Genomic DNA, 144,179 nt, shown 5'->3' on the forward strand with positions numbered 1-144,179 from the left:
TTCAAATACTTGATAGTTTCATTAGATGTTTGTGAAATGTGAAAAGTGTTAGAACTTTAGGCGCAAATTTTAACTCATAGATGAAGCATCCATATCTTTGAACTATATCATTATTAGAAATGAGGATGAAAAGTTAATGACTGTGAAATACATGGAGATTGGATGTTGAATCTTATTTGAAACTGTATGTTTTTTCAGATAAGCTAATAGAGGACAGGGCATCCTTAGACCTTCGAGATAGATGGATCCTTCAATGATGTCACTTTGTCAGATGGATGTTTATGATTATATTCTTCATGGATTTTAATGTGAAGCATTCAGTCTTTCATTCGAAGATAAATTTATGAATGAATAAATGAGTTCTTTCACCTATTCCCTAGGACATAGTCGGCAATGGGCACTCCAAGTGGCGACGAGTGCATTGACTTGGCCGTAGAGTCCTCGGATGAGGACGTTCAAGAAACGCCTCTACCGGTGGTAGAGCCGTCACGTCCCAAACGTAAAGGGAAGGCTGAATACTGCGGTACTTCACAGAGGTAGAGTCAGGCGTGTGGGCGTGCCTACTATGCCGTGACCAAAAAGTTGACCCATTGCACAGTAGGTTGAAGTGGTGAAAAGACGGGTCTACAAACATCTTCTGGAGGCATTTGGAGTTCAGTCATAGCAGAATATACCACGAGATGAAGGGGACTAATCTCGATCAACGTGCAATAACTAAGGCGTACGGGCAGGGTGGTGCTATCAAGAAGACGCTGGAGAAGACTAAGGAGATTATAGCGCAGTTTGTTTGCCTCACGGACTCCCCGTGGGCTATAGTAGACAACGTGGGGTTCAAGATTATGTGGAAGTACGCTGCGGGATGACAGTCGATCTGCAAATGTGTACTTGCTATACGCAAGCTAGTCGACAAACACAATGGCGAGAATATGAGTGCAGTAGTGATCCAAGCATTGGAAGACTTCGGATTGAAGATGAAAGTTGACAGCTTCTAGTCTGGCTTCATTTTAGGTTCATACTACCGTATTGAAAAACTACCAAATTTATCATGCAGGTTGGATTGATCACTACAGACAATACATCAAGCAACGGGCGGATGATAGCGCTACTCACAAAGGAACTCAAGCCAATTAATGACCGTTTCACTGAGTACTGACATGTCCCTTTTGTTGCCCACGTGTTGAACATCATCGTTCAGGCTACATTACAATCATTACGTATATTAGTGATCACACATCCTCCTAAGACTGCTAACAATAGCGCATCAGACGCAACATATGAACCTGATTACGGCACTCTTATGGACGACTTGGATGGCACGCAAGAGGTTGCGGCAAGTCATGTAGAAATGGTCAGCCTTGATAGTGGCCTCGTCTTGGGAGATGCGATTGCTTGTGTTCGACAATTATTCACGAGCATCCGAGCATCGACACAACAACGACAACAGTACGTGAAGACGTGCAACGATATGGGGAAGAATATCAACTAACTTCCGTTAGATTGCCCGACGCGGTGTGATGCAACACGTACGACCGGGACCGACGGCGCGCGTTGCAACACACGGCATGAATACCGACAACGAGTATAATTCGACGATAATGAGATGATGCAACGTTATTAGAAACAACAAGAAGCACAAGGGAGCAACCGAGATAAGACGAGCACCCCGGAAGAATTCCCGTACGATCCCACGTACGATCCGACTCCCAATGACCCGCTAAATCAATCAAAGAATGTCAACAATGCGGGTATCTTCGGTCAAACCAGCTACTCCCGGGAGCGAGGGTGGACGGGTTAATCAAGGCTAGTACTCTACCCAAACCCCGGGAAACGGCGACTTGTGGGAAGAGACTCGACGATGGAGCACGCAAAATTATATTGCAAGAGATAACAATACTCGTAAGGGGAGGGTGTAGCATTGTGACCTGCGAACAAGGTCCGGTAGTCGCGGTGGGTCACAGTCGAGTCCTTACTAGCGTAGCGTTCCGAAGCGGCGAACGGTGTCGGTGGCGGCGACCGGCACGTCGACGGTACTGGTGGGCGACGTGATCACGAGGACGACCAATGGTAGCGGCGCGGGCGAGCAGCGCGACAGCGGCACGAGCGGGCAGTGGGGCCGTGGCGGCGGTGCTGGCAAAGGTGTCCAGGGACGAATGGCCGCAACAGCAACTGAGGGGTGGCAGTGGCGCGGGCGATGACGCCCCACAACCGGGACCACGACAGCAGCCGAAAACGGGCTGTGGTGGTGGCGTGCGGGGATGGAGGCAGTCAAAGGAGGCGGTGGCCGGAGGTGGCTTGCCGGAGGCCGTGCTGGCGGCGGAGCTTCGGCGGCGGCGCGTGGAGAGGTGGTGGTAAAACGAGACTCTGGGTGGCGCCGACGGACGACGGAACAGCCGCGTGCGAGCAACGCGACCGCGGCGGCGGCGCGCGGTCGAACGGCGGCGGCCGCAAGTCGTCGGAGCGACCTAAGGTCGTTGCGGCCTCGAACGGAGATGCCCCTCCCGTGATGAATATTTACCAGACGTACCCTTCACTTAAATCCGAGTCGACTCAGTCCAGTTGACTGAGTCGTGACTCGGTCGCGACGCGGACCGGACCGGGTTGAATGGGGCCCGAGTCAAACCTCCCGTGACTCGGCGAGCGTCTCTTCTCCCAGCGGCGAGGCTCGCGGCGGCGCCCTGACGGCTCGGGAGTCGTCCAGGCGTTGGAGGGCAGTCGGACGACCAGTCTACATCGAGGGGACTTGCCGCGACGGAAGTGGTGTGCCTCTCCTTGGCGAAGCGGAAGAGAATGACCGCGGCTGCGAGGCGAGGGGACCCTCCGGCGGCAGCGGTTGTTCGACAGGACGACGGGGGACGGTCAGCGGAGACGGCGTAGCAGCGACGGCGCCGACCCTCGTCACTCTAGAGTCCCTATCTCCCTCGGTCGAGTTCTCCCTCGTGAAACTCACGGCATCATTCTCAAAGACAAGCGTTAACGACAAGAATCATTCTTCAAAAAAAAAAGAACAATAACAGCGTGATCGACGGTAGTCTCTTGTCCTTATATAGGGGAGAGAAAGGGGAGGGTTACCCTAAGGGTAGTCCTTGTAATTATAGGGGAAGGTGTGATCCAAAAAAGGCCAATCCCTCCCCCCCTCTAGTGGACCCTCAGAACAGGTCCGAGAAGTACCCGGAGCCCAAACGACGGGGCCCTCCCAAAATACTCATGTGCACACAAGTCTAGGGGAATTAAAAATGCGTAAAAGAAAGAACTCGCCGGGAGGATCGCGTCAGGCTGTATACTTGAATGCAGGGTCCTTCGCTTCGGCTCGGGCTTCGCGGCGTGGTCGTTGGCGTATCGCCGTGGGTTGAGCTCGTGCTTCGGCTCGCATATGGTCCTCCATCACGGCGGGACAGTACGCATGACATGTTGCATGCCGTGTTGGAGAAGTGAGAAGTCGTGGATTTTATGGCGTTACAAATCATGTAAGTGAGCAATAAGGACATCAGAATCTCACGTGAAGAGTGGGAAATGTTGGTAGACATCCGCGACTTTTTAGGGCCCTTTTATCGGACGACAAAATACATTAGTGGCTCGAAGACAGTGAGAGTCGTGAGAGTGATCCACATCTTAAAGGCGCTGATGCGACATAGCGACACGATCTTGCTGAAGTTTGATATGTCTGCAATATTTGCATTGGCAAATTGCATCTATCCGCAAAGCTTGTGAGAGCATGAATTCGAAGATGTTCAAATATGAAAATATGATTTCAAAAAACTGAGCAATGACAACAGTTGCAATTCTTGATCCTTTCAACAAGGGAGCGTAACTTGATTCTAGTGTCATTCAGGATTCACTGGCATTTGTTCGGTGACTTATGCCCCAACATGGTGAGCAAGACCTAATCTGTAGCGACCACGAGGATGAGGACTGGCTCGCAAAACTTATTGATGGCGTAGCGCCAGCTAGAGTGAAGGAACGATGAGTACCAACTCCAGCCGAGGAATTAGAGGCGTATCTACAATCAACGGAGAGGAAGGATAACGAGACAGCACTGGGATGGTGGGCATGTATATGTGCACAAACCTACCACGGCTTTCTATACTTGCGCAAGAATTTCTCTCAGTATGTGCAACTAGTGCCCCAGCAGAACGTTTATTCTCGGCGGGACGTGCAATTGTCACTTTCAAGCGGACACGTCTTAGTGCTGAAAGCATCGAGCTTCTGGTCACAGTCAAGTGTTGATTACGTGTCGAGAACGCTCAACTGTGCGATGGAGATAGGGCGAATGACTTTCCTGATGACGAAGACTAGTGTAAGTCTTTACTCTTAATTTACTCATATCGATCCAATCTTCTAATGTAATTTCAATGAACACTTTTTTTGCAGCAGCATCAATCTTGGTGGGAAAAATTGACACGTCCATTCTTCTTCCCCAACCGGTCTTGAATGGCCAGCTGAAGTGTAAACGGGTAAACCCCTGTTTACTTTTAAACTTTTCAAGTATTTGTGCATCCATTTATTTCCAATTTTTTCATAAAATAGAAAACTCCGGAGGAATTGAGTCTGTATCTCCATTTTTCTGTATTTTTTCTACCTTTTGATTCTACCATGATTTTCTATCTTTTCTTCCTCAAAATCAAATCACACCAAGCATGAAGAAATACTAATCCCCAAAGTTTGTGTTCCTCCATCTTTCAAGTTTCTAACAATCACATCCACTCATTTCTTCCATTTTTTTATTTCGGGTTCTAATCTAATTCTTTTATCCTCCGGATCAAATCACAGAAGCAAAAATAAATTCACTTCCTTCGATTTTCCTGCTCCATTTTCCTAGCTTATCGACTCTATTTTTTTTCCTCCAAATCAAATCACACCAAGCATAAAGAAATTCACTTCCTTTGATTTTCTTGCTCCATTTTTCTAGCGTACTGATTCTATATTTATCCTCCAATCAAATCACACCAAGCATAAATAAATTAACGTACTTTGATTTTCTGGCTCCATCTTTTCATGATATATTTTCTCCATTTACTCTACTTTTTCGTGTTTATAGCTTTTGATTGTTCTATGATTCTTCTTTTCTCCTCCTGATTGAATCGCACCACGCATAAAGAAATTCAGATCCTTTGATTTTCTAGCTTCCATTTATCTTTTTTTTCTTTAAGAGCCAAATCATACCAAAAAGAAAAAAATCACATTTTCTTATTTTCGGGCTCCATTTTTTTCTATTTATGGCAATTATTTTCTTTCTCCTGTTTGAATCTAACGAACCATTAAGAAATTTACATTAATTTTCACCATTTTTTCTTCTCTCTAATTTAACTCTTGATTGAATCATATCAAACATGTATAAATTTACATTTATTTTTAGATCCAAATTTTCTCAATTTTCCTCTATTTTTCTACGCTCTAATTCTATTTCTAGATCCAAGAAAATTTCGTAATTCGGGGAAAGACCTTTCTAGAATCGAGTTGCTTGAATTTAAGAACAGGAAGTTAATTTAGAATAATTATATAATTGTACTTTCTCAAGAATAAAGTCCATGATTTTATAATTGCACGTTCTCTAATTATATTGAGCCAATGGAATTTTTTTTTTTCATTTTTTAACATCTTGGTGGTTTATTGGTTCAACATCTAGGTGTATTAAATCATCATTGCAAACCGTTTTGATGACAATCGTATCATGAAAAATTTCGACCAATGTGGTTCTTTGTTCCAATTTTTTTTACCTTGAGGTGTTCCTTTGAAATTTGAATATAAAATTATGGATATTGGGTATCTGTAGAATCTGTCACCACAAATATTGAAACTGTACATCACTCAAGACGGGATCAGGTCTCTGTTTTCTTCAAAGGTACAATCTCTGTTCAAAATGGATACGCCGTAGACTTTTTGAATTTTCATTCAATTAATCTCTTTCATTGTTTCAATTATGCCTTTGATTTCATAGCATGTGGAGAAGACGGTGCCAAACACTACTCTTCAAGTAATAGGAGCAGTTGGTTGGAGCCTAGAGGAGAGAGGGCCTTAGATTCAGGAAAAATGAGCTGATTAGATATTTTTACAGTTTCAAATTCCTTTTATCATTACGTTACCTTGAGCAAACTTCAAACAGATACCTTTTTAATAATCAGTTTCAAAATTTTGGCATTTTCTCTATCGTTATATTAATTTATTATATCTTTTCTCTATCACTAGTGAGTCACTAAATCGTTCAATAAATTAATATATTACTATGACTTTTTGAAGACTGCGTCAACAGGTTAATTATTACATTCAATTTCACATTCTTAAAAAAATCTAATTTTTTCAAAATATTTTAGCTAAATATTTGAATTCCCAACCAAGAACTCAAATCTTAAGTTACTTATATTACTAACATATTAAACCATAAGACAGTAAATACTACATTTTTCCAACAGGATATTAATTTATTAAATTCTTATACCCAGATTTTTCATTATTTAAATGTAACTAAAATTTTTAAATCTCTAAAAAAAATTATTCAATTCTACTGTACTTTGGGTTAATAAATCCTTAATTTCTCGGTCAATAAAAAATTAGTACAACAAATTTCTTACATCCCCTGGCAAGTGGCAAAAAATTAGTTATTTAAATGTATATAACAAATATATAAATGTCTTCACTTTTCTGTATATAACAAATATATAAATGTCTTCACTTTTTTGTTAAGAGATCCAACTATATATAAAAAATAAGCTATATACTCATCAGTTGTCATAGTACCTTTTTTTCATGGTATGGAATTGTCGATGAAGTTCCATGGTTTTAGACTGACTTCGATTGGAAAATAAATTTTCCGGGTTTTCCCATGCTTCTTTGGATGATCTTGCTTTGCTGATGCAAGATATGATGGATTCCAAAAGTTTTGAAAGCAGAAAGCCAAGTATTTGTTGATCTGATTTCCAACCATATCTTGAATGTCTGATTTTCTACAGCATTTCCTTCAGAATCTGCAACAGAAATAAGTAGAGGTGAACCTTCAATATACTTTACTAATTCGTCGCCGTTGAGAATGGGTAGGATGGAGCTCTTCCAAGCTTGATAATTGTCCTTGGTAAGCTTGATCAATATCGCCATTCTAGTGGGAACAAGTGCTGGGACTTGTCCTGTGGTGGATACTGCACCAATACTCAGAATGTGCATGATTGAACTGTAGAGATGTTCTTAAGATTTCCTCAAAATTGACTTCAGGTCGATGGCTCTGATACAATGAAGATATCTCCCAAGAGATGTAGAAGTAGAAGAAGAGAAAGAACAATAATTGTGGTAGAGGAAAAGGAAGATAACATGAGTCGAGTAGAAGAGTTAAGAAGATCTTAGTTATTTGCCTTAATCTTATTAATAACAGATGGGTTAGTATTTATAAATCATAGATTAGTATTTACCAGCTAGTAATGGGAAGTTATAAATCGAGATTCATAGCTTCCTATCTAGATTTAATTTTAACCGTTAGATCATTTAACTGTTATGTTAGCCCATCTAGATTTAGTCCTATCCACTAGATTTCTCCTATCTAGATTTAACCCTATCCATCGATATTTTCCTATATTTAATCATGTCCATCTATTTCTCATAACGAGTATAAGTATAAGTACGTGGTCGTTTCTTACTAGTGTAAGTTATTTAACATCCTATTGATTGATGAACTGATGACGTGGCCCTTGTTCCTCTTCAACTCCCTCTCACTCTGTCTCTATTTAGCTCTTCCGCTTGCTCTCTCTCTTCCCTTCCTCTCTCTCTCTGTATCTATATATCTCTACTGCTTGATTGCTCTTTCTCTCTCTCTACTCCTAGATTTGCCTCGAGTTCTCTCTTTCTCTCTCGCTCTCTATTTCAAGCTTTGCTCTCTCTCTCTCTCTCTCTCTCTCTCTCTCTCTCTTTCTCTCTGTGTCTAGTTCCCCCATTTGCTCTCCCTCACTCTCGCTGTATTGAGCTCTTCCACTTGGTCTTTCTCTCTCTATCTTGCTCTCCCCTCGCTCTCTCTCTTTATCTATCTTGCTCTCCCGCTTGCACTCTCTCTCTCTCTCTATCTATCTATCTATCTATCTTCCTATCTATCTATGTATCTATCTTGCTCTCCCGCTTGCTCACTCTCCTCTGTCTCTCTCTCTCTCACTTAAGCTCTCTTTAGCGCTCCCACTTGCCCGCTGTATCTCTTTATCTCTTCCGCTTGCTCATTCTCTCTTCCCATCTGTCCCCCGTGCGTGCCTTATTAATATCTTGCTCGCTCTGTGTCTCCATCTCTTCCTAACGCTTGCTCAGTCTCAGTCAATATATCATTTCCACTCGCTAAATTTCTGTCCATACACCTCTTAACCACTCTCATTTTTTGTCTCTCCCTCCAAATGGGTGTCTCTCTGTCTCACCCTTTATCTATAATCCCCCTTGCTTGCTCTCTCCCCATGTTTATCTTCTAATGTTTATTACTTCTGACATGATTTCTAGGGGAAATATATTTGAAAAGTATGACTTGACCACGGAACTAAATGTATTTTTATTTGTCACAAGGCAGAAAAATTAGCATGGACAAAATCCAGAGTTAATATGATTAATTTCACATTCAAATATGTTTTTTGACTAAGATTTGACTCAAAATTAGTGATAAAATGGTTTTAAATTAACAGCTACATTGGATTCCACTCGAAAAATAACGAATATTTATCAGGTTTTTTTTCATTTTTAGATCACAAATTTATGTGAAGGAAATAAATATGTCTTCATCTCTACTTTATAGGGGATACAAAATTACATTCTTAATCGATGTAGATCTTACCACAAGATTGGAGCAAGACATCCACTCATCTAAAAAGAAAATAAAAATGGATATTTTTTACAAATGATTTTATTGGACTGCGTTGTTATAATTAGATAGCCTGATTTGGGAAATTACTGATCATGCCTAGCCCTCATGTTTTCATCTTATTCTGCAGGATAGCACTCATGCCTTATGAGGTAAGACATGGGCTCTAACCTGCTTCACGAGTTTCTGGCTCACTCTCCCAATCAATTTTCTAGCTCAAGCCTACGCTGTGCAGCCTGATAAGCTGACTTGATGGCAAAATCTCAAAATCCAATCAAAACCACAATTCCTAAAAAATACTAAGAATAATCTTATAGAAAATATATTCTGAAGAAAAATCACTTTTTGATAAAAGTAATGTAAAAAAGCACGGAAAAAACAAGAATCCATACAAATTTGTAATGATATAAGGGGACTTCCAAAATAAATGTTTGACATATTTTGTGAAAACTATTTTCTAACTAATGATATTTACCTTATATAACATCTGAAATTGTAGTTTATGCACGACTAGTGTATATATAATAAAGGATAATGTGCATTACAATAATGACAAGTTCAATGCAATACACCTTATGAATGGATGTTATGATCACCCCTTGATTTAACCATCGCTCGTCCATTAAAAATGACATTAAATAAAAACACAGATGAGGCCAAAGGTGTTTCATGTATTGTGGGGTCTGATATGAATTTTCTACCTCAAGTGATTGGGGGGGGGTAAGTTCTATGCCATTATAAGGTACTAGAGTGATGGGGGACCATTGCACTGACCAAGCCACAGAACGCCATCAGACCTCATCACGCAGCTAGAGCCAACGTCCACGACCCTCGCTCAAGTACTCGACGCTGTCAATGACTTTGGGCTATGCATTTATTTCTTGTATTTCTAATTTTGGAACAATTGGGCCGCCGTGTTTTGGGCTCCTCCATTGTAATTGTCTTTCACGTTGTTTGATGTACATTTTAGGGGAAACCACGTCACGAGAGGATTTTCCCCTATTTCGGCCCCACAAGGGCATCCTCCCTCCCCAATAAAAGGGATGGTATGCCCAAATGAAGCCTTGGAGTTTAATTGAAAAAAGTGAAAGTTCATTTCGATTGGGCTCCCGCCTCCTCCATTTAGGAGATTATCTTTCCAGTTTTATAGCCTAGAATAGATTGTGGGATCGCCTACCATGACGCCCTGCCCACGTCAAGAATTCCGTAGCTGTTCTTGAAGGTCTGCGTCAAGAAGGTCAGTTTCTTGTTTTGGATCTAATTCAAGAAGTGCCAAGAACCCGCGTCTTGGACTATTGTTGAGATCACCATCGTCGCTGCCGCTGTTGCCACCGCCGCTGCCGCCACCGCCATCACCGCCGTTGTTGCTGCCGCCGCTACCACAACCATTTCCGCCTCGTTTCACCAAGAAACCTTTTATCGGGTGGAAAACTTTCCAATAACGCCGCTCCTGGACCTTTCTTGGAGCTTCTTGGAGTTTTCTTCGAGCTTCTTGGAGTAGATTCAAGAAAGGCCTTCTCTTGAAGCTTTCTTGGAGCTTCTTGGGGTTTGCTTGGAACTTCTTGGAACATATTCAAGAAAAGGCCCTCTCTTGGAGTTCTCTTGAAGATTCATGGAGCAGATTCAAGAAAAGGCCATCCCTTAAAGCTTTCTTGAATCTTCTTGGAGTTTGTTTGAGCTTCTTGGAGCATATTCAAGAAAAGACATTTTATTGGATCTTTCTTGGAGCTTGTTGAAACAGATTCAAGAAAACGCCCTTTATTGGAGTTTCTTTAAGTTTATTGGAGCTTTCTTGGGAACTCTTGGAGGAGATTCAAGAAAATGCCCTCTCCAACAACGAACGGCCTGCAAGAGGCACGCTGGTCTCCTGCTCGCCATCATCTTGCCTATGTTTTGGGAAATCGTCTTTTTGACTCTTCGCCAAGAACACATTGGATAAGCGATCCCACTAGGTTCTACCATTTCCCCCCCTTTATAAATTGTGGTATTATTACTTCTTTCAGTGTCGTCTTCGCTACTTGCTCCGCTGCCCTGATTTTATGAAAGATTTAGTAGGATTAGCCACCTTGTGTCGAGAGGTAGGGTTTTATTTTGATAACTGTTAGGTCACCTATCAATATAGGTCATGGACACCTTTGGGCACGTCATGCCCCTCACTACGTAGACGTCTAGTTGATCCTAACGGGTCATTGGGAGTCTGGCTGAACCAGTCAATTCTCAATTTTTTAGTTGATTGACCACCTAATTAGTAGATCGTCATAATATTTCTCATTAATTTTTCTCAAAAGACTGCATCATTTGTAAACATTTCCTTCCTTGATCGTTAATCTGTGTTGTAACACGAGCCGTCCGATCCCAGCACTCATCGTGTTACATCATAGAGAGTTCACAAACTCAAGCATTTCCTATAAACATATACATTTATCTATGTTATAACTCTAAACATCCATATCATTGCTTTGGACACCAAAGTGGTATATCTGTCAACTCAAACAGGGATCAATATCTGATTAACTAGTGATGGGGGACCATCCAGGAGACGCCACGACAGGACGACGTCAGCCTTCCCGAGCTGCTCGCCACCCGGGATTTAAGTACCCTGCGTAAGCATCCCATCTTTACTTGTTTTTGCTTTGTGTTTATGTTCTTGGATTTCATGGACTGGGCCGGTGTTGGGCCTCGTCCTTGTCTTTTCCTTTTATTTTTATTTTTTTATTTTCAATTTTAAGGAGAGGCCGAACCACGTCTCGTGACGGTTAATCCCCCCCCCCCCACGTTCACTTGGCACCTATCCTCACTATATAAGGGGATAGCATGCCCAAGTGGAAAGTTGAGTCATTTGTTGAAGGAAAATCCAACTTGTGTCTCCACCTATCGTAGAGAGTAGAGCGTAGAGAGGTTTGGCTAACCTCGCCCACGTCGAGATCACTCCGTGGATAGAGCCCGCGCCGTCACGTTGAGATCACTCCGTGACGACGTCTCCAATCGTTTCGTCGAGATCACTCCGGAACGAGTAAAGATTCAAGAAGCCGACGCCGCCTGGAGCTGAAGGGTCCTTCGTCGAGATCACTCCGAAGGTGCCAGAGGTTCGGGAATCGTTACCGACACCCTCCTTCTACGGGATACCCAGAATCCCGCCAAGGGAGCCTCCAAGAACGTTCAAGAGACCCATCTTATTGAAGGTTTCTTGGGTGGTTACAGCTCAAGAAACCCATTCTTGGGCTCAAGATTGCCTCCGCCTCCGTCAGCTCCGCTCCGCCAACACTCCGCCGCCATCGTCTCCGCCTCCAGTCGCTCACCCGCAGCGTGCACCTCCGCCCGCACGCCGTCCAGCCCGCTCACCCGCCGCGTCCACCACCCCGTCGCCAGCTGCACGCCCGCGCGTGATCGTGCGCCATCTCGTCGGTGCGCCGCTCGCCAAATCGTGCCTGCACGCCCGCCCGCGCCCGCGTGCCGCGTGGTCGCCTATGCCCGTGCGCCCGTCCGCGCCCGCGCGGCGCGCCCGTCCGCCCCAGCACGCCACGCGCCTGCCCGCGCGCCATCCCTCGCTCGCGCGCCGCTGCCAGCCGTGCCCGCGCACCCGCCCTCACCGCCGCGCGTTCGCCAGCCCGCACCCACGCATCCACCCGCGCCCGCGTGCCGCGTGGCTGCTCGCGCCCGCGCACCCACTTGCGCCCGCGCACTGTGCACCCGCCTGCGCACCGCGAGCCCGCCTGCGCGCCCGCCTGCACCCCGCGCTCGCCCGTGCCCGCGCGCCACCGCTACGCGCGGCCCTCGCGTCTACCTACGAGCCCACGCGAGGTCTCAGCTCTGCTTGCCCTGCCCTCGCCATCCGCCAGCTCCTTGTCCGCTCATCCAGACCCACTGCCCGCCGCCGGTCCATTCCTCGACATTGATTTGGATGCGCCTTCGCAGTGGACTATCGCCAGAACTAGGTACCTATTCGTCTCCCCTCCATCTATTCCCAGTATTATTACCTGTTACAGTCTCGTCTCCCGCTATCTCGTCCGCTGCCGACTTTTCACTCTCTTGTTGATAGGATAGCCACCTCGTTGAGTGAAAGGTCTTTTTCTTGTGGTAGAAGGTTAGACGTTGACTCTGGACGCTGTACATCCTTGGGTCGTAAAACGCCCCTCATTCCTTAGACGTCTAGTTGGTCCTAAGGGTCATTGGGAGTCTAATTTGGGATCAATATCTCCTATTGATTGACGTTGACTTTCCTCTCTTTCGAGGACGACTTCTAGCACTCATTCCTGGTTTTTTTAATTAACATACATTTCATTGAAATTACTCACCTTTTCTCCGTCTCCTGTGACGTAATACGAGCCGATCGATCCCAGCCGACACCGTATTACATCATATTGGTATCAGAGCCAGTCGTGTTAGCTCTCGCTTAACACGGTTTGTAGCATATCACTTGAAAACCTTATTGAATTGTGCACGGCATATTTTGAAATTCATTTGCATTATACTCGTCATTTCATTGCATACATCACGTGCATACCCTTAGACATTTTTTTTAGTGGTGGATGGTTGACCATAGTATGGTTTGTATGCGAGCCTAGTGTCGGGATACCGACTTTGTTGAACACGACGACGATCATGACCATGATCTCGTCATAGGGGATCCTCTACTTGAAGATCCGTTAGGCAAACGGCTACACTCAGATCGTTTGGAGAACGATGAGGTAGTTTTACCTCCTCCGCCGCCTAGGGAACCCGCCTCACGGGTTCCGAGACCTCTAGACGAAACGGCGCCATCGGCACACCGAGCTTCCGAAGACCAGAGATCCGTCACCGCGGTACCTACACGTAGGGCCTTTGTGAATGAACCTCATGATGACCCCTCGGCCAGCGAGGTTCCCCAAAGCCCCGGCAAGGCTCTGATGCGGGATCCTCCCGCTCTGATATATCAACCATGGGACCCTGAGGCGCCACCTCCTCTCTACCACCAACGGGAAGACTGGGAGTACGACTACGGCGAACGATGGAGAACTCCTCCTCTGGAGGAGCAACCAGCACCGCGCTATCATGACGATCGTTCCTATCCTCCGGATAGGAACTACTACCCCCCCGAGAACCGGAGTTCTCGACGTTATGACCGTCACGAGCATCCCTATGATGGGGCCCCCAACCCTAACCGAATACCGGTACGGAATGCCCCACACTACTCGTCCCAACCTGGTAGCCCTCGGCAATCACCCGTTGTCCGTCGACCGGAGGCTGCCACGTATGGCGGCAGCTCGGCCTATCCACCCTATTACGGGACGGCACCAGATCTTGCACTGGACCCCTATGAGGAGGCCCCGGAACCGCCCTGAGCGGCGCCGAGGTGCCCCGCCGACTACGACCATGCTCCTTGTCGGGATTATCCACCCGATGATATGTCCCGACCGAGGAGACCCACTGCATACCCTCCACACCCGGAGTATGCCCATCCAGCACTTCAACCGTCGTCGCGGAGACGACCACAGCATGATGGATACCCAGAGGAGCGACCATACTACCCTCCGGCGCCTCGCCGAGACGCTTACTACGCGGATCCACCGGATCATGCTTATCCGCGGGATGCGCCCCGTCGCCCTCCTGCTCGTCGCCATGAGGACGATCATGACCGACAGAGAGAGGCGCATCGTGCCATGATCCAAAAGATTGTTAGAATAGAAGTGCCTATCTTCGAAGGGTCACGGAACCCGAAAGATTACACAGACTGGGAGTCGGACTTGGAAAGTTATTTCTAATGGTACGACATGGATGACGACTCATGCGTGGCGTACGCCGAGGCTCTCCTAGGAGGTCAAGCGAAGATTTTCTGGAAGAACGAGAAGGAAGCCGCCTGTCGACGAGGAGACCCTTCCTTCACATGGGACGAGATGTCACGAAAGTTGAAGGATAAATATATCCCGAAACTCTACATGACTCATCTCATGTTGAAATGGATGGATCTCAAACAAGGCGCAAGGTCTCCGAGTACATTGAAGACTTTGAGGAGTATAGGATGCGATGCAAGTTTGTGGACAGTCCACAAATTCAAATCGCATTTTTTGTCCATGGACTTCGCCCTGACCTAGGAGCTCGGGTCTTAGAGCAGAACCCACCGACGGTTGACCTCGCCTACAGTCTCGTTGAGAGCAATGAGCTTAGTCATGATGATGTCGTGGCTTCCACTCCCACCGCGCCCCAAGCAAGTTAGACCGTGACAGCGACCTCCTCGACCATGAGATCTTCCACATCTTGGAACCGAGGCAGCACAACGGTCCCTCGCCCGACTGCCCCTACGACGACACCAGCTCCGACGCCGGCCCCTCCCACACCCTCGACAATATCGACCACTAGGGCCGCGAATGCCCCACGAGAGCCCATCCAATGTTTTAAGTGCAAGGGCTTTGGGCATCGATGGACAGATTGTCCCACTCTTATGGTGATGGATATACATGGACAACCGGTGGAGGAACAGCCCGATGATGACCTCAAAGTGGATGAGTACCCGGCCGAGTGCCCCGACGGTGAGGACTTGGATGACCCACTCGGGTACATCCAAATCACTCCGATCACACCATCCTCGACGTATCTTGTCGCTACTATGGATACCACTGGAGTTAGGAGCACCAATGAGACCGTCCGAACACCTCCTGCACATACTAGTGCCACATCAGCTTCCCAACCCATCGACGTCGCTCAGCGCACGTCCATCTTCTATACGTACGTCAAGATTGGTGGGCGCACGTACAAGCTGATGGTCGATAGCAGTAGCTGCATCAACGGTATCTCCGAGGATACAGCTTCACGACTTGGGCTCCCCTTGCTTCCTCACCCAACTCCGTACAATGTGTCGTGGATCGATGCATCAACAATCCCAATGAAGATGCAATGCTACGTGCCTTTGAAAATGAGCACGTACAACGAGAAGGTGTTATGCGACGTATTACCAATGAAGATTGGTAGTATTATACTCGGTCGACCATGGTTGTACGATCATGACGTACAGTTGTCCGGAAGAGCAAACACGTGCTCTTTCATCTACGGCGGACGACGACTGATATGGTACCCATCGGTGCGACTACCCTCGCTACCCACGCAGTCGTCGACAGTGCCACCACGCACTACACCTTCCGCCATTATCACTAATGGCTGCATCTTCCGGCGTGAATTGGAACATGACAAGGAATTCACTCCCATATGCTATGCTGTGACTTTATCTGACGGAGCTTCTGAGTCAGAGCACGAGAACCTACTGCCGGAGATCACCCAACTCCATGAGGAATATGCGGACGTATTCCCCGCCAATCTACCGAGTGAGCTCCCTCCGTTATGCCATATTCAGCACGCCATCGACTTGGTCCCGGGAGCAACCCTCCCTAACCTTCCCCACTACCGGATGGACCCGGTTAAGTACGAGGAGTTGTACACTCAAGTGAAGGACTTGTTAGCCAAAGGCTTAATTCGAGAAAGCCTTAGCCCATGTGCCATACCGCCTTTACTCGCTCCCAAGAAAGATGGCACTTGGAGGATGTGTTGCGATTCACGAGACATCAACAAGATCACGGTGAAATACCGTTTTCCAATTCCTCGAGTCCAGGACTTATTCGACGAAATGGCACGCGCGTCTATCTTCTCCAAGATAGACTTACGGAGTGGCTACCATCAGGTACGAATCAGGCCAGGAGACAAATGGAAAACGGCCTTCAAGATAAAAGATGGCCTCTTTGAGTGGAACGTGATGCCATTTGGACTGTCGAATGCACCAAGTACTTTTCAACGATTAATGAATGAGGTACTTAGACCTTACATCGGCAGGTTTGTCATCGTATACTTCGACGACATTCTAGTGTACAGCAAGACAAGGGAGGAACACGCCCAACACCTGTGACACGTGTGCACCTCTCTGCACCAGGAAAAGCTGTATGCGCATCCAAAGAAGTGCACCTTCTTCACCCCCGAGGTCTCCTTCCTCGGATTCATACTATCTGCGCACGGAGTAGCCGTCGACCCGGCCAAGATCGACGCCATCACTTCTTGGCCCAAGCTCAAGAGTATCCACGACGTCCGCAGCTTTATAGGACTCGCAACCTTCTATCGGAGGTTTATCCCAGGGTTTAGCAGAGTTACGGCTCCCATCATCGACATACTAAAAGGAGACAGGTTCGAGTGGACCCCCTCCGCCGACCAGGCCTTCGAGCTTCTTAAGAAGCTCATGATCGAGGCTCCGGTAATCAAGCTACCGGATTTCAACAAGGTATTCGAGGTTGCGTGCGATGCCTCTGGAGTCGGGATCGGAGGAGTCCTTAGCCAAGAGGGGCACCCCATCGAGTACTTCAGCAAAAAACTGAATGATACTCGACGGCGGTACGACAACTACGATCGTGAATTCTACGCGCTCGTACAATCCCTGCGCCGTTGGCACCATTACCTACTCCCCAAGGAGTTCGTACTGTATTCGGATCACGGTGCCCTCCGTCACCGTCACGACCAGAAGAAGGTTAGCGACCGCCATGCTCGGTGGATTGCCTATCTTCAGGACTACACCTTCGTTATCCGACACAAGAAAGGGAAGGATAACGTCGTCGTCGACGCCTTGAGCCGACGACCTCTAGTCCTTAACCTGATGAAAACCCAAGTCCTTGGGTTTGAGAGGATTCGTGACGAGTATGCCGAATGCCCAGACTTTTCCAAAGTCTATTCCTCCTTCACGGACACGACCATCACAAGGTCGAAGTATTACTTCATCGACGATGGCTACCTCTTCCACGGCAAAAGACTATGCATACCTCGGACCTCGATCCAAGACTTCCTCATCTATGAGACACATGCTGGTGGACTTAGTGGCCACTTTGGAGTCAACAAGATAATCCATGCGCTGGAGCACAACTTTTACTGGCCGTCCTTGAAGAGGGACGTTGGGAGATTCATCTCACGATGCCTCACGTGTTCGCGCGCAAAACTCATGAAACAAAACACGGGGCTGTACACTTCCCTTCCGATACCGGCGCGGCCATGGGAGGACATAAGCCTTGATTTTGTTTTGGGATTACCCAAAACCGCGCGCCACCACGACTCGATCATGGTCGTGGTAGACCGATTTTCCAAGATGGCGCACTTTATTCCGTGCTCGAAGACGGCCGTCGCCTCCCGAATAGCTCGACTCTTCGTCGACCACGTCGTCAAGTTACATGGAGTACCCAAGACAATCGTCTCGGATCGAGGAGTAAAATTTACCAGTTATTTCTGGAAGACGTTGTGGGTCCTCATGGGCACACAACTCAAATTTTCTTCAGCTTACCATCCCCAGACGGATGGCCAGACTGAGGTTGTTAATTGCAGCCTCGGCAATCTACTGAGATCTATTGTTGGCGATAACGTAGCCACATGGGATCAAGTACTCCCTCGAGCAGAGTTCGCCTTCAACTACTCGGTGAATCGCACCACTGGGAAGGCCCTGTTCGAGATCATCTATGGTCAACTTCCACGTAGACCCATTGACCTCATTGATGTAGCATGGCCGTCGGATCGGTCGACTCGTGTCACACCACAATGAATGCTTACATTTTACTAAATGCTAGCGAAACATGTAAATGCAATTTGTGAGAAAATCAACGACAAGTAAGAGGCAACGCGAAGAACAAGAACTATGGCTAGCTAAGTTGACGAAGTTCGAAAGGGTCACAATCGACTCCCGACGTCCCTTTGGACCAAGTACGAACGCATGAGACGAGAGATAGATGCGACTATCCGCGAGCGTCCGACGTTCCGCGAAGAGATAAGAGCACTACCACTGAATGAAAATATCCTTTTACTCTCACTATGATATTAGACTGAGGTTGTAAAGGGTTCTATCTCTTGAGGCTCAAAGCAACACAAGACAATATCGCAAGAAAGTAATGATCTACTAACAATGGGGAATTGTAAGTCTATGAACCTGGCAAGTTGACTGAGAAGAACTTGACAGCCGTTGACGAGTGGGTAACCCGACGTCGATCCACGATGTAGGAGCGAGGGCGCAGGCACGACTGTGGGCGATGGCGGGCAAGAGCAAGCGTGCAGCAGCTTGGCGTTCACGGCCCCGACGGTCGGGCAAGGCAGTGCGCGCGTGGGCGAGGCTCTAGCGCGCGCGGACACGGCGGACAGTAGTGGCGGCGCACACGTGGGGCGTTCGCGAGCGAGGGCGCGGCGGCCAGCAGAGGGCAGTGCGAGCGCGGGGCATCCGCGAGTGCGGCGCGGTGTCCCGGCAGAGGGTGGCGTTCGCGAGCGCAAGCGTGGCAGTCAGGCAGAGAAAGGCACGCGCGGGTTGAAGCTTGCACGCGCGGTCTCAGCTAGGCGGCGAGCAGGCCGGCGGCGCTCTGGTGGCGAACAATGATGATCTTTCGTCGAAGGATTTCCCAAGAGAAAAATTCTCCGACGATCAAGATTCCGCCCGGAGCAGGTTCTTGAGGTTCTTGAGCTTTAACTGCTCGTCCAAGAATTCCTTGCGGAGAGAAGAAACCAACGACTTGAAGATGATCGTGAAGACCCATGATGATGCAACGAGGGAGGACCTGACTTCCCACGATCTCGGTAGAATCGAATTAAAGAAAACTATTCTCAAAGAAACTAGAGAAGACGGAAAGAAAACAATGAACAACACTCTTTGATTTCTCAATGTAAGCCTAAGCATCCTCTTGGGCATGCCGTCCTTATATAGGGGTACGGGCATGCCCAATCGGCATAACTTGAGAAAACCGTCTCAACACGAGCGGTTTCCTCCATTTGACGAGAAAAGAAAGAAAAGAAAAATAAACGAGTTGGACAAGGCCAAAACACGAACGGCCCGATCCATAATCCATCGATGAAATTACAACACAGAAACAAGAAAAGAAAGAAGAAAATACGCGTGTAGCCTTGTACTCTATTTAGAGTACTTGAACGTGGTGTCGCGGGCGTCGGCTCGAACGGCTCGACGTGGTTGCTGGTGGCAGACTGTTGTGCTCTCGCGATGGTCCCCCATCACTCATGCCATTAGACACGCAACATAGGATCTCAGATATTGCATTAGAATTTGCCGAACAAATTAGAGACATGCATGATATCATACATACACGCATTGCATCCATGAATGAGCAATATAAGGCGTCTGCTGATAAGGGTCGTAGGTCAATGTCATTTTCTGAAGGAGAATTAGTCCTGGTTAGATTGAGGCCTAAGAGATTCTCTCCAGGGGTCGCTACGACGACACGTGGATCTCCGAGGACGACCTTCGACGACTCCGACCAGATATGATCCAGCCACTCGAGGACATAATGGCTCAAGACATTTATAAATATATATTTGGAATGCTCAAGAAACCCCTCTACCTTTGGTTGGAACATCTCGTACCAAATGTAAAGGGAAGACAAAATTATTTAAATATTTCATGGAGGTTGGGTCGGGCATATAGGGGTGCCTTCTATGTTGCGACCAAAAAGTTGACCCATTACAGAATAAGTTGAAGAGGCGAGGAGATGGATTGACAAACATATTCTGGAGGCATTTGCAGTTGAAGGGCATTCCTATTGATCAACACTCAAATTTTTAGGCGTATGGGTAGGGCCGTGGAGTGATGAAGATGCTAGACAAGACAAATGAGATTATAACACAATTTGTTTGTCTTACGGACTCCCCCTGGGGCATTGTGGACAATATGGGGTTCAAGATCATGTGGAAGTACGCCGCTGAGACGACTGTTGACCTGCAAAGATCGAAGGCAATAAAGGCTGCAACACAAAAACTACACAAGGTCATGAAAGAGAGGCTCGTAGAGTTTTTATCAAATGTCCCTAAGGTTTCGTTGATAATGGATGCATGGACTACTGAAATTTTGCATGGCCTTTTGGGCATCATAGTTCATTGGGTGAACAACAGATGGGAACTATGTGAACGTGTGCTTGCAATATGCGAGCTTGTGGAGAAATACTATGGTGAGAATATGAGCACAATTGTGCTCCAAGCGTTGGATGACTTTGGTTTGAGAACAAAGCTCGACGACAACCCATCAAACTTAATTCTGTAATATATTACTTTATTACATAACTCACCATTCATTTTAATATAAGTTGGCACTTCACCACATACAATGCCTCAAGTAACGAGCGGATGATCACTACTGGTGAAGGAGCTTAGGCCGCTGAAATGACAATTTGTTAGTAGACCGACATGTCCCATGTGCTGAACATGATTGTCCAATCTGCCTTGAAGTCATTGCGTGTACTAGTGAATATACCTCCCCCCTAGGATTGCGGATAACTGCATAGTTGGCAAAGGAGATGATACTGCTTATGATGTTGACATAGATAATTTGGATGCCATGCGCGAGGCCGAGGTGAGTCATGGAGACATGGTCATTCATGGTCCTGTCCTTATCTTGGCGGATGCAGTCGCTCATCTAAGACCCTTAGTCACAAGCATCCGAGCATCGACTCAATGACACCAATAGTACATGAAGACATGCAAAGACCTTGGGCAAAAGAATCATAATCAAATCCCATTATGTTGCCCAACACGATGGAACAATACGTATGACATATTACGTGTTGCATTGGGGAAGCGAGATGTCATCGATTACATGGGATTACAGATATTGTCCGTAATAGAGAAGGACTTGAGAGTCTCTCGTGAAGAGACTCTCAAGTCCTTCGCGACATCCTAGGGCCATTTTACATGACAACAAACTATGTCAGTAGCTCGAAGACAGTGAGAGCCATGGAAGTGCTTCACATTTTGAATGAGACATATTGATACTATCCTACAAAAAATAGTGTCTACAATCTTTACTATGGGAAGAAAGCTTACTGCTGGACAAATCACATCGCCCGACAAGCGTGTGAGAGTATGAAGATTAAGATATTGAAGTATGAGTCAATTATATCAAAGAATCATGCGACCACAACAACAAGAATTCTCGACCCTTTCAGCAAGGGGTCATCACTCGATCCTAGTGTCAGTCATGATGCTTTGGTGTTCGTCCGACGACTAATGCCCCTTCATGGGGACCAAGATCTAGCATCTAATGACCATGAGGATGATGATTGGCTCATTGAACTTATTGATGGGGTGCCGTCCCTTAGAGAGAAGGAAGGACGGGTAGCCACTCCAACAGAGGAATTGGAAACTTATCTCCAATCAACAGAAAGGAAAGACATAGAGACATCACTAGGATGGTGGACATGCATAGGCGCACGAACATACCCTCGAATATCTACCCTTCTTTAAGAGTTTCTTTCTGTATGCGCGACTAGTGCCCTACAAAGTGTTTATTCTCCGCACGACGTGCATTCATCACCTTCAAAAGGGCACATTTTACTGTTGTAAGCATTGAGCTCCTTGTCATTGTTAAGTGTTGTTTATGTGCCAAGAATGCAAAACTTTGTGATGGCGATAATGTCAAGAGCTTTTCTGACAATGACAACTAGTACGAGATAATAATTTTGATCTTGAATACCACAATGCTTCACGTGAAATAATTTTATTTTATATTTACCCATCTAGTTCATTCCTTCGCAGAATTATCAAGGCTTTCAGTTAGAAGGGATGATGCACAATCTTCTTGGAGGCGCCCAAGTAGAAGCGCAAGACGCGTGGACTGTATCCTCTTTGGTTTTTAATTTCCCTTTAATTTAATTTTTTCATATTTTAATTTTCTTATCCTCCCTATATATCTAGGGAAAAAATTATACCTAATATGACCGATCATAATTCCTCCCAATTATGTAAATAAAATAATACACCTTAATGAATTTTTCAATATTTAAGAGTACTCAATGTATTAAAGATGTTGCACACTATTAATCATATTATTCTAGGGAGAAAAAAATTTCTCTTTAATTAGCTTTCTCCATATTTTGGAATTTTTATACAACATAGGCTCTCATATAATATTACCTATGTATATAGGGAAAAAATTATACCTAATATGATGGATAATAATATCTTCCAATTATGTAATTAAAATAATACACCTTAATGAACTTCTCATTATTTAAGAGTGCTAAAGTACTAAATTTATAAGGAGAAAAAAAATTAAGTTTTTTTGCCCTTTTAAAATGTTTTTACAAATTTGTCACCGACATCATCCGTGACGTCCGTCCTGCCACGCCACCATCACGGGTATTTTGTCACCGTCGCCATCACATGTCAACAATTTTGTCTCCGTCAATGTCACATCATTTGTCACGATGCCGTCACCATGACATGTGATGTGACGAATGACGTCTGTTGTTGTCTAAATTAATTAGACGACGACAATGTCAGTAAAGAAATTCCTCAAAGAATCACCGAAACGAATTCAAATAATATCAGTAAAGAAATAAATACTTGTTTTTATGAACTTTATATGATATTTTGTTAGTGAAGAAAGAAATATTAGAAAGAAATACTTTTCAGTAAAGAACTGCTCGCCCAGAGATAAAAGTTGAAAGACATTGGAACCCAAGAAGGTATAAACTTTATATGATATTTTGGAAAATATTTAATTGTACTGAGAAATAATTTGGGAATTCGAGAGAGGAATTCCTCAAAGAATCACCGAAACGAATTCAAATAATACCAGCAAAGAAAGAAATGCCTGTTTTTATGAAAATTTATGCTGTTTGAAATTACGTTATATTGATATTCAATTATAAACATGTCAGGATAGATTGAGATAGAATTTGATAATCAGTAAGATTGAGATATAAATTGAAAAACATGTCGGGATAGAATCCTGCCTAGTCAAATAGTCAGGGTTATATATATATATATATATATATATATATATATATATATATATATATATATATATATAGATCATACTAGTATTTGCCTATTTTCTATATAATTTTGAGAGGAGCATGGGGTTATCTTTCAATTTCAGTGCCACTTACTCCACAACAGAATGGAGTGGTTTAAAGAATAGGACACTGCTCGCCCAGAGATAAAAGTTGAAAGAGATTGGAGCCCAAGAAGGTATAAACTTTATATGATATTTTGGACAATATTTAATTGTACTGAGAAATAATTTGGGAATTTGAGAGAGGAATTCCTCAAAGAATCACCGAAACAAATTCAAATAATATCAGTAAAGAAAGAAATACTTGTTTTTATGATAAATTATGCTGTTTGAAATTACGTTATTTTGATATTCAATTATAAACATGTCGGGATAGATTGAGATAGAATTTGATAATCAGTAAGATTGAGATATAAATTGAAAAACATGTCGGGATAGAATCCTGCCTAGTCAAATAATCAGGGTTATATATATATATATATATAGATCATACTAGTATTTGCCTATTTTCTATATAATTTTGAGAGGAGCATGGGGTTATCTTTCAATTTCAGTGCCACTTACTCCACAACAAAATGGAGTGGTTTAAAGTATAGGACACTGCTCGCCCAGAGATAAAAGTTGAAAGAGATTGGAGCCCAAGAAGGTATAAACTTTATATGATATTTTGGACAATATTTAATTGTACTGAGAAATAATTTGGGAATTTGAGAGAGGAATTCCTCAAAGAATCACCGAAACGAATTCAAATAATATCAGTAAAGAAAGAAATACTTGTTTTTATGAAAATTTATGGTGTTTGAAATTACGTTTTATTGATATTCATTTATAAACATGTCGGGATAGATTGAGATAGAATTTGATAATCAGTGAGATTGAGATATAAATTGAAAAACAGAGGTAAAAAAATTGAGACATTTGCTTATCAGGTCACGAGAGACGCAGAACCAACAATAATTAAAAGGATTTTAGTAGAGCAAATTATTGCTACAGTGAAATAAAAATAAAGCAGTCAGGGGGGAACTGATGATTCGCTCGCGGCCTTCAGCACAACGAGAGCAGTTCATTATTGCCCGATCACTCTCGAATCTCGATGGATACTTTATTCTGGCCCGTGATTGAACTCTGGAGTTCTTTTCCGCTTTCAAATCTTAAGCGGTGATTTGGTCTGCGTGTCCACAATTCGCGTCGAGGACGCCTTTCTGCGTAAAGACAGCGAGGGAGGGGAAGGGATGACTGGAGTTTTTGCGGGCAGTTTTGGGGAACATGAGTTGACGCAGTTCCGGACGACAATGTTAGCAATAGAGCGGGCGTGCAACGATATTCAGGTCTAATATTTGTTTCCTCGTGTTCCCCTGCTTGTTTAGTCTTCGATCTTCTTTTATATGACTTGGAGGTTTTCGGCCGTTTTGGATATCTGCACTGTGCTTGTTAACGTAATATCTTCGTGCCCTGCGCCTTCCTAACCATAAGATGTCCAAAGGAATGTTTTTTCCGAGAGCCAATTGTATTGGGAAGTATAGTCTAATTTCTTATTAAGTCAGGGAGTGAAATGAATGGAGAGGGCGTCGTAGGAAGGAGGTAGCTCCCAGTGGGTGCTTGGCTATCTGCAGAATCTATAAAAGCACATATCCATAGAGAATTTTCCCCGTCTGATTTTTATCCTTTGCCACGATATGTAGTTGATGCCCGTCATCTCCCTCTCACCCTCCCTCTTTCATTTCCTCGTGAGAACTTGCCCGATTATGTGAACCCATCCTTGAGGTGAAAAATGTAGTTATTTGACTCTCAGTGTGATCAGTTATTGCTTAAGGGACTACGATCTGTGTTATTCTTGTGTTCAGAGTGGAGCAACCTGTGTAAGTTTTATGGGTCAAAATTGTCTGCTGGCCGCAGTTTGCTTTTTCCTCAACATCTAGTTGCGTCTCACGTCCTAATTGGCGGACACTAAATTGTTGTCCTTTAGTCATTATAAGAGTGCCTCATTTCTATGTCTCATTTAGTCAACATTAGATCATGCGGATTGCGTTTGTTGGAATGTTTGAGAATGATTGGGCGTTCAGATGTAGTATCTTTTCGTTTTCTTCTGTCCATAAATGAGTAGGGTTGGCGGTGTTTCTTACACCAAAAAAGAAAGGTACTCCGACCACGGAGTGCAGGTTTTATTATTTACATCATAACTATTGTATAGAATACTCCTGGGTTTTCTTGTCAAATCATTCAGCTGTGTTATTTGATGCACACTATTGATTCAGCTTTATTTTGATATTAAGTTATATTGCTTTTGATATTCTCTTTAGCATTGGTTCTCATGGATTTTGTGTATAATCATTCTACTGTATTATTCAAATGCTTTATTTATTTGGCTTCAATTTGACTTAAATTCAATTGCCTCTGAGATTCTCTTTAACTTGGATTTCCAGCTTCGAACGAACATTTACCAACGTCAATTGGCATTTCCTTTCATTAAAAAAAATAAACTTACATTTTCTTTTCACTGTTTCAAGCAGATGAACTTGAATTCAGCGGCTGCTGAAGCTTCTATCCAAGCATTTAATCAATCAAAAAGTCCCTATCAGTGCTGTAGATTCATCCTGGGTATGTAAGCGTATGTAGATATTCCTGTAAAGACTGAGTCACGTTTATCTGCTTGTTTACTTTGATCTGACATCACTTTGGTATATAAGCACTTATTTTTAAGCTGTGAATTATGATTTTCAATCCATATGCAGTCATCACATTTTTTATCCGTCTTTATTTTATTTTCCCCTTTTTCTGTAGTACTGTTTGTACCCTTATGAGATTCAATTTGTTCGGATCCAATCTACAAGGTGTATTTTGAACCCCCCTTATTATACAATTAATATCCGTCTCTTTAAAAAAAAAACTAGTTTCCTAGCTAGCCTTTGTCGATATCGGTCTGGATGTACCAAATATCGCTTTCTATATTAGGGATATCTGATATTGGACACTAATATCGGATGTACCAGATATCGTTACTGTGCTTATCTGTACCATATCGGCATCTGTCCCAATATTGACTTCCAGTACCTGCATTTGTGATACCAACAGTTATCTTGAACTGAATTTCTCAAGAATTTCCTTGAATAACAATTGCCTAGATAAGTGTGAAATCCAAATTGTCAATAAGGATGAGAAGAGAAACAATTACAGACTTTGAAAGAAGATGGAGAAGATTGAATGGTGGAAGAAGATAATGAAGATCGGGATGTATCTCCTTCTCTCCCCTTTCTGGTCGCGGAGTGCCTCCCCCTCCAGCCTCAGCTCACGATGCAGATTCAACTGAATAACTACTTTCTTGTCCCTTGGCTGGTTTATTTATAGTCAGTTCGCACGTGCGGCCTGACTCAGCGTTGTCTATTGGTGGCACGTCTCTGGTACGTTCTTGAAAAGAACGTATCAGTTTGTTCAGGCAAAACCTATTTCATTAAAATATGTATTGCCCTATGGTTTTACGGAATTCCTTGTGCCTCACTTGTAGGATTTGTCGTTTCTTATTGTTATATCCTCTCTGTAATAAGTATTGCTCAAATATACTGTTATAAACCGACCTGTCTGGCTGTCAATTACTCGTTGAATTCTCTTGTTTTAAAAAATACAAGTGTTATCGAATGCATGACAGAATCTGATAAAGATAAATAGTTCATCATCGTTGTTTTGTTTTTTACGATTTTCTGTTTGGGTTCTTTGCAAGTCCATGTGGGATCATCTCACTCTTCAGATAATACATTATATGTTCTTATGAAAAGAATTTTCTGTTATTTTAGTTTTATATCATTTGGCTATGGAATTGTTACAATAGATTTCATATGAAAGGCCAGTTTTTTGGCATTTTTTTTACTGTTTCTTGATCACTCCCTGATAGTATGGCAGACTCATGAGGGCCAGAGCCGGTCCACATATTTCAAGATGGACATATCATGGCTGCGGGAGAAGGGTTTCAACAAAGAGGTGGTGTCGTGGTGGTCTTCACAGCCTGAACAGGGTGCGGCAACGGTGAGACTGGCCAGCTATCTTGCAGGGATATGATGGCATTTAATTAGGGTCATGAAGCAAATTGGGGAGGAGAGGAATCACTGACAGAATGATGCTTTATCAAGTAAACAGTTGGATGACCAGGAAGATGGATGAAGCTTATCGGAAAAAGAGAAGAGGGAAGGAAGGGAGTGCAGGGAGGTGGTACAAAGAAAAGAAAATGGAGCTGGATTGGAGGCAGAAACAACAACAATTATGGCTGGATAAGGGTGATGCAAATGGACAATTTTTTCATCTAGTTGCAAATAGGAGGAGGAGGTTGAACCAGTTGCTGAAGTTGCAGGTGGGATTATGTGGGTTCACAGGTAGTGGGGGGAGCTTTGGCAAACCATTTCAGGGCCTTCTTGGGGGGCGCAAGCCAATGGAGTGCCAGAGGGGTAGACTGAGTAATGCAAGAGCTGCAGGTTGATTTGGTTAGGCCTTTCTCAGCGGAAGGGGTGAGATAGGCAATCAATAGGTTAAATGGAGAAGGGTCCCTGGGTTTAGATGGATTTCTAGTATTATTCTTCAGTGTTTTCTAGTATTTTGGACACTTTGGAAGTGTTTTGGAGGCACAACTATGGCCTAGATCAAAACAGTATATTACACATATTCTGTCTACTAAAATGCTAAGGGGCCATTATGGTTGGTAACTTTTGGTCCATCTCGCTATCTAACTCAATATATCTAATCATTGCAAAAGTCTTGGCAAACAGGTTAGGAGGGGTGTTGGAGATGTAATCAGACCTTTTCTGTTTGCATTCATTCCTGGTAGGCAGCTGGTGGACAACACAGTAGTGTTAGGTGAAACCCTAGAGGCATGGAAGGGAAGGGGACCGGGGGCTTCATGTGGAAAGCTGATTTCGTGAATGCATATAATTATCTTGAATGTCACTCTTTGTGGTCCTATATGAGGAAGAGAGGCTTTCCTACCGACTGTGTGTCATGGGCGTGGCGATGTGTTTTGTCCCATTCATTTGCTGGAGTGGGGTCGGATCCGTTCACAACAGGGGGGTATGGAAGGGATGTCCGCTGACACTATTATTGTTTGTTTGACAAGTGGACGCCCCCTGGCTACTTGTACCGTTTCAACATGTTGACTTGACTTGTTGAGAGGTTTCCAGACGGCGAGTTACCCAACAGGCATCCTGCTGCTCCAGTATGCTGACTAGACCACATTCTTTATGGAAGGCTCCATGAAGGAAGCTAGGAACCTTTCCACGTCATTCGAATTCTGCAAAATTTTCCATTCTACAGATCAATCAAGCCAAATACACAGTTTTGAGATTTGGGCTAATACCGGAGGAGTCATAATGCGCTAGAGCCTTGTGAAACCCATCAGGTCATTACCTCTGCACTATCTAGGCCTGCTATTGATGGGGGAATGACTCTCGACCACAGATTGAATCCAGTAATTGAGAAGGTGGAGAGGAGATTGGAGGGGTGGCAGAAGAGAGTGCTGTTGAGGGGGAGGCAGCTTCTTGCTGCTTAATGATACCAATCTTCTACCTCTTGTTCTTGAAGCGACCTCTGGGTTTAGAAGGCTAGATGATGAGGTTACTTTGGAAATGATTCAGGTCATACAATGACAACGGGATGTCTTTGGTTTCGTGAAACGTGTATGCAGACCCCTGAGTCGATGGACGCTGGGGGTTCTCCATATATATCTACAAATCTAATGCTGCTGATAAAATGGGTGGGCTGAATTGTGAAGTTGGAGGATTTGGTTCGGAATGTTTTGAAGGCCAGTTATGGCTTGGATTGAATTGGGAGAGGCAATTGATTCCAGTCCGAGGGGATTCTACTTTATGACGTGGCATGAGACAGAACTTCCCTCGAACCTGAGAAGTTTTGGTGCCAAACTCGGGGATGGATCCTTATTTCAATATTGGTTGGACAAATGATTGGCTTGACTACAGAGGGAGTCCTGAATCCTGGTTCCCCCGCGCACGGAATCCACACGCCACAGTTAGGGAGTGTTGTTATTACACGTGGAATTCCATTTTGGAGGGTGTCTTGTCAGATTAGAGGGTGGAAGAGCTGTTGAGCATGCAACAATCGCCATTACATCTCAGACTTTGAGTGAGATGCAAGATGGGATGCACCTCAGACTTTGAGAGAGCATTCATCTCTTCGTTCTGGGATGCCCACATGAAGATCAGAGAGAGATTGACAGAGTAATAGAAGCAAACACCAAATAAGTGCTTCTAAGGAAGCAGAAAGTTACTGTAAAGGTGCAGATTTTTGGATGATTGCGATTTTGGCAGTGACTGGTGGTACAAGCCCTCTGAATAAAAATGTTTCAGACACCTCGGCAGAATACTCTATGTGCACAAGGGACAAGGAAGACTGTTATTTGATAAAGAACCCTCAGAATGAGACAGAGATGGGATTTTCTTCGATTCAAATAGGGTGCTTTCAAGACTAAATCCATTCCCTCGTTCACGGTGCTGATAGAGAGAGGGAAGGGGAGGGGTAAGGAAAGAGGGAAGGGATGCGATGAGGACGAGGGAGATCTTGAAGTGGAGACAGATGCCACCTATATGGTGCACCATCGAGCCCAGCCCCTGGCACTGAGAGAGAAGAAGATGTAGGCCATTAGGTTTCGTGAGGAAACGAGAAGGAGAGGGGAAAGAGGGAGAGACAAGGAAGGAGAGTTTACAACTCTCTTGTTTTTTTTTTTTTTGAAAAAGAAAAGGGTCACCAAATCGGTGCCCCTGCTGCCATTAGTAAATGACCCGAGAAACATACAAACGACACCGGGCTTATAGCCCTCGGTGCCAGAAGGCTGCCAACCCCCTCGAGTCATGTTGGATTGCCATGACTGAGGGAGTGCGGCCTCGAAAGATTACATCATTTCGGTGAAGCCAGATAGCCCACGGGATAGCAAAAAGCTTTTGCCATTCAGCTTCACACCGATAAACGCCGCTTCAAAGCGACTCCCAGAAGGTCACCTCGAACCGTGGATCCAGTCGTGCGCCCTCCACCTCTGTCCATACTTCTCGGGCCATAGGACATTCGAAGAAGAGGTGAGAGCAGTCCTCAAGGCTTCCTCCGGATAAATACGCCGTCGAGCTGTTCGGGTCATCAGGCGGCGCCGGAGAAGGAACCACCCAAATATTTTCACCGTGAGGGGGATTCTCCGCCTCCAAAGGAGCCTGCAGCTTGCCAGCAGATCAGAGGGTTCTGTGCCTGAGCTTCGCCTCAGCAACTGATAGGCCGACTTGACCGAGAACTGTGTGTCCCGCCAAACCCAAGCATCCAGTGAGCTTTCCGACGGGTGCACTGAGTCGAGGAGGCTCAGAAGGTTTACCAATTCAGATATCCGCTGGTCCGATAGTCCGCCTTCAAACACCGGGAGCCAAGCCCCATCCCAGCACGCCTTCACCGTTGCATTAAGATCCCTGGACAGCGCTGATAGCCGGGGGAAGGAAGACTGTAGCGGCCCCAGGCCAGACCAATCGTCCAGCCAGAATCAGAAGGCGGAACCATCTCCCAACCGGGGTCTGAAAAAATCCTAGGCCAGCCGAAAGACGGGACAAAGTCCTTTCCAGAAGTCGGACGCTCCATGTCTAGATATCACTCTTTGGCCCCAATCCAAGGATACCCCATATCCGTCACATAAGACATTAGTTGCTAGGTCTGTGGGTGGCTGCATCATCCTCTGCACCCACTTAAACATCATCGCAAGGTTGGCCTCTTGGAAGGCACAAAACCCGAGGCCACCTTCCCGGAAAGGTCGGCATATCGTATCCCAAGATACCAAAGCCACGCCGCGGGCGTCTCCATGGTTCGCCCCACGCCAGAAAAACCGCCTCAAGAGGGTGTCGAGTCTGGCCTGAATCCCCGTCGGCATCCGGAATATAGACATGTAGTAGGTGGGTATGGCCGCAAGCACCGACTTGATAAGGATCAGGCGTCCCCCCCGTGTCAACGTGCGAGCCTTCCAACCCTCCAATCGTCGTTCAATCTTATCAATTACAGGCTGCCAATCTCGGCTAGAGACCCGTCCGCTTGTTAAGGGCAAGCCTAGATATCGGATGGGGAGAGTCTCAATTGGGGTGGAGAGGATCTGGGAGCATCTGTCCACTTCGTCCGCCGTCATGCCGATGCCGATGACTGAGGATTTGGCTCGATTGAGTTTAAGGCCAGAGAGCTCTGAAAAGATATCCATGAGCACTGATACATTCTCAGCTGCTTCTGTCGTCCCTTCGAGCAAAAATATGGTGTCATCCGCATATTGCAGCAGCGGGATCCCTTGCTGGCATCTTGGCGATTGGAAACCCCAAAGTAAGCCCCTGGCGCAGACTTGCTCTGTGCAAATCGCGAGTGTGTCGGCAGCTAGAATGAAGAGAAGAGGCGCCAGTGGGCAGCCTTGCCGAATGCCTCGTTGGGGATGGATCCACCTGCCCACTGGCTGACCATCTATCAATACCGAGAATGAGTGGGTCGTGACACAGAGTTTGACCCACTTGATCCACTCTGCTGGAAATCCTCTTCGTCGAAGTACGGCCCAAAGGAATCTCCAATCAAGGGAGTCATATGCCTTGGCGAAATCAATTTTCCAAAGAAATCCGGAGACCTTCTCCCGCTGCCAAGATGCTATCACTTCCCCAGCAATTACTGCACTGTCCGTCATTTGTCTTCCCGGAATAAACACCGACTGGAAAGGACTGATGAGGGCATCGAGCAGATCCCGGAGCCGAGTGGCCAAGACCTTGGCTATAACCAGGTAGATGGAGTTCGAGAGGGAGATGGGTCTGAAGTCCCCCACCTCAATCGCCCCGGGCCGCTTCGGAATGAGCTTGAGGTAGGAGCGATTAAGCCGATCCATGATGCAGGACCCCCTGTGAAATTTCGCAAGCGTTTCCATAACCTCAGGGCCCACGGTGCCCCAAAATTCAGAAAAGAAGAAAACCGGGATACCATCCGGGCCAGGGGCTCCTTCTGCATTCAGACCCGAGATGGCTCGACGAACCTCCTCCTCTGTGAATGGGGCCACCAAAGCTTGATGTCGATCACGTGGTATACAGGTCGCGCCCTCCCCAGTCCATCGCCACTTATTCCGTGGCCCTCGTCTTGTCATGGCAAAGAAATGGCGTCTTAGGATGCCCCCAACTGCAGAGGGTTCTGAGAAGACCTCATTACCCTCTTGGATTTGATATATTTTATTTACCCGCCTTCTTCCATTTGCCACCATATGGAAGTATTTTGTATTTGCGTCTCCCGATCTCAGCCACAGTTGTCTCGACCGTTGTCGCCAGTCCATCTCCAGCTTCAAATCTTCCTCGCTGATGATGCTTCTTAGTGCCCGTCGTTGTACTGTCTCTTCACTTGAGAGCGGTCGAGATCCCTCGGTAGTGTCTAGGTTCTTGAGTTGATCGAGAACAGTGTCGCGCCGACTTGTGCGGTCAGTTCTAATTTTCCTTCTTGCACCGATAAGGAATTGGCGGAGGCCCCACAATTTGCATGCGATGTCCACAGGTCTCGGGCCCTCGTTGGATGCGATTGCCCACCATTGGACTAGATCGTCCCAAAACTTTGGCTCCCGCAACCACGATCTGTCCATCTTGAGGTAGGTGGCCTTGTAGTCCTTTTCCCCCGAGTGCCACGCGATCGGCGTGTGGTCAGAAAGAGGTCGTGGAAGAGCCCGGACGACTGCCAGGGGGAATAGCTCCATGACCTCAATAGACGCAAGAAATCTATCTAGTCGAGAGCATGTATTGGGGGATGCCGAGCTTCTCCATGTATATTGACAGTCAATTGGGCCCATCTCCTGGAACCCCTCCTCGGCGAGGAAAGACCAAAATTGTTCGCTGCTGTGGTCTCGTCCTCCTGCGTCATTCGGGCGATCAGAGGCCTCTAATGTCACGTTGAAGTCACCGCCAAAGAGCATCGGCAACCCTCGATATCTGCTGGCCACCGAGGCTAAGTCTGTCCAAAGTTCTTCCCGGCGACTGGGGTCAGTGGGACCGTAAACAGACGCCACAACCCATTCCCAGCTGTCCGAGATTTGGGCCAACTTCACCACCACCACATGTCTTCCTTTCCACTCTTCAACCGTGGCAAACAAGGCTTCATCCCACGCTATGATTAAGCCTCCCGATCTCCCAACAGCATCTAAGGCTGCAAACCCCTCAAGATGTCCTCGTCCCACAGGATTCCAAACTTGTGCCGCACATCTGTCAAGCATGGTTTACGACTCTCTTGTTACTTCTTGTCCCCCCTGTTAATCGTCCTTGCTACTTAAACCCTTTCCATGCTGTCTCCACTGATATGCCATTTGTTGTATCATATCAGTCTCACCTTTCCTTTGCATGTAGGTGCCCCCCTGGAGATAGTGGCCTCGCGGCAGATCCCATCTGTGGATGTCTTCTTAGGAGAAGACTTCTGGGGCTCTATCAGGGGAGGCAAGTCCAGGAGGAAGATGGAGTGGAGAAGGCTCCATGCAGTGCTATGAAAGCTATGGCTGCACCATAATGAGGTGGTTTTTAAGGGGAGAACAGTTTCAATGGACAACATTCTTCATGACTGGGACAACCTTGTTTAGAAGGGAGTGAAGAGGGGGCATTCAGAGCATCCAGTGTATTGAATGTCCATATTTGTTAAGAGCATCAGGTTGATTACCTGTCTCGGGTGATGATACATTCTTGAAGCATATTGGTTGATGACGACCAATGTATTTTATAATTGCAATGTATCTTGATATTTGATAAAAAGAATGGGTCAAGTCCAACCTAACGAGTCGAGAGAGTGAGGGAGAGAGAGAGAGAGAGGAAAGGAGAGGAGCAAGGAGACTGAGTTCGGAAAAGGATTCATGACTCACGCTTCTTGGCTGCCTCCTACGGGGAGGGTGGCCCTCTATCAAGGAAATACATGCAGGGGCTTGCATCATGTAATCTTCCTTATTTTGTTCTTAAAAATAAGTTCAATGTTTTGTACCCATTGATGCCATTGAGCTTGCATTTGTTCTTTTAACCCAACAAAAAATTTATGTGGAAACTGCTTAGTTGGTTTCTGCTGTCGCAGAGAACTCCCAGTTAGCAATTGCCAGGTTTCAGGCGGCTGGAGTGATTCGAGATGCTGCTATTCGGGAATGGGGTGTTTTGTCTGCGGAGGATAAAAAAGGCCTGATATTGTATGCTTCTTTTTGCTTTAACTATTTTAATACAATGTTTCTCTGGTGATCATTGAGCTAGCTTAGCTCTTCACTCTTAAATTCATTCTATTTCATATTTCCCTGTTGATCGGTAAGTAATTAGTTATTTTTTATGGACATGTCTTGTTTATCTTGCAGTTTCTGCATCTGGTTTGTGATGAAACATGCTACTGCAACAGACGGATATGTTCAAAACAAGGTGTCTTCTGTTGCTGCACAACTGATGAAAAGAGGCTGGTGAGTTGTCCTGGTAGCTAATGTGATTCTTATACATTCTTCATTTACGTATCGTGATGACGACCAATGTAACTAATAGTTCTAAATGATCTTGATAGTCGACGAGAGAATGGTTCAAGTCCTAACTAATGAGTAGCGAGAATAAGGGAAAGAGAGATCAGAGGAGAAAGCAGACTCAGATAGGGAAATGAAGAACTGAAATGAGACACAACTCACTCTTTTTGACTGCCATCCTAAAGGGAGGGCTGCCCTATTTAAAAGGAAAACATGCAGGGAAGCAAATTACAAAAATATCCTTAAGATAGATGGGGATCGGATCAGATTCCATGTGCTTGGAAGAGTAATGTCTATCTCTTAGGGCATATAGCAAAGTTTAGTGATGGCCTGTCAATGAAGGAACATCTGAGCTATAAACGTCACAGAGCAAATGAAGATGCATCAACATGTTACTTTAGTTTAGAAAGTAAAGATCTGAATTTAGGAATAATGAATAAACGATGTATGATGTTATAGATATAATACATCAACAATTAATGTCAAGAGGTACAGTACTAGGCACGTCTAGGTCCCTTCCCTGCAACTAGATTAGTCAGTGTTTTGGGTTCTACGGAGCCTCTGTTATCCATTGCAACATAGCCATTTTGTGAGGCGAGGTTTAGAGTGGGCATAGGGGGCATAATACACAAAACACTACTGATTCTTGTCAAGATAGAATTCTTCTGAGTTCTGCAGACCCCTCTTCTTTTCATTAAGGTTTTTCACAAAATAAACCTCGATTTTATTATATGATAACTATACTTTAAATACATGTTACATCAATAGGTCGAGGCTCATAGCACAGCTGTACTGACCAACTAAATAAATCTGAGCTGGCCATTTTTTTGGCCCACTCAGGTAAAACAAAAGGAAATGAAGAAAATAAATCCACTCAGGCCCACTGACTAGCAATCCTAAATAAAAATATACTACGGATCTTATGCTGGATGATGGGTTGCTGGTGTCCAAACTAATTCATGTGAACTTCCTGGGTCCCATTATGAGAGATATTGTACAATATCATGTGAACTTCCTGGGCCCAAAAGTTCCTTGTGCAGTGGGTTTATTACCTCAGATCATGCCACTCTATCGTGATATTCTGACAATCTTCATATAACCTCCAATCCCTTGTTCCATTAGCAGTTGAAGATCCTCAAAGCTGACTGTTGCTTTATTGGTGATAAAGGCTCATGCACAACTCATTATACCTCCACCTGTCTGATTGGAACCTCCCTATATAAAGGAAATGAAGGGTGCAAGGAAGCTGTCTTGTCCCAGTAACGTGCAAGGACACATGCCAAGTCCAGCATTGTTGACCCATGGGCTTTAGTCCCTATATAAATGAGGGAGTTTGACTTAAGAAGTAAGGAGAAGAAGTCGTTACAACAGAAGCAGGCTGGAGTGCGGGATCATGGTCGCAATCTGGAGTAGAGGAAGACTGATCTGGCATCCTTTTCGATCTATTGATTCTTTCCTTTTCCCTAATGTTTCTCTGAGATGGTGACAGAGATGTTTGTCTGTTTCGTTTTCCAGTGGCATTTACATATTTTCATCGTCAAGTTGATCGATCGATAGAAGGTTGAGGGATTTTGTTTACAACGTCATTATAAGATCTCGCTGGATCGTATCACTGTCTCATCAACGGATCAGTTTGTAGATATCTCCAAGATGCTCCTTGTTAGCCATATAGCATCTCTGTACTCCACACGTGGTACATACTATATCTTTACTCCAGTGGGAAGGTGATACGTAGGTTTGGGAAAAAAAATTTCGTTCGTTTGCGAACATGCGAACGAATGAACACGAATCACGAACAGGAAAAATCGGACATGAACATGTTCGCGAACGGTTCACGAACAGGTGGCATTCCCGAGGTAATGTAATATAAATTATTATTTTTACACTAAAATAGAGAGAAATAGAGAGGGAGAACGGGGATCTCCCTCTCTCTCTCTCCCCTCCCTCCTCTCCCTCCCTCCCTCCCTCACTCAGACACTCATTCGCTCTCCCCGCTCCCTCTCCCGTGCCCCCTCTCTCTCTCTCCCCGAACCCCTTTCTACCGTGTGGCCTCGCCCCTCTCTCTCCCCACCCCCCTCTCCCTTGCGCCCATGTCCCCCTCTCTCTCTGCTGCCCCCCCTCCGACCTCCACCTCTCTCTCTCTCTCCGCTGCCCCCCTCCCAAAGAGTGCCCACCTTTTCTTTCTTCAATTTTTGTCCTGTTCATGTTCGTTCACGAACAAACACGAGCGAGCCGAACACGAACATGATTTTTGGGCTGTTCGTTCGTCAACAAACAGTGTTCGTTTGTTGACGAAACACGAACTTCCCTACCCTAGTGATACGATCCCCTACCCCCAAGGGTATCTTAGGAATTTTAGCCCACTAGGGGCATTTTAGTCATCTCATGTTTAGGGTAGGTTGCTTCCTTCTCTTATAAATATGTATAGCCCTCCTTTGAGGAGGGCAGTCAAGAATTTAAGGTAAGATCGGCCCCTTGGCTCACTATCTCAATCCTCCCTGTCTTGGTCCCGTCCCCTTGACCGTCCAGCGTCCCTATCCCCGTGATGGTCTCACCGGATCTTCAACCAACTCTCCTTCAATCCTATCCCTACCTCTGCCGTTCGGTTGTCTTCTAGACTCTGACGATCTGCATCCCAGCGATCGTCAATCCTTCACCGAGTCATCAGGCGGCTCGTCCCTGGTCGATCCCTGACCCCGGCTCCTATCATTCCTCTTTCTACTCTCCTACCCCGGGAACGTCTACCTCGCCTCGTCCTCTACCCTCCTTCCGATACGAACCTAGATCGAGGGTCTTATCAGGAGGGAGCCGTTGTATGAGCCTCAGCTGTTCTCGTCTTCTCTATCTTTATTTCTGTCCATTTCCTTGTCATATGCACACTTTCTTTTATTCTTAGTGCAAAGTACACATTTTCTAAATTTCTATCTAAATCTTTGCTCGTTTGTTTAGTCCTCTGAAGGTCACTAACTGGCAAATATCTCTGAAGATGGATTATTTACTTGATCTAGTCGAAGGCAAGTTCAGGTTACGTCATGAACCGGAGTCCTACCTACTGATCGATGACTTTCTCTTTTGAGGTTTAATGGAGGTTAGAGAAAATCTGATGTGTTGATGATGCCTACTGAACCCCTTATGCAGTCAGCTGCCACCTGTAAATAAGAATATTTCAATATTTCAATATCTCATTGAGTGGGTGACCCCACTCTATAAGAGTACATCATGGGCCTCTGTGATTGGGCCTACTAGATAAGTTATAGACGTAAAAGGGTGCGTTCTAAGCCTTTATATGTTGTTCTCATGATGTAACATTAACAATAAGAGGAAAGACGGCCGTAAAGTGATGCTATCCCCATCATATCTAGGGTGAGTTTGTAGCTTAGTCGTTAAAGGCGTTTTTATCATTAAGATTTCACTTTAAATATTCATAGCCCTCCCTTGCTGAGGGCCAACAAGAAGTTTATTTAAGTTGTATTTCTTCTGTGTTCTCTAGTGAAGTTCGTCCTGTTATTATCTTCTCTCCTGGCGATCTCTACTCCGCTGCTATCCTGATAAGAGCTTCATGAAGATCTAAACAAAAAACAAAAGAAGAGACATCACACGTGCAGTCGAATAGAGGCACGCGTGGAAGTTTATATAAAAAGGGGAAAAGAGGGCTGTAAATAAAGGCTGAAGCCAAGAAAGGAAAGACATTGATTCTTTGGAAGCTTGAAGACACTCTGGCGATTGGATCGGTGGGAGATCCTCCTTGCTGAATGAGCTAGGGCCAATTCACTCTTAGTTGTTTTCAATTTCAGTTCTCTCTTCCTCAGTCTTCTCTTTGGACTTATATTCTTGTGTTCAACTGCCTTTTCTTTATTGATCCAAGGGGATCGTATACGACTCGAGGTTTTTCAGGAAGTATTTTCCGTGGAGATTCTGGTTTTTCTCTGTGGTGATACCGAGAGTCTTATCATATCCCTCCTCATGGCGAAATACATTTCACTGACTCCCTCCCCTTTCAATTAGAAGGCGACGTGCTCTATGCCTGTAATTAACGGCAACATCCACTCCGCCGACTTCTCGTCTCATCCTGTCTCCATCTACTCTCTTTCCCAGGATAAGAGCCATATTGTTAAAAATAAAAATAAAGATAAAGATCACATGGATTATTGCCAGAATCTCAATTTATATCTCTCTCTCTCTCTCTCTCCAGAATTTTAATATTCCATTGATATCTTCTTACTTGTGGATCGTTTTTTTAAAAATAGTTTGTGGTTCTTATCTTTGAAATTAATGATTTGTAATTTTTTACTGTGGGTACTATTTTGACCTTTTCAGGCTAGAATTTTTGGCATCTGAGAAAGAATCTGTCTTAACCGAGGTGCAATTTTGACTGCTGTACTATTTTATTGGAATAATTCTTTTTTTATTGCCATATTTTCCTACATGTCTTGGTGAATGCTGGATGATTAATATTGAAGTTAGGGTCTTTAAAGATCAGTGCTATTTCAGGACACCTTTGATTGTTGTAAGGAAGGAAAGGCAGTCCCCATGGGGTGCCCTAAGTTGATGGTGGACTTAACAGAGAGGGAGGACAACAGTAGGGGGCATCACAGAGAAATGCACACTTTAATTCACATTCTATATCTGGCAGTCACAATTTGTAGAAACACCATACTTCAATAGGAAATGAAAACTAGGACCTGGCCTCTTTCACAGAAGCCTGCAGTTCTCTAATGTGCTGGTACCATGTCCTCTGCTTGTGTGACAATCTTCCTATGTAGTCTGTCTGCCATAGAAAACCGTGATATGCTGGGTACCTACTCTTCTTTTTCTTCTCGTCGACCTTATGGAGCTCTCGCTGGAGGTGCACAATGGGCAGAAAACAAATAGCATCTTACTTCTTCTCTGGAGTCGAGGCTCCTTATGTTTACTACAGAAGCTGGCCTTTCTTCTCTTAAAGCATGCAATGAGTTTACTGAAAGAGACCTTAATGTAGGTCCCTTTCGTAGAGGAACATTCTTGGAAAACAAAATTACGGACAGACTGATTGATTGAGAAATGAAAGAATATAATCCAGAGGAGTAGCGGCTCCTGTACACCTTCTAGGGATCATCTCCAATATGCAACCGGCCGGCTCCACACTCCCTCCTCTTCCTGTGTGGTTACATTGTCTTCCCAACCCAATTGGAGTGGGGTGGATGCATTTATTTATAGCAGCCAGGGATTGTATTGTTTACTCCTTTATATTATTGATTGCCTTTCGATATAAACAAAATATTTAAAAAATGCAAGGGTATGAATATAATGTAATATAATTCAAATGACTTATGAAATTTGTTTCTTGGTGTTACCTCTAATCGTTTAAAATATGTATTTTCTCCCTGTGTCATTTACTAGCATCTTCTCTTCATTCTCATGGTAGGTTAAGGATTTTGTTCTTGGGATTCATGGAAGAAGTGCACAATATGCGGCAATCAATTTCTTGGAATCTTTGGTATCATAAATCTTAAAATTCAGTATCCAGACACCTTTTTATCATTTATCCTTGTTGGTGAGGTGGGTATTTCGATTTTGAAATAGGTATCTGAGTTCTCACCATCAACTTCTTCTGCCATGGGCCTTCCTTCAGAGTTTCATGAGAATTGCAGGTCTTCTTTTCAGAAAGATTATTTGCAGGTTCATTTTGTCCAGACATTATTGGTCATGCTCCTTCATTACTATAACTTTGATCGTTTTGTAATGACTTAATCTTTTCTCTTGATTTTGTCTTTCTTCTGATGCAGAAATTTTACTGCTGGGCCCAAGATGCTGCTCATAATGCCAGTGGTGAAATATTTGAGCCGTGGGGAACTGCAGGCGAAAGAGTTTGTTCTGTGGCATTCCGCCTCATGTTTCAGATCTTGAATTGGGATTTCAAAAGTGCTGGTGATCCATTGGAGTCATTGGATAGCAAAGCAAAACTAAATCTTGCAATGCTAAAGAAGTTTGACTTCCTTCTGGTACAGGTACCATTAGTGGTCCTCATTCTTCTGTAGCTTTTTCTGATCAGAAGCCATTAAGACATTGAAATATATGAACCCAATTAGTTCCCAGACCTCCCATGAGTTCAAGCAAAATGGAGATGAAGAGAATGTAGTAGACAGAGAGGGGAGAAAGGGGAAGGAAGGGGAGAAAAGGGTAAGTCGAGGTCTGTCTTTAGACGTCTCCACAGAGGCGTGGTCGTCAGGGCTTGCCAAAAGTCCCGTCTCTGTTTGCAAAAGTCCTCCCCAGACCCTACCTTCACTCTCCATTTCTTACAGAATCTTGCCTCAACTTGCTGCTGTGCCTGACCTGCCTCCACCTGGCCCATGACGGCTTGGGTTGTACTTGTGACTCAAATCTTCAAAAATTATCCAGCTGATCCTTGAGGTGTCAGCCCCCATTTATTACTTATACTTCTCTCACTCAGTATTGTTGTTTGAATCAGCATGTGTCTCCTCTGTGTGCGTGTGCTTAAATCATCCTTCTTTTCAGCATCGGATAGGACCCTGGCAGGTCCATATCAGCACTGCCCTCCCTCAGGGACAAAGTGTCCACTGTTTGTATGGACTGGAATCGCTGTTCTGGGACAGAGGCCTCCTCCTATATGGTTTCAAAATGGGGAAGGTTCTTCCATTCGGTGAGGACATGTAGGCTGTTTGTGGGAAAATGTTATGGGAGTACAGCTTCTGGAAAAACTTCCCATTCCGATTCATATGAGTGATTAGATGGGAATGGAAAAACATAAACATTATCGCCAACAGCTCAGTGGATATTGGAGACATGGATAGAAACCATAGCTGGTAAATCCAACTTACAAGGGGGGCCCATTTTTTGGGTAATGGTATGGGGTCCAAAGAATTTTGGGGCTAATTTCTCAAAGGATCTTTTAGCACAGGTTTTCATCTTCTAGGGTCATATCTTTGAATTGAATCACCTGAATAACTGAGCCAATTGGCATCCCTCAGTTATCCAATTCAAAGAACGGGACAAAGTCAGCTGCGTCTTTATCTAGGTCAGAGTAGTGTCTCGGTCCTTTAATAATTTTTTGAAAGAGCCAATGGGAGGGAATGGTAATGGAGAATGGGAGGGGGCTATCGCCCAGATACTGCTCTGAAGTGGGGCATGTTAGCAGAGGCATGATGAGAGCTTTTATTCCTGAGTTCTGCCTTGGGCAACTATTTCACCCACTTTTTTGGACATTCAGATGTAAACCACCTGAGATAATACTCACGACTGAGATTTTTGACCTCAGTTTGAGCATCAGATTCTGGGAGATAAGTTATGGGCCTTGAAGTTTATATAAGAATTGTCAGCAAGAGCTAGTGAATATAGAACCTCTTAAGATTTACTTTACTTTTCATCATTGATTTCTTTTTTTTCTTTCTTTTCTTTGACTTCGTTTCTTTGTCCTCTGGATAACCTTGATTAGCATCACCTTATCCGTGTTCTTGCATAACCTTTCTTTTCTTTCTTTAATCCTATCCTCTTCTTCATCTTCATCTTCATCTTCATTATTCGCTGCGCACTGCGCTCCTTCATTTGAAGAGCTAGTGACCTCAGGAGTTGGGAGGTCTGGAGCACTGCTGGTTCCAGGATCGGTACTTTGAGGTTGTGCTCTTGTAAGGTTGGATTGTGCATTAAAAGATCCTCTCGTGGGGCTCTTGAATGAGATCCCTGCCCAAATTGCAGAAGTGTGTTGAGAGATACATAATCTCCTTGATCCCAAAAGGCCTATATCTCATCAATGTTTTGGACCTTAGGCATTAGATTTCTGAGCTAGGCGTTTTCCTTGACCACAGCAGTAAGATAAAAGATATGTGCAACGAGTCTTTCAAAATGAAAGGGATGTTGGGAGACTGATCTGAGTTGCTGGATTTCAAACAACGTTTGTTAGATGCTATACCAGAAAGTCTATATTCAATTGCTAACTGACACTTAAAGTCATTCCAATCTTGAAATCCAAATTCTTCTTTGGAATGAATGAACCAATGCAGGGATCAGTCATCCATGGGCAGCGAAATGAGGTGCATCTTGTCTTTATCAGGCATTGGATAAGTTGAAAAAAAGTTCTACAGTTTTGGTACAACCATCTTGCTTAGTTTTTTTTTTTTTGAACAATAAGGAAGACCACCCAAAGCCGGTGGCCTACCTGCTATCATTAACGGTAAAGATACAACCATTTTGATTAGTACCTTGGAATGGAATCACATTGCCATTCTTGAGTGAATAATCTGATTCTGTATGACATTTTGCCTGTGGAATATCTTGTGCATGATATGCGGATCTAGGTTCTGTTGCTGATGTGGTTGATGGACGAGCCAGATTTTGTAAGGAGTAAAGGCGAATGTTGGTTGCCGGAATTTGCTCCATAAGATGTTCCGAAACTTTTATCGTAGGAACATGATTGTCTGACCTCCTTCTTTGCAAGGACTTACTCATTCTTTGCATTCTTGTCTGACTTCTCCTTCTCTCTCTGTCCGCCACCTTCGCAATGCTAGTCAAATGGGAGAGCCTCTCCCGGCTCGTAGGGAGGAGGAAAAGGTCTTGAGTTTCACAGATGACAGTTTTCTTAGCTAAGTTCTGGGGCCAACCTATCATCAACAAACTCTGTTGTTTCAATGCTGACACTTTATCGTTTCTTTTTCAGCCTGGGTCTTCATGGCGTGATGTTCTTATCTCTAGTGGGCATGTTACTTGGCTTTTAGGACTATACAAAACCATGCGGGAGAAGTGTTCTGATGATGTTTTGTGGTTTGATTCACCGCTAGCAGTGTCTGTCCGACAGCTTATTGTGCACTTCTGCTCTCTTACAGGTGCTATATTTCCTAAAGGTACGTTCTTTGACTCCATTTGTAGAAATTTATCTGTATGATTTCTGAAATGATTTTCTTCAAAATGACAAACATCCAAGTTGATCTTTATGATTTTTCCGTTATTTGAATTCTTTATCACAATGAAAATTTCTTTAGTGAATATCAGATTGAGGGGAAGAAGTCAGAGGCAGAACGAAAAATGGATGCTTATGGATTTATTTACGTCAAAGAAAATATACATAAGTTTATTGGGGTTGAAGTACACGTAGTCCAATATGATTATATAACAGCTAGCATGACAGAAAAGGGACCAGACTGGTCAGCCATGTATTTTTTACGATCATATATATCATTAATGTTGGGTTGATCACTGATTTTTGGTGATCTTCTCTCTCTTTCTTAAAAAAAAACAGCCACCCGGAAGGCTAGTACATGAAATAGTATGCTGTTACGATCCCCATGGAGATCTAACAAAAATCAAGAAATGGGACGATGGATAGAGAGGAGAATTGGAGAGATGGAAGAGGTAAGAAAGAAGAAGAGAGAGCGATTGGTGAACAAACTGTCAAGAATCTCCGAATCGGGAGTTCTTGCCCTCATGAAAACCGGATACGGCTACTCGTGCTAAGAAACCACAGGGTGATCATTCATCAAAAGTCCCTCTAATGACCTTACAAAGAGTATTTATAACCCTACAATTTCAAGAATCGGTTATCTCATCAGGACTCTAACATATGCCCATGATAGTGCCTCATTTCATTAACATTCTTGCCTACAACATGTAAAGTGCCACATAAAAGAGGGATTCATGTTATTTTATAAACCTAGGAAGATTTTTGATGAGTAAGAGTTATGGGGTCACGTCTTTTTGAGTTTTAACTTGCTCTCTTAGTTTTGCAGAAAGTGCAACACCACCAGAGTAACTTATTTGACATTGTTTATAATCGAAGGGTGTTCACTCTAGGGGATATAAGACTCTGCTACTGTTATGATCTACTCCTTCTAGCAAGCCCACTAGGGGCATTATCTTCTTTCCAATTCAATATTGCTTTTCCCTTTAAACATGTAGCCCTCCTTGTTGGAGGGCAGGATTTGAATTGCAACTAGTGTTTCCCCTTTGGTAGCTATTATCTCCCCCGACAATGCCCACTCAGTTGGGTCTCATTCCCTCGGACGACGCCACTCCGCCGCACCTCCACCGCCCTTGTTCCTCAGCGTTGTGCATTCTGCCATGGCCAGCTCCCTCCTTCCTGCATGATATGATCCGCGGCTGGGATCGTATTAGCTACAATGCCATGGCTACAGGAGGGGAAAGCTGCTCCTAGGGGATGACGCAGGGGGAGAGGCATGCATGCATCAAGGTGGGGAGGGATGACAAATTAAGGATAATGGAAGTAGAGATGGATGGGAAGGGTGACAAGAGAAGTGTCGAGGAAGTGGAGGCGAATGGGAAGACACGGGACCTATGATAGTGTCCGTAGGGGATATCAGCAATATTTGCTGTAGACACAATAGAGGGAAAGAAGACAATGCAGGAGAGAAGCAGTGTGGAAGTGGGGTGCGACTGGATCATGAACCAGATGGCATGTGCAATGGCTGCAGATGTAGAGCTGCGAAAAAGGCAGGTTCAGAGAGGGGGCATGAAGTTCAAAAATGAATTGCATATATTGGAATATTCGTGGACTCTGAGATGCAAGAAGGCGTGGTGTAGTGGGGCGATACTTCCGAGAGTGGGGAGGTACAGTGGTATGCATGCAAGAAACCATGATGGAAGGCTGGGAGGCGCATGGTTAGATTATGATGGGCGATGTTTTCTAGATGGTTTCTTAGCAGTGAATGTGGTGGTTCGATCTGGGAGTCAGGTAGTCGAATGGAACGAGACGATTTCCTCCAAAGGGGATGAGTGGACTGGAAACTCCGTGGCTGTGGTGAAGCTGAAACAGCATGCGATGGTTAGGAATGGGTGGTCTTATCGGTATACGCTCATCTTTCAAGTACTCGCAGAGCTTCACTGTGGGGAGAGCTATATGGAGTAGTACCCACCTTCCCAGGGCTTCCATTGTTGTTTGGAGGCAATTTCAGTGCCGCACTACAGACATGGGACATACCTAATGGTGTTGGTGGCCGAGACTATGAGTTGGAGTTCTGGTCCTTCATGTCAGATATGGGGCTGTAGGAAATGAGACCTTGGAATTGTGTTTACACGTGGAGGAGCACGGAGATGCACAGTATGCTGTCTCGATTGGACAGATTTCTGTGCTCGGTGGTGCTGCTGGAATGATTCCCTATGGCAGATGAGCACTCATTCCAGAGGCCCCTGTCCAACCACCTCTTAATTGTGTGGCAGACAATGGAGGGTCATGCCAGTCTACATATTTTAAGTTGGACAGATCTTGGCTGAGGGAGCAGGGATTCAAGGAAGAAGTAGAAAAATGATGGTCATCCCAGCCTAGATAGGGTCCCCCGTACAGCTAGACTGGCTATAAATTGGAAGGGCTTTGAAGTCATCTCCGGGGGTTTAGGAAGTGCATTCGGGAGGAGAGAAATGGTAGATGAGGCTTGGGATGGCGTAAAACAGTTAAAAGGTCTGGAAGACACAAGAACCCTTATGGTAGATGAGGCGAAGGCGAGAAATAAGTAACCAGAAGTCGTGGCAGCGAAGGATAAAAAATTGGTGGACTGGAGGCCAAGATCACTACGATTGTGGCTGAAATAGCGCAATGCTGATACTTGAGTTTTTTGCCTCTCGACAAACAGAAAGAGACTATCAAATCAAATATTGAAGTTACAAGTGGGGAACTAAGAAGTCGTTGGGTCAAGGAAAATAGGGAGAGCTTTGGCCAAAAATTTTAAAGCCTTTTTAAAGTCATTGGAAATGGAATGATAGATGAGCCATCAGGGTGACCCGAGACCATTAATTGTGGACAAAGTGAAAGAGGCCATCAAGGGGCTAAGCGGAGAAGGAGCTCCGGGTCCAACGGAATCCCAATGTTTTTTTCAGAGAGTTTTGGGAGATGATTAAAGCAGAAGTTATGGGCAGGCTGGCAAAATTTTGGTGGGGAAACTTTGGGTTAGAGTGCCTGAATAGGTCGCACCTCTTTCTTCTACCAAAATGCCAAGGGGTCGTAATAGTTAGTGATTTCTGCCCATATCGCTGTCAAACTCCATTTACGTCATCAGACTATCGGATGATTGGTAATTGGACCCTTTCAGTCCCATTTCATCTAAGGCCGACTGTTGATCAACAACACAGTAATGAAGGGGGAAGGCTTTATGTGGAAAGTTGACTTTGCAAGGGCGTACGAATCTCTTGACAGGGACATCTTGTGGGCCTCAAGGGGGAAGAGCAACCTCCCAATAGAATGGGTGAAATTGGTGAAATGTGTGACTTCCCACTCTTTCGCAGTGTTACTGAATGGGAAACCAAAAAGGGCAGATGGATCCATCCCCAATGGAGATGCCCCTTGGTACTGCTATTATTCGTCCCAGTAGTGGATGATGGTCACTTGTACTGTCAAAGTATGCGCGCATGGCATGTCGAAGGGTTTTCAATCAGAGAGCTTTCCAACAGGCATTCCACTTCTACTGTATGCAGATGACACTGCCTTCTTCATGGAAGGCTCAAAGAAGCTCAAAACCTTTTTAACACTATTAGACCTTGCAATCCCAGAAGGATGAGAGGAGATTTTGAGGAAGAAGGATCGTGGGCAAGTATCAACAATATTTACTCGTGGAAAAAACTAAATTGTTACACTCAGGGTTACATTGGCTTTATAGCCTCTTAAACAAAGGAAAATGACCGCTGGAGTCCAACGGTCATCTTATGACCATTGGGGTCCAACGGTCACATTAGTGGCTGCTTATTAGCAGTCACTAATGGGCACTGTCTTGCTGGGTCGTAGGGACATGTGACGCCCAATGGGCCTGTTGAACTAACATGTTGAACTAACACCCCCCCTCAAGTTGGGTATAAATGTTGAACATGCCCAACTTGGACACTAACGCTTGGAAGTGCGGGCCAGGGAGGCCCTTGGTGAAGACGTCAGCAACTTGCTCCAGAGTGGGGATGTAGTGAGGAACAATAAACCCATCATCGATGCTTTGCTTAATGTAGTGTTGTGCTACCCGGGCATGCTTGGTCCGTTCATGTTGGACTGGGTTCTTGGCCATGGCAATGGCCGATTTACTGTCGGAATAAAGATGCATCCCCGTGCCAGGGAATAGATGTAAGTCTTGTAATGTCTTTGAGCCACATGCCCTCACAAACGCCCTTCTTCAAGGCTCGAAGCTCAGCCTCAGAACTTGAGAGGGAGACTTCTTTCTGTTTCTTACTTCGCCAGGTAACCAGGTTACCTCCAGTAAAGCTGCAATAATCCGAGGTGGACGACTGTCCTCAAACGAGCCAGCATAATCAGAGTCGGTGTAGAGGACTACACTAGGTTCTCCTCCCTTCCGAAACAGTAGGCCTTGCCCAATAGAGCTTTTAAGATAAGCGGGAACTCGATCTGCTGCTCCTTGATGTGACTCCCGGGGGTCACTCATAAATTGACTCAGTGAGTTAACAGCAAATGCGATTTCCGGTCGAGTATGGTTGAGATATAGCAATCTTCCAATAAGTCTCTGAAAAGACGTCTTGTTCACCGGGGCATCTCTTTCATTCTGTTCCACTTTCAGCTTGACATTGATGTCGACAGGAGTAACAGCTGGACGACAGTCCAATTTACCTGTTTCCTGCAATAGATCAAGGATGTATTTGTGCTTTGACAATATAATTCCAGTATTAGAATATGCCACCTCGATTCCCAAGAAGTAAGGAGGCCGAGTGCTTTAATATCAAATGAGCTAGTGAGATGTGCTTCAAGACTCTGAATTGCATCAATATCATTCCCCGTGATTATAATGTCGTCGACGTATACAATAAGAATGGCTACTTTCCCGTGGGAACTATGCTTGATGAATAAGGTGTGGTCTCCTTCACTCTGAAAAAATCTGGCAGAGAGCATGGTTTTGGAAATTTTTCCAAACCAGGCCCGAGGGGACTGCTTGAGGCCATATAAGGACTTCTTGAGGTGACATACATCGCCCAAATTTTTACTTAAAGAATACCCAGGAGGTGGTGACATATACACCTCCTCTTCCAACTCCCCATGTAGGAAAGCATTCTTGACATCATATTGATACAACTTCCAATCAAATAAAGCTGCTAAATCAATTAAGACTTGAATTGTATTCAATTTGGCAACGGGGGCAAAAGTTTCATTATAATCAATACCGTATGACTGAGTATATCCTCGGGCAACTAGGCGAGCCTTATGTCTTGCAATTGAGCCATCGGAATGATATTTAATGGTGAAAACCCATCTGCTGCCGACCAGCTTTTTTCCAGCTGGGAGAGGTCCCATTTCCCACGTACCATTTCTCTCAAGTGCTTCCATTTCTTCATCCATAGCCTTCTCCTATTCAGTGGAGGACATGGCTTCTTTGACTGATTTTGGAACCGACACGGTCATTAGTGCTTGAATTATTCTATTATACTCAGGAGACATCTGAGTATATGAAACATAGTTGCCAATTGGATACCGCTTTGTCGTTGTGCATGCCCGAACACCCTTGCTAACGGCAATAGACCAGCCATTGTTGCTGGGAATATCTTCACAAACTGTTTCGTCATTACTTGGAATACTCTCTGAGACATCTGGCTGTTCCTCCTCCTGAATAGGACTTGAAATCTGACCTGCAGCCTGCTGTTGACCAATGTTGGCTGGTACAGGGATTTCTTGATGCCCATTGTCGCCAAGCTCCTGAACCACGGAGTCAAGATTTCCATCCGACCTGCTCTCTGAATCATAAAACATCCTTGCCTCATCAAAGGAAGCGTCTGCTGTAATGTAGAGTCGCTTTGAGCTGGGATGATAACATCGATATCCTTTTTGAGTAGGCGAATAACCCAGGAATAAACACTTTAGGGCCCTGGGATCCAACTTTCCTGCATGGTGAGCATGTACATATGCAATACAACCAAATATCTTGGCTGGCAGATTAGTCCTTAGACATAAATGAGGAAATTCAGAAGACATAAGATCAATCGGGGCAGAAAATTCAGGGTTCTGGATGCTGTTCGATTTATAAGATGTGTGGCCGTGGCAACTGCTTCACTCCAAAATTTTTGGGACAATTTCCCTGAAACAAAAAGGGCTCTGGCCGCAGACATGATATGGCCAATTTTCCTCTCAGCGAGGACATTCTGCTGAGGGGTGTTCACACACGAGGACTGATGCACAATTCCCTTATCTCCTAGGTACTTTTTTACTTTTCCAGAAAAGTATTCTTTAGCATTATCGGTCCTCAGCATTTTGACTTTTTTGCTAAACTGAGTATTAATCATTTCGCAAAAGAGTGTAATGATTGATGGGACCTCAGATTTGGATTTCAGTAAATATACCCACGTATATCTAGTGAAATCATCCACAAACAGAACAAACCACCTGTGCTGGAAGAGGCCAGTGGTGGAACAAGGCCCCCATACATCACTATGAACACATTCAAATGCAGCGGAAGATCGATGATTTGAGGCAGGAAAAATGGCTCTTTTGTGTTTAGCAAATTGGCAAGACTCACAAGTCAAATTGTCAATAATGATCCCCTTAAACAGATTGGGGTATACATGTTTCAAAAGAGGAAATGAAGGATGTCCTAGTCTCCTATGGAGGAAGATGACCCGTTCTTCACTCTGGGTGTTGTAGACCACCTTTTGGCAATCATCCTCCTCCAGGCCGTCTATTAGAAGAAGTCCCCCTTCCCTTCTAACAGACGAAATCTTCTTCCCGGTGTCCTTTATGCACAAAAAACAGGAATCGGAGTCGAGGATAAATCTCCATCCAGTATCAATAACTAATTGTGTTAGGGACAGTAAATTCGCTTTTAATTCAGGTACGTCTAAAACTACCTTTAGTAATACTCCTTTGATAAAGATGGTCCCTCTTCCTTCAACTTTTAAAATCCCACCATTAGCAGTGAAAACCTTATGATCACTGGAAACTAATTCATATGATTTAAAGAGGGATTTTTGGGGTGACATGTGATCCGTCGCCCCTGAATCCAAAATCCAAGACGATGCTATGGGGCTAATATTATTGTAGGTAGTGAAGGCAAAGTGCTCACCTGATCTGGCCAATGATTTGGAGCTTATCCTCTGCAGAATTTTATTCATCTCAGATTGAATGATCTTTTGAATTTCGCCCCCATCATTGCTCTTCTTGGTGGAAGGATCTCCCCTTCACTTGCAACATAGGCCTTTTTCTGGTCTCTGGGCACCCAGAGACCTTTCCGGATCTGCTCCTCCTTCCAGGCCAGTTTCCGACAGTCCTTCCTGCAATAGCCACAAACGAGTGGTTCTGGTGGATTACCTTCTTTTGGAGTCGCTTTAGGGGTCTGTGGAGGAGGCGCTGCAGAGCTTGAATTATTCTGAGGCTCACCCCTTTTAGCTAGGTGAGCTACAGAGGCAGGAGTAGTGGACTCTTCATCCTTAAGAATCAATTTTCTCCGACGTTCTGCTCCTTGCAGTTTGGAGATAGCTTCTGCTAGTGTCGGAAATCGTTCTCGATGTAGCAGTTGACTCCGTAAATTTTCATATTCCGAATTTAAACCCATCAGAAAGGTAAGCGTTCTGAACTTCACTTCTCGGAGGTAGGATGGTGAATTCTTATCTCCAGTGGGCCAGAGGAGGTCCAGTTCCCTCCAGATGGCCTTGAGCTTTGCTGAATATGAAGATATGGACATGCTGCCTTGCTTCAGTGTCCTTTCTTGTTCCCGAAGGTCGAAGACGCAGAAGTCGCTGTGGGTTTCTGCACAGGATTTATTAATCTCTTCCCACAGATCCCGAACACAGTCTATAAGGAGGTAGTCGTCTCTTTGTTCTTCTTCCATATTTCGTATCATCCAGTTTACAATAAATGCCTCTTCCGACTCCCAAACATATAATTTTCGATCATCCTCTGAAGGGGCATCCTCAGTTAGATGTTTGCCCAAATATGCAGCTTTGAGGGACCTTTGAGCAAGAGTGACCCATTTTTGCCGATTAATCCCATTATATTTCATATCCAGATCGGGCAAGATCAACCTGTTCTGGATTGTAGTATCAGCTTCTTTGGTAGTAGATATAGAAGTTTCTAATTCCCTTTCCAACATCTTGGATCGGGATTTACCTCCCATAGAGTCTTGACAACTGGTGAATGAAACTGGATGAAGAGAGAATTACCCAACAGAGCAGTTAATGATTACTGCTAGAAGGAAAAAATGTGCCAAATGGATACGGCCCGCAGAAAAAATCCCGCCGAATGAATACGGCACTAACTGAAAGATTTCTGTCGAATCTCCTCTTGAAGAAAGGAATAGTCGCCGAATGGATACGGCCCACCAATAATGGACTTTCGTCGAGAGGAGAAATTCGCGAAATTTCGGAACTCGCAATCACGAGTTTCTTCAGCACTTGCGATCGAGATCGCAAAAAACCACGGAAGAAGGTTTCACGACCGGAATCGGAATGATTTCCGTCGAAACCAAAAAAACAATCGAGCAATCCTTAAATACTGACCAGAGTCGAAATGGTTTCCGCCGAAGAACAGTTATCGCCAGAGAATCGATTTCCGCAGGAGAACGTCGGAGAGTGATTTCCGCGGGAGGACAATTTCCGCCGGAGGATCGATTTCCGCGGGAGAACGTCAGAGTGATTTTCGCAGCCTTTGATCCTTCGAAAAAAAGGATGTCTATGATCCTTGCTCTGATACCATGTAATCCCGGAAGGATGAGAGGAGATTTTGAGGAAGAAGGATCGTGGGCAAGTATCAACAATATTTACTCGTGGAAAAAACTATATTGTTACACTCAGGGTTACATTGGCTTTATAGCCTCTTGGGGTCCAACGGTCACATTAGTGGCTGCTTATTAGCAGTCACTAATGGGCACTGTCTTGCTGGGCCGTAGGGACATGTGACGCCTAATGGGCCTGTTGAACTAACATGTTGAACTAACAGAACTCTTTGCAAATTCTCGGGATTGTAGATCAATTGAACCAAATCTGCTTTTTTGGGTTTTGGCCTTTCAAAGGAGGAAGAAGTTCAATGCTCTGAGGCTTTGGGGATGTCCATTGGGATGTTACCAATGCGCTACCTAGGATTTCCCTTGATGCGGGGGCGGATGTCGAGCATGATTGGGCACCGGTGATTGAAAAATCCGTGTGCTGTCACAAGCTGGCCGGCTGGTAATGCTGAGATCAGTGCTCTCTGCAATCCTGATATTTTACTTCACTTTCAAGACATGAACACGACATTGTTGACAAAATGAGTGGGCAAGATTTGGGGATCGGAGAAAGACATGGCCACAAAAGTTTTGAGCGACAGCTATGGTATGGAGTTAAGCTGGGAGTAGTGGACAACCCCAATCAGAGGGGCATCAATTTTATGGCAGGGTTTGAGACAGATTTTCCCTCAAAATCAGAGGTTTTTTGAACCTAAACTGGGGAAGGAGCCTTACTCCCCAATTGGACAGATGACTGGTTGGCCTGATGCTAGTTATGAGAGGCTTTCCCCCACCTTTTTGTGTTGACATGGAATCCTCAAGCGTTGGTGCCAGACTATTGGAATTACACATGGAATTTGATCGTGGAGGACATGCTGTCTGACCAGAGGGTGGAAAAATTATTGAACATGCTGCAGTCCATTTTACACCTGCAGCCCACAATTAGAGCATGAGATGGCTGGGTGTGGAGGGGCCCATCTGTTTCAGTTCGGGATGTATATAAGAGGATCAGAGGGGCTACAACAGAAGAGGGGTCCATCATCTGTACGTGTTGACATTTATGGAGGAAGAAGATCCCGTTAAAAGTGCGAGATTTTGGTTGGCTGCTTCTTAGGAGACGAAAGCACATGCTCGCAGACATATCTGCATTGTGCCCCATGTGTGCACAAGACGAGGTTGATTGCTTTCATCTGTTTTTCAAATGTTCTTTCTCGCAAGAAATTTGGAGATTGCAGAAGCCCATTGGGGTGGATGTGACATTTGATGAGGGATGCTGGAACTCGCCCCGGGGTGGTGCAAGTAGGAGACTGGTGGGAAAGGCTCCTTGCGGTGCTCTAGACATTTTGGCTGCACCACTTGCTGGATTTGGTACTGCATGTTGTGGAAAATGTTATCTCCCACTGGTTTAACAGGAAGCGAAAGGACGAAAAAGAGTCCAAAGAATTTGACATCTCTCAAGACCTGCTTACATCTGATCGGTTGCTGCCTAAGGCAAGCTTCTACTGCATCTCTATTGTTGGCTCTTTGTTCTTTTCATGATCATGTATATTTTTAATTTCGGGTTGATCACCCATTTCAGGTGATCTTCCCTCTTTTTTTTCAAAAAAATTGCTAGTAATCTAGACCACCAGGAATTAGTTGAATGTGAGATTTGTATATTGTTATCCTCAGCTACCATTGTTCAGGCATAAAATAATGGATTCTAGTGGTATTCAGTTATTTTAGGTGGTGTGATATCACCTGTCATTCTTGAGTCTTTCTTCTTTAGGACTAAATCTTCCACAGGAAATTGTATATTTGTAGGGAATGTAGAGAATGTAGCTAGAGGTGTAGCAGACGTCCTTCCTCAGACAATACAAAGAGCCAACGATAGAGATGCAGTATAAGCTCTCCTTAGGCAGCAACTGATCAGATGTAAGCAGGTTGAGAGAGATGACAAGGAGAAGAGAGAAGAGAGGAAGAAATCACTTTCTTAGTTTTCCAAGGGAAAAATTCCCGTTAACCCTTTTAGGGCATTACATCTGTATTTCACTTACCTTATTGGGTCTTTTAGAGCCCAATAAGATATTATGATGGCAATAAACAACGGATAGAACAGAACAGGGTGAATGTCAGCGGGACGGAACGGAGTTCCTAACCCTTAACAATATTACTCGATGAGAGCGAACATGATTCTTTATCCAATATTGAGCTTGATGCAAGTGTTTAAATCCTTTATTGCTTCGGTCTTCTGTCAAAAAGCAAGCACCCCTCTTCTCCAGGGCAGCTCACACCTTTCTCCTTCAATTTGGGTTTTGAGTAAAAAAATATGACTTTCTTTTTCGTTCATTGATTGCCAAAGGGAAGGAGTTTAAGTGCGGAAGTGAATGAGTGGGAGAGTGATTATGTGTGACATATAAATATATAGGGAAGAAAGATGCAGACGTGCGGGGCTATCGAGAAGAAGAAAGACTCTTAGGGCAACGAGAGAAAGAAAACCAAAAAGAGTACTTCCATTTCTCTGTTTAGGTGAATATATACAAGTGCCATTTTAACGGCTAGTTTGATATCTCAGATGGTGTATCACGTGCACGTCACGTTATACGTTATAACACCTCCCCACAAGCTGGAGAATGGATATTCTCCATGCCCAGCTTGGATACAAGATAATCGTGCCGCAACTTTGTTAAGCCCTAAGCCAGCAAATGCGTTTGTTGTATTTGAAGTGTCTGCTGATCCAGGTATTGCTTGATGAAGTGACAACAAAGACCCATATGCTTAGTCCGTTCATGTTGAACAGGGTCATGGGCAAGACTAATAACAGACTTATTGTCGCATAAGAGTGCAGCAGGTTGTTCACGCTACAGCTTCAATTCTTGAAGGAAATTCTGAATCCACAATATGTCACAGATGCCCTTAACTAAGGCATGAAATTCAGCTTCAGTGCTGGACAGAGACGGCTTTTTGCTTCTTACTGCGCCAAGTGACGAGGTTGTGGCATATAGGAAAGAACAATATCATTTCTCTGTTTAGGTAAATATATACAAGTGCCATTGTAACGGCTAGCTTAATATCTCAGATGGTGTATCACGTGCACATCACGTGATATGCTATAACAATAAGTATATACATGTCACATAAAATCTCTCTCCTCCCATATGGAGGGAGAGAGAGATCGGGTGAGGCAGAGACAGAGGGATGGGCTATGGATCCATTATTACATCATATGAGGAACTCTTATGTCATTGAAAAACAAGAAGTAAAATGCGGTTTCAAGATACTGCGATGAAGTTCATTTGTACGCTATTACTAGAGACAAGAGATCGACCAAAAGACAGTCAGACGAGACCCTGACTCGCAAGAATTTTGGTCGTTCATAGCCAATGCAGCCTTACAACAGATCACAATGCTTAAATGCCTAGGAATCAGGAGAATTGAAGACTTCTGGCCCATCTTACTATCTAGTTCTATCTATTTGAATATCGTTAAGGTGTTAGCAAACAGGCTGAGGGCCAGGATTGGAGAGCTCATTGGACCAGCACAGTCAGCTTTCATCCGGGACGATTATTGGTGGACAGAGCAGCAATGGGGGAGAAATATAACATGGAGAAAAAATGTTACCCGAGGATTCATGTGGAAGGTTGACTTTGCCACGGGATACCAAATGACTGGGATTTTCTGTGGTCCTCTATGAAAAGGAGAGGCTTCCCCGAAGACTGGGTCACATAGGTGAAGAGATGTATCACCTCACACTCCTTCATGGTGTTAATAAACGGACGCCCAAAAGGAGGTCGAATACAGCCACAAAGAGGAGTCAGACAAGGATGTCCACTTGCACCATCACTGTTAGTGCTGGTAGTGGATGCTCTCGCGGTCTGTACCAATAAGGCGGGCTCGATGGGACTTCTGCAGGGCTACCAAATGTCAGAGATTTTGCTCCCTTGCTCCCTTGCTGCAATAACCTTGTTCCCTTGCTGCAATATGCTGATGATACCACCATCATACTTGACCTGTTTGCAGATTTCTCAGGACTTCATATCAACTGGAGTAAATCAGCCTTTCTGGGCAATGGAATATCCCCAGGAGGAGTTACAATGTGCAGAGGTATTAAGAAAACTGACGGGAGGCTTCCAATGAGGTATCTGGGCCTACCGATGACGAAGGGAGGATGCCAAAGACAGATTGGCAACCAATAATCGAGAAGGTTGAAAGACGGCTGGAGTGTTGGCAAACAAAGGTATTATCAAGGGGGGGTCAATTGGTGTTCCTGCGGTCTGTACTCTCATCCATTCCGATATTCTACCTCTCAGTTTTCAAGATGCCAACGGGAGTCATGAAAAGATTAGAAGGCATGATGAGACAGTTCTTATGGAGAGGCACTGGCTCAGAACCAAGCAGAGGAATTGCATTAGTGGCATGGGACAGTGTGTCGACCCACTAAATGAGGAGGCTGATATGATTCATCGGAGGGTTTATGCTCGGAGGGCCTGGCAGCAGCCCATTACAACCGTACCAGCCGGGCCCACTCCGGTCCCTACTCAAGCCAGGCCCCTGCTAGATGGGGGTAGGAAATCAGTTGCCCACTGAGTTTTACCTACCCTCTCCCCCTCTACTTGGTTGTGATCGTCTCTCTCTCTCTCTCTCTGTGCTTGCAGGCCGACATCGTCCCCCAGCTGGCCACAACTGTCTTCGACGTTCCGTCGTCGCCTCCCCTTCATCCTTCCCAATTCTTCTCTCCTCTACCACGGGAATATCTTCCTTCTCTCTCTCTCTACTCCCTCTCTGTCCGCAGTGAACGATAGCGGAAGACGTTGGAACTATCAATTTCTTTTGAACAATTGAGTTACAGCCATCAGCCACGGTCTCGACAGGGTGAGATCGTATCAGAGGCTTGGGGATTTTGCACAAGCCAAATATGAACACGGCATAACTGTCCAAATGGATGGAAAGAATTATGAACCCACGGGACAATCTTGTCATCAGGATACTGCGAGATCATTAGGACAGGGGTCTCAATTGGGACAGAAAGGCAGAATTGATACCAGGGGAGTCACCATTCTGGCAAGGGCTTTGAGGGATCTTTCCAATAGTACAGAGATTCTTCTTTGTCAGGCTAGGCGACGGATTGACATTCCAGTATTGGCTGGATGCGTGGTCGTCAAGAGGCATCCTGTGTGAGGCGTTCCCCCCCCCCTCTACGCGCTCACACAAAATCAGAACACCCAAGTCCGGGATTGTCGGGATGGAGTGTGGAACCCGATCATACACGGTGCCTTATCAGACCAGCAGGTGACAGAAATCTTGGACATCCAACAGTCCCTAGTACAATTGGGGCCAAGAGAAGGAGAGTGGGATGGATAGGTATGGAGTAATGGTGCCTATTCTGTCCGTAAGGCCTACGTGAGGATCTAGGAGGGTCAAATGAAAGATATGGCACTATTGTGGGCATGCAGATGCTTATGGCGACGGAAAATCCCACTGAAGGTAAGGATCTTCGGTTGGCTGTTTGCATGTAAAAAGTTAGTGACAAAAGTCTTCAACAAAAGGCCACACCCAAATACATTGGCACGCTGTCTGCTATGCTCAAGCGGGGAAGAAGACTGAAATCACATTAATGTTAGAATGCAGGGTATAATGTCACTCCATCCTTTATTGGGAGTTTTATGTAAAACATGTGTCTCTATTTGTGTATTTAAGGCAGAACGGGTGAAGTAAAAGTTGAGCGGGGAAAAAAGTTAGTGACAAAAGTCTTCAACAAAAGGCCACACCCAAATACATTGGCACGCTGTCTGCTATGCTCAAGCGGGGAAGAAGACTGAAATCACATTAATGTTAGAATGCAGGGTATAATGTCACTCCATCCTTTATTGGGAGTTTTATGTAAAACATGTGTCTCTTTTTGTGTATTTAAGGCAGAATGGGTGAAGTAAAAGTTGAGCGGGGAAAAAAGTTAGTGACAAAAGTCTTCAACAAAAGGCCACACCCAAATACATTGGCACGCTGTCTGCTATGCTCAAGCGGGGAAGAAGACTGAAATCACATTAATGTTAGAATGCAGGGTATAATGTCACTCCATCCTTTATTGGGAGTTTTATGTAAAACATGTGTCTCTATTTGTGTATTTAAGGCAGAACGGGTGAAGTAAAAGTTGAGCGATTTTGCTGATTCTCAAGGGTTTTTTCCCTTGCTTCCAGGGCAGTAGGATCCTCCTACGTCCTGCGTCCTCTATATCATCTGATCATCCGAAAGCCGACAATAAAAGAGAAGCACAAAGGATAAAAATCACAAGGACAGCCAAAATGTTGCCCCAATTACAGGTGAGGGGTCATATGAGGTCCATTTGGTTCAGTACTTGATTCTTTGATCAAGATAAATATTTGTATTATTATCTCTTTAGTGTTTAGTATGCCAAATCTATAGCTGCTGTCAATGGAAAACCGTTGTACTCAAATTAGCTCACATATTGAGAACATTTTTTGATTGCTTCTTTGATTGTTCTTCTCTTTTTGGAGTGAGTAGAATATTTAACTTTTCCTATTGTTAAATTTTAATACATTTTATGGTTGAGTTTGACATAATTCAGATAATGGACAAACACACCAGAGGCATCTTCTGCAGCTCCTGTCTGTGGTGCTTAAATGGATAGACCCGCCAGCTGCTGTTATAGCTGCTATCCAAAATGGACAACCTGAAAGGTTCTTTTCTTTCTCTACCTCATCATCGCAGAAGTGGTTTTGATTCCCTAACGTCCAAGTTGATGGTGCAGCGAATTTCTGGATGGTTGTCATGCACTTCTTTCTATTGCAGCCTTAACTGGTACATCGCTTTTTAATGATCTCATGAAGCCGATCAGGTCAGTTCATTTAGTATAATTTAATTTTGAACAGCCAAATTTCCTTAATGTTTTGTTTCATTGAATTTAATTGGCGTATTGAACGAACTCTAAATTACAAGGATTTCCATTGTTTTTCAGCTCATTTGGGGGTCTTCAATTTCTTTCCACTTTGACTTGTGAAGTAATACGAGGCCAAGGAGTTCAAGTTGGAGAAGAAGATATATGGTATTCAGAAGCCTTAGATATCTTGCTGGAGACTTGGAACGTCCTTACAAGGGTGCTTTCTGCTTTCTGGAGTATTTTTTTTTTAAAACCTGGTCTTTCCACTGTGTTGTTGATATGCAAAAATATTGTATTCTCTGAAAATTGTCTGGCATAATCCTCTGATCCTCCCTGTATGATGGATCCATCGATCTGAAACTATCCTCACTGTACTATTCATTTTTTCCTTCTGTACTTTTACCACCAGTTTTCTCAATCATTTGAGTGACACTTAAATTGAAGAAGTAGCCTTCAAAACATTTTTACCAGATTCTTCTGTATTCTGAAAGATTTCTGTATCATGATGATTTTTAATTTCGATGAAGTGTGGCAAACGCTTCATTGTAGCTGAGCTTGAAATATAAATGTTTTTCTTTTTGAAAGAGAAGAGAAAGAGTTTAAATGCAAATGTTATCTCTTAAGCTGTATACTGTTTCAAAAAAATCACTTAAGCTGTATTTGATCTTTGAAATTGTCAACAGGATCCATGGTTGGTCGGCATTTGACCTAGCCGCCAGCCAGCTCGGGAAGAAAACGCAAGAAAAAGACTTCTACATTTTACTCTTAGGGTTTCTCTGGTTTAAAACCAGAGATTTACAAACAAATGGGTGGAGCCCATATTGGAGTGCAACAGCAGATTGATAAGTCAGTGGGTCCCTTATATGTGGGGCCCACAGATAAACAAGAAATAGAAAAATAAATAAAGACGGAAGTTAGTCTTCTGATGACACCCCCCCTCAAGCTGGTGCATAGATGCTATCAATGCCCAGCTTGGACACCATGTGCTGGAAGTTGCTGCTTGGAAGGCCTTTGGTTAAAATATCAGCTAGTTGATCTGATGATGGAACATACTTCATCTGAATAATTCTGGAGTCAATTTTCTCCCTAATAAAGTGCCTGTCGACCTCTACATGTTTTGTCCGATCGTGCTGGACTGGATTATGTGCAATGTCAATTGCAGACTTACTGTCACAGTACAGGGTGATTGGGGTTTCCTGAGAGAAACATAAGTCTTCCAGAACTCCTTTGATCCACAATGCTTCACATATTCCTTTGGTAACAGATCTGAACTCTGCTTCTGCACTGGATCTGGCTACAACGTCCTGTTTTTTACTTCGCCAGGTAATCAAGTTTTTTCCGATAAAGGAACAGTACCCAGATGTAGATCTCCGGTCCACTATTGACCCTGCATAATCGGCATCAGTGTAGAGCTTTACAGAATAATCACGGTCTTTTCTGAATAGTAATCCTAGCCCAGCTGTTCCCTTCAGATAGGCTAGCACTCTATGCACCACTTGCCAATGTGTTTCCCTTGGATCATGTATGAATTGACTCAATACTCCAACGGCAAAGGCTATATCTGGCCTGGTATGGTTCAAGTAGATAAGTCTACCAACCAATCTTTGATATTGCTCCTTGCTGACTCGACTGTCGTCCTCACACAATCCAAGCTTCAGGTTTGAGTCAATGGGGGTACATGCAGGCTTGGAGTCCAGCATTCCGGTATCCTTCAGGAGGTCCAGTATATACTTGCGTTGAGAGATGAAGATACCTTCTCTTGAGTAGGCTACTTCAATTCCCAGGAAGTATCTCAAAGGACCCAAGGCTTTGATGGCAAATAACTGTGATAGTTGGTTACTCAGTTCTTGAATACCTTTTCCATCACTTCCAGTGATTATAATATCGTCTACATAAACCAACAATGCCACGACCCCCCCTGAATGAGAGTGTCTGACAAATAAAGTGTGATCCCAGTTACTCTGAGTGTACCCCATAGTTTTCATGGCTAATGAAAATTTTCCAAACCAGGCACGTGGTGACTGTTTCAGTCCGTAGAGTGTCTTCTTCAGCCGGCAGACTCTGTTGCCAAACTGAGGAGAATAATATCCCGGTGGTGGTTGCATGTATATTTCTTCTTCTAGATCTCCATGCAGGAAGGCATTCTTGACATCATACTGATTCAAACCCCACCCCGAGTTTGCTGCCAGTGCGATTAGTATCCGCACAGTGTTGAGTTTTGCCACTGGTGCGAAGGTCTCTGTATAGTCAATGCCATATGACTGACTATATCCTTTGGATACAAGTCTAGCCTTACACCTCTCCAATGAGCCATCTGAATTTTATTTTACAGTGTAGACCCACTTACAGCCTACACATTTCCTGCCCTTTGGAAGTGGTACTAGTTCCCAGGTTTCATTTTTCCTGAGGGCTTCCATCTCGGCATCCATTGCTAACTTCCACTTGGGGTCCTTCACGGCCTCTTCCACAGTGCGTGGCACACTCACCTCATCCAGCTTGGCAAGGAAGGTGTGATATTCTGGCGAGAGTCTTTTGTAGCTAACCACATTGCATATAGGATATTTCGGATGTTGAGTGCAGGCTCTCTTCCCTTTTCTCAAGGCCACTGGCCAACTCAAGTCTTCCTCCCCTTGCATTGGGTCTTCTTGTCTTGCATCAGTCTCCTCTGTCCTTGTCTCCTGTTGCTCAATTTCCTCAAGCCGTGGCTCATTCTGATCTTCAACATCTCTGATCTGGTAATGCTCTTCCACTAGTAATTCTCTCCTGATGGCGTCTCTTCCTGCAACTGCCATTCAATATCTCCTCTGCACTGTGTTGAATTATCATGAACTCCCTCAGTTGGATCAGCATAGAACATCTGCTGCTTGTTAAAAGTCACATCTGCAGAAACAATGATCTTCCTCCGGCCAGGGAGAAAGCATCTGTAGCCCTTTTGAGTTGGAGATATCCAACAAATACACACTTTTCTGCCCTTGGATTGAGTTTGCTACCTGGATTGTGTACATGTGAAAATGCCACACATCGGAAATTTTTCATTGGCAATTCATTCTTGGCCCTTCCGTCAGGGTAGAAGGTTGACATCATATCTGTTGGGCTCTGGTAATTGAGTGTTCTGGAGGGCAATCGATTGATCAGATAGGAAGCTGAAAGAAGGGCTTCTGCCCATAAGTATTGTGGTGCATGTGCATGAATAAGCAGTGTCCTTGTGGTATCAACCACGTGCCCTATCTTCCTCTCTGCTACCCCATTTTGCCGTGGGGTGTTCACGCATGATGATTCCTGGATTATGCCCTGATTGAAAAAGAATTTTGACAGTTCTTGATTGAAAAAGTCCTTGGCATTATCTGACCGAAATTTCTTTATGGCAACTCCATATTGGTTCTTCACCATGTGGCAGAACCCCTGAATGATGTCAGGTACCTCTGTCTTATTTTTGAACAGGTGTACCCACATACTTCTGGTGCAGTCATCAACCAAGACAATAAACCATCTCTTGCCTGAGATTGATGGGGTTCTACATGGCCCCGACACATTAGCATGAATCAAAGTGAATGGCCATAAGCTCCTCTCACTAGTATTTTTAAATGATGCACGTTTGTGCTTCCCCAAATGACATGAGTCACAAACGACTTTAGACAAATCCAGAGGTTCAACAAAGGTAGGGAACATTTTTCTTAAAATAGCGAAAGAGGGGTGCCCAAAACGAGCATGCATCATCTTCATCTGCTCCAGTCTTCCAGACGTAGCTGCTCCTGCCACCATCATTGCTTTTTGCGTGCCATCATCCAGCTGGAGTAGCCCATTCTTCTCTTTAATTGATCCAATCTTCATATTTAGTACCTTGTCGAACACAAAACATCCATCAGACATCAGGATGACCGAGCAATTAATATCTTTGATTAGTCGCTATGGAGAAATCAGTTGTGCCCTTAACATAGGCACATGAAGAATATCTTTAAGCATTCCTAACTCTTTAATATGCACTGTACCAATGCATGCGACTTGGAGAATTTCTCCTCCAGCAGTAATCACTTTCCTCTGATTCTCACAACAAGCATAGGAATAAAATTTGGAGCGATCAGGGGTCATATGATCTGTTGCTCCAGAGTCAATGATCCAACTCATGCCTAGAACGGACGTTTGAAAAACAGTAGAGACATGATAATCACCTGATCTGGTCATGGAGGCAGATCCGAATAGAGACTTGAGTCTTTCCACCTCTTTTCTCAGCACAGATATCTCTTCTCCCGTGTTCCTGGGCAGTATTTTGGACTCTTCAGGGGCAACTGTTTCACGTCCTTCTTGAGCACTACTTTGGACTGTTACTGCATTAGCCTGACCTTGGCGAGGAGGTCGATTCTGCAATTTCCAACGTTGTTCAATATTGTTTTTTTTTTTTTTTGAAGAGAAAAGGGAGTCACCCGTAAATCGGTGCCCCCGTTGCCATTGCGATGTAAATCATTATAGTGTACGGCAAAAACAAGAAATCAAAACATGGCTACATGCTGCGGTGCCACACCGAAGCAATAGCCCTGGCGTCTTGTAAGACCGCCAGAGCTGCCGGTGGGCGACTCCGAAAGATGACCTCATTTCGGTGAAGCCACAAAGCCCAGAGGGTGGCAAAAAGTTTTTGCCATTCAGCTTCACTCCGGTATGGTCCTCCCCGGAGCGATGTCCAGAAGGACTCAACTGCTCGGGTGACCACACCAGGGACGTCTTCCGTAGTCCACACCTCCCGTGCCAGGGGGCAACGGAAAAAGAGATGGTCACAGTCCTCAATTTCACCCATGCACAGGCCACACTCGGCTGATTCCCCTGGGAGCCAGCGCTGCCGTACAGAGCGCGTAGTGAGGCGACATCTCTGCAGCAGCCAGCCAAATACCTTCACTGTCAGGGGGATCTTCCGCTTCCAGACTAGACGGCACCCCCCTAGTAGATTTGGGGCAGCCGGGGACTGGGATTGACATAGTCGTGTTGTATGCCGCTTTTGCGGAAAAAGCGGCTCCCTGCCATACGACTCGGTCGGCCTCGTCCTCATTGGGCGTAAGCTGCCCCAATGTAAGCCGCAGCTCTAGGAGGTCCCGCTGCCGTTGATCTGACAGCAGCCCTCGAAAGGTTGGCGACCATCCCCCGCGCCAGCACTCCCGGACCGTAGCACCCGGATCCTGCGCTAGTGCGAACAGACGGGGAAATGCCTCCTTTAGCCTCCCTTGCCCCGATCAATCATCGAGCCAAAATTGAAATGTCCTCCCATCGCCAATCTGGGGGGCGTAGTACTGCCGAGTCAGTTGGGCGACCTGTGCAACACCTCGCCAGAACGCAGACGGCCTGCGTTGTTGGCCACCCAGGTTGTGCCAATCCAGGCTGGTGCCGTAGGCATCTCGAAGGATCTGAGGCGCTAGACTTTACGATGGCTGGAGCAACCGGCATACCCATTTAGATAGGAGTGCCTGATTGGAGAGTTGCAGGTCTCGAATGCCGAGGCCTCCGGCTCTGGTAGGTCGGCATACGTCCTTCCAAGCCACCCGCGCCGCTCCCCGGCAATCCCTTGGTTGGCTGCCTTTCCAGAAAAATCGCCGCATAAGGGACTCCATGCGGGTCTGAACAGTCCCCGGGACTCGGAATACTGACAAATAGAAGGTTGGGATGGCCGAGAGCACCGCCTTGATGAGAACCAGCCGCCGCCCCTTGGACAACAGCCTTGACTTCCATCCTTCCAGGCGCCTCTCCATGTTATCAATAACTGGTTGCCAGTCTCGGGCCCGGATCTGCCCCCCAGAGAGCGGGAGCCCCAGGTAGCGGATGGGGAGGGTCTCCGTGGGGGTATCGAGGATGGCGGCACACCTTTGCTCCATCTCCGATGTCATGCCAAATCCCACAACCGACGATTTATGCCGATTGAGACGATTTATGTCATGCCAAATCCCACAACATTGTTCAATATTGTGATTTCGCTTCTTGCAGTATTTGCAGAACATGCCCTCCTGTGACTGAGACTGTGACTGTATCTGAGGCTGTGGCTTCCAATTCTGACTCCTCTGATCCCCTTGAACTGTCTGAGATCTCTGAGGCTTCTGTGTCGTCGTCTTAGCCATCAACCCGGTGGCACTTTCTCCGTGGCCAGATTCAGCCATCACACCCAGCCTTTCTTCTTCTTCTCTCGCCAGTCTGATGGCTTCCTCTAGATCAGGTACAATTTCACGATTCAGCAATTGACTCCGCATGCTTTCATACTCAGCATTAAGGCTCAACAGAAATTTGTAGAGCCTATCCTTCTTTGTATATTGCCATTCGTCTGACTCAGGATCCTTGATCGGCCTGTAATAATCAATCTCCCGCCAGATAGCCTGTAGTTCATTGGCATATACTGTGACCGTCTTGTCCCCTTGAACCAAATTGGCAGCCCTAGCAATTAGGCTGTATATTCTCCAATCCTTTCCCTTTGAACTGCCTTTGTGGGCATGATCCCAGATTGCTTTGGCCGTCTTCAGGAGGAGGAAGTTTTTACACTCATTTCCAAGCATGCTCCCAAGGAGCCAAGCTCGGACTAAGGCATCATCCTGCTTCCATCCTTTGTACCCCGCACTGTCAGGGTCTCTAGTGATGAATAAATGGTCTGACAGAGCTCTCCCTTCCAGGATGATCTCCACGTACTCACCCCAATGGAGTGCATTCAACCCATCGTATTTGAGGAGTTCAGGAACACTTGGAAAGGTGTGTTGCACCACATTCTCGCGGTCTTGGAGTGATACAGAATCACTCGAACCCGCCTTCGCCATCTCTTTGGCCATTATCAAAGCCCAGAGAACCTAAAAAAAAAACTTTTCTGATACCTTGAAATAGCGAGTTGCTTCCATTGCGTCTTCCCCAAACGAGGAGCTCTTCATGCCCAGCTCTGATACCATGTCAACAGGATCCATGGTTGGTCGGCATTTGACCTAGCCGCCAGCCAGCTCGGGAAGAAAACGCAAGAAAAAGACTTCTACATTTTACTCTTAGGGTTTCTCTGGTTTAAAACCAGAGATTTACAAACAAATGGGTGGAGCCCATATTGGAGTGCAACAGCAGATTGATAAGTCAGTGGGTCCCTTATATGTGGGGCCCACAGATAAACAAGAAATAGAAAAATAAATAAAGACGGAAGTTAGTCTTCTGATGACAGAAATGTTACTCTGTCCAGAGCTAAGCTTCTCTTTCCTGCCTAACCTCGGCCCGCTTTATTATTGTGAGAATGCTACCCTAAATTAGCTTCTGAAAAGTGTATGTGACAGATGATAACGCCGTTAATTTAGCTTTAATTTGATTCATTGATAGTTTCTTTGGAGTAACATTTATTATTTGTTTTCCAGGGAACTGATATCTACTCCAGTGTACTTTCCTTGGAAGGGACCGAAGCCATCGTTTTGGTGTTTAATACTATTGTGGAATCTCAAATTAAGGGTAATAATGAGATGTCAATCGATAAACAGAAAGAAATTTTTTCTTTTGGATGAATACCCTGTGCCCTTGTTTCTTTGCTATATCTTCCTTTTCCTGATGTAACATCTTGTGTTTGGTAGCTGCTTCAACTTCAGCTTTTGAAGAGCTCAGCGAATCAGAAAACTTTCATGCTTGGTTGTCAGGTAGGGATTTTGGGGTACAATTTTCCATTTCTCATCCTCCATAGTTCAGGCCTTCAGCAATACTATTTTTTGCAGCAAGAGACGAAAAACTTCATTCTTATGCTCTTCTTGCAAGGAAAGTGGCCCATGTGTCTATTCCTTCTATAATCAGCCTTTTCTCTGAAAGATTTGCTTCACTTCAACAGGTGCGTCTCACTTTTGATTGACTCAGATGGTATTAAGACTTTGAGTTACGATGTGTTAAATTTTTTAAAATTTGGCACAAACTCCAATTCAGCTGGGGGTGTTCTGGTCATTTATTTTATCGCATATTGTTTCCTTCAAATCTTCTATCCCTTCTTTGGGAGGCTCGACGAAACTATTAGGAGTACTGTCTATTTATCACTTTAGAAGTAGCTCTCTGATACATGCTTCTATAAAGTGGACAATTGGAGAGCAGATCAGAGATGAGAATTTCCATTATTTTCCCAAAAGTAGTATTAGTGGCAATTTTCAGAAGAGAGATCCCTGACGAGCAAACCTCAGTTTATGGAGAAATCGGTGAGAGATGAGAAGAAAAGAGAAATGTAGAAGAACAAGAAGTAGAGAAGTAAGATAGAGACTGAGAGAGGATGGAAATCTTCTCCCCCTTTCTGGTCGCAGGTAACTCCCGCGCCCAGCCCTCAGCTGAAGCTGCCCTCTAAATAACAGAATATTGAACAAAAGGTCTGTTTCCACCTCTTCATTGCTTCATTTATTAGTAGGATCTCCATGGGCTGTCTTTCCCACTTGTGAGATCCTGCTCATGGCCCGACTTACCGGGCTCTTTAACTGGTATGATGCTGATACATCTTAGAAAAGAGCGTATCACAGACCCAGTCAACAGAAAGCTCAACTGAGCCTTATACTGGAAAATAACATATTCTCGGAAAAGTGTGGAGCTTGGAAAATTGAAAACGAGGAGCTGGGGAGGTCCTCAGAGATCAAGAGCTTGATGGAAGAAGAGAGGGAGATTATTGGAGCTTAGGGGAACAATGGTAGCAGGAAGCTTGGGGGATCAAGGGGGGAGACTGGGAGCCTGAGAGCAACAGGGAGCTTGGGAGATCAAGGATGGAGCCTGGGGAGCTCAATTACTGTAAAAAGCCTGGGAAGCATCCGGAGGTTGTGAGCTTTGACATTGACAACGAAGCCCTCCGGAGGCCGACGACATGAGAACGGGAGCGTAGTGACGCAGGGCTACATCACGTAGTTTTCTAACGGCTGAGCTTGACAGTCAGCTATTATTGGAAATTGCCAGACTTCGTGTTTGTCTGGGGATATGGGGAGCTCGTAAGATCAGTGGCAGCACCCTAACGAGTTTGATGGCATTACGGCAGTGCCTGGAAGTTTGTGCTGACAGCCTGACTGGGCAGGGCTGGAGGTACATTGGTGAGCTCGACCACACTCCACTGCATGCGAGGCACTCATGTGAGAGAGAGCGGCAGGCATGATACACAAGGCTATAGGAGACGACCTTGGGGGTGCGCTCACCTGGAGGGAGCAGTTGAGGTTCCACCTCATCCATCAACCTGATTGGCTGCAATCCTTTATGCACGGGAGGAGTGCTGCAGCAGGAAAGGAAAAGGAGATTACTGATGAGCTGTCTCACTTCCATGTTCCATGGTCAGGCCATCATCGTCAAATCCTCTGGGAAGTCTCACAAGGGTACCTCTCGTAGCAGCCAAGGGATCGATAAGAGGTTGTCCACGTCATTGATGCTTAGGGCAGAGGAAGAGAAGTTTCCTGCAGATCATTCTAGTGCAATATGTGGATGATAACACATTTTTCATGTAGGGGGTAAGAGGAGATTAATAATCTGTCCACACTGATGGGCCTGTTCGTAGATTGTTTGAATGCCATATAGACCATGCAAAGTCAGCCTTTGTCAGTTTTGGTTTATCCCATGAAGAGAAGGCCCTATGTTCCAAGGCCTTGGGAATGTCAATTGAGATAGTACCCTTGAAGTATTTGGGCCTGCCATTAAGGGGCAGTCATCTCAAGACCACAGGTTAACTAGTACTAGAGAAGGTGGAGTGGAAGTTAAAGGGATGGCATGATAGAGTGCAGTGTTGCTTGGTGTTGTTGGGAGGGGCTTGGTGTTGCTGCGTCTTGCGCTTTCAGAGGTGCCCATCTTCTACCTGTTGGTCTTGAAACTACCAATGGGCATTGGGAAGTGCCTAGAAGGCATGAAGAGGAGATTCCAATAAAGAGAGGGGATGAAGGGAGGTGGATGGCCCTGATTTCTTGGGACATATTATGCGGACTGGTCAACCAGGGAGAGCTAAGCGTAGTGAAAATGAAAGACATGAATCAAGCATTATTGGCCAAGTGGGTTGGGGCAGGCTTATGTGATCGGAGGTGGATATGGTTACCCATGTTCTAAAGGATGGGTGTGGAACATGCATGGACTGGGAAAGATGCGCGACTCAGGTCCATAGGTTTATTTGCATTCTGCCTGGGGTTGAGGTAGGTTTTTCTCCAAGTTTATGAATTCTTCAGTGCCAAGCTTTTGGATGGCTCAGCCTTCTGCTATTGGTTAGATGATTGGTCTGTGCAGGGCACACTAAAGGAAGAGTTCCCACACCTGCTTAACCTCAAACCACAGTTTGGGAATGCTGCGATGAACCTGGAATCCATGCTTGACCAACATCCTGTCAGGCCAGAGAGTGGACGACTGTATGAGGATACGATAGTCCTTACTACATCTATGTCCGCTAGGTGGAACACGAGAGGTTTGGGGTGGAAAAGCACATCCTTCTCCGTCTGGGATGTTTGCACATGGCTCAGTTGAGCATCTACGACTGCCACACCATATGAAAAAAGGGCCCTCGTAAAGGTGCAGTTCTTTGTTTGGTTGCTCATTTGATGAAGACTGGTGTCCCAGGTGGTCAAGATGAGTTAGCTTCCAGAAGCCTCAGCGGAATGTGGTTTATGAGCGGGAATATGACCGCTCCCATCTGTTCTTTGGATGCACGTTTGCCTGAGCATTGTGAGATCACCAGCCAAAAACAGGAGGATTTCTCTTCAAAGGAGCCCTTCTGGGATTCTATACAGGGTGGTACATTCAAGGACCAAGAGTGACATGGTTGACCATTCAATGTTCTCTTGACAATATGGCTGCATAGGAACAAGGCTATCTACAATGGAAGGGAGGCAACACTGGATGGTGTTGTACAAGCTGTGGTGAGTCTTGCCTCTTCATGGTTTGAAGAGCCATGGTCAAAGGGCGTGGGGACCCCTTAGATCTTGGATGTACTTATTATTCATATCGATTTATCAGATGGTGAGGGTCATCAGTTTTGGGTGATCTCCTCTCATTGATCAATAAAAAAGAAACCAATAGAAACGATATTTCATTTCATAGTAATGCCCATTTAACTTCATAAGATGATTTTAGTTTTCCCTGTTTAGGAGGTCTATCATTAGTATCCATTATTGGCGTTTTAGATGTCATAAAGAGCGGCAATATAAAGTTAATTAAATCAAGCCATAAAAGATGGTAAAAAAGGGAGGAAATAGTGGATCTGTTATTTTCTTGTTGCTATTCCCTTTGTTTATTCTCTTCAAAAAAAATTCCTTTGCTAATTTTTTCCGTTTGAAAATTGAAAAGTTTTAGGTTGATGAGAAAAAAAGTCTAATCCTGCACTATTTCAAAATTTAAATCTGAACAGTATTTCTCAGGCTTTTTACTAAATGATTTCAGGGAAAAGGTGTTACTGATCCTACATGCCTATTGGAAGAGATTTATTGGCTGTTATTAGTTTCAGGACATATACTTACTGATTCAGGGGAGGGTGAAACAGTGATGGTAACTTTCTATCAAAAACTCCCCCCCATTACTATTTTTGCAGCAACTAAAGCACAAGACTAACATTTTTCAGCTAAATTATGTTTTTCAATGTTTGCATTATCATTTAAATATTTCTTTGATCATGATGCAATTGATTTGACATGAAGATTTTACTTACACAGGTTCCTGATGAGTTGCTCATTTCTTTCGCTGATATTTCTGATGCAGCCCACCACCCAGTTGTGGTGCTATCATGGTAATGGCATTCCAAATATCCTGTTCTCTGTTCGCTGATATTCCAAATACCCCAATTATTGAAATATTGTTGATTTATTTTTCATAGATATCAAATGTTACCTGAATGTCCTGCGAATGAGGAAGACTTATTACTTGAAAAGAGATTGAGAGAATAAAGACAATGGTCTGGACTTTCCAATTGTGTCGGCTTGCAACTTTTTTTTTTTTTCTGAATGGACATCAAAATGTGTCATTCTAGATCTTTAGGTTTTGGTACTGTTCAATTTTTCTAGGATGCTGTAGTTTTGGGGTCTGGGTCAGTTCAAACATTTAGCTGTTATTTTGTTGGACCTGCACAGACTTTCCTATTGATCACTGAGGAGTCATCAATAATGAATTAAAAAAAATATGTCATGACTCTATTCCACAACTGTGGGACCCAGAATAATGTATGTGCTACAATATTTTTTAATGGGATGATAACCTCAACAGAGAGTGTTCTTGTAATGATACCGTGATAGGGACCTTGGTCGAGGTCCATATCTGAAGGTGGAAGAAGGTGAGACGAGAATGGAATTCCTGGGGTTTGCGAGGTGAAACGGGAAGGGTTGGGGAGGGTCGGGCAGAGTAGGTGGGGATAGGCCGAGGACGAGCCGCCTGAAGACGCGGTGATGCAGAAACGATCGCGGGAACGGGGATCGTGAAGGGAGAAGGCGCGTGGACTTAGGAGAGACGAGAGGAGGAGAGAAACCACTAATCCATAATAACCAAATGCCAGTCTGCCCTCCTCCAAGGAGGGCTGTGCTATTTAAAGTTAACATAAAGAGAGAGAAAGCATAATAAAGTGACGAGAATGCCCCCACGTGGAGCTTGGTATCCTATCATACCGTTGGAAGATTTTCTTGATAGATTAGTTCGATGTAGAATTCCGAAATGTCTCCGAGAAGAGGTACAGAAATAGAGATAGAATCGAGTAGTGTGGAGAGAATGGAGTCAATCTTCCCGAAGGAAGAGTGGAGAATCAGATTGATCCTGCTCCTCAGAAGCTTGGAGAATCTCCACTCCCGCCCAGGTTCGCTCTGTGAATTCTTGAATTGGAAAAAGCATACCTGAATGGGCCTTCAAGGCTCTTATTTGTAGGGGTGTTTTCCCGCCATTATTCTGGGTACGAGATGCCTTTAGCTCCTTCTTTTCTTAGAGCTTTGATAAGTCCTTAAAGGGGCCTTATCAGTTCTTCATCACATGGAGAGTCTTGTTGCATCCTGGTTTAAAAGGAAGTGAAGGGCGTTCCAGCCGTCATGTGTATGAATTGTTCACCTTTTTTAATAGTTTTTTTTTTTGGGAACTATAACAAGGGATGAACACCCGATGAATCGGTGAACTTCCCATTTGAACCATAGAGGCCCTATACCATCCTTTCAGTTATCTTCATTATCTCCCTGCACCTCCCGTCACTTGGGAGGACCATGCTGCCATAATTTCTTCTGTTTCATGTATGGCTCCATCTGTAGGAGCCCTTCTTCCTCGGAACAACACTTCGTTTCTATGTAACCAAATGGCCCACAACACCGCTAGAGCTCGGCCGCCGTCCTTGTTTCCTCTACCCGCACAATTCTGTGCTGAGTCCCAAAAAGCCAATTCAGATGTCACCTTCAACCTATAAAAGTGGCTGGCTGGCCCAAACCGTGCGAGCAAAGGAGCATTAAAAAAAAAGATGGTTGCAATCTCCCTCCCCATTCATACATAGCACGCATTGTGACAAAGTATCTGGTTATAGCCTTTTGCCAAAGACTCTTGTCATTAATTTTTTCCTTGCTAGCAGCCATCCAAAAATCTCGCCTTCAATGGGACTCTTTGGCGCCATATGAACCTACATGCACTGACTAATGCCCTGTCTTCCTCTTGCCCCTGTCGGATCATCGTATAAGCCTTCCGAACTGAGAAGGGGCCATTTGTCCACTCCCACCTGTCCTTTTCTCCATCCTCTGGTTGTAACTGTAGTAGGGATTGCTGCATATCTATGAGCTCAGGCACACGCTGGTCAGATAAGGCCCCATGTATGGTCGGGTTCCACGCGCCCTCCGAGCAGTTACACACATGGGCATCTTGCTCCTGGGCAAGAGCATACAGTCGGGGGAATATCTCACAAAAAATACCCCGTGGCGACCATGCATCTCTCCAATATCGGAATGCCGTCCCATCGCCTAAATTGGCCAAAAAAAACCTTGTACTCTTGGAAAAACCTGCATCAGCCCTTGCTAGAACGGGGATGCTCCATGATAAGGGTTTGCCATTCTGTCCCAATTCAGTCCCCTACCATAGATGCCACGCAATAAAACCAGATCCTCTCGTGGATTCGTTATTCTCTCCACCCATTTGGTTAGAAGGGCCATGTTCATACTCTTCTCTATTTTTCTTTAAATTTTTTTTAATATTTTTACATCTTTCGGCAACCAATCTCGCTTTATATCACTCAACTTGACCATCCGCCTTGTACTTTAGAGTATAAACTCATTGTCATTGTTGGCATAGAGAGCTTCCATTTTAATATCCTCAGTATTTTCCAATGCGGCTTGACAAGAGCATTTTGAACAATATGTAGTATGAGTACCCGGTGAAGATTAATCAAGGAGGTCTTATGAGACGATGATGCATTCTGGTGAGTAAGAATATCACGCAGCAGATGTGGGGTAGATTTTTTGCATAGTGCTCCTTCGATGCCTGATGGAGAACCCAGGTCATGTGTTCCTGCATGAGATCACATATACAAGTGGCATGAGATCACGGATTTCCTTTGCATGATCATGATCCATGTATGACTGACTCATTTCAGGTTTCATGAAATTTAAAAGCCAGATGAAAAGTGCATCCTCTTTGCAATGCCACTTGATAAAGTTGTGGAAAAGATTGGATCATCTATCAAATGCTACCCCTCATCTCGAGGTCGGAGAGTAATCTGGACATATGTTCTCCATTGAGAGCCAAAAAACTTCATGTCTTGTTCACAGGAACTGTAGCTGCGCTAATACCATGTCAAGAAAAGGCAAGAGGAGAGTAACAGGCGACGTGTAGTTCAACAACAAAAGGCATTCTTCTTCATTAGCTCTTAATGAATATATAAATGTTTATTACAATGGTAATTTACAATTGGTAGATATGCCTAAAAATGACTGAAACATGTGAGTTCCACATGTTATCACAAGAAGAAATATACCCGATAGTAAACCCCTTTTAAAGTTATGTATCTCAGGTTCACTTGGACATTGGATCACAACCCACTCCCATAGTGGCAGAAAATGAATTTGACAAGATCCTTCTGGCTAAGCTAACCAATTGAGAATAGATTTCTAATGTTTATCTGAGGCTGAGACCATATCAGATGAAATCATTGGCCTTGAGTTTGAATGAGAAATTTTCATCTAAATTCTTAAGACATTTTGCCTTTTCCAGAGAGTGGGTACCATCACATGTATTTGGAGCTACTGATGTAAAATATTTGCCTAGTGTTTCATGTTTCTCAGCTCAGAAAAGCTTTGGGATCAATGGAGCAAGCCCTGTACATCCAACCTGTTTTGGCATATCAGATGGAGTGGATACCGTCTCTTGAGAAGATACTCAGAAAGAGAAAGGTTTAAGATAAAGCTGTAGATCATTTGGGTTGGTCTGTTGTCAAAGATTCTTCTGGGGAACCCATTTCCCTCATGAGACAGGAATTCTTTGATTTTCACCTGAGGACTAGGTGAAAGTGAATGGAGGCAATGAGATGATTCAGATTTGAATTTGAATTTGGAGGCAATGAGATGATTCAGATTTGGAGGCAATGAGATGATTCAGATTTGGAGGCAATGAGATGATTCATGATAGGATTGAGTGTTGAATTTGAATCAACTGGACGGTAGCTTCTATATCAGAATTATATTTCATCATTGAATGAGTTTCTGTCATGGATTTCTTTGTGGACTTCCCATTTCCATAGCTGACAAATTCTATAGTATTTGTTGACAAATCTTAGAATAAGAACACAATGTTTCTTGCTCCATCATCTGGATTGAGAATTCTCTATTGACAAATGTAGGGTGAAATGCCATAAACTCAAGACTAGAGAAACACCGTTTGGTAATGCTGTAACAAAAAAAGGGCATGAAAAGCCAAGACTAATGGTTCACAATAATCTGAAAATTTTTCTGACCCTCAACTGCCATAGGTCTGTTGTGGTGCTTACCTTCATCAGTGAAACTGACCATTAAAGTACAGGAGAGTTGTGCCTTGGTTTGCAAAATATATAGAGCCCACAACTTGAGAAGACTGAACTTGCTAACTTAGTTGATCCATCTGACTCATGAGTTGCTTCGTCGTCATCTGTTTTGGTTTGGAAGATGTGGAAGTAAACACATGACTATCTTTTATAGGAGTCATATAATTTCTACCAAGTCTATTTACCTTCTGCTGTTGCGGTCACGGGACAAATTTCTGGCCATCGTGTTGGTACACTACATCATGTCTTTCATGCACTACACCTTATGCTCAACCTACTTTTGAAGTATAAATTGATCAAAGACCTTGGGCAGAATGATATTTTTGATCGACCAGTGTTTCTTTTAACAAGGTGCTGGAGACAGAATACATAAGTTACAAACTTTGAAGGGTCTCAACATTCTCTCTATGCCAAAAATGATTATGCCACTACCCCATTCTTCAGCTTTGGTGACCTCCATCAACATTCTCCACATTCTCTTCCTTGCCCACTTGTACTGTGGTCACTGGGCCTTCATGTGCTCGTGGCACTATTGGCTGCTGTTGGGTATATGCCTGTGAGATGCCCTTGCAGGAGGAATCTCTGTTTGTTTGCCATGGTGCATCAGCACAATTCATAACGGCGTCATGAGCTGCAGCCTTGTGGCCTTAAAACATTTCATAAAAAGCAGCCTTTCAGGGATTATATTTAGATGCCCTCCTGACGTTCAAACTTTTAGAACTATTTTCAAAGTATGCCATCTGGAAATGATTCAAACCATTGCCCATCATGATACAAGAGTTGATCATGGCATCTTCATCGCAAAGACAGGGAGGAGAGGGAGCTATGGCTTCTTGATTCTGGGAGATCTCTTGGCGAATTCTTCTTGATTATTGGAGAAGATGGAGTTATGGCTTATTGATTCTGGGAGATCTCTCGGCGAATTCTTCTTGATTCTTGGTGGAGAGGGAGCTACGGCTTCTCGATTCTTGGAGATCTCTTGGCGAATATTTCTTGATTCTTGGAGGAGATGGAGCTATAGTTTTCTTGAACGAAGGAGCGGATGCCAAAGCCCATGAGACAGCATGCCACCTTGCTCAGGAGCTTTGGACCATCAAACATGACTATTAAAAATCAAGCTGGTCACATTAACGCCGAGCAAAATGTTGGACTCTCAGAGGAGGTCGAAGGTTGGGTGCGGGTTGAACCATGCAGAAGGAGGATTGTGAAAAATCAGCCCAATGTCGTCCAGAGGTCGGATATATGTTACACGTGTCTAAAACAAGGGCATCATGCTTGGGAATGCTAAGATCCCGTAATCTCAAAAAATGCAGGAAGGCCGCATTGTCAATATAGAAAAAGAGAGATTACTGATACAAAGGTCCCCACGGTGAACAGGGGGAACCGTAGGATGATTCGGAGACATGAGGAAGGCCCAGAGAGCAAGCAGGATTTGGAGGCTCAAGATCGTATCCTAAAGTCCTGAAAGGAAACCCAGATTTCGAGGAGGTGAGGCAGGGTCTCTGGGAGAAGTGTCCGAGCCTGGATAGGGCAGAACTATAGGCTCTAGAAAATGGGCAGTTCTCTATTTGGGGAGCCTCAATGGCGACCTACATCATGGTCAATGGCTGGAATCAGCAACTCAACGACCATGTGGGGCTGCAATGACGGCGCGTACTCCCAATGGATGGAGCACCAATGGGGGTGCACGCTACAACCGTACTGGAGGCTCGAGATAGGCCAATGGGTTACAGGATCAAGCCAGCATTGGAGGCTATAGTTAAGCCATTTGGCACACTCCAACGCATCCTCTCAACTGGACTTATATCTGGTGACCCAAATTGCGTGATAGTGGAAGCGGAGCGTTTCAAGGGGTCCATACCACCTATGATCAGATTGTGGGGCCCAGAGGGGATTTTTGAGGTCAGGATGTCTACACGCATGCCACAACCACCACCAAGAACAGGACTGAGAAAGGAAGAGGTTGAAGAAAGTAAAGACATGGATGTGATACTCTCCCTGAGGGTATTTAGGTTCCCAAGAGGAGAGGTCGTGCCAAAATAACTCAGAAGGATACCATCAAAATGTATGAAAATTCAGAGAAGTCTGAAGTGTGTGTAGAAGAGTAGCGAGAGAAGACAAAAGAGTAGAAGATAGAGTGGAAGGACTCTCAGAGAGAGCTCTCCCTCTGGTTGCGGCCCTGCTCTGCTCCCAGCCGTCAGCTGTGGTTGCAACTGCCCTGCAACAAAATGCCAGAAAACGCCCACTGTCTTCTGGGGTTCCCGCTGGAGCTACTTAAGCTGCATCGGCACGTGGAAGGCTCTTCATTCACACGTGCTTCTAACGTGTTGATTTCTTCTCCTTTTTCTTTGATATTTCTTGGAGAAGAAACAGTTTGTATCAGGATACATCACGGGAGAAGGGGACCACAACATCAACGAAGGACGATGATACGAACCTAGCCGGTTCGTGAGGAGAAGACGGTGGAGGAAGGGTGAAGGCGCCGGGGTGGACGTCAGCGTGCCGGGGTGGACTACGGCAGGGGGGGATCGGCGGAGTGGATGTCGACGGAGAGCTCGACGGAGTGGACGTCGCCGAGAGAGGAGAGAGTACTTGAAGAAAACACTTAACGATTCATGTCCTGCCCTCCAACAAGGAGGGCTACATAATTTAAAGGAAACGTAAAGGAAATGTTAAGACGGAAATGCCCCTAATGGGCTTACTGGATCGTATCAGACGACATTCATGAAAGTCAACAGCAAAACAGCGAGCAAAAAATACTAGTGGACGAGGCTGGAAACCAGGGAGACGATATCGCAGAAACAAAATCCAGGGATGCAGAAGAAATGCTGATAATAGCCACAGGAGCTCAGATTGAAAATGAGGAGAAAATCAGACAAGGGGAGGAGTTGCCAGAAGAGGAAGCACTGCAATGTTTGGAGAAGGGAGGCGAAAGGGCCACAACCACATGTCCGATCCCTCATCGAACAAATGTTGTGGAAAGCATAGGGACACAAGAAACAGAGGGGAGTAAGAGAACCATAGAGCAGCGTCCAGTACAAAACAAAAGGGGGGGCTTCAACGGGCAATATTGTCTACAAATGGAAGAAGTTTGGAATTAAGCATGATCGGGGAATTGTGAAGTGGATAACGGCTGAGAAAAGAGAAAGTTTTAAGTTAATAGCAGGGGGAAAGGTGAAGAGCAGCACAAAGAAGATGGTCCAAATGATGACTGCTCTTCCTGATATGTCCATGTAGTGTATGCTGCATGTGACCCATAATGGCAACAGTTGTACATAGATTTTAGGAAAAGTGACATCTATATTTTTCTCTTGAAGAATATTATTAAATTTATCTACTTCCATGTCATTCTTCTTTGAAATATTCAAGTTATCTGGGATATCTTGGCATCTCAAAGAATCTTTGGATTTCTCCAGCATGGTAGATCTCTCTATAAAATATTTTATTCATCTCAATTCAGGTCAATAATAAGGTTTGCTGAACAGAGTTTGGATCCCAACATGAGAAGCAGTTTTTTTAGCCCTCGTCTAATGGAGGTTAGTCATTCCACTAAAACTTTTCTTCTTTGAAACTTTTCCTATGATCATATTCGACATCTCTCGAGGGGCAGTAATGTTTTTTGGCAACTGCCACTGGCATCTATTAGCCCGATGGTGAGCAGGAATGCTACAGAAAACCTAGTATTTAGAACATAATAAGTATTTGAAATAATCGCAATTCATTGTAGATAATTCTATTTGCATATGAGTGATAATCGATGTTTGATGCATGATTTTAACGGGTACTAATTTGTCTTTGGTTTCATTTTATGACTAGGCCATTGTGTGGTTTCTTTCAAGATGGATAGGCACATTCTTAATGCCGATGGAGTCCAGTAAATTGCACTTTTCTGATCCAAACGGTGGAGCTGCAGTGCATTCAAAGAATCTTCTGCTTAGTTTTGCCGGTGAAGACCATGACGGAAGATCTCTACTCGATGCTATTGTTTGTATTTCACTGGTTGCCCTCACATCGTACCCCGGGGAGATTGAGCTACTGGTATGGTTTCTGTTTAATTGAGTACTCGGAGGGGCATTTATGAAAGCTTGATTAAATTATCTAGACTCTTTAGTGTTACAAGGCAAGGCTTGCCCTAGTTGCTTTTTTCTTTGATCAGTTTTCGCCCTCTTTCACTAGGAATTTGAAAATCCTTGGCATTGTCCTTTTTGCTGATAAAAAATATGTGCGACGCAAGCTGTATAAAATAAGGTTTCTCTCTTTGAACTGGTGGTTATGTTTTAGAATATCTTGCCCCAATGGAAAAATACAAGTTTTCTGAATTTCCATATTATACTCTGGAGATGAAGTTTTTTCATTACATACTGTTTTGAAATACCAATTCTCGTTGTCTATCAGTGCAGTCTCTCACCTGTCAGCGCATGCTGCCGGCACTTGTTCGACGGAAGAATATTTGCGTTCATCTTATGACATTGGTAAGGATTTATGTGGCTGTATGAATTTCAATACTTTTGTTTGGCAGTTACGTTGTTGGTGCCATTTTCATGAAATAATAAAGTAACTTCTACTATATTAGGATCATATTCTCAATCCTATGTTATTGTTCAAAAAAAAAATTCTCAATCCTATGTTTTTTCAGCATTCTTTCGTGATGTAATTGAGGTTTGCATAGATTCCACCTTTATACAGTTGATTCTCATAGTAACCACTGGAAGAGTGTGTAATCCATTTTCTCTTTCATCAGAAGGAAGTTAATAACCGTGCAGGTTTTCCTAGGCCCACCACACTACTGACAGCTTATGAGTTTTTTCAGTAGATCTTAAACTTAAAACTTTATTATTATGTTTTTACATATAGGTGGCAAGACACCTCTGTCTCCATACCTTTCTTTGGCATACTTTCTTCTCTTCTCTGTATCGCTTGCAAAGTTCATTGGTCTTTTACCTGTAGGATTCCTGGCGCAAGTTATCTAATGCGTTTGTGAATGAGAACGTCCTATTCTCCCTACCATCTCGGCTTCAGGTACATTCTCATTTTTTTAGTCTTAACCCTCGTCTTAAAATTGATAAAGTGACATATTTCTTTGAAACTTATTCTGTCTGCAGCGTTTCCTTGCCGAATCTCTCGTTAGCTCTTTCTCTGCCGTGAAAGAACATAGGGCTTCAAATCAGTGGGTGACCTCTTGCCTATGCATATTTTATCTTTCTCAAATATTATCAAACGTTTGGATAGGCACATGCTGTCATGCACGGCGTTAGTGCTTTTGGAAACATTCATTCAGAGAAACTGTTCTATCTGTTGCGAAATTTCTGGGCATTTTAAGCTGTGGAAGGGTCTTTTGGTAATTGTTGAATTGAGGTTTTGAGTTTATCTGACTTATTGCGCAGGTGTATAATAGATTTGATGGGACCGATTGCCGCTTACCTCTTAGATATGTGCAGTAAGGATAAATTGAGGACTGCTCAACATCCTGACACAATATTTATGGTGTGATTCTCACATATTGCTCTTTATGTTGTTGAACGTGCTATCCTAGAGCTTTAACGAGAATCCATTGCGGAACTTCTGTAGGTTACTTGTATTCTTGAAAGGTTCAGAGGAGCCGCTAGAGCCACCGAATCTCGCTCACAGAGAGCAATTTTTGATGTTACCGTAGCCGTGATGGATCCCATGCTCAAACTTCTGGGAGTATATAAAGATCAGGTTACCGTTCAGTGACGGTGCTTCTAACTCCAAGATCTTTCCATCAGAAGATAGTTTACTATTTTCTGTGGAGGGCCAATGCTAATTGAATTTTTATAATACAGGCTGCGGTGGTGTATGCCATTCTGAAGTTCACCGTGGACTTTGTGGATGCGCAAGTTGTGTTTTTGAGTCCCAATGAAATGACGACTTTAGTCAACTTTTGCATGAAGTTGCTTCAGATTTACTCCTCTCATAATATCGGCAAGGTGAAGGCCACTATGCCAACTCCCTTAACATACTATATCGTATGATGAAATAACAGGCTCTTCCGTACCATCACAACAAGGAAGACCTTGAGTTTGGAATAAAAACTGTATCTGATTGAGAATGTCCATTCAGATCTCGTTGTCTATGTCGACTAGCTTGCTAAATGAGGTGAAGATGGAAAAATACAAGGATATCTGTGCATTGTTACAGCTTCTTACACATCTCTGCACGAAGGATCTGGTAATTCTTTTTTCAACTATGGGTAAGGCAGAAACAAAGGTCTGGATAAGGATAATAACACTATGTTTGGTATTAGGTTGACTTTTCTGAAGCTTCCTCCGAAGAGGCAGGCACAAGTGTCGCCGAGGTTGTGTTCTTGGGTCTACACATCATCACGCCTCTAGTCTCCATGGACTTGCTGAAGTACCCAAAACTTTGCAGAAATGTATGAAATGCCATAATATCATTATTATGATGGTGAATGTTTAGGAGATATATCATACTTGTGCAGTTTTAATTCTTCTTTTCTTTCTTTTTTTCTTCAAACTTTTGCAGTATTTCGAGCTTTTATCACATTTGCTGGAGGTATACCCTGAGAAGGTTGCTCGGCTGAACGGAGACACGTTTAATCACATCGTGGCTACAATTGACTTTGGCATCCGTCAGCAGGTGGGTCTTTTTATTTATACGACATCTCTCCAGATTTAATCGCCCATCGACCACGGGGTGAGGGATTAGGCTCTCCAGATAAAACTTTCATTCGTGCATGGTATCTCCGAGATATGCAAGTCTTCGAATGCTTCCTCATTTTTTCACATTTGGATCTTCAGTCCGATGCCACTGTTGAGGGGGGATGATTATGACTTTTGGTCAATGTTTACGTTTTCCATATTTTTGTCTCTCGAGTTACGATGGTTTGTGTCAACGGAGCCCGCACGACGGTTATTGCACGGTCACAGTTTGAGAAAACATGATTGTTGCCATATTTCATGTTGCCCTATGTCTTCCCTTTAAAGGCGAATACGCAATCAGAACTATCAGAGTATGTGTATATGACCAACAACACGCACTGACACAAAAACAATGTTTTGTTCCATTCGCATCAAGTCTTCCTCTCTTGCAGTTAGTGTCACGAAAAATCAATGGCTGGGTCTCATAATGTATATCTGTTCGTAAACTTCGGCGGCATTTCCTGGTTGATGCAGCTTTCTCCCTGAGTTCTGATGAGGAATTGGACTTTGTGTTGCAGGACTCCGACGTTGTTGACATGTGTCTTAGATCGGTGGCTGCACTTTCTACTAATCATTATACAGAACGGGCCGGCGGGCGAGAAGGGCTTGGTGCATACGCCCTCACAGTGTACGGGTCCGAGGGGGGGCTGCAAGAGGGCTTTATGTGCCATTTCCTCCGGCTGCTCTTGCAGCTTATTCTATTTGAGGATATCGGGTAAGGAAACGAATATCGTGGGCCGAAATAATTTTTGCTTCGTTTCATTATTTTTTGTTGATGTCGTTGTCCGGATTTGGACAATTGGTCGTCGCTTTATTAAAACGCTGAGACACGAAGATACCGCGTCCTGTCTTGTCGCAGCATGGAGCTTGCTGGTTCGGCCGCGGACGCCCTTCTCCCATTACTTCTATGCGAGCCAGAGTTTTACCAGGTGAACGGAACTAAACGTCGCGGCCCTTTCCTTATGATTGATACCCTAATTCTAAATTAGTCGTTCCTCTTTTTTCATTTCCTTCTCTTCTGAGACGGAAATGAAATGATTGACTTCTTGTCCTCTATAATGCATACATGCAGAGACTGGTTCAGGAGGCGATGGAGAGGCTGCCTCACCCGTCGCTGGGACCGCGGCTGGCCCGCGCCATGCACGCGCTCACCAGCTCAAACCAGCTCTCCGCCTCTCTGGACAGAGCGAATCGGCAGCGATTCCGCAAGAATCTTTCCCAACTGCTGATCGACGCGTCCGGCTTCATGAGGATCAAGTAAAAAATGAAAAGCATACCCAGACAAAAACCTGATATGACATGGCTGGTTTGGGGGTTTCTGTTTCCCCCTTTTTTTTTTTTGTTCTTTCTTCTTCTTTGGTCTGCGAGTGCGAGGCCATCTTCTTCTTCTTCTTCTTCGAGGGGTGAATGGATGCACGGGCGGGCACACATGCAGGCCAGCACTCGTGCATTTGATTGGGAACGAAGAAGGGACACGGGATAGATGTACATGCTCAGCCGGCAAGCAACTCCGCTCCCCGTGGTAATATTATCTTTTTGCCCAACACGGGATAGCATTATCGGAAAGTGGGGGCGATCTTGAAGCGCATGAAAAGTGGACAAGTCCAAGCGTGGGGGCGACGAGATGCGGGTCAGGGTCTCCGCCATCTCCCGGCGGTGTCTCCTCCTTGGCGTTGGCACCGGAACAGGCTGAGGATCTGCTGGGCCTGCGGGCAAGCAAGGCGCACGCTTGAAAGTCGGAATTATATATAATAATAGAGCGGACAAGCGCAAGCGCGCGGAATCCAAGCGCGAGGATCTGCTGTGCGTGGATAGTGTGTACCTTGTCCTTGGCCCTGGGCGTGCCGAGCTGCGAGAGCGCGATGAGGGGGGGCACGGCGCCCTCCTGCAGCACGAGCGCGCACAGCCGGGGGCTGCCCATGCAGAGCTGCAGCAGCACGGCGGCGGCGTTCTCCTTGGCCTTGTCGGAGCCCGTCTCGACCAGCTCCACGATCGGGGTCACTCCCCCTGCCCGAGCGACCGCCGTCCGCCCCTCCCCGATGGCCGAAAGGTTGGCCAGCAGCGCCACCGCCTTGTCGGCCATTCCGCCCTCGGGGTCCAGCAGCCGCACCAGGTGCGCCACCGCGCCCGCCTGCACGATCCGCGCCTTGTTCTCGTGCGCAATCGACAGCGCAAACAGCGCAGCCGCCGCGTCCTTGCTCCCTCGCAGCGTCGCCGCCCCTCCGAGCAGGTCCACCAGCGCCTGCACTGCCCCCGCGCTGCGACCGATTCCCGCCCGGAGCTCCTCCATCGCCGCCAGGCTCGCCAGCGTCGCGGCCGCGTTCTCCTTGGCCACCGCGCTTCCCGCTCGCAGCACCCCCACCAGCGCCTCCGCAGCCCCCGCCTCGGCCACCGCCTTCTTGTTCCTCTCATCGATCGACAGGTTCAGCAGCGCCGTCACCGCGTCCTCCTGGCCGACGCCTCCCGCGCCGCCCAGCAGCGCCACCAGCGGCCCAATGGCACCACACCTCGCGATGGCCACGCGGTTCTCCGTGCTATGCCTGGCCAGTAGCCTCAGCTCGCGAGCGGCCGCTGCAGCCCTGTCCTGGTCCTCCTCCCAGCTTCGCAAGTCGTCCACCAGCCTCTCCACCGCGCAGAGATCCGCCGCCCCGGCCACATCTTCCGATATTCTGGAGCGCGGCGTCGAGGACGGCGTCCGCTCCTCGAACCCCACAGGCGACCAACCCTGCGTCTCCGCCCGCCCCGAGTCGAGCGCGGAGCTGGCGCTCGACGCCGAGGCACTCCGACTGTGCCCGCGATAAGGTTCATCGGAGACGTGGGTTTTGCCGGCGACGCTCCCTCGGTCGTCCTCTTCATCGCGCTCGCCGGAGCCGCGTTCGGACCAAGCGGCGTTTTCCTCGCACCAATTTGCGATGAGCGCTTTGACGGTGAAGTTGGGCACCAGGTCGGCGTGAGCGAGCGGCTGGCGCGTGACGGGGCAGATCCTGAGACCGCCGTCGAGCCACTTCCGTATGAAGCTTCGCTCGAAGGTCTGACCCGACGCCAGAATCACCGGGTCCACCATGAGCTCCGACGACAGCGGGCACCGAAAGAAGGGCGGAACCTTCCTCCCCCCATCTCGCTGCGCCAGGCTCGGCCCGATGGCCCGTACCAGCTCGATCAGCTGGTCGAGGAGCCCGCCGTCCCCTTGGGCCCTGCTCGAGGTCGAGAGAGCGGCCCGGGCCTTGTCCCTCTCCAGGGCGATCCTCTCCGCCACCAGCCGCTCGCTGGAGCTCAGACCGAGGGCCTCGGCCACGCTCGCCGAGCTCGTTCCAGGGGACGCCACCCCGTGCTCCCTCTGATCCCTCATGGCCAGCTGGATCACCTCCGCCGCTTCGCCCCCCTTCAGATCCGCGCTCTCGAGCTCCTGCAGGCAGCGCTGGGAAGCAACACCATAGAAGCCAGCAGCCAGCCCGTTTTCCCCGTCAAGACCATCGCCCTACGGCCAACGCTCAAGGACGAAGCTATCTATCTACCTGAATGCTCGCGTGGAGCGCAGCGGGGATCACGGATTGCTGCGATTCGCACAAACGGCGGCCAATCTCCAGGCAGGTGCTCTGAATCTTGATCGCCAGCGGCTCGCATCGTAGGACCTGCGAAAAATCCCCCCAGAGACGAGATTCATGGAACATAGTAAGAGGCAGACAGAAGAAACCCCCGTCTTCGTCGACGAGGGAACGGCGAAGGACGGCATCGGTCAAGACGAACGCCGAGATATTTACGTTGTACAGCTTGCTCATGGTCCGCCCGCGTTTCTCCACAATCTCTCGAGCTTCGTTGACGAGCGCATCCAGGTTCTCGAACAAACTGTCCAACTCATCGCCCAAACTGAGGCGGGATTCGATCGCCCCGTCGAGCACGGGCTTCAAGAGTTTCAGCGCCGCCACAGCATTCTTCAGGTATTCCACGACCGGGGTATTTCTCGCGCTCTGGCACGCCACGAGATGGATGAATCGGGCGACGCTGTTGATCAGAGCGCCGAGCTGCCCCCTGCCCATCGCACCGGCGAGCATTTACGGGGTCGAGAAACGGCAGCCAACTCTGGTGGCGCCCCAGATCCAATTGATCGACGCACCGACTTCTCCCGCCGAGAGTGGATGCCCCCGCGAACCGGGGGCGTCGACGGAGACGACTACCTGAAAACCCACGACTCTTCTCCGCGCATCCGCCGATCAACGACGGGAATCCAGAGGGGGATTCTGCCGCAACCCCATCAAAGCCGTGGCACCGAGAAGCATCTCCTCTTCGCCGTCGTCGTCGCAGGGCCACGGCTGCAGCGCTAGGAGGAAAGAGGAGAAAGCCCTAGCCAGGTAGATATGCGGGATGGGGGGCCAAGTCGCAGGGAGGGGGACGAGAGAGGAGGGGCCTGGGGTGGGGCGCGACGAGCCAAAGGCGAAGAAGACCCAGCCTGGTAAAACCTAAGCCTGGTGGGACAGACGAGGCTAGCCAGAGCAAAGACACCGACATGCGGGGTATCAACGACCAAAGCGGCTACATAATATATTCATCTCTTCATATGCCCACTTGGACTAGCATAGGGCCGTCGTCCATCGCCTTCATCTCCTCCTCTTCTTCTTCTTCTTCTTCTCTATTACTTGTCCAGTTGTAACTTGCACGATGGTGGGGGAGGGAGGGTTCGCCTCCGTCCTCCCCCGTCCGCGGACAGCAGAGCAGTAGATCCGAACCGATGCGCGCTAGAAACAGAGCAAGCTGCCAGCGCGAGTCTCGGGCGTGGACCCACCCGCGCGCTGACGACAGCCTGCAGTTGAGTTAATGGCGCCGCAGCTGCGACCCTTCCCCTCCGTCACCGCCATCGCGCGACCCGACCCGCCTGGTGGACCAGCCCGCCCCGGTTGGCTGCTGGCAGTGCCGGATCTGTCTGTAATCATCGCCAAGGCTCAAGGCCCCTTCTCCCAAGCCCTCGCCCGTCCGCCCTGTCGGGGCCACAGGACTACAGGGTCCGGGCCGGGCCGGGCAGCTGCTCCTGCCGCCGCCGGCTCTCAGACTCAGCAGACCCATGAACCGCCAAGGGGAGCGTGCGGAGTGTATCACCGCCGGCCTATTTTCCAACCCTTTTTGTCGCGTCATGTCACGGACAAAGCTGCTACGCCCGCCCGGATCAATTGCCGCATGCCTTCGTGGCTCGTGCGGTTTATCACATCTGCGCGCCGTCGGGGCAAATTTGGAAGAGAGAGAGAGAGAGAGAGAGAGAGAGAGAGAGAGAGAGAGAGGGGGAAAAAAAAGAGGGGCGGGGTGCCGTAGCTGCCCCGTCAACTACACTCTCCGAGCTCGGGCGGAGATCGTCCCTCGCTTGTTTGAAAGAAAGTGGGGTGCGGAGCCATGCGGATGCTCTTGGCCGTAGTCGGCCTCCTACTCCTCGCGCGCGGGCGCGACTGTGCGGCCTCGGATCTCGACGGAGCTGAGGCGACGTGGCACGCGGAGACGAGAGCGGGCTTCCTCTACACCAGAGACCGAGAAAGATGCACCCCCGGGTTGGTTCCCTCCGCCTCGTCTCTCTTTCTTCCCTTCTTTGTCCAAGTCTTGACCGTAGACGTCGCGGCCGCCTGACCGCCCTCGATGGCCTGATTCAGGTTCTGGAGCGCAAGGGGAGATGCATGGCCGGTGATGGTCCCTCGGGGGGCTTCCGTCTGGAAAGTTTTCGGGTCGCCCGCCCTGGAGCGCTATGAGCCGGACTTGACCATGTTAGAGGCCATGGAGAGCGACGACGATGCCGCCGGAGGGAGCGCCTTCTCTGAGCTTGTCAAACAATCTTCCGCGGCTCTTCTCAATTCTTACGCCAGAGATGGGTTTCCCTACACTCCTTGGGAAGTGAAGACGCTCCTGCTCCTGGCTCTCGTCTCGGAGCAAGCTGCCCAGTCCCAGGCCCAAACCTTTGCCGACTCTAACCGTTTATGCGGTTGATCATTCTCATCGGGAGTAACTTTCAAAACATTGCCCGACCCCCTCACGCCTCAACCTTCCTTTCCCCTTTTTCTTGGGCTCTTCACTTTTACCGTTCACCGTGTTTCGCCATGGACTGGTCATTTGCTCGTCTCTGTGCGGATTCATTCCCCTGCCATCAAGTAGGCCAAACCACCAGAGTAACTCCATAACGAAACTTTTCTCTTTACTAAATGTTGTCTCCGACTCATTAGACGCCCACGATTGCTGCTCATTGACCTGGTTCACTAATATTCTTCCTGAAGTTTGAGGATTAACTAATTTTCGCTCCATCGTTCATCCTTATGCCGCCTGATATTTGACGTTTCAAGGTTTTTCTTAACCAGGCCTAGTCCTGGTTTTTTTGTTATACTTGTGAATCCCCCTCAGGAGACAAAGCCACTCTAGACGAATTATACGTTGACAAGAGAAATTAATGTGCATTCTCAGCTCGCTGCTTCGATTTGAAGCTCCAGCCTCCATCTTCCCACCTGATTGATGTCTCATTAGAGGTAGTGTGAAGTATCGCTGCTATGGCCAAGACGCATCAAATGCTCCTAATATATTGCAGTCAAAGTATGAAGTATCACTGGTTAGAGGTAGTGTGTGTAGTCTTGGCACGTGAAGCTTTAAGGTTGTTATATGAGAAAATGAAGTCAGCAAGATGACGATGGTGCCGTAAGTAATTTGGGTCATCGTGTCAAAGATATCAGCGAGATTAGTAGTTATAGTAATTTTTTCTTTTATAGTAATAAATTACCAACAACCTGTTGTCAATATAAATGCAAGTCATTGGCGATGAGAGGGAAATGATAAAAATCCTTTTACAGCACAGTTGGCTAAGCCCTAGTCCTATCCTAGGTACTCTTCCCTAGAACTTCACTCGCTATATAGCTCAATCAGAAGTCTTGTCCACTAAGGTCATGACCTTATCCAAGGAGTATGAATACATTCAGTTGCATGGCGTCTCAGCACATTCCCTCAGCCACGTAGGAATCCACAACTAAGTTTGACCTTCTCCTTCACTCCTTCAGCCCTTCACTTTGATATTTTCTCTTATCACTTCATGCACTACTCCCTAGAAGCTTGGAATTCTCACGTATTATTCGCCTCCAATAAGTCTTTCATCTCAATCCAGCCAAATGTATTTCTTTTTTCAGGTATCAATAAGGATTCAAATCATTGGAATCTTTAATTTTTGGATAATTTATATCAAGATATTTTTTAAGGTGCACAGTAAACCCTTAAGCCATCCAATTCAATCACTTCTCTAAGGAGAATTTAACTCAACAATCACTACAAAACATAATTAAAATATCTTCAGTGATAAACCAAAATTGTTGGGTGCTAGTGCCTTGATTGAAGGGTAGAAAACTGTTTTTAATGCAACAGAAGTAATAATTGATTCTAAATCAGTCTTCATATATATATATATATATATATATATATATATATATATAATGTATCTAGTGGAAACTTGTTCAACCTTGGCTTGCTCTTTTGAGATTGTTCTGCAGCCGTCCACGTGTTTAGCCTATAAAAGTATCCATGCGATCAAAGTGCTATTAGATTTCATCTTCTTTTACTTCAACCCTTCTTGAGACTCTTCTAGATTTTCTTACCATTAAGACCCTCTTCTTAGATTAGTCGATAAGCTGAGAATGAAGAAAAGGGGGGCAAGGCACCCAGCTCTGGCTGGCCTGGGTGCCTAAAATGGGTGCCCTTCCCCTATGTGTACTTTACTTAAGATTTTTTTAAAACCCTTAAGTAAAATACATTCATCAATTCCTCTATAATCTTTAGTGTGTGATACTATTGGCCCAACTATCATTCTAGTTAAAAACTTTAGTGGCCCAATAATAACTATTACCCAGCCTTATTAATTAATTAAACTGACAAAAAATAATTAACCAAGGATCAATTTAACCCAATTAATAGGTTAAGTTTCTATCTTGTGGGGTGCGAAGTGACACATCGTGCTCTAAAAGATACATGGTATCAAATGAACTCCTTCAAAGACCCTTTGCCACCATCGAGTAGAGTATATGTATAATTCTTTGCATGCTTGAGACTCCTGAATGACTTAGGGCATAGTTAATCGTCACACCCTAATCAGTCATTTAGTTAGTACTGATGCAGAACAGGGACCATTGGTTAGGGATTTAAATCCATCATCTTCTTTGAATCTGTCTCCTCTTATAGTGATGTCAGATTATCATTAGTTCACCACTCTATATGCTTCTTACTATATACGAATTAAGACTTTTTTAAATCCCATAGTGTCAAGACTTATAAGTTGTAGTTAAAATATAGTCGTCCATCAACAAGATGTCCTTGGTGTCTCGATTCGATGGATCACTCCCAATTGTGACATGAATAAACCAGATTGATGTTTAGCTGTAATGTCATTCATGGATTCATACAGATTAATTCACTGATGTCTTTCTCGAGTGAGCACCCTAAAAACCCAAACGGTCACATGGTTAACTATACTCATCTTATAAGATAGATGATAAGTCAATTTTAAGTGTTTATAATGTGTCATTTTAGGCAAATCAACTTATATAACAAATTCATAACTCCATAATCACTAAATAACCTAATAGTGAGCAAGGATCGATCCACAAGGAGCAAAGGTATTTAGATTTTAATTAGGATTTCTTTAAGAATATGGAAAGATGAGAAGGATGATGGAATTATCTTTCTATTTATCTCCTTTCGTAGATCAAAACATAACGATCTAAGTGGTGTATTTAAATTAGGGATATTTAGCTAAACCTAAATTGATTCTAATAAACCTATTAAAACAAAATCTGTTCTTAATCTAACCTTGCTTTCATCTCTGTGTGAGTGATGCTCTCTTCACGTTCATATCTTTATGGACTCGTACATTTCGTCCGGTGCCTTGGCGTTTACTCAAACATGAATCAACTAATAAGAAGCGAAGAAATTCACTAACGCTTTAATGAAAAAACAATTCTTCATGTCTCCTTAGGCTTTGTTTCACTCCGGCTAGCCATTTTCTAGAAGCCACATGAAAATGGAAGGAATGGATGCTTTGAAAACTCTTTTCTTTCACAACTTTTCTAAATTTTGAGTACAGAGCAAAACATAAAATTTTAAATTACTTCGAGGCCTTTTTATATGGATATGTAGGCCAGAACATAGGTAGCTATCATAGGAAACCACCAAAAAAATTTGAGTCAAAAAACCCTCCGGGTCAACAGTAATGGCCCTTTGAAAGATGCCCCTTTTTAGGATCTATTTTCAATTTTTAAGGCATCTTTCTGATTTTTATGAACTTTATGGCATTTTCTCGATTTTTTTATGATCGGAACAATCCTTAGCCATCGGATCATCTGATCATCATGATCAGATCATTTTTTACCATAGGATCTCTTCTTAAAGGTTGGGTTCCTTCCTGGTTATCAGATTTCTTTTTGGAAACAGATAAAAGGCAGTCACCCGACGAGTCGGTAACCACCCGAGAAGTACATGGGCCCTGTAGCCCGTGTGATACAATGCTTAACCACACCTGATGGAGGATCATCCAGCGGACACCAAGCCCGGACGTCTCCAGCCACGATGAGCTGCTCTTGCCGATGCTCGCGACCCGGAGTTTAAGTACTCCGCGTAAGCATCTTATCTTCCCTTTCATTTGTTTTATCTTTTCGTTATTTTTATTTTTGGATTTTATGGACTGGGCTGGTGTTGGGCCTCGTCCTTATCATATTTTTACTTTCAATTGTAACCATGTAAGAGAGGCCGAACCACGTCTCGCGACGGTTCGTCTTCCCCCACATTTTCACTTGGCACCTATCCTCATTATATAAGGGGATAGCATGCCCAAGTGAAAGTTTGAGTCATTTGTTGAAGAAATTTCCAACTTGTGTCTCCACCTATCTTAGTGAGTAGAGTGTAGAGAGGAATTGGCGATCCTCGCCCACGTCGAGATCACTCCGTGGTTAGAGCCCGTGTTGTCACGTCGATATCACTTCGTGGCGTCGTGTTTCAACGACCCGCCGAGATCACTCCGGGTTGCTTAAAGATTCAATAAGTCGCTCCTTTCTTGAAGCCAAGAAGCCCTCTGTTGAGATCACTCCGAAGGGTCTCAAGGATTCAAGAAAGCGTCGTCAAGGGAGAAGTGTCGGCAGCCATCACCGTCGAGATCACTCTGGGTACGCACTGCCTTCGTTCCTCCGCAAGATTCCTCCAACCGCCTCCAAGGACTGCCCCTCCTCAGACCAAGAGCGCCCTCTCCTTGTGAATCTTGGGTTGTTAGGCTCCAAGAATTCTCCCAGAAACACTATGTTGGAGGCCACCCCCACCCCGCTGCGCCATCACCGTCCCTTGCCGCCACGTCGCCGCCAGATCTCGCCAACGCGAGCCCCTCCCACGCGCCACCGCTCCGCCAAGCATCATGTAGCCGCGCCGCCGTCGATCTACGCCCGCGTCTAACCAAGCGCCTGCCCGCGCCCCTCGCTCTCTGCGCGCGTGCGCGCACGCACGCGCAGCGCACCGCCGCGCGCACGCGCCGCCGCGCACGCGCACCGCCACGCCGCGCACGCGCACCGCACGCGCACGCGCACACGCGCACGCCGCACGCACCGCGCGCAGCGCCGTGCTGCCAACACGCGCCCGCGCCCTGTGCACCACGTATGCGCCCGCTCGTGGGCGTCCTCGGCGCCGGCGCACCCCTCACCCGCCCGCGCTCGCGCCGGCCCTGCGTGCGCTGGCCTGCGCGCACCACGAACACGTCCCCCGCGCGCTCCGCGCCCCATCCTGTGCGCGGACTCGCGTGGGCCCGCCGTGCGCGCGTCCCACGCCCGCTCCTGCGCGCCCGCACGCCCAGCGCCCGTGGCCTCCCGCCAGCGCCCGCGCGCCTCCGGTGCCCGGTTGCGCCAATCCCCCCCCGTTGGTCGCCCTTGTCGACGCCCAGTGGACTCTCTTCAACAGGTACCCACTCGTCTCCTCTCCATTAAATTCCAGTATTATTACCTGTTTACAGTGCCGTCTTCCCCTATCTCGTCCTCTGCCGGATTTTCACAATATCATCCATAGGTTAGCCACCTTGTCGAGAGATAGGTTTCTTCTTTGTGGTAGGAGGTTTAGTCGTCGACTTAGGTGTCGAACTCCGCTTGGCCATCAAACGCCCCTCACCCGTCGACGTCATTGTTGATTCAAGGGTCATCAGGAGTCTCATCAAGATCAATATCTTTCCCAGCGGACAACGTTGATCATCCTTCCTCTTCCGTGGCAGTCCGTATTGCTCATTTAAAGAGTATTTTAAACATCATTCATCTCAAATCATCAACTACGAATCTATTCATCCTCATCCTGTGACGTAATACGAGCCGATCGATCCTAGCCGCCCTCGTATTACATCAACTCCTCTCTCTATTCCCCCCTCGTGGGAACCATGCCACAATGAGGTTGTCGACCTCATGGGTGAGTCTGTCCAATGAGGCTTGCCTCCCCTTGAAAACCACATCGTTTTGATGTAGCCATATTCCCCAAAGCACCGTGAGTGTGCGACCCCTTTTTTCATCTATTTCCATTTATTTGCATGGATTGCCAAAAGGCCTCACCTGATGTCGTATTGATTCCCAGATGTGTTTGAGTAGCCCAAGTTGATCGTGCAAAAGGGCATGCAAAGAATAGATGGTCACAGTCTTCTTCTCCTTGCGTGCAAAAGATACAAATCGTCGGTATCTCTGGGTACAACCGTTTCATGAAGGCGCGAGTCACCTGTATCTTGCGGTACACTAACCACCCGAAGATCTTTACCTTTAGGGGTCTTTTAGGTGCCATATAGCTTGCCACGTCGATATGGTCGTTTGGTCCTCATTCCCTTGGCGGATCCTTGTATAGACTTCTTTGACTAAAAAGGGGGCATTATTCCAAACCCAACTGTCCTTTTCTCCTAAACATGGTCGAATGTGGTGCAAGGCCTGCTGCATGTCCTTGAATTCAGCTACCCTTTGGTTTGACAAAGCGCCGTCAATTACCGGGTTCCAAATGTTCTCGTAACATTCACCCACTGTGGCCTTAGGATTTCAAATGAGCGCAAATAACCGTAGATATGTATCACAAAGGGGGCCACATGGTGCCCATTTGTCTACCGAGAAGCGAAATATAGCGCCGTCTCCTAGCCTGGCTGAGTAAAACTCATGAATTTGGGAGAAAATTAGGCGAAGGCCTTGCTAGAAGGGTGACGCCCCTCTAATTGGGGTTGTTTATCCTCCCAATTCAAACCCCGACCGTAGCTATCCCGCAACATCTGGATGATGAGGTCCTCATTGGGTTGCATGAGCCTTGTCACTTATTTAGTTAGTAATGCCGTGTTCATACATGGTAAGTGCAAGACTCCTAGCCCTCCTTGTTTGGTGGGTCTGCAGACAGTGTCCCATGCCACCAGTGCCAAACGTTGCTTGTGGTCTGATTCTACGCCTTTCCAGAAGAACCGTCTCATCAGGCTTTCTAATCTTTGACTAATGCCAACTGGCATTTTGAAAGTGGAGAGATAGAAGATGGGGATTGCTGACAGTATTGACTTTAGTAGAACCAACCGGCCCCCCCTAGACAGAACCTTGGCTTTCCAACCTTCTAGACGTCTTTCAACTTTCTCTATCACCGGTTGCCAGTCCGCTTTCGACAACCTCCCATTGGTTAATGGCAAGCCCAAATATCGCATAGGAAGACTGCCGATTGGTGTACCTAGTGCCCCAGTGCACTGCGTCTCCTCCTCCTGAGATAGCCCACTGCTCACGAAAGCTGACTTGGCTCAATTGATTTGTAGACCTGAGAAATCTGTGAACAAGTCGAGTACTGTGGAAAGCTTTTTTGCTTCTTCCTCTTTGCCTTCTATAAAAAAGGTGGTGTCGTCCATGTACTGCAATAGCAGTATCCCCTCTGGAAAGCTAGGTGTCTGGTATCCCCTTAGGAGACCATGTGTGCAAGCTAGATTTGTACATGTGGCGAGTGTGTCTGCTGCTAACATGGATAGTAGAGGTGCAAGCGGGCATCCTTGTCTCACCCCCCTTTGTGGTTGTATCCACCTGCCTTTTGGCCTTCCGTTCACCAACACTGAAAAATGAATGTGATGTAATGCATCTTTTCACCCGCCTGATCCATTCACTAGGGAAGCCCCTTCATTTCATTGATGCCCAAAGAAAGCCCCAGTCTAGTGTGTCTTACACCATAGCAAAATTAACCTTCCACATGAACCCTTTGGTCCCATGCCTTTTCCATGCCGTTAATATCTCTCCTACTGCAACTGCGCTATTGACCACTAAGCGACCTGGTATGAATGCTGATTGGGAGGGTCCAATGAGATCCCCGATCACCTCTCTCAGCCTGTTCGCCAGAACCTTTGCAATGATTAAGTATATGGAAATGGACAATGTGATTGGCCTGATGATAACACCCTAATTTCGGTCTTTATTTCATGTTATTAGCATGATTTATGCATTTAAAAGGCTTAAATTTGGGTTGTTATCATATATTTACACAAAAATAATGCTTCCAAGTAATTTCTGATTTTCCCTAATTTTCTGTTAATTATATGAATTTTTAAGGATTTATTGAAGCTCGAAATAATTATTTTTGGATGAAAATGGCACATTAAAAAGTTTATTTTGACATTTATCAACATGGGAATTAATCAGGGAATTTTCTATAATTTTCTAGAATTTTTAACGAATTTTTAGGAATTTTCTGGGATTTATTTCAAGAAGAAATGCATTTATTCTATGAAAAAAGGGCATATTTATAGGAGAAAAAATGTATTTATGCAATTTCTAGACTTTTCGGGGCCTTTTTGCAACGTTTCGTTGCAAAAGACCCTGAAAACAACTCTCGATCGCCACGGCAGGCGTAAAGATCCTATTTAAAATCATTCAGGGTTTTATTACAATTTTTAATATATATTTTTAATGTTTTAGGAGAAATCGGAGGAGAGAGTGCGCCAGGGGCATATATCATAATTACTTTTGGGCGGCGTCCAAAAGCAATTCCAGGCTTTTAAGGACTTTTCTGCAAAAGGAGGATTCAAAATCGCCAGCCAATGAGAGAGCGACACGTCATTGCGTGTTTAAAAACGAAACTAATAAATAAATCAATTTTAAATCTAATGGATTAAATTGGTTTAAAATTGATTTATTAATAACTTTTGATCCTGAAGTCCGATTGAGATGATTTTTATGGATTTGTTCGTCTTGATCCCCTCTTTCTATCTGTATGCGGTTAGATCATTCAGATCTAGCCTACATTGATAGATAAATATTAAGTACTAAATGGGGGTAAAATGGTGATTTTACCCTATAACCTAAGTATAAAAGCTGAATTTCGAGAGGGGAGCTCATTCTGGAGGGTGCTTCATCACAGCTGCAAGACAGAGAGGAGTCCCAGCCTGGATCAACAGTTTTGGTATTTTTTCTTTCATTGTATTCAAAGTTTTGTGCATTTTGAATGAAATAGGTTAAGTTGTTTGTTTCTTCATCTCCATTCTAGTCTGAACTTCTAAATCGCTTGGCTTGAGCGGCATGTACAAGCCCTGATTAGGATTGAGAGGAGAAATTGAGGAATTTTACCTGGGCATTGAATTGCATTACAAAGAAAATTATAAAAAATTTCGTTTTAATTTTTAGAAGTCTCAATTTACCCCATTTTAGTTCTGAATTATCAATCTGAAAAATCAACCCAACTCATTTTAAGAACCCTCTTTCAACCTCTCTAAATGATTTCTTGGATCCTTTAATTAGGATCAAAGAAGGAAATTTAGAGCTCTTAATTCTTCTAATCTTCCCATCTCTCCTACCCCCCTCTCTAAATTCTCACCTAATTAGGGTGACTTGATCCTCATTGAAGATCAAATTCACTCTAATTAGGATCTAAAACACCAAAAATTAAATCAAATTGAAATTCCTACTTGCCTCCCTTGGACGGCACTCATACTTATCACTATACATATTAAGTAGAGTTTTATCAATTTTATTGCATAAGCCAAAAATTCACAACGACAAGGGCTAAAAATTTGCGTAATTTTCACCCCTATTTTCGGCTTATCAATTGGCGCCGTTGCCGGGGAGGCAACACTTAGGAATTCAACATATTTTTATTTGTAAACACAGTGGTGAATTGTTGCTCACGAGTTTGTTACGTCTCCTTATTATTGATTTTTATTTAAGACAGTATTTGGTTTTAAACGACTAACGAGTGTTGTGTTTGAATTAGTGGTTTTGTATGAAGCTTCGGTCTGGATTTGAATCAGGGAGCAGTGACAGAAATCCCCCTGTAGTAGATTCCACCACACCCGAGTCGTCTTTCACCGAACCCACATTTGTAGAGGAGATATTGATTAGACCCGTACCAATGGACCCAATAGGTAATGGAACAGGAAACCCTGAGGTACTTAACGATGGACGGAGGAGGATTAGAGAGTATTCCACACCAGCAGAAACCCCCATCTTAACCAGGATATCTGCCCCGATTGGAGAAGATGTGATGTTTAGAATCGATCCACACCAATTTCAGCTATTACCGTCCTTTTTGGGGAAGGCAAACGAAGAGCCCTATGACTTCTTAGAAAAATTTTACGAAGCATGTGATAGTTGCACTTACCCCAGAATTTCAAAGGAAGTTGTGAGAATGAAACTATTCCCTCATGCCCTTAAGGATAGAGCCAAGGATTGGTTTAGAACATTGGGAACAAATTTTGAATCATGGAATGATATGGAGAAGAGCTTCTTAAAAAGATATTATACAGTGGCTAGGACAAATTCTTTCAGAAGAGAAATTAGAAAATTTCAGCAGGGAAATGATACATTTAGCGAAGCATGGGAGAGATTGATGGGGCTCATTAGGAAGTGCCCCCACCATGGCATTCAAAAATGGGAGTTAGTGCAAATTTTCTATGAAGGCTTAAATGATGTGGAGAAAGGCAGAGTTGATATCTCGAGTGGAGGAGCAATAGCTGACATGTATGAAGATGAAGCTATGGCACTACTACAAAAAATGTCCGATAATTTAGCCTATCACCAAGATGCCTCCGATCATGTTAAGGTTACCCCTCGGAAAGGTGGACTGTTGGATGTTAGAGGGGTTGAACCCCAGATTACTATGGATAGAATTGAAAAACAGATAGGTGTAATGATGGGAAAAGCCATGGAAAAGATGAATGAAAAATAATCTCACTATGGCAAGGTCAGAATAGCGGAAGAGCACCCAACCAAATAAATCGATGTGAAATGTGCTCAAGTGATAGCCACACCGGAGAAGAATGCCCTATGATATCAGAAGTGAATGCTATAGGCAGGCAAGAAGGGAGCAATGTCCAATGGGGAACTAGAGGAAACTTAGGAGGACAGGGATGGAACAACAACAACCGACCACCCCAACAACAGTTCCAATCCAGGCGAACAATCCCCAACACCAACAACATTATCAACCTTACCGAAATTTTTCAGATCCCACTAATGTGACTCTCACCAAGGTCATCGAGGAGCTGCAAGAAGACAAGAAGAGGATGCTCAAGCTTTTGAAGAAATGGAGGAGAGGCATCGGAGGGAGATGGAGAAGCTCAAGCGGAGATCTGCCTTCACAGCGGTCAACAATTTGCATGCGGGGAGCACCGCAAGGTGCGTGTGAAGACCCTATGAAGATGGGCGCCAAATCAGGTAAACTCCTACTCAGGCCTGTATTAATCCTAGCAATTTACTTTATGTTGATGACATGTGTAGTGTAGTTAATGAGCATATTCATGACATGCATGCATTGACTGAACAACAAGAAATAGGAGAGCTGAGTGCTATATCAAAACTTAGGAGTGGGAAAGAGTTGGCTAATCCATTTGCAGCTATAGAGCGAAATGAAGTGGAGGATAAGTTAGAGGAAGTAGAAAAGGATGAGGATGAAGGGTAGAGGAAAATCTGGAAAAGGAACCCCCCAAAACATATTGCCCACCTATCCCTTTCCTAGTGCCTTACAAGCGAAGAAAGAAAAATCGAAAGACAACCCACTTCTTGAGTATTTGAAAGAGGCTACGGTCGAAATTCCTGTTTTAGATGCGATCCAGTACATCCCTGATTATTCCAAATTTGTGAAAAACCTGTGTACACCTCCTAGGAAGCAAAGAGGATTCAACTTTCTGAGAATATTAGTTCAATTTTTCTGCATGAATTACCTCAAAAGCGCAAGGATCCGGGAGCACCAGTGATCAAATCACGAAATTAGCGGGAAGTATTCACCAAAGCTTTACTTGATTCAGGAGCAAGTGTGAATATCATGCCTAAGGCCCTACTTGAGACTTTTAAATTTGGTGAATTACAACCTGTAAATTTAGAATTGCAGTTAGCGGACGGATCAATTAGAAGACCGTGTGGACAGTTGGTGGATGTGGTGATGAAAGTAGAAAAGTGTTCATTTCCTGTCGATTTTATAGTAGTGGATGTAAAAATTTCAGGAAAAATTAGTCATGCACCGATTATTTTAGGACGGCCATTCCTAGCTACATAGAGTGAACACAGATTGGAATGCAGGAAAAATTAAATTGCGCATGGGAAAAGAAGAGGTTGAGTTACCAATCTCTCAATTGATGAAGTATCCCAATAGTAGCCAGGAAGACATTTATACATGTTCCCTAGATGATGAAAATGATGAATGCCATGTTATAGGGAAAGTAATCTATGAGGTGATGGCGGTGAATGAGAGTGCCTATGAGGGGAGAAGGACGACCATGGTGAAATGAAGGGTGAAAACATGAATAACTACAGATCTCGCCCACTGAAGAATTAGAATTGAAACCTCTTCCTTCTCACCTTAAATATGTTTTTAGGTCCAAGAAAGACATATCCAGTAATTATCTCTTCAACCTCACTTTAGAGCAGGAAGTTAACCTATTAGATGTCTTACGACAGCATAAGAGCGCTATTGGATGGACCATAGACGACATCAAGGGAATTAGTCCTGATATCTGTCAGCATATAATTTTTATCGAGGAAGGATCCAAACCATCAGTTCAGCATCAACGTAGATTAAATCCTTATCTTTACGATGTGGTGTCGAAGGAGATTACCAAATGGCTGAAAGCAGGATTCATTTACCCAATTTCAGATAGTAAGTGGGTGAGTCCAATTCATGTGGTACCTAAAAAACAGGGATTACTGTCCAAAAGAATCAGGATGGAGAAGAGATCCAGACGAGGGTAGCAGCGAGTTGGCGAGTATGCATAGATTACGAAAGTTAAATCTAGCAACAAAAAGACCATTATCCCCTACCTTTCATTGATCAAATACTTGAAAAATTAGCTGGACAGAGTTTTTATTGTTTCTTGGATGGGTACTCAGGATATAATCAAATTAGCATTCATGAAAGTGACCAAGATAAAACTACGTTCACATGTCCTTTAGGAACATTTGCTTTTAGAAAAATGCCATTTGGACTTTGTAATGCACCAGCAACCTTTCAAAGGTGTATGAGTGCAATGTTTTTTGATTTAATTGGTACATGTCTTGAAGTTTTCATGGATGACTTTTCCGTGTTTGGTGAATCTTTTGGGTCTTGTTTGTCTAACTTGGATAAAGTGTTACAGATTTGCGAAGAAAACAAGTTAGTGCTCAGTTGGGAGAAATCCCATTTTATGGTGGACAGGGGGATCGTCTTAGGTCATCATATCAGCAAGGAGGGGCTGGCTGTGGACAAGGCAAAGATCGAGATCATCAAGGAGCTTCCACTTCCATCGACCCTAAAGCAACTTAGGGGTTTTTTGGGCCATGCTGGCTTTTATCGTCGTTTTATTAAAGATTTTGCCAAAGTGGCTAAACCTCTCACTTTGCTTCTATCTAAAGACAGAGAACTTATTTTGAATGATGAATGCAATTTGGCTTTTAATTTGATTAAAGAAGCATTAATTCTGCTCCAATCTTACAAGCTCCAAATTGGAGTGAACCCTTTGAGATTTTTTGTGATGCTTCAGATTATGCAGTGGGAGCTGTGTTGGGACAACGCAAAGACAAGAAACCGACAGCTATTTATTATGCAAGTAAGACTCTCAACGCCGCTCAGGTAAATTACTCTACCACAGAGAAGGAATTACTTGCAATCGTCTTTGCTTTGGATAAATTTCGATCTTACCTAATAGGAGTAAGATTATAATCTTTTCAGATCATGCTGCACTTAGACATTTGTTAAGTAAGAAAGAGACAAAACCTAGATTAATGAGATGGATCCTACTTATGCAAGAATTCGATATTGAAATTAAAGACAGGCGGGGAGTGGATAATGGTGCGGCTGATCACCTCTCCCCTATCATTGCCAGCCCTAACTCCCATCACAGATTCTTTTCCTATGAGCATGTTTTAGAAATTTCTACACGGAAATTGCCTTGGTATGCTCATATAGTAAACTACTTAGTAATCGGGCAATTGCCTCAAGGTTGGGATTATGATGATAGAAAAAAGTTTTTTAAGGATATCAAGTATTACTATTGGGATGAGCCTGAATTATTTAGATTAGGCGTCGATCAAATTTTTAGGAGATGTATACCCGAGGATGAACAATGGAGAGTCTTGGAATCATGTCACTCGTCCTTATCGGAGGACACTACGCCTCCAAGATAACGGCACATAAGGTCCTACAATGTGGATTTTATTGGCCTCATCTTCATCGGGATGCATATGAATTCTGCAAGAGATGCATTCGATGTCAAGCGGTGGTCAATGTAAGTCGCAATGCCGCTATGCCTTTAAACCCTATCCTTGAAGTTGAGTTGTTTGATCTTTGGGGCATTGATTTCATGGGACCCTTTCCTCCTTCTTTGGGCTATGAATATATTTTGGTAGGTGTAGATTATGTCTCTAAGTGGGTAGAAGCCATACCAACACGAAAAAATGATCATAAAGAAGTTGTTAAATTTGTCAAGGATAATATTTTCTCTCGGTTTGGATGCCCACGAGCCATTATTAGCGATGGTGGAACTCATTTCAATAACAAAGTCTTTAAAGAGTTGTTAAAACGATATGGAGTTCATCATCGGCTTACCACTCCGTATCATCCTCAAGCCAATGGCCAAGTGGAAGTCTCAATAGAGAAATAAAAAAATCTTGAAGAAAATTATTAACCCTAATGGAAAGGATTGGTCGAGCAAATTGCTGGATGCGTTATGGGCATATCGGACGGCATATAAAACCCCGTTAGGAATGTCGCCATTCAGGTTGGTGTTTGGAAAAGCTTGTCATCTCCCTTTAGAAATCGAACATCGTGCTTTATGGGCTATCAAGAAACTTAACGTATCGTTAGATGATGCAGGTGACCATCGCTTATTGCAGCTGCATGAGTTGGAGGAGTTGCGTAACGAAGCATACGAAAATTCACGCATCTACAAAGCCAAGATGAAAGCATTCCATGATCAACACATACACAGGAAGGTTTTTGCCCATGGCCAAAAAGTATGGTTATATAATTCTCGACTTAAACTGTTTCCAGGAAAGCTTAAATCAAGATGGGATGGACCTTATGTAGTATGTCAACATTTCGACAATGGGTCTGTTCTCGTTCGAGATCCAACACATGGAGCTGAATTCAAGGTCAATGGGCAGCGTTTGAAACCCTTCCTTGAACACGAGCCGCACCCCCCTAATGAAGACATTTCTTTAGAAGCGGCGACATCACCCTCTACTTAAGAGCATCAATAAGATTTATTTTCTTTTCATTACGTTTTAGGATTCATTTTTTCTTTGCATTATTTTCTTTTACTATTATAGCTCCTCACTTTTGTTGCATCTCTTGTGGTAACTTTGACCAGGTTGTGGGAGTATGTAATTCAGCAAATCCGAGTTATCGCCAGGATCTCTTGTTCACAATGCTAAAGGGCCCCATATCCTCCATATCACTGTTTGCCCCTCTAACCTCAATTTTATTCTTCATGATTTTAGTAGCTTTGCATTGAGGACAATGCAGGTTTTAATGGGGGGGAGATAGTTCATTTTTAGGTGGCAAACTATGGTTCATGCATTTCATTTTACAGAATTCTACATGAATTGAACCTGTTTTTTTTTTAACAATCTTTAGCATGCACAGTCATGAATTAATTTTCTTTCATCCAATGGTTTGGGAACAAGTGTGGAGAAGTTAGGCTCCTAGAGCGGATCAAGAACATGTTGAGGTGCAACACAAGTGATTTTGGCGATGTGGATTCAATTTCAAATTGGGGAGGGTGTCTAGTAGGTGATTAGATGATGGAAAGTCAAGGGTAGAAGCTCTATGCTTCAAAGGGAGTGTGAGTGAACTGAGAGCCCCCATTCCATCAACTCTAATAGCCGATCCCACTTATGCATTTCGTCTCCCCATTAGCCTACTTTCATTCCAAAATAGTGAGCAGCCATTCTCCGAGTCCTATGCACGGAATCCACCACTTCATTCACCTTATTGTTCCACACGCTTCACGCCATATCCATCACAACTTGACTCCACCACATTGCTTCCGCTACCGAGGATATGCTTATCTCCCAAATCGTCTATCTCACTTTCCACGGTATCACTACGATACTGCCTCTTTGTATCTTTTCTGTCAATAATTCGCTCTGCATCATCTAAATCTCGTTCTTCTATCTCTTCTCCATAGACCAATGTGATTGTTATGACACTCATGCTGGTTGTGATAAAATATTTAAAAAACCATTCAAGTCATGGAAAGTGTTTCATTTGTTGTTATCCTCTTTTTTGATATACAAAAAATAAAAAATAATATAAAAAAGAGTTCGAAAAGAAAGAAAGAAAAAAAAAGACAAGAGGAATGAGAAGAAGACAAAGAGAAAGGAGGGTTTGACTTGCACCATTTCTGGTTTTGACTTTCAATTCAGGGCAAGATGGTCTTTATTCTCTATATCATCACATTGGTCTCATCTCTTCTATCTCCCTCACTTCCTCTAAAAATCTTGGGAGTAGGTTATCCAAGGTAGCACAACACCCGTTGGACCATAAATCTCTCATTGTTCATGCTCATCCTAATTCTTTCACAAAGTCTCATTCTCCCCCATCACAACTCTATCATATACTCTTCTCATTGTGTTCAATATTCTGTGCTCAACAGGAGGAGGAAATGGCTTCTTCTATTCTTAGGAAAGAGAAAAGGCTAATGGAGAGGCAAGTACTAGGTGGCCGTCACCCCGGGAGAGAGTGATCTTGCTCGCTAGAGATGTGAGACCAGCTGCACATGAGTGGAGAGAGTTTACCTGAGGAGTATAGCGTTATACCTAGAAACAAGTACACTCCCTTCTCATCCACTTAGGCATCCAAGCCAAGGAGAAAGAAACCCCACATTCCTGAAAAGGTCGGAGCTCAAAATGTCATTTAGTGTTTTAGTTTGGCTTGTGATTGATACACTTAACACTTCCCACACTTGTTGTCTGACTTACAGGATGAAAAAGATGATAATTCAGCGAAGTACTTAGATGTTGCTAAGGGACTAGCAATGTCTAAGTAGGGGGGTATATGATAACACCCTAATTTCGGTCTTTATTTCATGTTATTAGCATGATTTATGCATTTAAAAGGCTTAAATTTGGGTTGTTATCATATATTTACACAAAAATAATGCTTCCAAGTAATTTCTGATTTTTCCCTAATTTTCTGTTAATTATATGAATTTTTAAGGATTTATTGAAGCTCGAAATAATTATTTTTGGATGAAAATGGCACATTAAAAAGTTTATTTTGACATTTATCAACATGGGAATTAATCAGGGAATTTTCTAGAATTTTCTAGAATTTTTTACGAATTTTTAGGAATTTTCTGGGATTAATTACAAGAAGAAATGCATTTATTCTATGAAAAAAGGGCATATTTACAGGAGAAAAAAATGTATTTATGCAATTTCTAGACTTTTCGGGGCCTTTTTGCAACGTTTAGTTGCAAAAGACCCTGAAAACAACTCTCGTCGCCACGGCAGGCGTAAAGATCCTATTTAAAATCATTCAGGGTTTTATTACAATTTTTAATATATATTTTTAATGTTTTAGGAGAAATCGGAGGAGAGAGAGTGCGCCAGTGCATATACGTAATTACTTTTGGGCGGCGTCCAAAAGCAATTCCAGGCTTTTAAGGACTTTTCTGCAAAAGGAGGATTCAAAATCGCCAGCCAATGAGAAGCGACACGTCATTGCGTGTTTAAAAGCGAAACTAATAAATAAATCAATTTTAAATCTAATGGATTAAATTGGTTTAAAATTGATTTATTAATAACTTTTGATCCTGAAGTCCGATTGAGATGATTTTTATGGATTTGTTCGTCTTGATCCCCTCTTTCTATCTGTGCGGTTAGATCATTCAGATCTAGCCTACATTGATAGATAAATATTAAGTACTAAATGGGGTAAAATGGTGATTTTTACCCTATAACCTAAGTATAAAAGCTGAATTTCGAGAGGAGCTCATTCTGGAGGGTGCTTCATCACAGCTGCAAGACAGAGAGGAGTCCCAGCCTGGATCAACAGTTTTGGTATTTTTTTCTTTCATTGTATTCAAAGTTTTGTGCATTTTGAATGAAATAGGTTAAGTTGTTTGTTTCTTCATCTCCATTCTAGTCTGAACTTCTAAATCGCTTGGCTTGAGCGGCATGTACAAGCCCTGATTAGGATTGAGAGGAGAAATTGAGGAATTTTACCTGGGCATTGAATTGCATTACAAAAGAAAATTATAAAAAAATTTAGTTTTAATTTTTAGAAGTCTCAATTTACCCCATTTTAGTTCTGAATTATCAATCTGAAAAATCAACCCAACTCATTTTAAGAACCCTCTTTCAACCTCTCTAAATGATTTCTTGGATCCTTTAATTAGGATCAAAGAAGGAAATTTAGAGCTCTTAATTCTTCTAATCTTCCCATCTCTCCTACCCCCCTCTCTAAATTCTCACCTAATTAGGGTGACTTTATCCTCATTGAAGATCAAATTCACTCTAATTAGGATCTAAAACACCAAAAATTAAATCAAATTGAAATTCCTACTTGCCTCCCTTGGACGACACTCATACTTATCACTATACATATTAAGTAGAGTTTTATCAATTTTATTGCATAAGCCAAAAATTCACAACGACAAGGGCTAAAAATTTGCGTAATTTTCACCCCTATTTTCGGCTTATCACCTGAAGTCCTCAATTCTTTCCGCACCAATCTGCTTTGGCAGTAGGAACACATATGCCTTGTTTAATTTTTCGATATTACCTGACCCTTGTCGAAACTTGTCTAGCATGGCCATCACATCATGATGGCGCGTCACCACCGGTCGTCATCGAGCCAGCAGAAGAGGAGCAGCAGGACTTCCCCGACTCAGCACCCGAGGAGCCGGCACTACCCAGCTCGCCACCGAGACGAGTCCAGCCACCACGACGAGCCACCGCAGCAACACGGGATCCCGCATTCCGTTACTCGGCATGACGCGGACGCCGACCACCGGAGCACACCGTTACAGTCGGTTACTTTATCTTATAGTTTTTCCCTTTATTCGTATTGTCGTGTAGCGGGGGAAGGGCCCATAGGCGGAACCCTTTTCCCCCTTTTCCTTTTATGTTGGGCCTCACAAGCCCGTTTCCTATTTTCTTGCTTATTTTCTCTCCTTTTCTTTTGTGTTATTGGACTAAGGAAGGGCCATCTCACCCATATATAAGGGGAAGAGGTGGGCGCTTCCCTTACCTTGACATAATTTTTGAAGAATTGCTCTTTGAGAAAGAAGGGTCAGGTCGTGGAGAAGAAGAGAAGAAAGAAGAAGAAGAGGAGAAAGAAGAAGAAGAAGAGAGGAAGAAGAGAAAGGGAAGAGAAGGAGAAGGGAAGGAGACCGTCGCCGCCGAACAGCCGCGCCGCCTCAGCCGCGCGGCTGCCTTCCGTGCCCGCGCAGCCAAGGCCGCCGTCGCGCCGCGCCGCGGCTCGAGCAGCGCCGACGCCGCGCCGCGCAGCCGCCCTCCGCGCCGCGCCGCTAGGGCCGCCGCTGCGCCGCCGCTGCGCCGCGCCGCGCTGCGCCAGCGCGCGCCGCGCGCCGCCGCCGCGCTGACGCGCGCCAGCCGCTGTCGCTGCCGCCGCGCCGCTGTCGAGCCGCGCGGTCGCCGCACCGCGCAGCCGCCGTCGCACCGCGCTGCCGACCAGTCGCGCCGCCCTCCTACCGCCGGACCTCGCCATCCCGTCATCGCCCTGCTATTTCCGGCCACCGGAGTCCGCCCGCGCCGCAAACACCTTGCGCCCAGGCCGTCGTGCAGCCGCCCTCTCTCGCCCGGATCGTTGCCTGCGCTCAACGCCGAGGCCGCCGCCTGCCGTCCCGGCACCTGGACCATCGCCGCTGCTTCCCAACCCGAGCCGCGCGTGCGTTTCCCGATCGCCACACTCCGTGGCGCCTGCTACAGCCTCGGGCCGCTCCCGAGCCCTGCAAGTGGTGCCTGCCACGCCTTGCAGGATCGGGATCTCGCCTCGTCGTGGCTGCTACGTTACACCGCGTCCGCTGCGCGTGTGCCGCTCGCGCTGGGCCGCCGCCGGCGCCGCCGCGGTCCTAGCAGCTTCGCCAGCTGTGCCTGCTGGTGTGCTGTCGACACCAGCGGCGTGGCAACAGCAGCAGCGCGCCGGTGCATCGTCGCCCGTCTGCAGCGCCGCTGGCCGTGCTCACCGGTGCCTTATCGCCTGGCGTGTGCCACCGTCCTCGCGGCGTGCCCGCCGTCCGTGATCCGCGCGGCCTGGGGTTCCCGTTCCGTTCACACCGACGCCGCCCCTCGCACTAGTCAACCTCCGGCGCCCCGACAACTCCCTCCTCCGGAACCAGTTGGTACGAAGATCCCGTCGCCAGCGTGACGAAGGTACTCTGCTTCACTCGCCCCTTTACGTCATTTATTTCCTTCAGTATTCTTTCGTATTGCCTCCACCGCGCTCGGGTTAGATAGGCGAGTGAGACAGATTGAGAGTACGACGAAACAAAGATGAGCGTCTTACCTGTCCGGTACGAGTCGGGACGCCCCGACGCGTGTGAGCATTCCAGTGGGAGTTACCCCATTCGACGGCGTGCGCGCCCTCGACCCGCATATCCATCGGTTGACGTCGTGGACGTAAATCGATTAGTTAATGATACGACACCGAGTTCCTACCCTCAGTGACGGTCGGACGCCGTTGAGACGACGTCCGGCATCACATCAGATTTCACCAGCTCCCAGAACTCTTTGTAAAAGAAAACTGGCAGGCCGTCAGGGCCTTCACTTTTGAGGCCTAAAATAGCCTCCTTGACTTCTTCTTCTGCAAAAAGCCGAATCAACTCAGCTTGGTGTGTGTGTGCTAAAGTCTGAGCTCCCTTTCCACACCACATCCATTGGTTGCATCTATCTTTCTTATAGAGCTTGCAAAAATAATCCGCAACTACACGACCCACTGCCTGTGGCCTGTCGTGGACTTGGCCTCCCACTGTTAGTTTCCCAATATAGTTGGAACCTACGCCTCCCATTTGCAACTAGATGAAAAAATCTTGTGTTAGCATCTCCAGCATGTAGCCACAACTGTCTGGACCTTCATCTCTAATTTGTCTCTCGTTTATTATCTTCCACGGCTACCACCCCTCTCCATTTCCTTTTATCAAGAGCTTCCTCTGCTTCTAGGCACCGTGTATCCTCTAAGTCATCTAGTCGCTTGATTCTGATCAAAGCCTCATTTCTGGTCTTCTTTATTTGCATATGTATGAGCTTTCGGAACTCCACAAGATGATGTCGCAGCCCGTGGATTTTGTGGTTAACATTTCCGTCATTGATCTGAGTTTTGGTTGTGACCTCCACTTTTTCGTCACCTCATGTTTGAAACCAGCCTCCTGGAGCCATGATTTGTCTTCCTTGAAGTATGTCAGCCTCTTGATCAACACATTTGCAGTCCATACAATGGGTGTGTGGTCCGAAATCGGGCGAGGAAGTGACCGCACGTCTGCCAGTGGGAATCTTTCCATGAGCTCAACTGAGCATAAATATCTGCTCAAGCGCGACATCCGGTTTTGGCCTGATGTGCTTCGCCATGTATAAATGCAGTCTGTGGGCCCCATTTCTTGAAGTGATGACTCCAAAATGAAGGCCCAAAAGGCTTCCGAATCGGTGTCTCTTCCTCCAGCTTCATTTGGCTGATCTCTTGCTTCTAGTGTCACACTAAAGTCTTCACCAAACAACACAGAGCACCCCTGGAATGTGTTTGCAAGGTCGGTGAGCTCCCTCCATAGTTCAATTCGCCGTTGGACATTTACTGGACCATATACCGAGGCTATAACCAGCTCGAAATTGTCTTGCAAGCGCTTTAACTTCACTGCTACAGTAATTTGCCCCTTCCACGTGGCCACTTTTGAAACCGTCTTTCATTCCATGCTATCACCACTCCTCCAGATCGCCCAACCGCATCAACCGCTAGGAATCCCTCAAGGAAGCCTCTTCCCACTAGATTCCAGTCCCTTGGTTCACAGCTTTCCAATATGGTTTCTTGTAAGTATACCACTTCCTGGCCGTCAAAACTAGGTCCATAATAATTGGATTAGACGTAGACTGTCCAATTGATGCATCCTGGACCAGTGGATCTCATCTTTAAAGTGGGGTTCCTTCCTGGCCGTCAGATCTGAGTCCATAATAATCAGATTAGCAGTAGATTGTCCGATCGATGCACCCCTGGACCACTGGATCTCTTCTTTGAAGTGGGGTTCCTTCCTGGCCGTCAGATCTGAGTCCCTAATAATCAGATTAGCAGTAGATCGTCCGATCGATGCATCCCTCGACCACTAGATCTCTTGTTTAAAGTGGGGTTCCTTCTTGGCCGTCAGAGCTGAGTCCATAATAATCAGATTAGCCATAGACCATCCGATCGATGCACCCTTGGACTACTAGATCTCTTCTTTAAATTGGGGTTCCGTCCTGGACGTCAGATCTGAGTCCATAATAATCAGATTAGCCGTAGGCCGTTCGATCGATGGACCCTTGGACCACTGGATATCTTATTTAAAGTCGGGTTCCTTTATGACTGTTGGATCTGGTTGCTTTATAGCCGGATCGCTTGTGGAACGTCCGATCTGAGGTGCAAAAAAAGACAAAAGAAGAGGAGGTAAGCTTACCTCTTAAACAGATAGCCAGGTTAATCCCATATTAAAGAATTTTAAAATAATCTTGGTTGTAAATAATAAGGCGTAAGATATCATTAAAGCTCTTCATTTGCGCCCATTGCTCCTCTAATACATGTATATGTGTGCGCCCACACGTGGCCCGTCTGCACCACTTGTCCCCTTTGGGCGTTGACATGGCACACCATGCAGGTGCACACCTGCCATGTCTGCTAGGTGGTTAATAGGCCTCCTTTTTGCGAATTTAACCTAAGAAACTATTCAATAAATTCCATAAAATTCCAAAATTTCAAATTTAAATATCTTTTGATTTATTCATCCTTTTGACATGATATGTTCACCAAATTTTATCGTTTAAAATTCTATTTTCCATTAGAATAACTTTAAAGATTAAACTATACTAAAAATAATTATTTTTATATTTTTATGAAAATTTAGATAATAAAATGATAATATGCGATATAACTTATCAATTTAGCCCAAGAAATACATGAATTGTCATACATAAAGATATATAAATTGCATGTTATCATTAGATTAAATAGTAATATTTTATTCAGATAGTTCAATGGTTCTGTCATCCATCCATCAAAATAGAATAGTCAGGATATGTGTTTAAAGAATACTAATTGTTGTATTGTGATATCATCATAATTCACTAGATCATAGCACATACTCATGGAACTCACTATAAACATGGGGATGTGATTGGCTTGTTTGCATCGAGGAATACCATACATTTTTCTGATCTTTCTAATCAATATATGTATATTCTTAAGATAGCGCATTTGCTTATTGGTACATTTATTTTAGTATTTTCAATAAATAGCTTTTACTTTGCATAAGGAAGATAGATATCTCCCCATTTCAATGAAATACAAGATTCTCATTGAATGATAAGAAATAAGTTTATGAGGGGCAGCCTATCAAAGAAGCAATGGAGTAAAAGATGCAGCTTCAATAGTAGAAGGAAGGTGTAAATTCATGATCAGAAGTAACTTTAGGAGTGGGACAAAAATAAGTCAATGAGAAAAATGACAAATAAAAAACAAGAATAATCAAATGCTAAATTATGTATGAAACAAATAAACTTAATTTCTAGTTTAGGTAAGCTAAAATATACCTCATTGTTATTATTCCCCTACACCATATCAACTTTTATGCAGTGTTAAAAGAATGAATCAAAAATTTATGATAATAAGTGAACTTCTTATTGTTCATATCAGAATCCTAGAATGTAAACAAAGTGATTTTTCTCCCTCTAGATTGAGAAGTATGTGAATGTGAGGCTCCAACTTCAGGAGGAAGAATGTTGTTATATCATCTTAAATGGTCTGAATCTTGAGAGGATCTTTGAGTCAGTAATATAAATTTTGAAACAGGTAACCAACGTAACTCTCCCTCCTGAGAACTACTTATGATCATTTAATCCCATAAAATGCAAGCAAAAAATATACATGTTTTTCATATAGACTGAAAAATTATTTACCACTTGATTTAACCCGTAGATCCAAAGAGATAAAAATCTGGAACCTGTTGCCTGTGATGGTAATTCCAAAGAAGCTTCTAAGTATTTCTTTCTTACAATAATTATGCAAACATAACGTAACAAATCTTACCTTCCAAAATAAAAAACTGTCTCAATTTGAATTTTTTTACGTCATGAACAAATTTGATATTTCATTGCTTTTTATTGGTTTGTTAATACCCTAAACTTAAAAACACAGATTGATAATAGAACTTTGAACATTCATCGTTCATCTTCATTCAAATTGACTTCATAACATTATTCATTATGTTCCTTTGGCTCATAAATTCATTTATGAATCTGAAGATTTATCTCAATTGACTGCGTATCCTTCATCTAAGGTTTTAGTGATTCTGTAGCATGAATCCTTGTCTCTATTGACTTCAAAACCATTTTCCAACATATTTTAAAATACTTGATCTTCATCTTCCCCTTTCTCTTGATTACGTCACATTATGAAAAATGTATACAAATTTCTTCATCTGTCATGCCATGAAATTGGGCGTCACTTTCTTTTGATCTAATAAATGAAAAGCTTTTCTAGCCCTTGCAGAAGCAATGCATGAATTTCAAAATCTGAATATATTTTCCTTTGCATGTCGCAATGTATTATGTTTATGAAAGCATATAAATAAACATTTCTTGAGGGGGAAAAAGCAGCATCCACACCAGAAAAAGAAGCTTGCAATTGTGCTCCCTAATAGAAGTAAATGAAGATGGGCATGGGACATGAAAATAAGGCCTGAATCTTTCAGACTCTTAGTTTAGGGGGTTCTTGATGGATATTATGCGGCCGTCAAGCCAAATTGCACCACCATGTTTTTTATTTAAGTTCATTGAATAAATCAATAGGTCATTATTATTTCAATGATATTTGTAATGAATTCCACGAATATGTGCAATGTCATAGTGAATTATGATGATATTATAATAAAGTGATCAATAATCTTTAGACATGTATTCTAAATATTCTTATGCAATGGATAGTTGAGGTGGACATCAAATTAATCCGGATTGAATAACATTGACTGATCCGACTTATACGATAAGTATATCTGATCCTATAGCTATTAGTGTGGCAACACTAAAGACAGACAGTGGCTGCCACTTGGAGAAAGAGTTCACTGAATTGATCTGAGGAATCCCTGAATGGTATTATACCTAAAAATTGCTCAGGTTGATTCATTGACTTGAGACAGTTGTATAAGTGATCCATTGACTTGAGGCACCAAGGACATCTCGTGGATGGACAACTACATTTTTTTACTACGACTATCATGCCTCTAATCATGGGATTCATACAAGTCTTAGGTCGGATGTAGTAAGAAGCTCACAGAGGTGATTGAGTGGTCAAGACATGATCATCTGCCCTCAGTATAAGAGGAGATTGACTCAAGGAAGACAGTGCAGGAAATCTCTGGCCAGGGTAGTGATGATATTGGAGAAGGCATTCTATAATGATCCCCGTTACACATCATACTAGTTGAATGACAGATTCAGGTTGGACGATCAACCATACCCTAAGTCGTTCGAGAGTGTCATGCGGATGATGGATTATATATGTACAGTAACCAATAATGGTAAAGGTTCCCTAAGAGAGTTCAAACACTACTCGGTATCTTCTAGAGAATGATGTGTAGCTTGACACTCCACTGGCTCAAAACCTCAACAAGGAGAGTATCTTCGTGGTGAGAAGATCTTCAAAGTTTTCAAGGAGAGTTAAAGAAGAAGTGAAGATCCAAGAGCAACATGATTGGGTTGATACTTCTGGAGGATGGGCACATGAATGGCTTCAGATTGATCTCAAAGTGAGCAGGTCAAGGGTGGAACAAGTTCCCCATAAGGTACATGTGATATGATTTCATAGATTGATTTTGAATCGTTTATCTCTTCCACATTCAAGTAAAAACTTGTTTTCCATGATTGAACCAAGGCGTGAAACCCAAAAGTTCTTCTATTTGAGGCTCATAATGGGCCAGATTAAGGTTCTTAAAGATGATCAGTTGTTGCTCACCAATGAAAGTATCTAAAAGAAGCTGATATAACAAGGTGAGGTGGCACTTCTGCGACAGAGAGCTTACTGTTTGTTTCTATTAGAGTCACATGCTTGTTATAGTGTGTCCCAAGGAAGAACTGATAATTATTTATTAAACATTAATTTAATCATGTTGTTAGATTCCAGGCTTAGCGCGTGATGTTTATATATTTCCCATTTTCAGACCACTAAAAGTGTAGGGGTGAGAAAACAGTTGATCTACTAGGAGGAGATGTAAAATTTGAAATATGATTTATGATGGTTAAGAGTGAGGAGGGGGGTTGTAAAATGATAGACAGAAATTAAGCTGACCAAAACCTTCTCTTGGAGATTTAGGTCCCTTGGGAAATGAATGAGGGTCATAATAAGTGATTAGGGCTTGATCCTCATTGAATGATCAAGACCTAAAGGAAGGTTAAGATGGGGGGAGTCTCTATTCCTCCATGACCTTGCTCCTTACTAGGGGAAGAGGAAAGGTCCTAAGGGAGAAGTCAGCAGAAACATCCAATGCGAGGTAACTATCACTATCTGGAGTCTAAAATGTAATCCAAATAGAGAGGGAAGGATTACCTACTTTTTTGGAATTTTAAATGCAAGATTTTGTGTTGCTCTCTTAAATACTCTCTCCTAGAGCATGGATATTTCACCCATTATTGGAGCTCTGGTAATAAAGAAAAAGAGTATAAAAAATGAAAGAATAAACTCACTAGAGAAATCCAAGAAATGCGAAAAAAGTTGACTTGAAAGGCTTGATGTGTCTTTTCAGTCCAACAAGGGTTGGTGCATGTTCAAAGTGTTCCCCCCTCATCCTGACATCATTTTAATTATTTATCCATATGGATGGAAACAGGAGAAAAAGATGAGCCTAGCTAGAAACATTTAGGTAAATCTGATGGTTGGCTATGAAGATATCAAGGATTGAAAATGGAAAAATTCTGGCCGTCTGATCACTTCATTCCCTCTCTTCCATACCACAGCCAACCTATTAGAGTTTTTTCACTTTGATTCACCCGAGCAGGAATTCTCCAATCTGTACAAATATCTATACCATCAGTTAGTGTAGTCATTAGAAATCTGTATATCCATTTATTCTCTACACCATGTATTCTCTCTCATCCTCGTCACCAATTATTACTTTCTCTGCCACTGCATGCTCCTTCCAGTCCCGCATCATTTAATAAACCAATCCAATGTTAAATTAATTACATAATCAATCAATAGAATGTCACAAAATGACGTGTAACCTTGCGTTTAATTCATACAAATTTATTAATGTTTTAATTAGTCAAGAAATATTATTTATGGTTTAAAAATTAATTCTTTGTGAATTATTCATTAGAAAATTCAAGAAAAAGGGACAATTTGATAAATTAATCTCTATGATTTGATACAGAAATTGAAAAGCTAATTTTGTATGTTATCAAGAACGTAAAAGCTTAGTCTGTGTATTCTCATATCGTTACACATTCTTTTCTTAAACAGAAGGGAACCTTTCTGAATACAACCAAGTGGTATCGACATGAAAGGATTAAAATACCATTAATCCAGATTTTGAACGCTGTTTGGATCTCCCAAAATAAGCTGATCGTAATGAGAAAAGTTGATTATTTGAGCACGGTTATCAAAGCCGTGATGTTTGGCTGGAGCCCACTTTTCAAAGATAAGAGAGCGAGAAGGTTTTGAAGATATGTTTCCCCTTCTAGTTGTACAAAATATTTCATGAAGACATTTAATAAAATTTGAAGACAACCATCAGATAAAACCACAGAGCCTTTGTTGAAACCTACATTCATTAATCAAGAAACGATGCACTTTATCTTATATGAATTCAAATTATCTAGATCATAATGTTGGTTCCACAGTTTATGCTCTCCCATTAAAGTTGGCTAGCTCATTTTTTGACTTTATTTTTCTCCCACTTGTAAGAACTTCACATCTTGCTACTCCTGGTTGTTAAGTCAGACCTTGTTTTAAGCTACATTGCAATGCTAGGGTTCCATTTTGAAAATTTAGATGAAATTATATTTTAACTCTCCACTGATTTGGTTCTTAAAATAACCATATTTATCATTCCTAAAGTGATGCCTAATTTTTTCCCGAACTCATGCTTAGTGCCATTTCTTTGTTTAGCTCGAAAAAAAGTCATGTTTTTGGAAAACAACGACTTCATACACCATGCGCACCACTGTCAGGGAACAGGGCTTTCCTTTTTTTTACATTAAATAAGAAGAGGTAGTGAAGCCATCTTGTTAAAGAGTACCTTACCAAAATAGAGCCTCTAATGCCTTTATTAGTTTTAAAAATCAAGCCCACTCATAACAAGTGTCTCTATTTTATTATTCTGGGCCAGAGTATTCAAAAGAATGAACCAATCCATTGTATAAAATAATCTGATCATTATTTCCAAATCTCACTCTTACAAAGCCACATCTTACTTTGATATTCCTACTCCCATAGAATCTCTTGGGCAGCCGCCACTCTTGTCTTGCTAAGTCCATATTATAGTCTGAATATTAGTCTTCTGAACTCTACCTACAACAACATATATATGTTTTTTTGTATCAAATCTCATCCTAGGTATGTTATTCCGTCTTAGTTATTGTGATATGTTATATCATGTATTTAATGGCATTACTTAAATATTTATCTGTTTGGATAAATTTATTGTGAAGTGTGCACTCATGATGGGATTCATTTTCTTTGTCAAATTTAACGGTTCAAGGGAGAACTCACTAATGACATAACCTTTTATTTTTTCATTCCTTTCTTATATTGATAAAAAATGGGCGGATCGGTGAGTTGATCACATATGATTTGTAGAAACAAAGATGATATGGTTTGTCACTTTTGTGATATAAAGACATCAGAAAGCAAAATTGTGCCAGCACGTGAACTTCTATTTCTCGATGAACCAGAGATTGGGCCATTGAGTTGTTACTTGGATGAGAAACTATGCAAGAGCCCATATGTGCAGTCATACTCAGTAATTTTCAAAATAAAATATTTTTTAATAAAGATAGGATCAGCTGGTTATTTGAATATAAAAGAGAATATAAAAGAAAGGAATAAGAAAATCAGATTCCCTTTGATTTAATTAATGCTATGTGAGACATGGAAATGATATTATTATGAACTCAAATAAAATGATACTATTATAACAGAGCCACTACAAAGAATTTTGCATCGATGAGTTGTGTTGATGATATCTTGGCTATTCGTGTTTCAATGTCAAACCGAATGGATGGCCAAAAAAATCTCCTAAGATCACCTCATAAATAGTTTTGTGACAATATTCAGTGTTATCCTATCAAAGGGTGATATGGAAGCCATCCTGATTTCTCCTAGTTCCACTACAGCCATGGTGATTGATCAGGATGGTAAAAAAAGTGCATTAATTGCACATTTATTGATTAAAATGGTGACACTAAATAACAAGAAATTTCTCATTAAGATTGTAAAAAATAAGCTTTTATTCAATCCTCACCGTCCATAATTATGCATCATCATGTTTATATGTCAGCACTATCAACACCTAGAATGCATAAGTTGTCACATTGTATGATATCTTTCAATTTTTTTAGTCACCTAGATCATGTGAAAATCAAGGGATTAATTATATTGGATCTGAGACACTGTTCATAGACCAAAATTTGGATTTAACAAGTCATTTAAGGCTATGAATTATGGAACAATATTTATTAAAATTTCCTTAAATAAAAATAGGGTTAGGGTCGATCCACAGGGACCAGGTAATGAGAGAGTAAATTGCAATTCAAATATATTTGAAAATATTTGTTTCAGGTGATTTTATATTTTTATGGATTTTTAATTATTTTCTTAAGTCAAAAATCAATATAAAGAAGGCAAACTGGTCACAAATGTTTTAAATAATATAAATACATAATTTGAAGATGTGAGAAATCCATTTGAATCTGAGTCAAGTGGGTTTCGTCTCAATAAAAGATATTAAAATAGAGCTTTGGAATATAAATCATAAATTTATCATTTTATCCTTAATTGGTAATCATGCAAGTTGAAATATAAAAATTAGTTTTAATAAAGAAGTATAAAATCATAATTTTATTGATATAATTTGATGTTATCAATTGTTTAGATGATATTTCTAGGATGAACAAATTGTGAGCTAATGAATGGGGTTAAATTAACTTGATAGGAATAAAAACGTGTTCTCACCAGTACTCATATATCTGAAGGTCTAATTAAATAAAATTTAGTCAACCACTTGAACTCGACTGAAACCAATTGGGTCAAAAACACACCCCCCCTCCCTCCCTGTCCATAAAATGGTTCTGGTTCAACCAAATATTGTTTGATTCACTCTGCTTTGTTTGGCTTCGGTTTGATCAAATCAAGTTTCACTCAGCTGACCAATGCTGATGGGAGCTTAGGCATGATTAGCTCTCGTCTGATGAGTTCTACAAAGATGGTTACACAAGTATTCAGGGGTCATACAATTTGATGAAGAGAGGCACATCAAGCTTCAATTCAAGATGAAAAGGGGCCACATCATATGCGATCATTGTTCAGCCTTAAGAAATATCCCAGGGTCTTGGATTGTTGGATGTAAGTCTGTCTCTTAGTTAAATAGTTTGGATGCAAATATGCTGAAGTCCATGTAGGCCACAGACATTTGTATGGAATTCTTGCAATGAAGAAAAAATGGTGCGCATATGGGAATAACCAACATAGTTGGTAATCACATTGATAAAACAAAGGGGTAAAACACACCATTTTAATGTCACTATTTAAGTAAAAATACATAAAATATTTTTCCTTAATACATTAGTGAGGAAGGATATCCATAGAGAGCAGGTATTAAATCAGTGAATTTTGAGTTAAAAACAAAGTTTTATTTTATTTTAGTGATTGTTTCATGAATTTGTATTTTTGAGAGTGTTTAGTCAATTAAAATAATTAAATGACTCAAATATAATATAATCATAAATCCTGTAATGAAATAATTAAATGACTTAAATATAGTATATTGAAATAATAATATACCAAAATAATGAGTTTTTCATAAATTGTACCAATTTTCTAACATTTTTGGGAATTTTGGATAAAGTTGGAGGATAAAAGTTGAAGTTAAATCACCTGGATCTAGTTAATTTTAGTTTCTTTTGGTAATCCTGTACCCGTGTGGACAATTATTGGTAGATGACATTTGTGGCTCCGAAAATGATGGGCAGTTGTGTGTGGCAGGTGATAAACCTAAAATCGTGTCCATTAAATGTTAATTTAGTTGTGCCATTGGGTATTAAGCTTATTCAATAAATTTATATTTCACTTTTAAAAATACAGAAAATATAATATGAGAAAGTGGTGGATCCACATAGAGGCTATAGTATATGAAAAATTGATTTTATATCTTCATTAAAATGATTGAAGAAGATAAACATTAGTAATTACTTATAGGATTCTTGGTTTATGATTTTCAGAATATTTTCTGAATTTTATAGTTTTTTGAATTTTTGGTTAAAGACTTTCGAAACTTCAATTTGAGATCCAATATTGCTGAAAATCTGAAATAAATTTGTAGATATCAATGATGTTAGGTTTACTTATTTTATGTATTTGTTGAAGAATTTATAGAAGAAAATTGGAAAGTCAAATTGAGTATAAGGAGCAAAGAATTGTTTAGTGAATCTTTAGGGAGAGACATGCTAGATAGGTAAATTAAATTATTTGACTATAAAATTCCAAATATAGGGAGAGGAAGTATAGAGATTGCTGTAGGGAGAGAAAATAGAGATAAAGTGAAGAGAAATTGTGGAAATTGGAATTTTATTGTTCTTTGATATAGCTCTATGAATAACATATTAGATAAGTTCTCAATGCTTACATCTTATTCTGAATATGAATAATGCTCTCAACTCTCCAAATCCTCCTTGGGCATGAATAGGTCACCCATACCTTGGAATTTTTTAAAAAAACAAGAAGGAAAATCAAGATGTAAGAAGGAAACTAGATGCTGGATTTAGAATCGCGCAGTTTTGACATCAGAAGCAGCATACATGTCCTTTGTGGCCGACTAGTTGGGGCAAGATTCATCAGTGTTTTTTCTCTTCTGCGTGATGCCATTTTAATAATTCAACCATATCGATGGATAAAGGGCTCCAAGATGCAACTGCTCTCAAATTTGTGCTTGATTGGACAGTTAGATCATGAGATATGACCATTTGAAGTTTTATTGATTCCCGATGTATAACTTACTTTCTAGTTCGGCAAATGTTGTCATGCCCGCTGTCTTGGGCAGTAAAGTATTGCTTATAGAGAGAGATTAATCAATTAAAAAGTAATAAAAAGTGGCCTATTTCGACCACTCTTGCGCTGCAGCATTGGATGCCAGTTAAGAAAAAAAAACTATTTATTAGAATTTCAAATTTTGAAATATTCTTGTGACCTGAAATGCACTTATTGCAAGAAAGGGGACAATTTTTTTTGGTCATCAAAGTCACTTACCCATCATCATATTTGATCTAAAAAGGGAATCTTTAAATGTGCCACATAAGATGCCTAAAAGGGAAAGAGATCATGGGATAATTATGACATCGGCAATAACAGTGCCTTATTTATCCCTTTGCTATGTTTGGCCTAAACAATCATGGTCTGAATATTAGGAATATATGCAGCAACAAGTGCTACCATTTTTAAAGACATAAAAGTTTGGAAGCAGTATGTTGTGGACAAAAATTGGTGTACTCAATAGATGAAATTTTTTTAAACGTGGTTGGTAACATTCGAAATCTATCAAGCTTGGTTGCATTTTATATGATGATAGAAAGTTTAGGAGAATAAGAGAAATTGATGCAAAAGTTTTCATTCAATACACTCACACTTTTGTCATAGAAGTTAGGACCCACAATTGTATTCTTTCTTGATGCAGAATGATAGGGGAGATAGGGTAGGAAAGGCTATTAGGTGTAGGGTGGGATAAATCAGACCACAATTTATAGGATCGAATTCGAAGACTTAAGTCCGGTGTAAATACTGATGGTGCAGCTCCTTTCCTCGTTTGAGGGCGGGAGTACTGTCTTACAACCACCGTGGGGAAAACAAAGCAACAATTTCAATAAATCAAATGGTCTATCACCAGAAGATTCAAAGGCCTAATCAGTTAATTGTGAGAAGATTCAAAAGCCAAATCAGCTAATCTGACGGCGGCGAAAAAACAATCGAGGAACACTAGATGAAGAACACTGACACCAAAGAGGATAGAATTTACCTCGGCACTAGAGCAGTGCGCTGTTGTGGTGCAGGTGATTCTCGACGTGTTGGCGGGGAAGTGGCGTGCGCTTTGACAGGTGTCATGGATCCAACTGTGCGGTCAACTGGCGGGGTCAAGGGGGGAGTCGCCCCCTTGCGGGGTTTGGGCAGCGCCCCAAAACCTAAATGGTAAAGGAGGCGCGTTGTTGCATGACGTAGGATCTGAAGCCTTGAATGCTAAATGTAAGGGTCGTGTGGGCGGGCGGCTACACGCGACGGCCGTGTGGGTGGGCGGCTGCGTGCGGTGGCCGCTTGGATGAGCGGATGTGCTTGCGACGGACGCGGGGGATGTGCATGCAGCCAACGCGGGTGGACATGTGTGCGGCAGGCGCGGGCAGCTGGCAGTGCGCGCAGGCGTAGGAGGACAACTGGCCTTCTCTTGATGGCGGCGGTAGTTGGTAGAGGCAGTTGCGGCGGCTCGGACAGGAGACGACGAGGGCAACTTCCTTTTAGAAGAAGAAACTTCAATTCCAAAGAAATTCACCAAGTATTTCTTACAACATTGGCTTATGTGTAAGCCTCGGAGGAAAGAAAAATAAGATAACCATAAATTTAAAACCCTAATATGAATCAACGTTGGTGACGTGTCAACGTGTCATATCATATGACGGTTCTGAAGTTGGCAATGGTGACGTGTCATGGCGCGGAATGTCTCATGAGAAGGTGGATGCACATATGGTACTGGTGCATTGTCGTGGTCACCATCATTTCTTCTTCTTATTTTTCGCATGAATGGATCTATCACATTGCGATTGAAACATGACACTTTCTAGATTTAATGGAACAAAAAAAACTCATGCATTTGGATTGTCTGCAAGGATTTGGTACATAGTTTATGGATGGTATAAAAAGGCTAAATATTGCATTTAAGACTGTGATGTATGAAACAGTATTTCTAAAATTTTCCGAAGTAAAGGGTAATGGTCAAATCCACAAGGAGCAGGTAATGAGAACTAAATTTTTGTTTAAAGTATATGTTTAAAAATGTTTTCATTTTCTCCCAAAAAATAGTTCAAATTCAAGAAACTACTTATTCTAATTTAATGAAAAAAACTTATTTTTTCATAACTTCAAATAATTTGGCCACCTCTACCATATCAAAGTTTACAGCCATCTATCTTTGTTTGTAGTCATTTGCGGCCGATGGCATGTGTTTGGGAGGTAGAAGGGACCAATAATGGGTAATGCGGGAAAAATACTCTGACGATTTTCTATAAGAGGAATGTTGGAAAGGTTGTCACCAAGATATTCATTGAAATTTTTTGGCTGGAGAGGAATGACAGAAAATTCAATTAAATATACAGGAAATCACACAAATGTTGTTGTCACTTTCCCCTATGGTCAAGTGGTGCTTCTTCTCCAAGGATTTTGATCAAACTTGAAGTTTCTCATCTACACTCTTGTATAACAAGAATGTATTAGAGAAATATGATGAACTAGGCCTCCAACAACAAGTTGGGAACAGAAATCCAAGATGGGATACAACATGAAGTCAGAAGAGTTTAAATATAAGTTCCCTAACTCTCCCCTAAATGGCTAAGAAAAAGGGTATAGAGGGCTAGCATTAATTTATTTTCAGCCACCATACATGTTATTTCCTTCTCAGTTCTATAAATGGCCCTTTCGAATTCAGATTTTGGGTTAGTTATACAATTCTTGCCTTTAGTTTATCTCATTCTTCAATATAGCTTGAATAGGATTCAAGAATGAATTTTTTGTGTATGAGTTCTTTTTTATCTAGAACATGGCTTGGGTTTCTCCATTCCTCCCATTTGATACTAAATTCACCATTTTTTTCACCTAGGTCCTGTATTCATATAAAATTCCAAGAAGATGTGAGAAATCCTCTTGAGTTCTAGGACACACATTATAATAGAGCTCAGGAAAATAAGTAGAATTTTTTTATTTTATTCTTAAATGGTGAATAATGCAAGTAGAATCGTAAAAATAAGTGGCTAACATGAAGAATAAATGAAAATTTTATGCATATTCTGCATTGTTGAGCTATGCTGATGAGGGTGGGTAAACAACTTTGCAATGGTGAAATGACTAATTACGGCTCCATACTGGAAAAAGCTCGTAATTAATAGCAACAAGTTTTGTTGAAAGACCTAATTGGATGTTATAAAATACCCCCTAAACAAATTATTGCTATTTCCTTATCAATGCCCTTTTAGTTTTCTTAAGTCATCCAATGATTCTGGAAACTAAGAGATTGAGTTTGAAGAGGTAGAAATATCCATCTCATAGAACTAAATGATATCTTGCTTGATGATTCAGACACAAAGCTGTAAATGATATGTATGTAAACCCCCTCCTAGTTCGTAAAGAGCTGATTTACATGAGATAGTTAAGTTTGGGTCTGATACTATACAGAAAGTGACATAATAATTCTCAACAAATAGGTTGCCCTCACATCTCGCAATGCCATGGAAAGTCTCTATCAATAGGTTGCTACTTGGATCTAGATACATCCAGTATATTTTTTATAAAGTTGTTGGTAATTCATTACTTATACCCTCCTGGTGAGCACAAAATATCAGGTGTTTGCCAATGAAGTGATGTGGTATGGATATGGTTGAAGGTGATAACTCTTGCTAAAGAGGGAAGACAAGGATGGATTACTTAATGAAAAGGGGAATGGTAAAATGTATGATGACATGTGTAGAGGGAAATATTACTTAAATAGCGTACTTCCAAGATTTTAGATGATAGGGGGGAGGTAGATGAAAAGATGAAAAGAGAAGAATTCTCAAGATAATTCTTACAAGAAATGTATGGAAATACATGTTTACCACATGGAATAAAGGCACATGATTGACATTTTATCAATGGGTTTTATAGATTTTATCTCTTTTTTTTCAAAGGGGTAGAACATAAAAGGAGATTAATTGGTCGAAAAATTCCCAAGTTCAGAAGAAAATCCATGGAATTTATGCATGACAATGAAACATATATTGCTGGGATAGTGTAATGCTCAGAAAAAAACATAAGCGAGAATAATGTGATCAAGGAGATGAAGTCTGAAGATAGAAACTGATGGAGGACCATCCAGAAGATCAAGCCCAAACTCATCAACAGTCGCGTCGCACAGCCCGCGCCGACATGAAGAACCCAAATTTGCAATATAAAGTTTGATGACAACTTCCTAGTGTCGTTTCCTTCTGTTACGTATCATTTCCTTTGATTTTATAGAGGACCCCCCAAGCCCCCCCATGCCCCTTGTATGGGCCTCCCGTGTTCGTGTTATTTTTTTTGTTTTTGTGAGTGTTTGTTTTTGTGAGTGTTTGTTTTTGTTAAGATTCTTAGGGGAGAGTCCTTGTTGGACATCTCCCCTAAGAAGGCCCAACAAGGCAACCATTCTCCCCCCCTCCCCCTCCCCCTCCCCCCCCAACCACGATAAAAGGTGTTGGGCTTATTGCATGTGATTTAGAAATCATTGGAAAATAAAGTTGAATTTGTTCCCTTTGGGTCTCCAACTTTCCTCTCTAAGGGGATTATGTTCATTGTTCTTTCTAGGTTAAATACTGAGAAGAGGATCGCTAGAGTGCCAACAGCCACCCAGGCCATTCACCACCGCCGAGCCTCTATCATAATCGCCAGGAGGATTGTGATTGCTTCCGCCATTTGCCCGATGCAGTTAGTCCGAACGGCACTTCTAGACTCTGAAGAAATCCTGACATAACGTCGTCGTCACACGTCTTTAACCACTCTACGACAAGTTTTTGCTCTATAGTATTTGCTGCGACCACCTGGTCGTGGTCCAAGAAAACTCCAGGACCACGTCGCGACCAGGACTGCCCCGATTGTCGGGTTGCGACCACGATGACCCCAAGGAACCGTGCAGCCATGGGGTGGACGTCTCACCCTACCTTGCCGTGTGACGCCCATTCCTGCGCAGGTAACTTCACAAACAACTACCGCATGACCCCTGCACCCTCACTGCTAGCCTCCCTACTGCCCTGAACTTTTATAGACGCAAGACAATTATTGCAGTATGCTAGTGCGACACTACACCCACAACCTCCCCTTCTCCTGGCGAACCTTACAATGGTCACTTCTCTCCTCGGCCTGCCGTGAGAAGAAAAATAAGGGAAAACAAGGTGCTCTTATGCCCCTTGCTCTTGACTGTTCCCACCCCGAGCACCGTCAACCAGCACTGTCCTTGTTGATTCACCTTTCAGATGGAACTCACCTGTGTCACCATCCCAACTTTGGCTCTATAGAGCGTCGTCGTCCCCCCCCCCCCCCCCCCTAGGCGACATCCAGCAGACGTATACACCAGTATCAGGATCGCCCTGCCATACCCTCTGTGGTAGAGCTACTGCTCCGTGATTGTGATAGCCCGAATTGCACTGGCCCCTCGATGCGCTTTGTTGTGCCCTACCCAGCTACCAATGCTGCATCCACAGACATGACAATTCATCCGACACTCCCCATGAAGATGCATACGTTTGCAGCCCGTGTCTGAGCACCCTCTAGGGACGTGATCCGTCCTCGTGTACCACCGGCCTCATCCCAGACTTCCTTCCTCAATCTTCACAATGGTCATGACCCATCACAAGCATCGATGCCGGGGCCTGCAGGTCACATATCTTGTTCCCTCTTTACAGTATCATTGCATCTGTTAGTATCATTTTTATTTGCTCCTCTGCCGAAGGTTTACATGTCATAGGTGAATGGAATATATGTGGCCGCAAGCCAATCACACATTTCACATCTCGTTTCATGTTCATTAATATACCATATTTGTTATAGTGCACGTGTGATGCTTATAATAAATTCCATGAACACATGATCGAACTAAGTGAATTATGATGAGATCGTGATACGGAGATCACTGGTCTTTAAGCATGTGTTCTAAATATTCCTATTCAAAGGATACACGAGAAGGACATCGAAGTATCCAGATAGAATACCACTATATAGCCTCACTCATATGATGAGTATAGCCGGTCCCGTAGCCATTACTGTGGAGACACTAATGATAGATACTGGGTGCTCTTTAGTGGAAAGAGTTCACTGAATTGATCTTTGAATCCCTGAATGGTATTATAGCAAACTCTCAATCAGTTGATTCACATCACGCTTTTGTAAGTGGTCCTTAGACCTGAGACACCAAAGATGTCTTGTGGACGGACGGTTGTACTTTGACTATAGGCAACAAGTCTCTAATCATGGGATTCTAAATGGTCTTAGTTTGGGTACATCAAGAAGTTCATGAAGATGATTGATTGGTCAAGATGGGATCGTCCACCCTCGGTATAAGAGGTGACAGCTCAAGGAAAATGATGCGATGAAGTCCTTGGCCAAGGTAGTGAAATATCAGAGAAGAGTTCTCCGATGATTTCCGAATGCATCAATACTGATTCAGATGACCGATTAGGGTTTGAAAGTTGACCATACCCTAAGTCATCCAAGGAGCATCAAGTGGATAAAGGACTCTACATATACGACAACCAATGACAAACATATTCCATGAAGTGAGTCGATACACACTCCTTTGTATCTTCTAGAGCACGAGGTGTAGCTTGGCAGCGCACGTATTGGAGGCTTTACCTATCGATTGGGTTAAATCGATCCGACATTAATTAATCTATATGATGATATAGTTTTTTAATTTGGAAGGCCAATAAAGGTTATTGGGCCGCTGGAGTCATTAACTAGACTGATACATGGGCCTAGAGGGTCACACGCGAATGGTCTTTTGGACTGATGAATCAAATAATAGATGCTAAATGACATGGTTGACTGAGCTATTTAATGACTATCAATATTTTAATTTATCATTTAAACATCATTTAGCACTTAATTCATGAAGTTGGCCTAAATTAGTAATTGAGTATTTATAAGTATTCTTTTAGACTAACCCCACTTGACTCTATGAGTCAGGCGGAACGAATCTCACTTTTAGAATTTTTGACATTTTCAGGTTTAGGTCTCATTTGAGGGGTTATTGGGCTAAGGAAATGATGTTTAAGGAGGCCCAACCACGTAGATAGCTCTAGGAGTGGCCCAGAGTTACACCTTGCATGACTTTAATGAGCCTGTAATGAGCCTATAATGACTCTTTAATCTCATTAGGCCAAATTTTTAGAAAAGGCAAGCCAAGTGAGCGACCATAATGAAGAGCAATCAGAGGACTCAAACTTGATTGGAGGGCACCTCTTCACCATGATTGAGGCTGCAGAAAAGATCTAGACCATTCAAGGCTTTGGGAGATCCAAGGGTCATCATTTCTCTCTCTTCCTGTATAAACCCCTCACAATCCAATGTAATACTCAGTCTTGTTTCAATCTAAATCCAAGATTTAGTGGCATGTGTGCGATTTTTCTTGAGTCCTCTTACCTTTAGTGAGAGTTCGGTGAGCAGGGGCGTTCTAGAGTAAGAACTGCTAGAGAAGTGGAAGCGTCTTTGATCGCCTTGGGCCTCGGCGGGTGTGACAAAGAGGTTCGATCACTATTTCTTTCTCTCATTCCTTTCTGTTCACCTTTGTCTGCAGGTTAGTCTTGAAGCAACTAGCCAACATCCAGAAAAATCCAAGGCCTCCAACATCTAGATGGTTAATTTTTTAAATTTTATTTTAAATTTTAAATATTTTCCTACAAAACTTAAAAATGCCCAAAAATCTTACTTTGTCTAACATTCCCTTCTAGCATTATTTTTCATCTGGATAAAATTTCTTAATTATAATTTTAGTAAATCTAGCTACTTTGATTTATAGGTAATAAATTATAAGTATGAAACATATTTATGAAAATCTACAAAAAATATTTTTAAGCTAAAAATTCACTAACTATTACTTTGCTCTCTTAGGATCGACCCTTACTCTCCCTAGGTTAGTAAGGTTTATAAATATTGTTGTTTTAATTCAGATTACCTAAAAGACTATAATTTGTGATTACTTAATCATTAATCCACCCCAAAATGTGAGTCATCATGGACGTCGGAAGATATAATTAAGTTTTGGTGGTTTTTATGAAAAATAACCACTTAGTATAAATAAGGGAAGGGCCTGAACGAAATTCACCTAGTATACAGTTGTTCAGGGGCCTTTCCCCTTCTTCTTCCTTCTCCCCAAACCCCTCTCCAACTCCGACGTGATCAAGATGACGTAACAACGATGACGAAGAAAGAACAAGGCTCGTCAAGGAGAAGGATGAGATTCGACGGCCGAGGATCACGTGGATACGTCTAGAGGCTGCACACTTGAATAACTCGACTCGTCTTGCTCCGGGATCCAAGAAATCACAGATGAAATCTGTGGAAAGGTACTTCGTTACATGGTTTTAATGATGTCGTTTGATTCACAAAATCTTCCGTTGCGTGTCGTTTTGATTTGTTCATCTAGATCTAGGCCTATAGAACCCAACAATAGGACTAGCTACCGAGTTTTGAGTTAGGGATTTATTCTTTGGTGTGGGATCTGCATCTCTCTTGATGACAGTTGGGATTCTCACAGACAATGATTGTCCCCCATTCCGTCAACCTTCGAGTCGATCATCTGGGTCATTGGGAGCTTGGCCGTGCTACGACCCCTTGTGTTTGTTACTTGGACCACCATCCCGGGCCAGTGGGGTTTCCGCTGTACTTCCCGTTTCTTTGAAAACCTAAACATCATTTATCCTCATCGCATCACGTATCTTCAATCTCTTCCTGCGATGTAACACAAGCCACTTGATCCCGCCACGTCGTGTTACATCAGAAACATGGATATCACAAAGGGGAAGATGGGCAGACTTGGGAGAAAGCATATTATCAGTAATTAGGTACTATACATTATAAATGCATATGATGATATTTTTAGGTAGGTTAGGATAAGGGTGAAGAGAATACATATATAGCTTTGGAACCTAGGATCAAGAAAATGAGACTTTGTTCTCAGGAGGAAAATAACTACCAACTCCTTTCATACTCAAGATTGCATTTTCTCAAGGAACTAAATACTCAAGATAGGATTGGCTATCCATCACATGAGGTGAAGGTGTTCCTATACTACTTTCACTCACTCTCATTAGTCATACCCATAGAATTTCCACCCTTTTGTCTTCATCGCCCAACTCATTCCAATAGTTATCTTTACTATTTGGGAAATTTCAGACATGCTGTCTAAAATCAAGGTTGGTATCATTTTAAAAATCTTCTGATACACTTAAGGAGTTTAACTTCTAAATTCAATCTCTTTGGATCAAAGATGGAATGATTTTCTCAAAATGGAGTTATTAATATCTCTCAATTTCAGACCAAAACATCCTCCTAAACACGCATGATGGATGATATTAAATAATATATTTTTAAGTTATCGCATGAATTTCACCCCCCCAGTTAAAAATAAGCATAGTTTCTGATGCATTAACAAAAATAAATTAAAATATCTTAAAAATGCATACTAAGGGGTAGTTTTATTATTTTCGTGCATTTTAGAAAATTTATTGTAGTCATGGCTCCCATTGCATGACAGGTCTATATGAGTGGAAGATATGAACAGAAAATAAAAGACCAAGCAGAGCAAGGGAGAAAAAAACCAAAACTAGATAAGAAACAAAACATCCAAAATAATTTTATTTATTCAGAAAATACCAAACACTGAATCCCAGATGGATTAACTAGAAAGAATGTTTATTTCATGAGTATAAGAGATGGTCAATGGTCATATGAAGAAACCTATACTTTAAATTTGGTTTCATTATTTGCTTGCCCCAGGATTTTGGTAGTCAGCCAATTCTTGTTGGAGCAAGGAACATGAGATATTTATGAGTCAAAATCTTTCAGTCATAAAATAAACGTAGGAGAAGAACTTCATAAGTATTGGGAATGATCATCCTATTTTATATGAAATATTTTTGTTTGCTCTTCAAGCTGTTTAGTCGATTATAATAACATGCCATTTAACTTTATTTCACTAAGCATTTCTGATTTATCTTTTATATATTTAAAAAATATAATGATTAGGGTTCATGGAGAAATTATATACCGATTCATTTGATGTTAAGACAAATTTTCCTTCGTCATTTCTTCATGGCCTCGTTCATATAAAAAAAATGAACATCTGTAATAACATGAATGTCACAAATTATTTAATCTCCAAGATCCCTGGGATACTTGCATAAAAAATTTCTTTAAAATATGATGATGACAATAATAATAATGATAATGGTGATGAAAATGTTTCCTGCTTATTCAAAGGAGTGATATCTTGTGGATTAATATAAGGTTGAGTGGAGGATTGACTTAAAGCAAAGTTGACATTCATCTATTAATTTTCAGTTTTGTTATTGAAGAGGGACTATTGTGCTCTAGTTTTCAATTTTCAAGGTCATCCATGTTTTTTTGAACTTGTCGGGATAGTGATCACTGGGATTTTTTTGACGTTTAGGATGAGAATATCCATGACTTTCACTGTGAAATTGCAAAAGTTAACATTCTTATTCCACATGATCATTTTTATATCACATGAAACAATAAAAAGAATACGAAATGAAATTTACATGAATTTGTTTCTATTTTTCTTGATCATGAGTTTCTTCAGCTTTAATGGAACCCTTCTTCATCTTCCACACATTTTTCATAAAAATGATTGCACTAAAATAAATATAACAAGATCCATTTTTCTTGCATGGAGTTAGAGTATGCTGCCTCCCCCATAGATTTCATTTTTGACTTAGTTATGTCAACCCTATACCCATCAATGATTTCTAGAACTTTAATTTTCAACTCTCCCATCTTTTGTGCAAAATCAAAATTTTCAGAGTAGGTAAATTCCTCAAAATATACCCCTCATATGGTCAGATATTTAGCAAAAAACATTTTCCCATTGTATATAAATCATTACATTCAGAATATACATTTCTAATTAAATATTGAAGTTACTGCATTGATATAAGACATTCACACTGGGTATCATTTTGATGCCTCCTAAATAATTTATGACATATTAGTCACTTTCAGAAGAATCATCTAGATGAAAACTTATTTTCTGAACACAAGTATAGTTTCAATTTTGATGATTATTTTGATAATATTTTGAAAATTTTCAAGGGGAATCAAAACAATTGATGTGATTGGCCTATATATTATAATTTTATGCTTTATCATAAGGCTCAGTGTTTTTAAAATGATAAAAATCTGAGTTGATGATATCTACTAGATAAATAATGTTAAAAAACTAATCCAAATGATGAATGAAAAAATCTCATTAAGTTTCTCCTTTGATTTACTTTTGGACACAGAAAAGAAAGGAGAAAAAATAGTACTACAAAAGAATTTGTTTTACTAACTCAATGGCACCTGTTTCTAGGCAATGATGCCAATTGATAAACCAGAAATTGTGTTAAAAAATATGTCTTTCAGACTCTGATTTATGAAATATTTTATATAAAATTTAATATACTTAGTATTGGGCAAGGGTCGAATACACAAAGAGCATGTAATTAGATAGTAAATTTCACTTTAAATTTCATTTTAGAATATGTTTGGATTCATTTTTTTATTTTTTTATTTTGAACTAGTTTTACGGACAAAATATTTATTTTTTGACATAATTTCTTATTAATTATCAAAATTTATGATTTTTTAGGTACTTAATCATGTCAGGAATACATCCTCGATCCAGATACTCATTGTATTTGGAATAGACAATGATTTTCCAAATTGGATACAAGATATTATTGCACAAAACCTGCTTCCTTTTATTGTATGCTCTGAAGAGGGTTAAGTGTGCTGATACATCAAAATCAGGCAGTATAATTGCATAATTCATTAATCAAAAATACAATTTTTAACATATTAGAATGTATAAATCTCAAGTGTGATGACAAGTACAGGGTGAATCCACAAAGAAGAAGGGATGCACTTTTAAAGAAGTTGACTCTGTAAAACTAGACCCAATTGGACGATCAAGTGTAGGATAATTTTCAGAAAGATTAATTAATGAATTATTCACAATAATGAATTCTGTAACTGCATGATATGATCAAGTGAATTATGATGAGATCATAATACGAGGGCCAATAGTTCAGAAGAATATTAAAATATCAAGATCAAGTAAGACTCTCTAATGTCACTCATATGATGAGTATGGCCGATAGATGACATTAAGATGCAATGAGAAATAGGTTTTTATGATTTTTTTCCTTTTGTGTCCATAATATGCACTAAAACAACCTATGATGATATCATAATATGTATATCAAAATATCAAGATCAAGCAAGACTCTCTAATGTCACTCATATGATGAGTATGGTCGATAGATGACATTAAGATGCAATGAGAAATAGGTTTTATGATTTTTTTTCCTTTTGTATCCGTAATATGCACTAAAACAATTACATATGATGATATCATAATATGTATATCAAAATATCAAGATCAAGTAAGACTCTCTAATGTCACTCATATGATGAGTATGGCCGATAGATGACATTAAGATGCAATGAGAAATAGCATTTTATGATTTTTTTTCCTTTTGTATCCATGATATGCACTAAAAAAATTACCTATTTATGTTGAAAATGAAATTAACATTCATTTTTTAATTTTTCCGAACTAATTGGGTTTTATGATTCATGAACTAACCCCACTTTATTTTATTGAGTTAAATGTTTTTTTTTCTGATGATTTCCTCACAGTTTCCAAAAAATGTTTTACATGACTCAGGTGATTAGAATATTGATGTAATTTGGATGTAGGAGGAGAGATGGAGCTTAAGCGTCATACAGTCCACCGTGGAGTATGTCCAATCTGGATCCAAAAGGAGCTTAAGCCCAATCAATGGGGGGGGGGACTATTTGTAACATGAAATTCAAATGGCTGGTTGGTGTTTCTTTCCATAATAGGGGGTATGAAATTGACTTGCCAGATTCCTCTATGTTTCTTTTGGTGAAAATCTAGGATTCCTATTTATATCCCTTTTCTGCATCCTTTTAATCATCCCTGAATTTATATCCCAAGCTCTATTTTAGAAACCTCGAGTGCAGGCATTTTCATGGATCCACTCAGTTTGAGTGTCAAGTTGAGTCAAGAAAGAAACCGGATCAATAATTTTGGATGAAACTTTACAAGCATCCATAGCTTGTAAAGGCTGATATCAGAAGTCTCTAAAACTCAATTTATTACATTTGTCTAAGGGAGAAATGGGGTAGAAATAGGGATTCTAGATTCTCAATAGTATAAACCTAAATGTGTGGCCAACATTTGGAAATCTAGATATTCAATGTTATGTGGTCTTTTTAGGAAAAAGACAGCTACCACTCACTTGAATATCTCTGTAAAATAGGCCCTGTTTGATTTAGCTTAAGCTCCTTTGGGGTCTGGATTGGGCCTGCTCCATAATGGGCTTTATTGTGGTTTGGCTACCTCTCTCTTCCATCGCCGATATGTCATTAATATTACAACTACCTAAGTCCTATAATACATTGACAATCCAAGGAAATCATCATAACTTACCTCTTTGTTCAAGAGAATCAAGTGGGAGTAATTCGTGAATCAATAAACCCTATTACTCAAGACTAAGAAAAGAACTAAATTTAATTGTATTTTCAACATAAGTGATAATTTTGTTCATATTATGCATGACTAGTAAACTAATCATAAAAACAATATTCAATGCTAAATATTTGATGTCATCAAATGCCCCTAACTTATATAACTCCTAGCCCCTCAACAATGCCCCTTAGTTATATTTGTGAACCTAAACTATTCTTTCACATGAGAGAGGTAGGAGTGAAGTATCAAAAATATCACATACTTTAAAGAGGGGTACATTTTGATTTGAGGGGTGGATGGCCAACTGAGTGCCCAATTTAGGCAATAACAGATGGTAGAGGGCAAATGTCATGAGGTGGCATAATCACTACACCTGAGCACATGTGAGATAGATATCAGCAGGCTACAAGAAGGGATTGTGCGGGCGGCTATCCAGTAAAAGGGTAAAGACAGAAGTGAATGAAAGAATGGCTAAAAGAATGTGTGAGTGTATATATATGATAAATGGCTCAAAATGATGTCACTACCACTACCACTACCACTACCACTACCACTACCACTACCACTACCACTACCACTACCACTACCACTACCACTACCACTACCACTACCACTACCACTACCACTACCACTACCACTACCACTACCACTACCACTACCACTACCACTACCACTACCACCACTACCACCATTACCACTACCACCACTACCACTACCACCACTACCACTACCACTAACACCACAACCACCACCACCACCACCACCACCACCACTACTACGACCACCTAAACATAACTTTGCAGCAATATATGTTTAGGTCGTGATAGAGAAAAAGGAGGTTCTGTACTTAATACTTGAAGATGTGCATACCCCTACCCCACTTTGGATTCTATCTAATGAAGGAGCTAGATACATAAGCAGGATCATATATCCACCACTTCACTGAAAAGTTTCGTTTTTAATTCACTCAAAGTTATCTCTTTCCATCCATACTACCTTATCCTTTGATATATTTGAACCCCCAATTAAAACAATTAGATATCCTGGATATGTTGAGATCTAAAACATGCTACTCAAGGAGTACTATCAATAATAATATCTGAGAGGATGCATTCTAAGAATTTAACTTCTTTCAGACAAGAATGGGACAACTCCTCAAGTTTGGGTTCCTTTACATGTAACATTTTAAAAATATTTGCAAAGAAAAAGAACACGTAGTTCTAAAACCATAAATTATAAACACTCCTCTCGTGATTTATTTCTTGCATGGTCTTAAATGCAATGAAAATAACATATTTAAAAGATCCATGAAATGCAAACTGGGGTATTTTATTTACTCATTTATTTCGTCAAGATTGATGTGTAATTGCTTTCAACTCTTAAAATCTAGCAATAGGTTTAACCCGGAGACAAATTAACAAAAAGAAGACAAAATAGACAAAACAAAATACATGATTTAAACGATTAAAAGAACATAAAGAAATGACACTAAAAATGAAAGAAGCAACTAAGGCTCTATAAATGGCTCTTCTTCTTTGTTATGAGGTTCTCTAAGTGACATGGTTTTCTCAACATAAAGTGGTTCTGCTTCCAAATATAGCTTGAATCTATGTCCATACACCTTTAATATTTTCCCTATCTATGAATTAAACATTAAAATAGCACCATATTCATGGATCTATAATATAATATAGGTGCCATATCGTCTTGACTTCAATTTTTTAAAAATAGTTTAAAATGGAAGTAAAAGCCACACTTTTATTCTTCGCCGAAGGATCTTTTTTGAAGCTCCCATTATGTAAGATCTTCATTCTGGCTTTGTAGGTCCTAGAGTTCTCATATGCTTCCTTGCTTCATTTATGCAATTTATTTAGTTGAAGCATTCTCTGTTTACCTTCATCATCTAGGGAGATGTTTAGCTTTTTTATAGCCCATAAGGCGTTATCTTCTAACTAAATAGGGAGATGGCAAGCTTTACCACAAATTAATCTAAAAGGATACTGATAACGTGATAAATAAACAGTTAATTTTACACATTTTATTCAATTTTATACTCATTAACTCTGACTTTACCATGCCATTACCTAATTTAACTGAATATTCATACAACACTTAAACTTTTTGATGGGGGACCATCTGCAAGCCTAAGCACATGATCAGCCCGTTGTGACACGTGAGCAGCCACGCCGCGAAGCCCGAACCAACGTGAAGGATCCGGAGTTCAAGTATACGGCTTGAAGAGGGAGTTTCCCGAATCATTTCTCTTGCGTTTTTATGAATTTTCTTCGTATGTTTACTTGGGGAGGGCCTCCGTGTTTTTGGCCCTTCCATTGCATTTTGAACCGTGGTTTATGGCTGGATTAGGGGTTTTCCCTAATTACGGGCCGACCCTAGGGTTTTCTCTCTCCCCCTATAAAAGGAGAAGAGATGCCCTAGAAAAGAAGAAAGGAAATTATCTTTTAATGTTTGACAGATTGCTTGGAAGAGGAGGAATCCTCCAAGAGAAGGGAGGAACCCCTTGAGGGAGAAGAGGAAGTCGCTGCCACCATGTCGCCGTCGATCGGAACTCGCATCAGCAACGCCAGATCCCGTCGCCGCCGTGACGCCGCTGCCGCTCCTACTTCCATCTCTCGGGGGAGAGACCGCCGGAGTACGCCGCCGCCACGCTGCCGCCGGAGACGCCCTACCTCCGCCGCCGTCGCCGCCAACTCCGGCGCCTAGTGACAGCTGCCGGTGCCCCAGCCAAGACGCCCATCGTTGCCACCAACTTAGGTGCCAGTTTGACGCCTACCGCCGGCCAGTTTAAGGAAAATTGTGTTCTATCACTACTAGTTTTAATTGGTTTGAATATCTTGTCTAGTGTTTATTTTATATTTTCAGAAAAAGATATATGAAAAATTTTAAAAATATGTTTTATAGTGATACCAGCTAGGCGCAGCAGCACATTAGCCTGTTATTGGCAGGCAATCATATAGCGTTTCAGCCCATCCAAAACTGATGAGCGCAGATGCGCAACGAGTGGCGGAGCAAGGTAGAAGTAGCATAAGGGTCCCTTGAGCTCCTATGTGAGCACACAACTGCAAGGCCCACCCTAATCATGAGAGCCTCAATCCACAAACATAGCAGCCACGTAAACGCGTTTGAGGGAATTGTTTATTTATATAAATTTAACATCCCACATACGATTCATATTGCACAATTTTTTCAAAAAACATTTAAAAATGGGACCTTTTCTTAATAAATTTTCTCGACCCCGCAAAGGACCAGGTCAAGAGTAAATAGAAAGATCACGACCTATTGGGCCATGATCTAAATAAAAAACAAAGAAGTAATGAATGGGTTTTCAGATTATGTGACCTGGAGCTCGCGTCATGATGTCTCACATCATAAGTGGGAACCTAGTCACAACACCTCCAAGAAGGTTTCCATTCTCAGGAAAGGGCCTAATGAAGTCCAGAATGCTGAGAATATGCACTAGTGTTGTGGAAGATGAACAAGGATGCATACCAAATTTAGGGGCTGGCAATCAGCCCTCATAGACGTGCTCGTCTAAATCAGGCAATCTAGTGATGTTCTGAAACTTCTTTTTGTAGATATCAATTCTACAGGTGTAATTCCTTACATAGATCTAGTAGATATTAATGTTGGAATCCTGTTTTGAATTTTTTTGTAAGTCCGCATTGAGATGACCTCAGGTCTGTGATCTTCCAAGATTACAATATTCTGAAATTTTCTCAAAAATTTAGGTTCCTTAAAATTCTAATCGTTATTATATATGTTTTCTTCCATTCCATTTGGTTTTAAAAAGCAATTTTTTCTATCTGACTTGGTCTTTGTTGTCATTTTTTTTAATTGGCAACAAACATGGTGACAGATATAGCCAACCTGAGGGTTGTGCCCATAGACTGATATCGTCGTGCCCTAGACGCCACTCATGGAAGTTTAATTTATTAAGTGAAGTGTTTATAAGCATTTATGGTCACACAAAGACTTGGTTTTTGCTGTGATTCATAAGGACTAAAATTACAGATAGAGATAGTCACATTGAAAAATTATGTGATTGATTTCTGGCATCTATGGTTCAAGCCTTCCTCGATTCTATACTTAGTGAGGAAGTGAGAATGAATTATACCCTCTTTTATGTCTTATCACCTACCTTGTATGCATCAGTGTGTAGACACTAAGGGAGGGTAGTGGGTTCTCTTTAATTTAGGGAGTGTGAAAGACACAATTTAAGAAAGGATAGATAGTACCTGAGAATGGAGTAGAGAATGTGAGATGGGATAGGTGTCTTTACAAGTCTTTGATATTTCCCTCAATAACTATGTCAAACAAAATCAGGAGAAGGGCACCAAGATCTTGATTTTTCTTTCAGGATAAAGACCTAGTATAGGATAAAGAGCATACTCGAGCTGAAGCTCCTTTATCTAGCTTCCCACTTGGAGAGCAAGTGGACAGAGAGATCCTCACAATGGATAACTGATGAAGTCCAATTTAGGGTGTAAATCATAATATATAGACCTTTAGTCATAAAATAATTTGACTACTTAGTGATGAGTAAAGATTATCTCCATAGGGAACATAGATCAGGTTTTATTAAATGAATATTCAAGAGGGATGATAGGAGATACATAGAGAATAGGAGATTGTGATGTCATGAGTACAAGGTGGTGAGAGGGTGATAATAATTATTTAATAAAGATAATATGAATAAGTATATGATGAATAGGTAAAGTGTGGATAGGTCAAATGCAAATGAGAGAGTGAGATAGATGAAGGTGTGAAGTGATGATGGATGTAGAAGATGAATAAGAAGGTAGGGTGATGAAATGGATGTGAACAGATGGTGGTGAAATAGAATGGTGGAAGAAGAAAAGATAATGATCTAACTAATGGATTTCAAGGAAGAGGATAGGTGGTTGTGAGATGGAGAAGAGGATTTGGACTAGATGATTTATGATTTTTATATGAGATGAAGGTGATGCCATTGAAATCAAGATTGGAGCGGATTGTGGTAGGATAACATGATGGGAGACCTTGATGAGAATGAGATGATGAAAATTAGGATGGATATCAAACTAAAGGGATGTGAAGGAGAGAAACCAATGAAAGTCAAGATACTAATCTTAGATCCATATGTTCTGCTGGGATCAAGGCATTTTCCTAATTCACATCAGCCTCTTAACTTCTTTATTGATATTTTCAAAAAATTAAAGGCACAAAGAATATTCTTGATTTACATTCAAAACTTCACAATCTTTCAATCTCCCTCTCTAGGATGAAGTGAGCTTAAAGATACTTTAAACAAAAAATCCAAGGCTCAATTAATATATTCAACCATATGGATGGAAATAAGCAGGGAAAATAAAGCTAAGCTCAAAATTTCAGCTAGAAAATCCTTTTGGATCATCAAATTTTGAGGGTTGAATTTGGATCACTATGAGCATCTTGAGTATCACTTCCGATATCCTCTCTCCTCCAATTTTGGAACACTATAAGAGGTAAAGGGCCGTTAAATGGTTCTAAAAAATAGATATTAACTAATAACAATGTTGCAGATATATATTTTTGAATTAAATAAATCATATTTTGTCATATACAATTTCAAAATTTCATGAAAAATCATATTCTGACTCAAACATTTAGGTTATTTTAGAATATGATATCATTAAAAAAAATAAAACACTTAAACTTTTATAGAGTTCAAATATCATTCTAAGTAATAATGTAATCATTTTAGGTTTGACAAAAAACATATTAATTCAATTTTTTGCTAATAAATATGTAAATATGATTTTATTAACGCACTAAACATGTGGGTTATGAATACCCTATCACTTGTGATCCCAACACCACTTTATATTGGTTTCATTTTCGATGGATATCGACATTGAATTTTGAGCAGTGAAAATACAGATTCCAAACCTGGCTTATATTCATAAGATAAAATCACATTAAATGATGTTTTGCATCAGGACAAAAAAAAATGCCAAAGGGTAAGCCAATAATTTGTTTAGGAAATTAGGAAAAGATATTGATGAAAATAATTTGCGTAAAAACTCACATGGATAGCAAAAATCTCTTCAAATCGGAGCTAGAATGGTCCAATTTTAGAATCTCTTCAAATAAATTTTGAGCAGTGAAAATACAGATTCCAAACCTGGCTTATATTCATAAGATAAATCACATTAAATGATGTTTTGCATCAGGACAAAAACAAACGCCAAAGGGTATGCCAATAACTTGTTTAGGATATTAGGAAAAGATATTGATTAAAATAACTTGTGTAAAAAACTCACATGGATAGCAAAAATCTCTTCAAATCGGAGCTAGAATGATCCAATTTTAGAATCTCTTCAAATAAATTTCAACCTTTTAAATTCAGTGAAACTATTTTTAGAGAAATCAGAGTTCTGATGTTGTAGGAATGAATTAAAAACCCGAGAACTGTAGGTGAGATAAGCTTTACTCAGGTAAAGCAAAACAAATGGAGAAAATGAGATGGGGTTGTGCGTTAGGTTTTAGGGTTTAGTATTTAGGTGGTTTTTTTAATGGCAAAAGACAAAGGTGGGTATGAACCCGAGTGTTGTGCTCACTAACTCATGGAGTCGTTCCCTGTATGCTACCCAAGGAGGCTTTATATTTGTTAATGCTTAGAGTTCGTAAGAGTTTGTAGGTGTGGACCATGAATAAATATGCCAACTATACTAAGATCTTACTGGTCCAGAGCCATGACACAAAGGAAAGACATACAATATTGATACCTCCAGAAGTCACCAAGGATATCTCCAATTACAACAGCTATGTGTCATCCTCGGGGCATTGGTGCATGTGGAGTAGGAGGGGCCTTCTTTGCCCTTATTGGAGATCATTGCGTGAGCTTTGTGATTTGGATAGAGCCGAGGTAGGACATCGTGCATGCCTACATTCAACACTCCATTGGATCCTCTACTCATGAGGTCCATCAAGTACAAGGGTATGAATGGTCTGCATGTCCAGGTTTCCAATGGTATGAATGTCGCATCCATCTCAAGGGCCTGCCATGCAGTCAATGAAGAACAGATATGAGAATTTGCCGCATAGTTGACAACCAAGGAAGACCAAGTAAGATACAGCCAACATTTTTAATTGTAATAGACAGCTATGAGTAATAAGAATACAATTGAAATTTACAATTTGAGATAAAACACTGAATGCCAATTTGAGCGTTGACCTTTTCAGGAATGTGAGATTCCCCTGTCTTTGGTTTGAATGCCTAGGTAGATAAAAAATACCAAATATGGTTGATCCAAAATTACCATTTTACCCGCAATAAGTAATTAATTTTTATCAATAAATGTAGGCTTGATCTGAATGATCCAATTTACAGATAGAAAGAAAAGAGGTCGAGACGAGCAAATCCATAAAAATTTGACCTCAATCAAACTTCAGGATCAAACGTTATTAATAAATGAATTTTTGACCAATCATATGCGTTGGATCAATATTCAATTATTTAATTAAAATTTTTCCTTACACGCAATCATGCGTCAATCTCTCATTGGCTGCAAATTTTAGACTCAAAATGGCGTGTTCTTTCTCGGCGCGCCACGTACCCCTGGCTGAATTAAGAAAAAACAATAAAAAATAGATACAATACATAGCAATTTTCACGTAGCTATGCGCCTTAAAAGTTTCACCCAGCCATAGGGCACCACGTCACCTCTTGTGCATGTGCTTGGTATGCGCTGCACGGGAGGTAAATTTACCATATGAAGAAAGAATTTCCCGTACTTTTGCAAAAAAGTCCATGATTAAATGGGTGCGCGCAAGCGGAGGCCCCCCAAAAAATATTTATGTATATGCACTTTTCAGCTTTCTATCTCCTCCATATTTCCTAAAAAACCACAAAGAATTATAGAACCTCTGATTAATTCAATAAAATCGTGGAAATAATATTATTCGATTTTTACGCTTGTAATGGGCAACCTAGAACTGTTTAAGGGCATAATTGCAACAAAATTTAAGGAAACCATTTCCAACTTTATAAATTGATTTAACACTCTTATTTTCCTTATAAATATATCCTTTTCTATTTAAAATTTTATTTATTCCTCAAATAAATTCCCAAAAAATCCAATAAATTCTAGAAATTCAATAATTTGTTCCCACATTAATTAACATTTAAATTAGTTTTTAAACCTCCCATTTCTATTTAAATAGAATTATTCCCAGCTTAACTACATTCCATAAAATTCATAAATTTACAAAATTAGGGAAATTAGAAGTTACTTGGAAAAATTAATTAACAACTAAATATATGATAACAACCATATTTTAAAATCTCTAAATGAATATAATTTTGCTAATTTCTTGAATTAAATACTGAATTCAGGGTGTTATCATATACCCCCCAATTAGACATTGCTAGTCCCTTAGCAACATCTAGGTACGTTGCCAAGTTATCATTTTCATCTCGTGGGTCAAAGAAAGCAAGTGTTGGAAGTGGCAGATATATCATATACATAAATATTGAATGACAATTGAGATAAAAAACTGAATGCCAATTTGAGGGTTGACCTTTTAAGGAATGTGGGATTCCCCTGTCCTTGATTTGAATGCCTAGGTAGATGAAAAGGGAGTGTACATATCGCTAGGTATGATGCTATACACCTAGGGTAATCTATCTGCAATCATTTGATGCTGGCCTCACTTCTCTCATAAACAAGATCACTCTCTCCTGTGGTGACTCGCCATTTAGTTCTTGTCTCTCAATTTGCTCCTCGTGTTGAGCACAGAATATGGATGATAACGACAAGAAGATATGGTAGAATTGTCAGGATTTTTATCGGAAAGATGGAAGTCTCCTTAATGGATAGGGTAAGTTCGATGAATCTATGGTCAAAGGGAGGCAGTGCTACCTCAGATAACCTACTCCCAAGATTTTAGAAGTGGGGGAGATAGAAATGATGTGACCAATATGATGATACATACATGTAGACCAATAGGACCATACAGGGAAAATTAACATAAGAAATTCATACATGTCAAAATCCCTTACATTTTTTGTTATTTTCTTCCTTTTTTCACTCTATTTTTATTTCTTAGTTTTTTCTTTCTTTTCTTTGGGTTTTTTACATATTTTTTTTCAATAGAAAAGGGCCATGACAGAAAACACATTCCACCCTATAAATGGTTTCTAAACATCTTATCACAACTAATGATGAATGATATAACAATCACATTGGTCACGATAGAAAGGACAGAAGAGTAAGATTGAGATAATGCAGAGTGAAGCATGGACAGAAAAAGAGGCAAAGAGGTGATATCGGAGTGATATCGTGGAAAGGAAGATTGACGTACTTGGGAGATAGGTATATCGTCGGTAGTGGAAGTAAGGTGATTATTGGTAGGAAGTGAAATGTGTGGGAACAATGAGGTAGTGGAAGATGATGTATTCTGTGCATATGACTTGGAAAATGACTCGACCGTATCTTGAAATACGAGTAGACTAATGGTGAGACAAAATACATAAGTGAGATTGGTTAATTTGAGCTGATGGAATGGGGGACCTCAATTCACTCATCACTCTACCTTTGGAGTATAGAGCTTCTACCCATTTGATTTTCCATCATCTAATCACCTACCAAGACACTCTCCCCAATTTACCATTGAACCCACATTGTTAAAAAATCACACATTGTTATAAAAGTAGAAATTCGAGTTGAGGAGGTCTGTTGAACTAAGAGGGGGTGAATTAGTTCTACTTCTTTTATTTATATAGATTCCTTCTTTAACTCTCTCTAACTTCACTCAAGGGACAATAAATTTTTACCCTACTTCGGGGCACTAATGTGCCCTTACTGCAGCCGCGCCTCACCCGAGGAGTCGCCCTGACTCCACTAATCACTTTGGCAAATGCAAAGTGAGAAAAACTGTTCGCGATGTACAATCGCTCGCACTGATCTCAAGTAATCACATACTAAAAACACTTGCTCGGTGCCGACGTCTTCCTCAACCCCAATCGAGTGCCTTCTCAGCTTCCAGCAACGTTCTGAGCCTCTCCTCAGTCCACTCTGTGCTGACGAAGTCCTCACGTCTCAGGCCACCATCCCGTGTTCAAGTGGATGTGATCTTTCTCCTGTTAGTGCACTTCCCTGAAAAGCAATATAATGACAATATCTTTGTTGCCCTTAAGTCAACTTTTCTCCTAACCCTAGTTTTCTCCTAAATTCTGTTATTCAACTTTCAAGTCACAAATCGTGTATCAAATGTCAATTGATGTCAACTACCAATGGATATGATCAAATGCAGTCAAAATCTAATCTTATATCAACTGGTAATAATTCTTCTCAATTGTAATAAGATAGTCCAATGAGATCAATTGATGTTTACTAATATCAGAAATATTCAAAGTAGACAATCAGATCAATAAATATTAAAGATCAATTGTCTTAACTCAAGTTAAATGTGATTTAACAAATATCAATTCAAATAAATTAATTATAGTGAGTCTGATCGAATGTGATTTAGAAATCTCAAATTAAATAGTTATATCAATTCTGATCCAATGTGATTTATAACAATTTCACTGTGTAAATCCTGATCGAATGTGATTTAGAAAATA

General features: G+C 42.9%; 3 protein-coding genes and 1 non-coding gene across 9 annotated transcripts; 2 read left to right on the top strand and 2 right to left on the bottom strand.

The window, feature by feature from the left end:
* The first annotated feature begins 24,600 nt into the window (after nucleotides 1–24,600).
* Nucleotides 24,601–83,498, top strand: LOC144701389 (exportin-4 protein). Of its 5 annotated transcripts, XM_078573204.1 has the most exons (31): nucleotides 24,608–24,913; nucleotides 26,096–26,183; nucleotides 34,650–34,758; nucleotides 34,918–35,016; nucleotides 39,388–39,430; nucleotides 40,475–40,546; nucleotides 40,633–40,728; nucleotides 40,836–41,057; nucleotides 43,721–43,904; nucleotides 59,245–59,356; nucleotides 59,428–59,514; nucleotides 59,635–59,773; nucleotides 66,906–66,996; nucleotides 67,116–67,178; nucleotides 67,254–67,363; nucleotides 70,900–71,004; nucleotides 71,169–71,242; nucleotides 78,939–79,014; nucleotides 79,295–79,516; nucleotides 79,879–79,950; nucleotides 80,426–80,497; nucleotides 80,581–80,645; nucleotides 80,863–80,962; nucleotides 81,047–81,178; nucleotides 81,283–81,426; nucleotides 81,560–81,667; nucleotides 81,744–81,872; nucleotides 81,983–82,096; nucleotides 82,677–82,873; nucleotides 83,018–83,087; nucleotides 83,231–83,498. In XM_078573204.1, exons 1-31 carry the CDS (start codon nucleotides 24,818–24,820, stop codon nucleotides 83,417–83,419), a joined length of 3,480 nt encoding a protein of 1,159 aa, XP_078429330.1. In that variant the 5' UTR covers nucleotides 24,608–24,817; the 3' UTR covers nucleotides 83,420–83,498. The 5 variants fall into 5 exon arrangements, 2 of the variants coding, with proteins under 2 accessions (XP_078429330.1, XP_078429331.1); XM_078573205.1 differs by lacking the exons at nucleotides 24,608–24,913; nucleotides 26,096–26,183 and adding an exon at nucleotides 27,584–27,602; XR_013581001.1 differs by lacking the exons at nucleotides 80,863–80,962; nucleotides 81,047–81,178; nucleotides 81,283–81,426; ... (4 more) ...; nucleotides 83,018–83,087; nucleotides 83,231–83,498 and having other exon boundaries at nucleotides 24,602–24,913; nucleotides 79,874–79,950; nucleotides 80,581–80,644.
* LOC144701390 (U-box domain-containing protein 3-like) lies at nucleotides 83,412–86,582 on the bottom strand. Of its 2 annotated transcripts, XM_078573207.1 has the most exons (4): nucleotides 85,920–86,582; nucleotides 85,674–85,790; nucleotides 83,981–85,576; nucleotides 83,412–83,864 (listed from the first exon to the last, which is right to left on the bottom strand). In XM_078573207.1, the coding sequence occupies exons 1-4, from the start codon at nucleotides 86,208–86,210 to the stop codon at nucleotides 83,790–83,792; spliced, it is 2,079 nt and encodes a 692-aa protein (XP_078429333.1). In that variant the 5' UTR covers nucleotides 86,211–86,582; the 3' UTR covers nucleotides 83,412–83,789. The 2 variants fall into 2 exon arrangements, with proteins under 2 accessions (XP_078429333.1, XP_078429332.1); XM_078573206.1 differs by having other exon boundaries at nucleotides 85,674–86,582.
* An 812-nt stretch (nucleotides 86,583–87,394) lies between these two features.
* LOC144701392 (pollen Ole e I family allergen protein) lies at nucleotides 87,395–88,332 on the top strand. The gene is made up of 2 exons (XM_078573208.1): nucleotides 87,395–87,689; nucleotides 87,789–88,332. Exons 1-2 carry the CDS (start codon nucleotides 87,538–87,540, stop codon nucleotides 88,117–88,119), a joined length of 483 nt encoding a protein of 160 aa, XP_078429334.1. The 5' UTR covers nucleotides 87,395–87,537; the 3' UTR covers nucleotides 88,120–88,332.
* A 9,583-nt stretch (nucleotides 88,333–97,915) lies between these two features.
* LOC144701562 (small nucleolar RNA R71) lies at nucleotides 97,916–98,021 on the bottom strand. The gene has a single exon (XR_013581053.1). It is a non-coding gene; the product is annotated as a small nucleolar RNA R71 (small nucleolar RNA).
* Between the last annotated feature and the right edge of the window lie 46,158 nt (nucleotides 98,022–144,179).

Source organism: Wolffia australiana, chromosome 3, assembly GCF_029677425.1.
Source record: "Wolffia australiana isolate 7733 chromosome 3, ASM2967742v1".
Lineage (NCBI taxonomy): Eukaryota > Viridiplantae > Streptophyta > Magnoliopsida > Alismatales > Araceae > Wolffia > Wolffia australiana.

Bases quoted from the DNA above. Each gene is read 5' to 3' on its own strand.
- LOC144701389 (XM_078573204.1), top strand. From the start codon at position 24,818: ATGACTGGAGTTTTTGCGGGCAGTTTTGGGGAACATGAGTTGACGCAG. The intron at 35,017-39,387 runs GTGAGTTGTCCT...TGACCTTTTCAG, and splicing joins CAACTGATGAAAAGAGGCTG to GCTAGAATTTTTGGCATCTG. The intron at 71,243-78,938 runs GTAATGGCATTC...ATCTCAATTCAG, and splicing joins CCAGTTGTGGTGCTATCATG to GTCAATAATAAGGTTTGCTG.
- LOC144701390 (XM_078573206.1), bottom strand. From the start codon at position 86,210: ATGCTCGCCGGTGCGATGGGCAGGGGGCAGCTCGGCGCTCTGATCAAC. The intron at 85,577-85,673 runs GTAGATAGATAG...GTTGCTTCCCAG, and splicing joins CGCTCCACGCGAGCATTCAG to CGCTGCCTGCAGGAGCTCGA. The intron at 83,865-83,980 runs GTACACACTATC...GCTTGCCCGCAG, and splicing joins CGCCCAGGGCCAAGGACAAG to GCCCAGCAGATCCTCAGCCT.
- LOC144701392 (XM_078573208.1), top strand. From the start codon at position 87,538: ATGCGGATGCTCTTGGCCGTAGTCGGCCTCCTACTCCTCGCGCGCGGG. The intron at 87,690-87,788 runs GTTGGTTCCCTC...GGCCTGATTCAG, and splicing joins CGAGAAAGATGCACCCCCGG to GTTCTGGAGCGCAAGGGGAG.